General features: G+C 43.6%; 5 protein-coding genes across 8 annotated transcripts in view; all 5 read right to left on the bottom strand.

Moving 5' to 3' along the window:
- Positions 1 to 10,846: 10,846 nt before the first annotated feature.
- LOC310946796 (zona pellucida sperm-binding protein 3-like) lies at positions 10,847 to 11,536 on the bottom strand (the record flags this gene model as incomplete). The annotated part of the gene is made up of 2 exons (XM_083913348.1): positions 10,847 to 10,972; positions 11,054 to 11,536. The coding sequence occupies 2 exons, from the start codon at positions 11,534 to 11,536 to the stop codon at positions 10,847 to 10,849; spliced, it is 609 nt and encodes a 202-aa protein (XP_083769474.1).
- An 11,174-nt stretch (positions 11,537 to 22,710) lies between these two features.
- Positions 22,711 to 41,530, bottom strand: LOC310947183 (aldehyde dehydrogenase, dimeric NADP-preferring-like). Its single transcript, XM_083913907.1, has 10 exons — positions 41,343 to 41,530; positions 37,428 to 37,640; positions 37,112 to 37,343; positions 27,049 to 27,134; positions 26,551 to 26,759; positions 26,146 to 26,263; positions 25,919 to 26,060; positions 25,658 to 25,824; positions 23,934 to 24,033; positions 22,711 to 23,186 (listed from the first exon to the last, which is right to left on the bottom strand). The coding sequence occupies exons 2-10, from the start codon at positions 37,581 to 37,583 to the stop codon at positions 22,873 to 22,875; spliced, it is 1,524 nt and encodes a 507-aa protein (XP_083770033.1). The 5' UTR covers positions 37,584 to 37,640; positions 41,343 to 41,530; the 3' UTR covers positions 22,711 to 22,872.
- A 686-nt stretch (positions 41,531 to 42,216) lies between these two features.
- aldh3a2a (aldehyde dehydrogenase 3 family, member A2a) lies at positions 42,217 to 55,250 on the bottom strand. Of its 3 annotated transcripts, none has more exons than XM_083913905.1 (11): positions 55,143 to 55,250; positions 54,658 to 54,819; positions 52,886 to 53,117; positions 51,583 to 51,668; positions 51,274 to 51,482; positions 51,013 to 51,130; positions 49,709 to 49,850; positions 48,684 to 48,850; positions 48,451 to 48,550; positions 48,096 to 48,334; positions 42,217 to 46,990 (listed from the first exon to the last, which is right to left on the bottom strand). In XM_083913905.1, the coding sequence occupies exons 2-11, from the start codon at positions 54,817 to 54,819 to the stop codon at positions 46,964 to 46,966; spliced, it is 1,482 nt and encodes a 493-aa protein (XP_083770031.1). In that variant the 5' UTR covers positions 55,143 to 55,250; the 3' UTR covers positions 42,217 to 46,963. The 3 variants fall into 3 exon arrangements, with proteins under 3 accessions (XP_083770031.1, XP_083770032.1, XP_083770030.1); XM_083913906.1 differs by having other exon boundaries at positions 42,217 to 42,760; XM_083913904.1 differs by lacking the exon at positions 42,217 to 46,990 and having other exon boundaries at positions 47,446 to 48,334.
- Positions 55,251 to 75,656: 20,406 nt separating this feature from the next.
- Positions 75,657 to 141,815, bottom strand: ulk2 (unc-51 like autophagy activating kinase 2). Of its 2 annotated transcripts, none has more exons than XM_083914328.1 (27): positions 140,710 to 141,815; positions 132,832 to 132,924; positions 132,581 to 132,622; positions 118,002 to 118,034; positions 116,046 to 116,082; positions 111,793 to 111,966; positions 111,142 to 111,215; positions 110,905 to 111,006; positions 110,764 to 110,822; positions 110,104 to 110,186; positions 109,904 to 109,954; positions 109,713 to 109,801; positions 109,122 to 109,290; positions 108,328 to 108,385; positions 100,949 to 101,098; positions 97,294 to 97,439; positions 97,111 to 97,191; positions 95,230 to 95,528; positions 94,976 to 95,154; positions 94,274 to 94,383; positions 93,911 to 94,048; positions 93,531 to 93,772; positions 93,228 to 93,406; positions 92,973 to 93,091; positions 92,589 to 92,746; positions 92,340 to 92,475; positions 75,657 to 79,411 (listed from the first exon to the last, which is right to left on the bottom strand). In XM_083914328.1, exons 1-27 carry the CDS (start codon positions 140,797 to 140,799, stop codon positions 79,347 to 79,349), a joined length of 3,156 nt encoding a protein of 1,051 aa, XP_083770454.1. In that variant the 5' UTR covers positions 140,800 to 141,815; the 3' UTR covers positions 75,657 to 79,346. The 2 variants fall into 2 exon arrangements, with proteins under 2 accessions (XP_083770454.1, XP_083770455.1); XM_083914329.1 differs by having other exon boundaries at positions 97,114 to 97,191.
- A 1,497-nt stretch (positions 141,816 to 143,312) lies between these two features.
- Positions 143,313 to 144,179, bottom strand: part of tmem97 (transmembrane protein 97) — a gene marked incomplete at its 5' end in the record, with an annotated part of 1,429 nt that continues 562 nt past the window's right edge. Inside the window, one exon of the mRNA XM_083914392.1 lies at positions 143,313 to 143,729. Within this exon, the coding sequence (XP_083770518.1) occupies positions 143,455 to 143,729 (275 nt within the window). The 3' untranslated portion in view covers positions 143,313 to 143,454. The remainder of the gene's footprint in view (positions 143,730 to 144,179) is intronic.

Raw genomic sequence — 144,179 nt, 5'->3', positions numbered from 1 at the left:
ATGCCAGTGACATCTCACTAGCGGAGGAGCTGAACCACTTCTTCGCCCACTTTGAGGCAACCTCACAGTACACAGCCACACCACATCTTTCAGCCCACAGCAGTCACTTTCTCACAGTGGAGGAGCACGAGATGCGACGCACGCTGAGGGCGGTGAAGCTGAGGAAAGCGCCAGGGCCGGAAGGCATCTCGGGACAGGTGCTCCAGGACTTTGCAGACCAGCTGGCTGGGGTTTTTACCACCATTTTTAACCAGTCACTGTCCCAGGGCACCTTCCCTCCCTGTCTCAAGTCCTCAACCATCATTCCAGTCCCAAAAAAGACTTCGATCAGCAGCCTTAATAACTACCGTCCAGTAGCACTTACCCCAGTCGTCATGAAGTGCTTTGAGAAACTGCTACGTACACACATCATATCAAATCTCCCAACCAGGTCTGACCCTCACCAGTTTGCCTACAGAACCAACAGGTGCACAGAGGATGCTATCGCCACAGCTCTCCATGCTGCTTTGTCCCACTTGGAGTGGGAGGGGAGCTATGCGCGGCTCCTATTTGTGGACTTCAGCTCAGCATTTAACACCATACTCCCCAACAGACTAATGACCAAACTTTTAGAACTGCGAATATCCAACTTGCTCTGCCTTTGGATCAAGGACTTCCTGTCAGACCGCTCCCAGAGGGTGAAGGTAGGCCCCCACATCTCCTCAGCCCTTAGCATAAACATCGGCTCGCCTCAGGGCTGAGTGCTGAGCCCCCTACTCTACACCCTCTACATGCATGACTGCACTCCCGCACACTCCAGCAACGCCATCATCAAGTTGGCTGATGATACCACAATTGTAGGGCTCATCTCTGATGAGTCGGCTTTCCCGGGACGAGGTGGAACAGCTGTCAATGTGGTGTTCAGACAATAACCTTGTCCTGAAAACCTCCAAGACCAAGGAGCTGGTCATGGACTTCAGGAGGAAAGCCTAAAGAGACACTTAACCCCTATTCATCGGGGGGAAACAGGTGGAAAGGGTAAAGGATTTCCGGTTTCTCGGTGTGCACATACAGGAGGACTTAACTTGGAACATTAACACCACAACCACCATCAAGAAAGCACAGCAGAGACTGTACTTCCCGAGAGTTCTCAGGAATAACAAAGCACAACAGAGACTGTACTTCCTGAGAGTTCTCAGGAATAACAATCTGACTCAGAATCTTTTGGTGTCATTCTATCGTTGCTCCATAGAAAGCATCCTGACTTACTGCATGTGTGTGTTATTTGCCAGCTGCACAGTGGCTGACCAGAAAGTCCTCCAACGAGTTGTTAACACAGCCCAAAAGATCATTGGTTGCTCATTCCCCACCCTCGAAAAACTGTAGAGCTCCCGCTGTCTTAGTAGGGCTAAAAACATTCTAAGGGATTCGTTACTCCCAGGCCACCAATACTTTAAGTTATTGCCGGGCAGACGTTTCAGGTCTCTAAATGCTTGGACTAATAGACTTAAGAACAGTTTTTATCCAAAAGCTATAACAGTGCTGAACACCTCAAAAATCTTTACTTATGATGGTTCATGATGTTCAGGGTCTCTGAAATCTACTGTTTTTTGTTTTGTCTCCTTAAGCTAGTGTGTGTGTGCGTGTGTGTGTGTGTGTGTGTGTGTGTGTGTGTGTGTGTGTGTGTGTGTGTGTGTGTGTGTGTGTGTGTGTGTGTGTGTGTGTGTGTGTGTGTGTGTGTGTGTGTGTGTGTGTGTGTGTGTGTGCGCGTGCGTGTTGGTGTGTAAGCTTATCGTTTTAAATCTGTCTTTTAAAGGTCTAGTCTATTCTATTTGATGCTTTTATTTTTAAATTATTTTCTACACTTTTAAGGGATTGTACTGTAAAATTCTCTATAATTCTATTCTAAAGACCACCAAAATAATCACACATAATCAATGAACAGAAAAAAAAAAGGCTGGTTTGTTTGTGACCAAACTGACTCCATCACTGCGATGTAATCTGCGTCACGTCATGTTGAAAGAGATCTATGTCTGGACCCGATTCTTCTAAACGGGGTTCATGTGCGAAAACAGTGGATTTATTTAGTAACTGTGATAACAAAATTGCTGGACATAGCTCTGGAACGTTTCTGAAGTTTCTGAATTCTGAAGTGTCCATAACATTGTAAACATACACACGTACACACGGCCACATTGACCTGCTAGTAGGCCCTGGCACGAAAATGAGCTGCTGGGCCCCTATTAACTCCATATTTCTTCCACTCTGTATCCAATGCAATGTTCAGTTTTTCTGTGCTGCAATATAACATGGCCCCAAGTTTACTGTGTGGTTATTTTAACACCTGAAGTAGGTCCAAAACAAGATTTTGAGGACAGTCTTTAAGACTTGTCCCTTAAGATTAGAAAACAAGACGTCTACAGCCATGCTAGTGCTTATGTGAGGCTGCACTTACCACAACAGTACTTTGAGATCATGCTAATGTTAGTATGCTAGAGGCAAAGTCAGGCGATAACCATAGATCCATTCTTTGAGGATCATGAATTTTTATACCAAACTTTGTGCCATCTTTTCCTCCTGTTTTCAAGATATCTCAGTCAAAGTACTGGACAGACTGTCCAACTTTGTCCTTCCTGCCAGCTCATGAGCATGGCTAATAAAGCATGACCCATACATGCTGTGTTTAAGGTCAAGAAAAAACACACGGACACACATGGCTTTTAAGTATATAGTTATCATAGTAAATTAATATTATTTTTTAAACCTTTATTTAACCAGATAAATCCTGTTGAGATTACCAAATCTGTTTTCCAAGGGAGCCCTAATATGAGCCACCAAAGGTTGTAAACTGAGTTCTTCTTACCCATGACTATTGTAAATAGAACTTAGTAAATAGGAAATGACAGATAAATTTGCAATGATAATGTGTGCCATGAGAGCAGCTAATGGAAACATGGAAAATTCCTGCCCCAGGAAATCCCAGATGTTACAATGTTTGCCCACCAACCTTAATATCAGCAGATCGATGCACTAATGAGTAGAGCTGACTAAAAAGGCAGCATCCGTCTACATAGCCTGTAATGACGTACAGCCTTGACAGATGGTAATCAATGGTTAACTTCCAAACCAATCAATATACCAGGCTGAAATGCATGTCCAATACACACCTGGCACATTTGAATGGATCTTGAGAAACTACCAGAATATATCTAATCCTCAACACATGTAAATACATGTAACAATGCATTCAGTTTCATGATAAATGGAAAGTGGTAGCAAATTATCAAATTGGTACATAATGATACATGGATCAAGTCACAGTATGTTGATGAATGATGTTTGATCTGAAATTGTGTGCCAGGCAATTAGAAGTTAGCATAGGGAAACGTCCAGTTAACCACAGGAGCATTGGTGTATGCTGAAACCACAAAGTGAAAGCTTAAGTCAGTAGGGTAGAAAGGTAGAAAAAGCTCATCTTGACCCAGCACCCATGTAGGGTACTTATCCCATATTAGTTCCATCAAGGCTTACGGACAAACTTTGGATTATATGTTCCTGGTAACTGAGACACAAGCAAGCAGTTCACCCCATATTAGACTTTCAGAATGTTACTTTACAAACTTGAAGGTGAAATCCTGACACTGAATCCATTTATGTTTTCTGTGGCTTTTAGAGGAAGCAGTTCACATCAGATGCCCATGTTTTGCATAAAGTACAAAATGACCCTCTGCTTTATACAAATGTAAAGCAGATAGCTTGAGTCAAAACTTAACTTTCTCAAAAAAAAATGGAAATGTGAAAGTATATCATCAACAATAAGTATTCGAACCACAGTTTTAATTTGTCTAAAACTAAAAGAATATATGGACTGAGGGCAAGGAGAAAATAAGTTTCAAAAAGAAGCAAATGCTCTTTAAAGAATTAATTCAACGTTTTTGGGAAGTATGCATAGACACAGACTGGGCACAGGGGGAAGCTGTCCAAAGTAAAAAGAGATGCACCTACCCACACCTCTGAAGCTCAGTAATATACACGTTATATCATGTTTGTTTAATCTGCACACTAATGTAAAAATGACAATCTATCTGCCCAGTACTTCTGTGCACTATGTCTGGGGATAGCAGGATATAGCGTCTGTATGAAATGCACTGGGCTGCAACTAACTCCAGTGTAAACGGCGGTGCTCTGAGGATGTAGTGTAAAGTGCACGAAGGGAGGAGGTCCGTGTGGATGGATGAGTCAAACAAACACAGGATTTTCATAGAGGAGGCTGCTGTTCGTGTCCCTTGTGAAAGGATAGAAAGATAACCTACTTAAGTTATGTACTAAGCCTAACCCAAATAAGTTACATAACAAACATACTTACTTTACCAAAAAAACATCATTATTCACCTAAATTCCAAAGGGGTACCCACAGTGTTAAAAACATGACACCGAGGGGTCCTGACAGATGGCCGTCCTCCACAGAGCTGGGTCTGTCTGACGTTCTTGCCTGAAATAGGGAAGGTTTTCATTGCCACCGTACTCTACGGGGGAATTGTTGGGTCTATGTTTATCATAGAGTGTGGTCTTTACCTAGTTTGTAAAGTGTCCTGAGATAACTTTTGTTATGATTTGGCATTATAAATAAAATTGAATTGAATTGAATTGACCAAGCTATGTGACAAGATATTAGTGAAAATGTTGTATGTGTGTGTGTGTGTGTGTGTGTGTGTGTGTGTGTGTGTGTTTGTCTATCTGTGTCTTTGTGTGTACGTATATACTGCATCACAATAAGAGACTTGAATACAGAAGCACAATTCAACAGTTCAGCTTTACTAAAGTTCAACAAAGGCAAATAAATCCTGGTTCATGATTACAGTTTGACCATGGGATGGGGGGTTAAAGCCAGGACAGGCTGACAGAGGCTCCTAGGAGACTGCAGAACTCAAACAGAGAGAGGATGTGAATTGTGGCCCACTTTTTTGAGATGATGTCTCATGGGGAGAGCATGCAGATGGAAAACATGGTTAAGTATTATCTCAGCTGTTTCCTTGGTGGAGGGTAGTTTGGTTGATGGAATGAAACAAACAGTCAGACAGTGAGAGTCACAGTGTAACAATCAGAGAGTGGAAGTCCGCTGTCGAAATCCAGGGAAATATGGGTGTGACGAATGCAACCCCTCCCCCCGACAAAATGTTGTCCTGCCTGGAGACATTTACTGTAGCAGGAACTTACACAGAGGTAGATGTATTTATATTCCTGTCTACAGCCAGATTTTTTCACTGCTATAGTGTCACAAACATGGTGATAAGATGCAAAAATAGCCACAGGCAAACTGCCAGGCGGTTCTGCGAAATCTGCACAGGCATGAAGAGATGAGGAAAATCAGGGCAGGTCTTGAGCCACATGTGCTGCTGTGAACAAGCCTCTCCAGTAGTGAGGAGGAGGGGGATGAAGACCCATGTGTGAGATTAAGCACACACACACACACACACACACACACAGCGGCACGTATGTTAATATGATCATAAAATCTAAATCTAACCTGCTAACTCGTTCGTGTTTAAAATAAATATGGAATATAAACGGATAAAGCACACTATGAACCGTAACGATGATGAGCAATGTAATTGTGAGGTCACTGGAAGAAGTTGCAGCTCCAAAAACAGGAAAGCTTTCCAATATTATGATTGAGGAAGAGGTGATATTTTAAGCAGTGTGAGCATGAAACAAAACAGCTGCTCGATAATTCACAGACTAAAGTTTCCCAGGAAGAAGGAAAACTATGTTGTCATGACAAGTTTTGTCAAATATGGGCTTCAGTATGAATGAGATGATTTTCCAGAAATTATGAAATGGTTTGATAAGGTCTGAACCACAACAACAATAAAACATCAGCGTGCAGAGAGCAGGGAACGTTCCAGGAAAAAATGAGGAGGATAAATGCAATCACAGCTTGGCCCGCTTATAACAAAAAGCACTATTGTTTTCATTCATTCCTGCTTGATCTTAGTTTTTACTGTCCTCTGCAAGGAAAGGGATTTCTAGTCTGAAGCCAGGACTGACTGTGGGATCGTCCAAACCTACAGTAGACAGTCATCAGTGTGACGGATAAGATGAGTGACAGAAGAAAGGTCAGTTTATTAAACTCATTCTGGGGCTGGTTGCACAGACTTTAACTATGGCACATATTTTGGACTTCAGATGGACATTCAAAGCTACTATGTATACATTTTTTACATGTCTAGTCATCTAGTCATCTTCATTAATTTCAAGAGCAGTTTTTGTAGAAAAGGGTTTTAATTGTTTAATTATCAGCTGTGCCAGTGAAACGGCAAAATATGAAGAAGACGAAGAATTCCTTTATTAATCCCGCAAGGGGAAATTCAATTTTTTCACTCTGTTATTATTATTATTCAGGTTACACACACAGGCCCGAAATACACACACATGCACAAACATGACCTATAAACATGCAATTAATGGAGAGATGTCAGAGCGAGCGGGCTGCCAATGGATCAGCGCCCCGAGCAGTTGGGGGTTTGGTGCCTTGCTCAACAGCACCTCGGCAGTGGCCAGGAGATGAACTGGCACCTCTCCAGCTACCAGTCCACACTCATTTCATAGTCCACACAGGGACTCGAACCGGCAACCCTACAACCGTGGAGCCGAGTCACCTATGGACTGAGCTACTGCCGCCCCCATGAAGATATAAATGTTGGGAATTTTGCCATAACCGTGGTTACATAACGTCACGGTTTCATAACCGTAAGAATTGTACAAGCTACGATATCTATGATATCTATTGTGTCCTAACCCGCATTGTTGCCCTGTGAAAACAAATCGCTGAATTCTGTCACCCCCATAGTGTCACAGCTGTGCAAGCTACAGAGATTGTAACTGAGATCAAAATGAAGGCAAAGTTCAAAGATGCATGTGGTCTGACCAAGGGCACCAGAAGTAGTGGGGTAGGAAGTAGAGAAGGGGCCATCGACCCCCAATTTTACGCCCCGATTTGGCATCTTGGCTGGTGTGATCCCATCACAAGATGATCTCTAGTTTTATCTCAAAATTGCACATTTTCAAACTCTACACAAGTTGCTTTTATCCTGATAATACTTTTCTGAAAATGTAAAACTGTTACAATTAACTGTAATGAAGTCAACCCACACTGGGAGAGGGACAATGTCCTGACACTTTAACACAGACAACAACCAAAAACAAGTTCACAACTATTTTAAGATGGTTCCCAGAGAGCAACCATCACCTTATCGTGGTTTTAGAGGTTTGAGTGTCCCTGTGAATCTAAGGGCTGTGTTGTCTGGAGCCTGGTGCTCCTGGTAGGGTCTCCCATGGCAGAGGGGTCTCAAGCAAGGGGCTAAGACTGGTTCACAAAGACTCGACGGACGAATGAGGAAAAGATAGAGAGACCCTGCCCAGAGGAAGCCCAGGGCCCCCTGGAGCCAGGCACAGACACCTGTCTCCTCTCTGTGGGGGAAGGAGCCAGAATTTGTGCGGGAGGTGGAGCGTTACCAGTTAGATCGTATGGGGCTTACCTCTACGCACAGTCTTGGTTCTGGAACCGTACTCCTGGATAGGGGTTGGACCCTATTCTTCTCTTGAGTTGCCCCGGGTGTGAGGTGCCGGGCGGGTGTGGGGAACCCACAAACACCAGGCTGAGCACCGCAGAGTTTATCCCAGTGGACGAGAGGGTCACCTCCTTACGACTGCGGGTGGTACTGGGGAAAACTCTGACTTTTGTTTGTGCATTTGCTCCAAACAGCAGTTTGGTTTATTCGGCCATCTTGGAGACCCTGAATGGAGTCCTGCATGACATTAGAAAGAATGCATGTTTAAGGCACTTACGCATTGGCTTCACTTTTCAGACCCGGACGCTACATCCATCTCTTTTATACAGTCTGTGGGTTGGATGCTATGTGGCTCATTTTAGCTAAGCTATCTAACTAGCTTGCTAATTCCACAATGTTTTATTGCTACACTGGTTACAGAAAATGAGACAAACAGCAAGCTGTTGGCCAGCGGAAGAACCAGCCCCTCTGACCCACTCAGCTTCGCTGGAAGGAGTGAGGCGGTCTGCAGCTCCGGAGAGCAAAGATGAACCTTCAGTTAATGGCTGTTACTACGGTTGCTACAGCTGTGGTGCAGCTGCCACATGACTAAAATCTTGGCGTATTACCGCCACATGTATATAAGTGGAATAGTGCGAAAAAATGGGCAAATCATGTATTGCGTCTATGGATGCATTATCGAGAACTGGATACCATGTTCATAAATCTGCAGCATAAAAAAATTTCCCCTGTCTAACATTTTAACATAATTGATCATAACAAATATCATATTTGTGACATACATGAACATACAAGAGCCCTGTAGGACTTTTTTAAAATGGGCCCCACAAAATGGTCTCTTAATAACAAGGTAATAGAAATCTTTGTTAAATTTGTTGAGCATACTAATAAAAGAGCTGTTTTTCTTTCGATGTATCTCTCATTCTGCGAGTTTCTCTATAATGTGAGCCAGGCAACCATTTCTAGGGTTCTAACCTTGGACCTTCAACATGAGCACCTGTGTTGGCACACTTCCACAATAAGCAACACTAAGTGGCTTTATGCAAGATCATCACAATCAATTTTGAGAAATACTTCTGAGAAAAGCAGTTCTAGCAACGTAATTTCTTACACAAGTGTTTTACTACTTCACTTTTGATGTTATCCCCACTTAAAATCAACATGCAACTGTGATGGGATCACACCAGCTGCGACTCCAAATCAGGTCAGGGGCATAAAGTGGTGGAAAGTGGGGAAATGGCCCCATCCCCCCCAACCACGTCCATCTTTGAACTTTGGCCTTCAACTTCTGTGGCTGTATCTTGCATTGTTATCGAGCCCAAAAGTTGGGGAGGGCCCTTCACTACTTCCTGCTCGGATCACAATCATTTTCAAACTTGGCCTTTATCTTGATCTAAACTACACATCTGTAATGTTTCATGACTGTATCTTGCATGGTTGCAATTAGTGTGGCTTTCGTCAACAAAAATTATGACGAAATATTTTCGTCAACGAACCTTTATCACATGAGGAAAACTAGACAAGACGCAACGTAAATGCTGGTCACGATAACTATAATTAAAAATGAATGCAATGTTGTTGACAAATAAAAACGGGACTAAATGTGGTTTGCAAAATAAAAACTATGCTAAAATGTCTCTTCATTTTCGTTGACCAAAACAAGGCGAAATAACGTTGTTTCGTCTAATTTAGTCACGTAATTATTATTTTGCTGTTTTTCTGTTTCCTGTGTCTTGCGTCTGTGGCTGGGTCGACATCACTTCCTCAATCCCCACACGCGGCATTATTTTTTGCATTCAGAAGATGCAGCTGCTGTGGGTTAGCGTTAATGACAACTAAGAAAGAACAATAAGAACAAATCGTTCTGACACCGAGAAAGGGACCGATGGCCGGCCAGCCAGGGATTGTCTTTGGGAGAAAAATAAGGAACGACATTTGGAGACACTTTCATTACATAGACGTGGAAAAGAAAACGGAATGTGTTGTGGAAAAAGATGGGGAGAAATGCGGCCACAAAATCACAGGAAAAAACACCATGAATCTTAAGAGACATCTCAGGGCATTTGATAATGAAATTTAGGTAAGCCACTGGAAAAATATGTGTGACTAACGTGTGTGTGTGTGTATATTTGTTTGTGAGTGTAACGTGGGTTAACGTGTGTGAGAGTTTAATGTGGGTTTTTAGTTCCTACCTAACTGACTCACTCTATAAGTGCACTAAGCATCCCTTCTTGGCCAAATACTTTCACTAGTTTTGTTATTCACATAGCAATCACACTGAACTGAATTTGGAATCAACATGACTTTGAATAACTTATTCTAGACTCGTACATGCATGTAAACAAAAGATATTTGCATGGGTTTGGCTAAAAGAAAATGTTGGTTCCATCAATACTACTGGGTACTTTTATTATATTGATTAAATATAATGGCATTATTAAAAAGAGACTAATAAACAATTTTCTTGGACTAAAACTAGACTGAAATGTCATAAGTAACAACATAACAATTCTGACTAAAATAAGACTTAAATGCTCAGACTTTTAGTCGACTGAAACTTGACTAGACTAAAAAGAATATAACCGTGACTAAAACTAATAAAAACTAAAATGACAGATTGGCACAAAGACTAGACTAAAAGTAAAACAGGCTGCCAAAAACACTAGTTGCAATGCTGTCGCAGTGACAAAATCTGTCCACAGACAGACAAATGCCTGTGGTACTTCCCTCAATTTGTCCATGACACACACATGCATACAAGCTGAAAACAAAAGCAGCGTCACTGTCACGGCTGGTAACGAATTTCATTTTGTACCCGTAATTCTGTATAGTATATGGAGTTAGCTCCTGCTTTTCCAGAGAGAAAAACGGGACAGAATGAAACAAGTTGTTGCATTTTCATTTAATGAGTCACCCTTCAGTAGGTTGACACAAAACATTTATTTTTATAGCATAATAAAATCTAATTAATGTGATTAAGCACAATAATCAGCAAACTGTAATGTATGTAAATGTGTAATTTATCACAGATGTAGGTGCTGGAAAAGCCTAAGAAATTAAGTGCTTGAATTTGACATTGGAAAAACTGGAATCCTGAATTCAGATTTACCATTTTCTGTCATCCATCAGATCCTTTGACTAAATTAGGAAGTTCAGTCTTATGTCTGAGTTTATAGCTTGTGTTACGGTAGACAGTTTGATGGAATTCAATGAAACTTTTATTGTGGTTTGCGATTATACATAAAACTGATTCTTCACAGTAAACTCAAGTGGCTCTTTGCAGGCTGATCCAGCATTCACTTTCTCGGGTAGTGGCACTCCACTCCAATGACAGCACTCTGGCTCCTTATGATGTTACTTCTGCCAGACACTTTGGGGTTGTAGACCAGGGTAAAAGCATAAATGAAGGCATTCTCTGTCATCTGAGGAAGAGAGAACAAGTGATCGGCACTACTTGACTGCAAGTTTAATATCAATGCATTGTATGAATAAAAAGCTCATACCACTAGTATGCTGCCACAGCCATGCAGCTCACATTCAAAGATCAGCACATGAGACAAGCTGTCAATCTCAGTGGCTGAACAACCACCAAGCGTGATTTCCTCTGGATTTATCAGCTTGCCGCGGCCCAGCAGGTCCTGCCTCACTTCCACCTGTATCTTATTTTCCCCACACCTCACAGCAACACGGTTGGCTGTCTCCGGCTGCCGCAGTTCAAACTTGGCAGGGTTTTTTTTCACCGAATCCACTGGATCTTCTGGAAACTTCCAGGGGAATGGTTTGGCTGCTGGCTGGATCAGCTTTGCCTGGAGCCTGCCAGCTTGTTGAGCAGAGTCCCTGGAGTGCTCTCTCTCAGGTTCTGCTGCTTGCTCGACTTCCACCTGGCCTCCCCAGTAGGTTGGCTGTCTCATACTGAGGAATCGAGTGTCACTAAGCTTGACACACACAAGCACAAAGCCGAACACAATAAGCTGACTGGACCCCATTGCTGCAAACACAGGATCTTCTGTGCAGCCCTCTTAAGCATGACCACTGAGGCAGACAAAGGTAGTGACTCCTCCCTCTAACCAATTAGCTGGATCCCTCTGCACACATGTGGATCTCACAGCTGCACATCCCTCACTAATTGGAGACAAGAGACAACCATTTCTCTCACATTGGAAGGAGTAGAGATATAAAATAAGACACAAAAACACAAAACTATCATTTGATGATAATTGGTATACATAAATCAAGTGATTAAGGTGCTAAGTATATAATAACAAAAAGAAATGTTGCTTTTGCATCACAATATTAGACAGGTCCTTGTGTCTACATAATTGTTTTTCACGTAAAAAATGCATTTGCAGGTAAAGTCAACTTAATTTTTTTTATGTAGTTCAACAAGACTTGTCTCTGCATTAACTATATTTTATATACATTTGCGTCATACTGCAACATAGTTTGTGCATTAATCTATTAATATTTCTGAGTATATGATCTGCTGATTTGCTTAATTCATTTCAAATAGCTATTTTCAAAGTGCCAACAGTTTGGTAAAAAAAAAAGATTGGCTGGGATACAAACTTCTTTTTACTGCTGATATCACACTCTGATTTTCAGTGTTTATTTTTATCCTACATTGTGCTTCTTCTCCACTACATTTCAGAGTAAGATCTTGCACTTTAATTTATCTGACAGCAAATTGTTACTGGTTACTTGACAGATAAAAGTTTCATAGAAAAAAGATCTCGTGATCTCATAAAATACGGCTGCAAATAACATTTTTCAAATTCTTAATTAGGTGATTAGCTATGTTTTTTTAACCATTAAACATTGGTTGAGAAACATTAAACCAAAGAACACCCCAAAAGATTTATAATTTACACTGAAACAAAGCTCAAACAGCACATCTGTATATCCTCGCAGTGTGAAGTATATCAAATATTTTTTAATTTCTTCTTGAAGTCTTTTTACTGCAGCATTTTGAACTAGAACGCAGCCACAAAATGAAATGTGCAGAACACAGATACAGTAAACCATAATGAAGCTGTGAATTGTTTCAACAATATGACTTTCTGTCTTTGTCAGAGCAGAAATTAGTTTTCTGACTCAGTATCATAGAAAAGCACAGAGATATGGGCTTTAAAAAACTATGGATAGAATGATACAATAACAGGTAAACTCAAGTTAGATAACCCACAATAGGCCTCATTATAATGATGTCCATTGGTGCATGCTGCTTTAAATTTATCATTTCATTATGTCAGTGTGGATCTTGAACCTCCTCCTCCATCCTGCCGTTGCATCTCTGTTCATATTGTGCAGAGAATGAGGCTGGTTGCTCTTTTGTTTCCTTTATGTTTCTAAATGATACACTGTATGCCTGAAGTAACACCACATCTACCATAGCAACCTAAGCAATGGAAAATGCCCGCAGGATGCTGCAGTTTACTGGAGGGGGAAATTTATTATGTGAAGGTGGAAAATACTAACATAACATTCTCCTATTTTTTTGTTTTACTTCTACATAAGTCACGTTTCAATTTAGGTCAAATGGGGCATTTCAGGGCACGCCCTCTCAATTGTCCTCTTACTCGCCGTGTTTCCATTACAAAAAAAAATACACCAGAGGGATTTAGGAGGCTTCGGAGGTGAAGTGACGTACTCTGAATGCGTTTGGGTCGTCGGGTAATCGTTGATACACCGGAGCGGCACTGCAGCACTTCTTTCTCCAAGTGATAAAAACATTCAGATAGTTTTATGATCACTTCAAGGTCCGACCATTATTAAAATGTTTGTCGTTCAAGAAAGACAATGAAAACAAATAGTTTATCATTTCGACATTTAAGGTGGTTCGCTTGATTCACAACATCAACTCATGTACAAGTAACATGAAAGAAAACAGTCCACCTTAAAATCTTATTTGGACAGGACAGATGGAGATTGACAGGAAAATGGGAGAGGGGGGCATGCAGCAAAGGGCCGCAGAAAGTGAACCAACAAACTCCACTAAAGCCATACAGCTGTCACTATGAAAAGAAGAGTGAAGAAATAACATTCAATAGTAATGATTTGAGTATTTGATTGCCACTTAGGGGCAATAGCAAAAACTGTAAGCACATGAATATATAAAGTTGATATGGTGAACTTGTTAGAACAGTTGCATAGTAACACATCCTGCAGACACAGGTCAACATTTGTACTGAATTAGTCTGGCTTACCGGATTTGCCTGACATTTGGCATGGTGCCCCTTCCATTATCACCGCTACCTGCTTTGAAAGGGTACCATTGCTGCATCTGATATGCTAAGTTAAGTGTCTCCTCACAACATATTTTAATCAATAGGTTTGTATGATATCTTACCAAAGCTTATGCACAACAATGTGCATGATATCTTACCAAATATGATACCTAATATTCAATTTAACGCTGTGAAATGGCGAGTGGTTGTTGACCGTGATGATTACGTTTCAGCACCAAAAGGTGACAGTCCTGTGTTTTGCCACTACCCTGGCCCTCCTCCCTACTTGGATTTTGTCGTTTTTATAGCACGTCACCTGATTTCCTTCTTTGCTCTGGACGTCATTTCTACAGTAATGAAGTGGTGGTAACTAAATTCATCAACTCAAGTACTGTACTGTAAAACTTTGAGGTATTATACTATATACTATACTGAGGTTTTTATACTTACCTTTTATATTGTATATTTTTTGGTGGTTTCTGGAGCCTTGCAACGGAATTTCGTTTGTATACATGAAAATGTGTGTGAATGACAATAAAGTTTGTCTAAGTCTAAGTCTAAGTCATTTGTACTTTACATTCCATTTTATGCTACTTTATACTTTATATACTTTTATACTGCTTTTTACTCCACTACATTTATTAGGCAACTTTAGTTACTAGTTATTTTACAGATTCAGATTATTAATACAAAATGTTATCAACAAATAAAAAAGGATATATATAATTCTATATTAAGCTGTTGATAGTCAGCCCTGGCCCAGAATAACCTCTGGTTACAGCAGTTGCATGCATCTTCTTTCAGAAATTTTTTTCATGCTTTTAATAATCATATTCAACTAAATATTGACCAAAGACACAGCATGACTGCACCATTACGTCTGACTAACAGCTGCATCATGTAGCCTACATCCACACTGCTGTAGTAGACAGCAGAAGCCATTCCAGTCAGTTAATCAGGCCCTCTCCATTTTCAGCCATATTTCATATTAAATCAAACACACTTTAAGAATGTTCAGAATGAATAATACAGATTGCGAGTGCGAGTACTTTCTGCTTTGACATTTTATTTTCTAAACAGACAACTGATCAGATGCTCTATGTGTATCCGTAGAAAAATAATCCACAGACACTAGAACCAGTTGAAAACTCCTGAAAGGATGATTTCCAAACTAGCTAAAGGTTGACCATTATGAATGCACGCAAACATATGTTCACCTTCACCCTCGTTCTTGAATTAATAGCGAGATAATATTTCTAACTTTGTGTGTGTGTGTGTGTGTGTGTGTGTGTGTGTGTGTGTGTGTGTGTGTGTGTGTGTGTGTGTGTGTGTGTGTGTGTGTGTGTGTGTGTATGTGTGTGTGTTTGTGTGTGTGTGTGTGTGTGTGTATGTGTATATGTGTGCTTTATATATATATTATATTTAGAGGGCAAATCTCTGCAAAAGAACTCTTTGCAGTCCAGCAGCAACAAAGCCCCGGAACCTCAGTACAGTCTTTAGAAGGATCTCCTGACAGTGCATGAGTCATCTGAAAATGGAACATATCACAACAGGAGGCCAGAAAGTTGGAGCCCTGTCAAACCTGCTGTTGTAGACAATCAGATTAAAGAGCCATATCACCCAAGTTCATGTATGAATTCAAAAGTATCGGTCAAGACAGATGGCCGTCCTCCACAGATCTGATCTGTCTGATGTTCCTGCCTGTAATAGGGAAGGTTTTCGTTGTCACCGTACTCTACGGGGGAATTGTTGGGTCTATGTTTATCATAAATAAGTCATAGAGTGTGGTCTTTACCTAGTTTGTAAAGTGTCCTGAGATAACTTTTGTTATGATTTGGCACTATAAATAGATTCAAGATTCAAGATTCAAGAAGCTTTATTTATCCCGAGGGAAATTATTGTGCAACAGTTTCGATACAAAGGCGGAAAAGGATCAGAGTAACAATAAGCATAAACATAAATCAAATCAAAATAAAGCTAACGTCAGATAAATCAAGCAATGAACCAAGTGTGACAGAGTGCAACAGACGTCGTGGTTAAGAGTAGGTATATACAATATACAACAATACACAGCGTGCAGTTTAGCAGCAGATTGAAATAAAATAAGTACAAACTAGATAAGTGAGAAGGAGCGATAAGTTATAAGTGTTAAAAATGTTAAAAATGTAGCAGCATGTCCTACAGAACTAAGTGACAGTATGGCACAGTGGAGTGTAGCAGCATTTCGTACTTCAGTCAGTTACAGTAAACCACAGTGAAATGTAGCAGCATGTCCTAAAGCACAGTAAGTGTATCAGCAGATAGTTACAGTAAACCATTAATAAATAAATAAAGTGATGTTGTGGTGATATAAAGTGACAGTGTAGTATAGCAGCATTACTTACTGAAGTAAGTGACAGTACAACTGAATAAAGTACAACTGAATAAAGTGGTGCAATGATGGTATAAAGTGACAAAGTGACATTTTCAGGATACAGTGTCTCCACTGTTCCTTACCTGACCGGGGGGAGATGAATTATAAAGTTTGATGGCCGCCGGAAGAAAAGACTTCCTCCGGCGTTCAGTATTACACCGTGGGAGAATGAGTCTATGGCTGAATGTGCTTCTGCTGGAGGTCAGCAGCTGGTGGAGAGGGTGAGAGTTATTGTCCAGGATGCTGTGCAGTTTAGACACCATCCGCCTCTCAGACACCGCCACCAAAGAGTCCAGTTTGACCCCCAGGACGGAGCCAGCCTTCCTGATGATCTTACTGATCCTCTTTGCGTCTGCTGCCCTCAGTCTGCTGCCCCAGCACACAACAGCAAAGAAGATGGCACTGGCTACCACTGACTGGTAGACATCCTCAGCATAGTGTTACAAACATTGAATGACCGGAGCCTCCTCCGGAAATAGAGACGACTCTGGCCCTTCTTATAGACAGCCTCAGTGTTCTTGGAAAAGTCCAGTTTGTTGTCCAGGTATACTCCAAGATATTTGTAATCCTGGACAACATCCACAGTCACGCCGTTGATGGAGATGGGTGTGGGGGCAGATTTACTCCTGCGGAAATCCACCACTAGCTCCTTAGTCTTGGTGGCGTTCAGAATCAGGTGATTAGCTGCACACCAGTCGACAAAGGAGTCCACAACGCCCCTGTACTCCTCCTCCTTCCCCTCACTGACACATCCAACAATTGCAGAATCGTCAGCAAAACTGCAGGTGGCAGGACTCAGAGAGGAACTGAAAGTCTGAGGTGTACAGGGTGAACAGAAATGGGGAAAGAACAGTACCCTGTGGCGCTCCAGTGCTGCAGACCACGGTGTCAGACACTCCGTCCTGCAGTCTGACATACTGTGGTCGACCCGTCAAGTAATCCGTAATCCAGGAAACCAGGGGAGGGTCCACCTGCATCGCCGTCAGCTTCCGTCCCAGCAGAGCAGGCCGGATGGTGTTGAACGCACTTGAGAAGTCCATGAACAAGATTCTCACTGTGGTCCCCGCTCTGTCCAGGTGGGCGCAGGCACGGTTGAGCAGGAAGATGATAGCATCCTCCACTCCTAGTCTCGGCTGGTAGGCAAACTGTAGAGGGTCCAGTGATGAGCTGACCAGGGGCCGAAGAAGTGAAAGAACCAGCCTCTCCAGGGACTTCATCAGGTGCGATGTCAGCGCCACCGGTCTGTAGTCTTCTGAGGTGCTGGGACGCACCTTCTTTGGTAATGGTACCAGGCAGGATGTCTTCCACAGCACAGGGACCTTCTCGAGACTCAGGCTGAGGTTGTAGATGTACTGCAGGACTCCACACAGCTGGATCGCACATGTTTTGAGGACCCTCGGGCTGACACCGTCGGGAACCGCTGCCTTGCCTGGGCGGAGTCTGCACAGCTCCTTCCTCACCTGCTCTGCAGTGAAGGTCTGTCTGCTGTGTGTGTTGGTGGGGGTGGAGAGAGGTGATGGCGGGGGGGAGGGGACAGGTAGGGCAAAATCAGGAAGGAATTGAGGGGGAGGTGTCAGCAGGGTTGGAGGTTTGGAGGTGGGTGGTTGTAGAGGAGCCGTGGGGAGGTGGTCCAGAGCCCTTTCATCAAATCTGTTGAAGAACAGATTTAGCTCATTGGCACATTCAGTACCACCTCCTACCGTCTGGCTACCAGATGGTTTGTAGGTGTCTTTGCCCTGTTGGATCCTCTCTTTCAGCTCCCTCTGGACCTGCCTCATCTGCTCTCTGTCCCCCTCTCTGAAGGCCCTCTTCTTCGCATTCAGCAGGACCTTGATGTCTCTGGTGACCCACGGCTTGTTATTTGGGAAACAGAGTACAGTCTCTGTAGGAACAATGCTGTCCACACAGAAATTGATGTACCCTGTTATGCAGTCCGTGAGATCATCAAGGTCCTCCCCATGTGAATTACAGAGCAAATCCCAGTCTGTGAGTTCAAAGCAGCCCTGTAGAGCTTCATCAGTCTCCTGTGACCATCTCCTCACAGTCCTGGTGGTCACAGGAAGCCGCTGGACTTGGGGCTTATACAGGGGCTGCAGATGGATGAGGTTGTGATCTGATCTTCCAAGAGGAGGAAGGGCAGTGGAGCTGTAAGCCTCCTTAACATTAGCATACAGCAGGTCCAGTGTCTTGTTTTCCCTGGTGGGACAGTCCACAAACTGCTTGAAAGTAAAATTTGAATTGAATTTAATTAAAAGTCAACTAGACCACATGTACTTGCTACAACTAGGGCAATCTTACTTTAGGATGATTGGCAGACCTGATTGGATCATTTTTAATCCATTTGCATCAGAAAACAAAGTAACTGGTCTTGATTTTATTGAAGTATATCCATTCAGCTCAAGCAGATAAGAAAAGTAGATTCCATGCAAAGCTCTAAGAAATTTGTAAAGAAGAATAACAATATGTGTTTAATTCCTAAATTGAGGTGAAAAGAGGAGCCAAATCTAGGTGGCTGTAGGCTGTGTAAAGTTATGTGTATGTCGCATATATGTATATATTTGTTTATAAATGTCTCATAATAATGCTGTCACACCATATCCATCATCAGACTGCATTCAGAAGATGTTTTTTACTTTTAAAAATCTGAATCATCTTGCTTTCTTTCAATCTCTGTTGAGATGTGCACATGAACAGTATCAATGACAGTTATGTGAGTAGTACACATCAGGCTGTCATATTTCATGCATCCACTGACATATTTACCACCATGATTTTTATTATTGATATTCAATTATTCAATCACCGTAACTGCAGTTGTTTCTACTATTTAAATCAAACTGGTATATTAACTGCCAAAACACGTGAGTCATATTCACATTACTAAAGATATTATTATAGTTACTGTTACTTTGGTGGTAGCTTGCATCTCTGGGACTGTCTGTCCTCTCTCTCTCTCTCTCTCTCTCTCTCTCTCTCTCTCTCTCTCTCTCTCTCTCTCTCTCTCTCTCTCTCTAGAGCTGGGTCTGTTCGACGTTTCTTCCTGTTAAAGTGAAGGTTTTCGTCGCCACTGTGTACTCAAGATTGCTGAATTAATACTGTATAAACATATTATCATGATAGTGCGGCTTGTTGCTGCTCATGGGGGAATTGTTGGGTCTCTGTAAATCATGAATAAGTCATAGAGTGTGGTCTTTACCTACTCTACATGTAAAGAGTCTTGAGATAATGTTTGTTATGATTTGATACTATAAATAAAATAAAATTGAATTGTATTGAATGATACATAATATTACTATTATTATATAATGCTTTATTTTCAGGTAACATCAGAGGGCAATGTGAGTGGCCACAGTGCCCTCAAATATCATAAATGCAAATTTACTGTGGCTGAGACGGGACACAAAATGCATGCATTATGCATCAGGTTATAGGAAGGACAACGTGTTTAAAGCTACTGCTTGCATGATGCTAGTTCTGTTGGTTAAAGTTAGTGACTGTAGTGAAAATGTTTGTTTTTTTCATTCTTGTTCCTTAATTAATAATTCATTCTTGTTCGCTCTAACATCTCTCCTTAATTGCATGTATAGGTCCTGGTTGTGCATGTGTGTATTTCGGGCCTGTGTGTGTAACATGTATAATAATAAGAGTGAAAAAATTCAATTTCCCCGTGTGGGATAAATAAAGTAATTCTTCCTCTTCTTCTTCTTCTTCTTCTTCTTCTTCTTCTTCTCCTTCTTCTTCTTCTTCTTCTTAAAGAATCAATCTGCAACAGAACTGACAGTGCCAAAGTGCCTTGGGCTATGGAGGTTCTTAAACTGACACAAATAAAGTCATTCACACAGCCTATTAGAGCTCATCCAGTCAGAAACAAGTAGATTTGAGGTAATATGTGTCTATGTAATTTACTAACACAAGTGAACTGCTTTGCCACTTGCTTTGGCTAAAAGGGAAACAGCTTTATGTTACAACGTTCCATCCGGTGGAGTTTTGCCAGCATGTGAGCAGGGGGAGCTCCATGGCCTGCTGCAGTCATACAAAGCTGGTTGAAAATGGTCAGTTTCACAAAGAACCAGAAACTTTACAACCTGAGGCAAAATGTCATTGGAAATGGCAAGGCCATTGAAAAGAAGCTGACATACCAAAAAACCTGTCTCTGAGCTTTGGGGTATGACACGAATGCAATGTAAGTGGATATGCCCTGTTGGAGGGTTACTGCAGGCGGTGCAAAGAGATGCTTTCCGCTTAGGTGCTCTCTGGTTGCACTGGGTCTGACAGACTTTTTTGGGAACACTAAAACCGATGGTGAATATATATTCTTTATTTTTTATAGACAGTATATTCAGACCCAAGGCCAACTGCAGATGATGAATCATGTCCGCCTTCACGCCACTTATTGAGCCTCTCAGAAATTGCAGACCAGATTTTACTGCGCATGTGTTGCACTTGCACCCCAATGATATACGATGCAATATGGTGCTGTGGCTTCTCCTCATTTCACCCTTCTTGGATAAAGGGCGAGCACTCAGTCAGGAGAAGAGCGAAAACCTCTGACCCTCAGGGCCGTTCTTTGATTTTCTTTCGACATAGAAATTCTCTCTGGTTCTGATATAACTGATGCTATTGATTAAACACTTACCAGGCACACACACACCTGAACTACACCATAGTTCTCAGCAGCTCCTCACAGGACAATGACTGGTTTGGACACAAACTCATTCCTTGAAGCCTGACAAGATGGATTTGCCATGCAAGGTAAGACCTTTTAAGCCTCAGAGTTGCAATGTGGTGCAGTACTGGTGGTCTGCTTGCTGCTGCTAAGCTATTGATCATCATCTTCTTACATCATCCCTGCTGATGTATGATGCATTTTGTGGTGCCAGGCAGTAAAGCTTTAATGGTTGGACCTTAGTCAATCGGTAAATAACGAGACTAACAGAACATTGTTTTCCTGTGGAAAGTCCAACTGAAGTGAGATAGAGCTGAAGCCGGGTTCTGAGATGGCAGCTGTTCCATTTTGCTGGATCACAGGCTGAATGCCTGGATATCCCCAGGCCTATTAAGAGATAAAGCTGTCAATTTAGAGCTTAACAGAGCATCTCAGGGGAAAAGAGAGAGACGCATGTTAATGGGGAGCTCGCTTTAATGACTTAGAAGGTCTTGAATGCATTTTGCCCAAATTATGTTGGGACTAACTGCCACACATTTTATTTGTCATGATGTGTTATAACTGTCATTTGGGATGTTGGTATAGTCAGTGGCAGAGAATCTGTCACAAATGCATATCTCTTACATTAACACTTTTGTCTTTGTACTGACTCAAGCTTTGCACCTTCACCTCTTCATTTCAGAGAATTTTTTAAAATGTATCTTCCAACTTAAAGCCATGTGGGAAATAAAGTCACCATGTTCCCCTTCTTTAGCTCTCTGCTGCCATCTACTGCACAGTATGGTTACCTTACACTAACAGAAACAAACACATCTGCACAATCATACTGTGTACCATCAAGGGACAGTTGCATCCACTTACTACATTGACTCAGACTAAAACTTTATTCTAGTGCTAGAAAATAATTACCTGCATTGTAATTTGTTATGGCATATATTTTCACCTTCTAAGTCAAACCATGCACTTTTTGTTTAGCTTCATGTACCTGAAATAGTAGTAGTTGTTTGACTCTTTTACAGATTTACAAAAATGTAATTTGTTTACCGCCTGTTTTCTCCATTTGATCTGAAAGGAACCTCCATCATCTGTCAGATGTACAGTCTGACTGAAGCCATTCAACTCACCTGCATAGTGAAATGTGCACAGCTAAACTTTCACATCAGTGTATCAGTGACTTAAGATTTTCAGTGTCTCCAATTTTCACTAGTTGATTGTTTTTCACTTCAGTGGATTAATATAAATTGAAAATAGTTAATTAAAAATTGAAAATAGTTAATTTAATAAAACAGTTAAAGGGGAATATCAGTTTTTTTAGTAGGGTTGTATGAGGTACGTACAGTAAATAGGGGACTGTCAACTACTGTAGGTAACACACTGACTAGGGGGGAGGAACCTCATACAACCACACTTAAAAAGAGTTGAACTATCCCTTTAAAGCTGCAGTAGATAAAAAAGCAAAACATAAACGCCATGTTTAGCCAATAAGAAGCTCTCTCTCAAATGACCTGTGATTGGCCAAAGTCTCCCAGAAGTCTAGCTTTCTGTCCGACACTTGAATTACAATATTAAAAAAGATATTATGGATTTGTTGCCCAACATCACTAAAAATAATGTGCCTACCCCAGGTTTAAGTGTTGCTTGAAGAAGAAGTTTTAGAATAAGAGAATTACAAATGTTGCTAAATAAAAATGGAAGATGACAATATATCAACAAACCTTTTATTGTGGATCAACGAGCAAAATACATTTCTTCAAAAAGTAAATGTTAACCTCCAATAATTAAAAAAAGCAGAACAGGACTTGGGTGTGTTTTTGGACAGCTTGTTTGTCTCATCGCTGAACATCAGATACAAACACACAGCCAATACAAGTTAGAGCAAAAGGTTATTCTGTTTTTATCTTTAAAATATCTGAATACAAAACAGGAATCAAAGTGTGTTCACATGGTTCTTAACATGGAAATTATTGCAGCAGGCACTTCTTCTTTGGATATATTTTACAAAAGGAAGCTGCAGTGTCTCTAGTTATAGAATCCTCTCCAGTACCAGCAGGTACAGTTGAGACCTGCAGCTATGAGCAGGAGAACCAGCAGGGCAATGAACAGGCCGGCGCCGATGATGGTGGCAACGACGGCCCAGATGAATGTCCTCTTGGACATGTCGATCAGGGGTGACTTGAGGGCAACCCGCACTCTACGCGCCCGCCGGCGGTCCTGAGGAGGGTAGCGTGCCAGGTTGACACTTTCCATGCCCAGAGAGCGGACCAGGCACGCCCTCTGGTGGCTCAGCTGGTCAAAGGTGTGTTTACCATGGTAGTGGCCCATACCACTCTGACCTGGAGGGATCACAAATAAGTCTGCAGTCATGTCTTTTCATTTCTAACTTCCTACTGTATGTGGTATTTAGTATTCTTAAGTCCTGCAATGAGAGTGTCAACAAATGTGCACTTCACACAGCACACTCACTTCTACCAGCCCAGCAGTGGGTGGTGCTTTACACCACAAGGCAGCAAAGGGAGACGAAAGACTTGTGTGACCCAACCTGACACCAGCAACTTTACTATTTTGGTTTTGGTGGAGACCAAAGCCAGAGCTAAAAGTAGAGTAAATATAACATCTACACTTCCTCACAGTATTATTTCCCCTTAATGTTAGCAGATAGGACATGGGCAAAACTAAAAATCGACATACACCTCAAATCATTTTCCTACAGAAGGTTTCTATCATTTTAGGTAGTTCTTATCACGCTGATGTCTCTTCAAGTGTTTATAATTTTTCTGATAAGTTAAATTGTTATTGATGCTATAAAAACGGGGTGAAACGTCATGATTGACAGCTTTTATCTACCTGCGATTGGAAGGGACTTTGATGATGCAGCTCTAGTGAATGTAAAAACGTAAAACAAAAACTGTTTCTTTCTTTAATGTCACCTTGTTTTGACCTGGAGTGCACCTAGTTGACCAAATAAGCGCAAGAAGGGAAATAGGGCCCCCAAAAAAATTGGTTTCCTCCCCAACAAGTTAATCCATTGAAGTCCACCTAAGTACACATGGAGACAATAATGTACTTTGAGTCAGTCTTACCAACACCACCAAATGGGAGCGAGCTGAGTGTGTAGTGCATCATAACGTCATTGACCACCACTCCTCCACTTGTTGTCTCTTCAATCATCCTTTTTGTTGCCTTAGAGAAACAGGAGGAGAAGAAACAAGAAAAATTAAAAAACATTTGAAGGGACAGTTCACCCCAAAATCAAAAATACATATTTTGTTACCTGTAGAGCTATCTTACCTGTAGAGCTATTTATCAGTCGATAGTTTTGGTGTGAATTGCCCAGATATCGGCCATAGAGATGTCTGCCTTCTCTCAAATATAATAAAAGATGCGAGATTTGAACATTAATGGCGTCCTCCTTGGCTACTTCATGAGCTAGCAGTATCAGTTAGCTATAAACTAATATCCACAAGAAATCAAGGACTTCTGCACAGTTGGTGGGTGTAGTTCGGTATAGATAAAATAGTTCCTACATTAAACTGCTCATAACAGGTCTGTGGATTTTCTTGAGTAACGACCACAAGCTGAGTGCCATCTAGTTCCATAATCGGGCTGGGACTTTAGCGTGTTAATTATAATTAATTAATTACAGAAAAAATAATGCAATAAACAAATAACATAATTATTTTGCACTCAGTGCGGAACGTTGCTCATTGCACAAGTTCCCACCCGGCCCGTAATACTGACGCACAGGACGCAACACAAGAGAAATGGAAACTGATGAGAAGCAGATGATGAGTTGTTGCTTGGCTCAGTGGGACATTTGAGTTCTAAGAAACGACCAAGTGGAAACATGGACAAGAGCACGGTTGTATGCAAACTGTGCAAGAAAGAATTTGCCTCCCACCGGAGCTCTTCAGCCTCTGCTCCACCCCAATGTCTAACATGTTGCAGCTAATGTTAGCACAGACAACGCCTCTAGTTGGAGCAGACAGAGTCGCCAATCCACAGTGGACAAGATGACAGGGTTCAGAGGGAAAATTAGTTAAGTCCACCACTGACCAATGAACAAGCGCACTGTAAAGGGGACTGCAGTAGACTGTCGGCCACTCTCGGTGGTTGAAGATCAGGGGCTAGAAGCGGTGCTACAGCCAGCGTCGTCTGGCCCAACTTATGAACTGCCATGCAAAAGACAATTTCAAGCAGAATTCTTCAGCTTTATGACACTGAAAAGCAAGCGAAACCCTAACCCTTGATATGCGATTAATTCAAGCCCCCACCACAGCGACTTCCTGGTTGATCCAATCAGGAAGCTCCAAAAACTGCAGTTCTCTGAGTGTCCACTAGGAGCAGGTTTCATAATAGAGCAGTTTCTCATAGACCCCCATGTTAAACAGGTCGTTTTCACAGCATAATTAAACCTGTTTAAGGCCTGGTACAAAAAACATTCTAGTCTGTATTTTTGGACCAGGCTAGTTTTTATTTTATTGGAGGTTAAAGTTTAAGAATAATTGGGGGCGTGTCCTCTTAAGTGACAGCTAGCCCCTCGCCCTCACTTCTCCTCGGAGGTAAACGTCAGCCAGATGGACATATCTCCCTCCCCCCAATGTCGCATACATGAGGAAATGAGGTGGAGTCAAAGTTTGACAAGGTGGAGACTCCCGTTGTACGGCTGATACCTCCAACACTGGACAAGTCACATCAAAACTATCTAGAGTGATAAACAGCACTACATGTAAGAGTAGAAATATGTGTTTGGTTTTGTTGTGAACTGTCCCTTTAAAATCTCCTCACCCCTGCTGTTTCCTCTCACCTTCTTATCAGTGCAGAAGATGTAGAGTGCCAAAGGTTTCTCTCTCTCATTGACAAAGCGGATGGCATCATCCATGTCACTCACAGTCACTATGGGCAGCAAGGGGCCAAAAATCTCCTCCTGCATCAGCCTGGAGTGAGGGGGCACGTCCTTCAGCACTGTAGGAGCTGCAATATCCAACAATGTCAGTGTTCATTAAACAGAAATATAGATTTCAAGCCAACACTTTGACTTATTCACTACCTCACTGTGTCTCCCTACCAATGTAGCGCTGTGAGGCATCACTCTGTCCTCCCACCACAGGGGTGTAACCCTCCATCAGACCCATGACTCTGTTGAAATGACGCTGGTTGATGATTCGGCCGTAGTCCGGCGAGCATTTGGGATCAGCACCATAAAATTCCTGGGATGGATCAAAAGGTCTTGATAAAGATTGTGCAGTTTCATTTAAATGAAGACGTAGCTTCGACAGGTTTAAAGCATGTTACCACTAGAGTTAGTCGGATGCACTCCACCACTTGGCCCTGGATGCAGGGTTCACACAGAATGAAGTCCGGAGCAATGCACGTCTGACCGCAGTTGACAAACTTTCCCCATGTGATACGACTGCACACAAACCAGGTAGGAAGAACACATTTACAGTGTTGATCTCACTTTAAGTAATGCATAATGTTTGTTAGTGTTTTTAGGCTTTGAGGAATTCACATCCATGTACATCTATGAATGGTTAGAAATGATTTAACACTGACATTATATTTCTACAAGAAAAGTAAAGGTTGTGTTCTGAGCATAACGCTTGATGCCAAATGGCCCAAAGATTCCCCTCAGAGCCAACATGTCATTTGTCTCTGTGCATGACCACTGGTGATATGGGCTGTGCTGTGGTGTGTTACCGGCAGGCGACTCGGACATTGCAGTTCTTGTCGATGTAGCAGGGGCTTTTTCCTCCCAGCTCCAGGGTCACTGGGGTGAGGTGGCGAGCTGCAGCCTCCATTACTACTTTACCCACTGTGCCGCTGCCTGTGTAGAAGACGTGGTCAAACCTGAGCCTCAGCAGTTCCTGTGTCTCTGACACTCCGCCTGTTACAACCAGGTACAGATCCTGGAAATAAACAGCAATGTTGTATTTTTTTAAAATATATTTAATATACAACTATGTCAACTACACAGGGTAACTAATGAACATATAAAACATGTTTGAAAGTGGCTTGGACGTTCCTGACACAAGATGATGTTAGGCCTAGACTGATGGAGCGAGTTCCTTCATACAGTGGCTACTTGGCCCTGGAGTCAAACATATCTGTGATGCACAGTACTGTGCTGGTACAGGGCTTTGGCGTTGCAACAGCTCTGAACATTATTCCATAAACAATAGCATCCGGTGTTCAGACCTTGTCCAGATAGCGTGGCAGCAGAGCCCGGAGGAGGAGGGAAGAGTACTCGCTGAGCTCTGACGGCTTCACCACAGCTGCGTTGCCTGTAGAGAGAGAACACAGGTTTCTTTGAATGGAATGAGATCACTGAGTGACGGAGAGCACACAAGTAGGAGGCAGGGAATGCTGTCAATCTGAAGCTCACACATATTTCTCTCTCCATTTTGGTGAAGTTGTACTGCTTGCATATTTAAAGTAATTAACTGATATACTATATATATGTACATATATATACACACACACACACACACACACACACATGACGTGCAAATTAAATATGAGCTCTGCTGTGGCAGGTACGTCTGGCCCCTCTCCCATTCAGAAAGATGACCAGCTGGCCAATAACAACTGTTGACTGATGAGGGTCATAGCTACTGAACCTAACTGGCGTTCTCCATCCGGCCAGTTCTCCTTTATTAGGCTTACGAAACTCACATTTAACTGTGAAACTAGGGAATGCTGATCAAATATGACTCAAGATTCTGTTTCTCTTTTGTTTACAGAAACAGATTTTAGTGTACTGTTTAGCTGTATTTTGTAAAAGTTTTTTTCCTGCTTCAAAATGGACCAAGCACCACCCCAACTTGCATGTGTCACTCAGCGCTACCTCATTTTGTTTCTGTGATTGGTTCTGGGTCATGTTTTGCTGCTGTGATTTTGTTTCAGAAGAAAATGATGAAGATTTGATTCCATGCTACTAGACGTCATTGTTCTAAGTCATTCACGCATACGCATGTGCAGCGTCGCTAGATTTCACTGGATTTCCCGCCACTTCGGCTCTGGAAAATATTGTTTTTAACATAGTTTATCGTTTTTATATTTGGAATCACTCGTGCCGAGCTTTTATCGTATTTATTTCTTCAAAACATGGACTGAAGCTTTTAACCATGGTTGCTTCTGATACACCGGAGAAGTAAAACACAGAAGTCGTGACGCCGAATCGCACTAGCGAGGCGCCACTTTATAAAGAACTTCTTTAACTCAGTGGGATCTAAAAGCAACTAGTGAAGTGAGCTGCCTGCCCAGGAGTGAAGAAGGTCTCCCTGGACATTCAGCTCCAGGGCCGGAATTTAACTCACCTCCCTGCGGTGGTTCTGTGTCCCGGGGTGACAGATCCCCAGCACAGGCTGCAGATATGATGGCCGTGTGCGAGTCCTGTCTCCCCACCCTCTCAAAACTGAGGGAGAACATCTCTGGCCTGAAGGCTGTCTCTCCACCGTCGCCATGACCCAGGCGAAGCTCGTCACACTTCTTAGGGCTTCTGGTGACCAAACCATGATGGCCACGACAACACCACCCTGCCGTGGACTGGCTCCATCGCCGCCGGATCTCCGGTACCAGCACTCACCGAGTCCCGCTGGCACTACCAGAGAGCCTAGCCCAAGTCTTCGGCACCCCTCACCTCCTGCCTTCACCTGCGGAGTGGCGGTGCTCCATCAGGGAGGACGGAGTGGTGGCTCCAGCTCTGGTGAGCTCAACTCTCTCCCTCCTCCGCCTCAAGATCTACCACTGGATAACAGATATGACGTCCTAAGCCTGTAGGATTTCCCTCCGCTGGGTGTGTGCTCCAGGCATCCCCGGGATCCATTCATCCAGCCGGTTGTGGAGCTCGCCCAACCTAATTCCTTCTCTCCGTCTTGGTAAAGAGCAGCCGCAGGCGGGCACACCTCCAGGCAGCCCGTGGAACAGCAAATCCCTCCTATCCCTTCTGCTGCCCTGGAGCCCACGTCAGTGAGGTTGTGTCCTCTGCCCTCCAGCTGTGTTCACAGCACAACTCGGCCTCCACGCTGGTCCTGCAGGCCGGTACCAACGGCTTAAAGAACCGCCTGCTAGACACGGGTAAGCGACCGATTATTTCCGCCTCCGCCAGCTGCACATGTGGCTTAAAGGATACTGCCTGGGGAAAAGTATTCCATTTGTGGACAACTTTACGGCTTTTTTTGACAGACCCTGTCACAGTTCAATTCAATTCAATTCAATTCAATTCAATTTTATTTATAGTGCCACATCATAACAAAAGTTATCTCAGGACACTTTACAAACTAGGTAAAGACCACACTCTTATTTATGATAAACATAGACCCAACAATTCCCCCGTAGAGTACGGTGGCAACGAAAACCTTCCCTATTACAGGCAGGAACGTCAGACAGACCCAGCTCTGTGGAGGACGGCCATCTGTCTTGACCGGTTGGGGAGGAAGAAAAGGAGACAGATACACTCAGTTCAGTCGTCCAGCCCTCAGTAGGGCCAGGTTCTTCATCTGCTTCCGGTTCCTCTTCACCGGTTATGGATAATGGCCCACCTGCATGCGGCCCATGCAGGTGGGCCGCACCAAGCTTACACCTCAAGAACGAGAGCGCCGCCGTAAGGGGAACCTGTGCATATACTGTGATCAAGCTGGACATTTTATCTTTCGCTGCCCGTTAAAAAGACAGGGCTCACCAGTGAGTGAGGAAGTCCTGACGAGTCACATGGCAACAAAGTCTTCGTCTTCCGAAGTCACACACCCTGCCCACTTTCATAGACTCTGGTGCGGATGCCAACATTAGGGCTGAGAGCTTGGCCCGCTTGACACCCAAATCCCTGCCAAAGCCCTTGATGGCCACTGTCACTCATCGGACTACTCCTGTCCACATGCTGCTCTCCGGCAACCACCATGAGACCATCCGGTTTCACCTCCTTTCATCTTCCAACCTTCCACTGATCCTAGGCTACCCCTGGCTCCGTCGACACAGCCCCCACATTGACTGGGCCACAGGGGCCATCCTCGGTTGGAGGAACTCCTGTCACCAGGTCTGCCTTAAAGAGGCCTCCTTACCCCAGCAGACAACGCACCCCAGTTCCTGTCTTGACTTGTCCAAAGTTCCGGCCGAGTACCATGACTTCCGGGAGGTGTTCAGTAAGGCTAAGGCGACTTCATTGCCCCCTCATTGGCCGTATGACTGCTCCATTGACCTGATACCTGGCACTTCACCTCCCAAGGGGCGTCTGTACTCCCTGTCTGGTCCTGAACGGGAGTCCATGGAGTCCAACATAAAGGACTCCCTGGCTGCCGGTATTATCCGGCCTTCATCGTCTCCTGCTGGGGCCAGATTCTTCTTTGTGGAGAAGAAGGACAAGACCCTGCGCCCCTGCATTGATTACCGGGGACTCAATGACATCACCATAAAGAACCGGTACCCTCTTCCCCTCATCTCCTCAGCCTTCAAGTCACTTCAAGGGGCCATGATCTTCACCAAGCTTGACCTCCCTAATGCCTACCACCTTGTCCGCATCAGAGAGGGGGATGAATGGAAGACTGCTTTTAACACACCCACCGGACATTATGAGTATTTGTTGATGCCATTCGTCCTCACCAATGCCCCGGCAGTCTTTCAGGCTGTGGTCAACGACATCCTCAGAGACATGATTGACAAGTATGTGTTTGTCTATTTAGACGATATCCTCATTTTTTCCAAGTCCCGTGAAGAGCATGTCCATCACGTCCAGACGGTCCTCCAATGCCTGAACTCCCTTTTTGTGAAGGCTAAAAAGTGTGAGTTTCACACACAATCCGTGTCATTTCTGGGTTAAATTATGACCCAGGGTCGCCTGGAGATGGATCCGGCCAAGGTGGACGCAGTGATGGGGCCGCTTCTCTAAGATGGCCCACACTGTGTCCTTGTCTAAGCTCCCGTCAGCTAAAGAGACAGCCCAGCTGCTCCTCAGCCATGTCTTTTGTCTTCATGGGATTCCTGTGGACGTGGTCTCGGACAGAGGGCCCCAGTTTTCCTCTGTGTTCTGGTGGGAGTTCTTCAGCCTCTTGGGAGCCACTGCCAGTTTAACATCCGGGTACCACCCTAAATCTAATGGCCAGACTGAGAGGATGAACCAGGAAATGGAGACGGACCTCCGGTGTATGGTTTCCCAGAACCCATCCTCTTGGTCCCAGCATCTGTTGTGGGTGGAATATGCCCACAACACCCTGAAAAGCCCCGCCATCGGTTTGTCTCCTTTCCAGTGTGCCTACGGTTACCAGCCTCCTCTCTTCCCGGCCCTGGAAGGGGAAGCCTCTTGCCCTTCAGTTCAAGCCTTCATCCGCCGCTGTCGCCGGACCTGGGCCCGTGCTAGTGCCTCCCTCCTGAAGGCAGCAGCCCAGTACTCCTCAGCAGCCAACCATCGTCGCTCTCAAGCTCCAGAGTACCAGGTGGACAAGAAGGTTTGGCTCTCAACCCGTGACCTTCCTCTGCGAGTGGAATCCAACAAGCTGGCTCCCAAGTTTGTCGGGCCCTTCACCATCGAGAGGGTCATCAGCCCTGTGGTAGTCCGGCTCAAGCTCCCCCGGTCTATGCGGGTGCACCCGACATTCCATGTGTCCAAGGTCAAACCGGTCAGCGAGAGCCCGCTGGTGCCTGTTGCCCCACCACCAGCTCCCCCTCGCCTCATTGGCGGGGGACTCGTCTATGCTGTGCGCCGCATCATCCACTCTCGCCGACGTGGAAGGGGCTGCCAGTACCTCGTCGACTGGGAGGGCTACGGCCCGGAGGAAAGATCCTGGGTCCCTGCTCGACACATTTTGGACCAGGACTTCCAACAGCAACATCCGGACTAGCCCTCCCTCAGCAACATCGGCAGGGGCCGTCGCCATAGGACACCTGCTACTTGCCCTTCCACTGCCCCGACCCGGTAGGAGGACTCCCTGTCTGAGGAGGAGACAGTGGACCCGCCGGCGAACTCGCCTTCCTCATAGCCTGTGGATAGGGAGTTCTCGGGTTCTCCCAAGTTTTTACCCGCCTTCCAGTTACCCCTCCTCCCACCCTGGTTCCTTGGACTTGTTTTTGGGGACGTCAGGGGCCGTCCCTTGAAGGGGGGGTTCTGTCACAGTTCAGTCATCCAGTCCTCAGTAGTTTTCCATTAATCCTGTCTCTGCCCCACTCAGCCTGTCAGCCACACCCACCTCATCAGTTCACTCTACTCACCTGTGCACACAGCTGCCTCTCATCACATGCAATCAGCCCAGCATATAATCACCAGCTCCACACTCACTCCTTTGCCAGATTGTTCTATGCCATGCGAGACTTTCCAGCGTTCTTCTGCCTGTCTTCCCGGTACCAACCTCGCCTGTCCCTGATTCCCTGCTTCGTCTGCATCCTGGTAAATCGATCCAGCCTTCTGTTCCTGACCAAGAGTTTAGCTTCTCCTTTCCTGATTCCTGTTTGCCGTTTTCCAAACTGTTGGCCTGTCTGCCTAAGTCTGAGTAAACCGTTGAACTTTTCCACTGTTTCCGAGTCCTTTGTACTGCAATTGGGTCCATACACCACCCGTAACAGACCAAGGCTTTTTAAACACGACGGCCTGCACCCTAACCAGGAGGGGTCAAGACTTTTATCTGCCAACATTGACCTGACTGTCCAGTCCCGCACCACCACCACTATCTCCTGACAACAACCCAGTGTTGGGATCAGGAAGCAGAGTCAGTTTAATACACCCCTCTGCACTCCCCTTATCACAGACGCACAGGAAGCAGAGTTGCAGTCTTACAACACCTCTCCGCGCTCCCTGTGGAGCACTTTCCAGCTCAGTATCCTATACAAACACTGTGCCTCACGGCCATCTAAATTAATTAAATAAAAAATTAACAGAAGAAGAGCTATACAGAAAAACTTGACACAAATCAACACCAAATCTGTGATAATGCAACAAAATCAGAAAATAAAATGTGAACTTTTAAACATCAGATCTCTGCCATCTTTTCTCCTAGTCATATTAATACTCATTTTTCTTGAGGCAGTGGTCGAGGAGGAGCAGCTATTGTTGACTCAGGCCTATTAATCAACCCTAAACCTAAACTAAATTATGATTCATTTGCAAGTCTTGCTCTTTGTCTTGCGCATTCAACCTGGAAAACGGTGCAGCCAATTATACTTGTTATAGGGTACCGTGCTCCTGGCCCATACTCTGAATTTCTATCTGAATTCTTCGAGTTTCTGTCAAATTTAGTCCTTAAATCTGATATAGTAATCATTGTAGGAGATTTTAATATTCACGTGGACGTTGATAAAAATAGCCTTAGTATTGCGTGTATCTATCTAATAGATACGATTGGTTTTATTCAGATTGTACATAAACCTACTCACTATTTTAATCACACCCTCAACCTTGTTTTGGCTTATGGTGTGGAAATAAAGACTTAAAAGTCTTTCCACCGAATCCTATTTTATCAGACCATTATTTAATTACTTTTGAATTCATATTACAGGACTACTCACCTCTGGGCAAAAGTTTCTACACTAGATGTTTATCTGATAGTGCTGTAACTAAATTTAAGGAAGCAATTCCATGTGCATTTCATTTAATGCCTTATCCTAATATTCAAGATTCCTGTACTAATGTTAGTTTCTGATGCAGGCTCACTACAAACAACACTTGACTCTGTTGCTCCTTTAAAAAAGAAGATAATGAAACAGAGGAAGTTAGCTCCGTGGTATAACTCACAATCCTGTGAAATAAAACAAGTATCAAGGAAATTGGAAAGTAAATGGCGTTCCACGAAATTGGAGGAATCTCGCTTAGTTTGTCAAGAAAGTTTTCTTTCTTTTTAAAAAAAAAATGTAATTGATTTATGCAGACCTTAACAGAGAAACAGGTAAAACACATCTACAGTACATCTGCTTTAAGGTGAAAAAAAAAAAGAAAACCACAGACAAAAACAGAAAAACCCCAACATGAATCCCGCTATCCCTACCAACAACCCACGTCACGAATAACATGTAACAAAAGTAGATAACGTAAGATAAAGTAAAAATAAAATAAACAAAAATAAAAAGGAAAAGACAGAGAAAAACACACTGAAACTAATTGCAAAAATAATTAACGTAATTTAAGAAAGAGAAAGACAACAAAAAATAAATAAATAAGGGGGGGTCTCTCTCCTTCCAGCACTAGGAAGTGTCAGCATCGTCAGGAAGAACAGTGATTCTATTGCTAATAAGAGCCAGCAGTGGGTCCCATGTTTGGTGGAATGCCTCCAAAGATCTCCTCTGTGAAAACCTTAGCTTCTCCAACCGGAGACACTGTAGAATTTGTCAGGGAGGCCTGCCCATCTAGAGAAGTCTTGACTTGCATTTATCCAATAGCGGCTGGAAGTTCTTTTGAAAAAGGTACCAGAAGGAGCTGGTGATAAACACCCCCAAATACTTGAACCCCTCGTCAGCTGTTTTAAATGGGAATATGGATTGTAGGAGTGACTGTCAACATGACAGCGGCCTGTCTAAGGTGAAATCAGCAGCTCTCCGGCGGTCATCAGGGCTTCTCTGTGCGGGTGGATGTTATGAAGGCTTTCTCTTTGGTGACCATAGAGCAGGGGTTTGCAACCTTTACTATCAAAAGAGTCATTTTGCCCCGTCTTCCACCAAATAAAATTTGTCTGGAGCCGCAAAAACATATTTGATGTCACAGCTTATAAAGTTCAATTCAATTCAATTCAATTTTATTTATAGTGTCGAATCATAACAAAAGTTATCTCAGGACACTTTACAGAGTAGGTAAAGACCACACTCAATGACTTATTTATGATTTACATAGACCCAACAATTCCTCTGTAGAGTACGGTGGCAACGAAAACCTTCCCTATAACAGGCAGGAACGTCAGACAGACCCAGCTCTGTAGAGGACGGCCATCTGTCTTGACCGGTTGGGGAGGAAGAAAAGGAGAGAAAAAGAGAGAAAAGACACAGATAAAGCTTATAACATTTTATTCCTATCATTACCTGTTATAAAAAATGTTGTTGTTCTCTAATTTCTCACCTCATATCAAGCATACAGTACAGGTAAGCCATCATCATGTCAAAACAAATTAATATGCCCATGCAACACTATTTTCCTTCGATCATTTTTTGGGGAGGATTTATCCATGGTTAGCTTACCAGCAGCATGGGTCAGCCACCTGCAAGGGAAGGCGCCAGGATGTGACGCATATTTTAGTTTCACGTAATATTTTTTGTCTCCAAGATAACAGGTGTTCCCTTTGATTGATTGAAGATTGTCCACTGTGCAAAAAAACCACATTATTTATTTCCATATTATTTTCCGGTAAAGCTTCGGGGAGTCACTGAAAAGGGGCGTAAGAGCCGCATGTGGCACGAGAGCCGCGGACTGCAAACCCCTGCCATAGAGAGCGTTTTCCTGGCTCCGTCCTTCATCGTGATGACCGGCTTCGCGGGGAACAGCAGCGCGGGTCTGAAGCCCCGGTTGTAAAGCTCCGACATCACCTCTCTGTATTTCTAGCGCTGCTCCATCACCTCCGGAGCGTAGTCCTCGTAGATGGCGATGGGAGACCCTCTCTGTATTGTAGCTGGCCTCTCCTGGCGCAGGCTTCACGTATGATTTTCTCCTTCACCTGGTACCTGTGGAGCCTGATGATGACTGGCCGTGGTCTCTGTCCCGGCCTCGGTTTCTCAGCTAGTGTGCGGTGAGCCCTGTCACACTCCGGCGGTGATTCCAGATAGCCTTCCCCGAAAACCTCCATGAGCAGCCCTGCGAAGAAAGCTGTGGGCCGCGGACCTTTAAAAGATTCTGGTAATCCAATGACTCTGATGTGATTGCGCCGGCTCCGGGACTCCAGGTCGCTGACTTTAGCCAGCAGCTTAGCGTTGCTCTCTGTTAGCGCTGACCAGCAATTTTCTGATGTTAAACTCAGATAAAACTGAAGTCATCGTACTTGGCCCCGAAGGCTCCCAAATTCAATAGCTAAAGATATTGTTATTGTTGTTTTGTCCTCCAGCACCACAGTAAGGAATCTGGGTGTTATTTTTTAACAGGATATGTCCTTCGATTATCACATAAAACTAACGAGAGAAAAACCAGTCCATGCATTTGTTAAGTCTGTTAAGGATCTCCAATTGGTCCAAAATGCTGCAGCTCATGTTGTGACTAAAACCAATCGAAGAGAAGATATTTCTGCTGTATTAGCTTCTTTGCACTGGCTACCTGTAAAATGTAGAATAGAATTTAAAATCCTTCTCCTTACCTACAAATTTCTTATTGGCCGGGCTCCGTCGTATCTTAAAGAGCTCATAGTACCGTATAACCCAACAAGATCACTGCGCTCTGAGAATGCAAGGCTACTCGTCGTTCCTAGAGCCTCCAAAAGTAGAATGGGAGGAAGAGCCCTCAGCTACCAAGCTCCCCTCCTGTGGAACCAACTCTCAAGTGTTATTCGGGAGGCAGACACTGTCCCCATATTTAAGAGTAAACTTAAAACTTTCCTCTTTGATAAAGCATTGCAGTGCATCAGTGCATGTCCTTGTACTTGTCGTGGTGTTTCTTATGTTTTCTTCTTTTGTTACAGCCATGTTGGCTCTGCAGACGAGACGGACAGGTCTTTACATTCATAAACAGATAATCTGCCTCCCACCTGTGTTGAAAGCTCCTGTTTTCCATCTTTCTTTTGGCCATTTTTGGGGAGGGGTGGATTAAGTTTGTCTGAAGAGACTGGTAGCATAGATGCTCATGTTTGTCAACAGAAAAGTAGAGGTGTATGTGCTATATACTCGCGGGCCAGTACTCATAGAACCTTGATATGATCTTGCGAGCCAAATATAATTACAACGCGGGCCAGATTTGGCCCACGGGCCTGAGTTTGACACCCCTGCTGTAAAGAGTCCTGAAATAACTTTTGTTATGATTTGGCACTATAAATAAAATTGAATTGAAATTGAATTGAATTTTTTCTTTTCTTTTTTGAAATTACTCCTTTTTTGAAATTACTCCTGCAAGGTAACACCTGATATAAATTTGCGGAGTAGAACATTTTTTGTGTACAGCTTAGAAAGTGCACCTTTATCAGTGTTATCAGTGCATTGACTTTGGTAACCAACCTAAGTTGAGGTCTAATCATCAGGGTTAGATGCTCATTTCAGACTGGCAGTGTCACCAGAAAAAAGATTGCAGGAAGACTCATGTACACTGGTGAGTGAGGTGACTCCATTAAAGTAAGCTATAAAGAGGTATTGAGGGTGTGGAGACAGAAAAGTTCCCTACCAGCAGCGATAGCTCCAACCAGGGGCAGGAGGGTGAGAGCCCAGGGGTAGTTCCAGGCCCCGATGATTAGCACCACCCCCAGAGGCTCTGGCTGGATATAAACCTCGTCTGATATGGTGAGGAGGTTCTTCTCAACTGGACGAGGAGCCGCCCACTCTGACAGTTTCTCGATAGCCAGCTTGATCTCATTCTCAATGCCAATCAGCTCCAAGAGCGGTGTGTCATACTGGCTCTGTAGGAAGCCCAGCATACGGTACTTATTACACACACATTTACATTGTTACCTTACATGCAGCAGTGTGCTGTGTCCACTCACCCTGTTGATGTCCTGTTTTAGAGCAGTGGATATCTCAGTCTCTTTCTCAGTGATCATGCTTTGCAGAGCGTGAAGCTGCTGCAGTCTGAACTCCAGAGGCCGAGTCCTGCCGCTCAGGAAGGCCTCCCTGGCCCGCTTCACAGCCTGCTTCTCCATACAGACAGTTGTAGGACAGCAAAGAGCCTCTGGAACTGCAGACAGCAGGCTTTGTGTCTTTAGGATAAACAGCAACAATAGCAGGGATAAGACAGTGTCCTGTCATGGTCTTCTGAGCACAATGAACTCTTAAAATGTCCTGGGATAACTTCTACTTTATTCCGGCAGGGCCGGCCGAAGCCTTTCTGGGCCCTGAGCTAACACTTGGCCTCCCTTCCTCATCACACATTTAACAAACTATAAGCTCACCTACGTCAAAACTGTCAAAAGAACATAAATGAGCACTTAACAGTCATATTCAAAGTCATTATAAGTGATGCCAAAAGACAACCGTTACTGTACACAACATACTAGGCAGAGTTGGTCCTATGCATAAGCCAACTAAGCAGCTGATTAGGGCCCAGTGGCTACAAGAGGGCCCCCAAAGGCATTTGAAATGTCCCACAAGAGAGCTTGAAACAGGTTCAGTCGGCCCATACACTCACTATGCAAGTTGCATAAGCCCCAACAAATTATGCAAGGGCCCACCCCCAAACATATAATGACACCGCCCCCACTGAGGAGGAACTATGAAGAACTCAGCTCAAATGTTTTGCTGATTCTCAACAATGTCAAAGCTTGAGCTAACCGTTTTCCTGTCAACTCACCTGCAGCACTAGTTGATGCCTGGTTATTTCGGAATAAATCCGTGATATTTGACCATTTTGATGCACTCTCCTCCAGCATGTGCTTCTTCTTCATTCTGGCCTTTTCAGCCCCTCCTTTCTCCTTTCTCATCTTGCCCTCCATCAGGTGCAACTGAGCAAATCAAACACGCAAATCCGATTCCTTTTCCACTGTAAGAAAATCCACTACTTCAACCTTGCCCGCTGTCTCTCTGTCTGACAGCCGCACATTCATCCCCATTCTTTCATTGGATAAACGCGAAGCGATCATTGGAGCGTTACACGGTTCCCATTTCCCATGAGGCTTTGCTCCGACCATTCTACATTAATTTATGAACAAAAAAAACAATTCAATCGTTGGCCATTTTATATTTTTGGTCATGAAAGTTATGTAACGTCTGAATAAAAATAATTAGATCAAGATAGGAGGCTAAACAAAAATCCGTAGGCTGGATTAATGAGAGTGAGTGTGACACTGTAGCAACCATGAGTGAGATGTAGAGACACAACAAGTGTTATATATGGTGGTTGGACTCTCTATCTCCACAGTTAGTAGAGATTTTTGATATTTTCACAGGAACATGCTTGATTCTGAAGAGTTTTAACTGAATGGCCCGGTCATGAACTTCACACGGCTACGTAGGGCTGTCTGCTGGCCGGTTCACTTGAGCTTATTGGCCACTCCGCCCCTGCACACTGGTGTTCTCTCCCCTCGAAGATTCATTCATTCATTCATCTTCAACCGCTTATCCCGGGGTCGGGGTCACGGGGGCTGGAGCCGATCCCAGCTGACATCGGTCGTTCAGCGGGGTACACCCTGGACAGGACGCCAGTCTATCGCAGGGCACATAGAGACAAACAGAGACAGACAACCATTCACAGCTAAGGGCAATTCTTAGAGTAATTAATTAACCTAACACACTTTCATGTCTTTGGATTGTGGGAGGAAACCGGAGTACGGAGAAAGGCCCCAGGCCGGGTTGCGAACCAGGAACCTTCTCGCTGTGAGGCGACAGTGCTGTGTGTCTTGGTCACTTGCCAGCCTGTCTTATGTGTCTTTGTGTCTGACAGAAATGAGAGTGAATTATATCAATTTTAGGGCTGCACAATATATCCTTTGAGCATCGTCATCGAGATGTACGTGTGAGCGATAGTCACATTGCAGAGACTGCAATGTAAGAGATGAATTAATTCATCTAATTTCAAGTGTAGCTGACTGACATACACTGCACGTAGACTCTCTGCAGCGATCCACCAATCACATCCGTTCTTTTCTCAGTTGCCAAGCAGACTACCCTGCCAGCCGCCAACCTAAAGTAGAGAGGAGGAAACCACGCCCCTGAACATAGAGTGAGCCGCTGCCGTTGCCGCTGTTGTGCCGTATTCAGCACCCCTGCCGTGAAATGCACCCCCTCGAGGGAGAGCCAAGCCACTGAGTCTATAACTTTTACTATGAAGGTGCCATATGCATGAAACTGACTGTGGTTACACAAACTAGTTCCATCTATATACTGTGAAAAGTATTCAATAATGGGATCAACAGAAAAAAAGTGGTGGATGGGGGATTTATTATTTTATTTTATAAAGCATTAATATCTTAAAAACAAGAGTATTCGATGGAGAGAACATGTCCTTCTATGGTGAAACACACACAGAGGTTAGGACTTGTCTATCAGTCTATAGGCATATAGACCACATTACATTTTCATAATAGGTGATATTCTGGATCAAAAGGCTATTGTTTGGACCTATGTGAGATGCTTATACACAGGTTACACGATTAAAAGCGCATACTTTTTAACCTATGAATTGCAAGAAAAGCTGGGATTCTATTTAGCCTTATGAAATGCCAAGTCAAAAACATTCAACTTGCTTAAAACAATCCATTTAATTCGTTTGTAATTATGGCTGGGGTATATTTCCACAGAACATACAAAAAGATGTTTTGTGTTCGTTATTATCCGATTTTGTGTTGAGAAGAACATGAATCATTTACACTTTAAAAGAGTTTAAAGACTGTAAGTGACCGATGTTCTTCCCTCCTATCTCCTTCATGAATAATTCAAATCGTAAAATGGTATTTTCCCCTGCGTTTGTTTGCGAAAGGCGAATTGCTTCACTTCAGACACACACACTGGCTTGTACACACACGGTGGCTTGTGCGCGCGCGCTCCCGCGAGGGGATGCACTTCACGGCGGAGGTGCTGAATACGACACAACACCTGTAACATTTGGAAAATGAGCAACGAACTAAAGACTTGCTGCCAAAAAGAAAAGCAACATCACTCATCTGGGTATATTTTGGTTACAAGTAGGATGATGTCGACCCAAACACACGTTCTGCAAATATGCCTGTAGAAAAGATCTTTCATGTTCTTTATGAAAATGCTCAAATCCACACACGATGGCACACAGGTAACTGTTATTTTCATTCACGTCATTCTAATATCAAAATAATTTCCCCCTGGGATTATTTAAGTATTTCTCATTCTGATTCTGATTATTGTAGCCAAGTTTGCTTCAGTCTACAATGTAAGTAGGATTTCTCCGTGGATAGTTCATACACACAAAGCTGTCTCGGTGGCTTGTTTGATGAGTGTTTTTGTCGAAGCGGACCCTGGGATGATTTTGCTCTGAAATTTCACTTTAAATCGGAACCTTTTTTCAGATTACTAATCTGCTCAGGGAGTCTTCTTCATGGGATTATTTTCCACTTTTTCATCCAGCTTTGGTTGTTGAGGTGGTTCAGGATTTGGTGAGAACAGAAACACTTCTAGCTCTGATCTGTGGCCTGGTAGAGCAAACATCCAGGTTTGTTGATGTCCATTCTGTGCGAATGTTAAATCACATTCTGCTTATTCTTGCTAAAACCAATGCAAGATTACATGGAAACGAACTAAGTCTGTTTATGGGTTTGCAGGAAACATTTGAAGGTTTCACTGTTTGACATCTCTCCTATAGTTCAGTCCGGGTACACACACACACACACACACACACGTTTCTGCTCCACTTGTGATGGTCCTATGTATCAGGCCAGAAACAGTGGTGTCGCTTGATTGGGTAAAACATGAGAAGCAAAGGAAAGCAGACTCACCAGAACTCGGCTCAAATACACATGCAGTGGATTCTCTTTAAAATAGGTGTGGAATAATCCGTCACTGAGGGGATCTGAAAGCGGTTCAGATGTCCGACACGCTGCTGCTGCTGACTGTTATTGTGCACTGATCACCAGACAGGCTGCTCTAAGATCAGTTTACCGGGAAGCTTGCTCACTGTAACCGGCAGCTTTGTTCAGACGCCTCTGGCACCGAGACCCTCGAAGCACACACTCTCTACTCACAGGCAGTCCTAATGAATCCCGTTATTAGCCCTGAGCTGTAGGAGCTCTGTTCTTTTACAGCTTTGAGTTGAACAAATGTTTTACAAAGAGAGTCAACATGGAGGTCAATGTGTCTTAATAAAAGCATATCACCCTGTCATAAATGACAATAACCTTGGGATTGCGTTAATAATGTTCCACTGTTAAGATATAACCCACCAATGAAAAACAATGAAGAAAAACTCGACAGCACCAAAAAATGAGATAAAATTAACTTCTTGATGTTTAATTGTGGAGCACAATAAAAACAGACACTGTGATGGTTATCATGTTTAAGGTAATGGAGTGAAATAAATCACTGCATCATGGCCCAGGGGTGGAAAGTAACTAAATACATTTACTAATGTACTGTACTGAGGTTCTTGTACTTTACGTGAGTATTTCTTTTTTTATGCACCTTTATGCTTATGGTACTTTTTACTCCACCACCTGTACTGTATTTAATAGCTTTAGTTACTTTTTCAGAATAACACAAAATATATTCAGTGTTATATATATATATATATATATATATATATATATATATATATATATATATATATATATATATATATATATATATATATATATATATTGATATAAAGGAGCATTATATTGAGTAATATAATACACAATGTATTTATAAATCCAGAAATATATTATAATTATCAAATGGGCAATTCTGCATTATGAGCACTGAAGTTGCTTTTGGAACTTCAAGTATATTTTGATGCGGATACTTTTGTACTTAAATCGATTATTTTTACACTGCAATACATTTACGTACCTTTTAAGTCAAATATCTGAATATTTCTTCCATCACTGGATTAGCAGCGAATGTTTCACAATTTATCAACCAGGTTAAATAGAAATATTACAGGATTATAAAATAAATGTAAAACAATAAAAAACGTTGATAACAGCTTAATATATAACAGATAATAAATGCCATAAAACATATCGTTAAAGGACAGAAATCAGGCAAAGAAGTCTACACATATTATATTGTGAAATGATATGGACCAGTAAATCACAGGGGTGCTGTATTTCACTATAGGTCAGGAGTCCATGTGGCTGTCCCAGGATCACCTGCACAAACACAGGGTTCAACTCAGGCCAAGAGTCTCTGCTCCTCAGCCTCAGAGCAGGAATCTCTATAAGAAACATGCAGAAACATACACCGACATTAAGAGACAGATCGAAACAGTCTCAAATACAGCCAGAACTGTTCACACACACACAGCCACTGTGGTTGTCAACAAAGGTGGTGGGGTGGACCAAAACAAAAGGGGCCATTTAGCAGAGGAGAGTGAAGCATGCTGGGTAATTAAAGGGATGGTAGATGAGGGGGCATTATGTGGTTACATTTCCTGGACACTGCGCATTGTCTGCCAGAGACAAAGCCATTGTTGTGTGAGGGTACAGGCCTGTGGGATTATGGGTATGTGAGGGGGAGGAGTACTCATATCTGTTATCTTGAGAAACTGTATTTGTCATTGTTTAAATGACTGTAAACAGTCGTCACACAAATGTTCTTCCAAAGCTAATCCCTTTTTATTGTTACATAAAGCACAACTGTTGTCTTAAACATAACACTTCCTTTTAAGGTGAATATGATCATGCCAGCCCTGATTAATACTGAGTATAATCTTCAGTTTTAGCCTTGAGTGTGAGACAATAGGGTGTCAATTATTGACATTACATTTAGCACCTAAAGGATAACTACGTCTCAAGTCATTAGTGGCCTCTAATGGCTGTTGGGAAACATATGGCTCAAGTGGCATTGAAGGAGCTTCTCTCCTCAGGGCGCCATTACTTCATTATAGCTTTACATAGAAAATATTTATGTTGCTGATATATTAATGTTCCGAATGTAGAATACAGCTCCTTTAAGATCTAAGGGTAGGGGTGGACAATCCGTTTCTAGAGAAGGAAACACCAGCAATCTGTTATGGTTGTAAGGGCTGAAACACATACAGACGCATATGTTTAATGTGCAGTCACAGAAAATATGAGGTTTTATATAAGCATTAAGTACTTCTTACAGCATGTCAGACATGAACTGATTACACCTTGCAATTGAATAAAAAAAAAAAAACTGTTTTCCAACGAGTAATATAAAATAATGTAAAATAATGTATCTGAATAAGTAGAAATTATGATCTTGCCACAGCTGTCCTGAAGCAAGATCATAAGATAAAAATACGTCACTGCTACTCGACAACATAGCGGCAAAAATGAAAAGGCTGAGAGAACAGAAAGATTGACTAATGAAAATCCCAAAGCAGGGTGTGGTAAACTGTTGCAGAAGTTGCACCTGTTGGTTCAGAAAACAAACAGGTGTTAGCAGCCTGCAGATGCACTGTGAAGCCTCTCTGTAGCATTGATGTTTGTAGTATAAAGGCATATATCTGTGCACCCCGTGTGTGTGTGTGTGTGTGTGTGTGTGTGTGTGTGTGTGTGTGTGTGTGTGTGTGTGTGTGTGTGTGTGTGTGTGTGTGTGTGTGTGTGTGTGTGTGTGTGTGTGTGTGTGTGTGTGTGTGTGTGTGTGTGTGTGTGTGTGTGTGTGTGTGTGTGTGTGTGTGTGTGTGTGTGTGTGTGTTTCCCATTATGTTTCCTGGTAAAACATGAGAAAGAGGGGGCCCCACCTTAATCCGAACCTGTAAGCAGGAAAACATGTTAGAATTTTGACATGGAGAATCTTTTTCTCATTTGACGAAATCTATTTTAGAACAGAATCATTCAAGTATCTTTGTAAATATGATTGCAGCTTGCATCTTTCAGATAATATGACGCAGATACAGTGCATCCGGAAAGTATTCACAGCGTTTCACTTTTTTCCACATTTTATTACGTTACAGCCTTATTCCAAATTGTATTAAATTAATCTCTGTCCTCAAAATTCTACACATAATGCTCCATTATGACCACGTGAAAAAAGTTTTCTTGAGAGTTTTGAAAATGTATTAAAATTAAAAAACAAAGAAATCATATTTACATAAGTATTCACAGCCTTTGCTTAATACTTTGTAGAACCACCTTTGGCACCCTCTACAGCCTCAAGTCTTTTTGAATATGATGCCACAAGCTTGGCACACCTCTCTTTAGGCAGTTTTGCCCATTCTTCTTTGCAGTACCTCTCAAGCTCTATCAGGTTGGATGGGAGACGTCTTTGCACAGCCATTTTCAGATCTCTCCAGAGATGTTCAATCGGATTCAAGTCTGGGCTCTGGCTGGGCCACTCCAGGACATTCACAGAGTGGTCCTGAAGCCACTCCTTTGAGATCTTGGCTGTGTGCTCGGGGTCGTTGTCCTGCTGAAAAATGAACCGTCGCCCTAGTCTGAGGTCAAGAGCACTCTGGAGCAGGTTTTCATCCAGGATGTCTCTGTACATTGCTGCATTCATCTTTCCCTCTATCCTTACTAGTCTGCCAGTTCCTGCTGCTGAAAATCATTCCCATAGCATGATGCTGCCACCACCATGCTTGACTGTAGGGATGGTATTGGCCTTGTGATGAGCAGGGCCTGGTTTCCTCCAAACATGACGCCTGGCATTCACACCAAAGAGTTCAATCTTTGTCTCATCAGACCAGATAATTTTGTTTCTCATGGTATGAGAGTCCTTCAGGTGCCTTTTGGCAAATTCCAGACGGGCTGCCTTGTGCCTTTTAGTAAGGTGTGGCTTTCGCCTGGTCACTCTGCCATACAGGCCTGATTGGTGGATTGCTGCAGAGATGGTTGTCCTTCTGCAAGGTTCTCCTCTCTCCACAGAGGAACGCTGGAGCTCTGACAGAGTGACCATCGGGTTCTTGGTCATTACCCCGACCAACGCCCTTCTCCCCCGATTGCTCAATTTGGACGGCCAGCCAGCTCTAGGAAGAGTCCTGCTGGTTCCAAACTTCTTCCATTTACAAATGATGGAGGCCACTGTGCTCATTGGGACATTCAAAGCAGCAGATATTTTTCTGTATCCGTCCCCAGATTTGTACCTCAAGACAATTTTGTCTCTGAGGTCTACAGACAATTCCTTTGACTTCATGCTTGGTGTTTGCGCTCTGACATGAAGTCAACTGTGGGACCTTATATAGACAGGTGTGTGCCTTTCCAAATCATGTCCAATCAACTGGATTTACCACAGGTGGACTCCATTTAAGCTGTAGAAACATCTCAAGGATGATCAGTGGAAACAGGATGGACCTGAGCTCAATTTTGAGCTTCATGGTAAAGGCTGTGAATACTTACGTAAATGTGATTTCTTTGTTTTTTAATTTTAATACATTTTCAAAACTCTCAAGAAAATGTTTTTCACGTGGTCATAATGGGGCATGGTGTGTAGAATTTTGAGGACAGAGATTAATTTAATACAATTTGCAATAAGGCTGTGACGTAATATGTGGAAAAAGTGAAACGCTGTGAATACTTTCCGGATGCACTGTATATTTTACTTACTGAGCTGACAAGTCAACACACAGGCTTTCTGTGACACAAATGAAGCTTTACAGAAGTTCAGTCAGGAAGACTCTTGCTCTCATCCATTCACTCTGGCTCTGTCTATCATCTGACTAGGACTGTGCGCTCTTCCAAGTTAAACCAATCAGATTAAGCCACGATCTCCCTTAGCCAATCATATCGTTGCTGTCAAACTGTTTCTCTCTCTACTGCTGTTAGTTGTCATTGCAGTGCAAAATTGATGCGACTCTCCATCATCAGAAACCTCGCTCCATATCACACCCATCCATCCAGATCTTCAGCAAACTCTTCCTGATGAAGTCTAGACTAGTGTTGGGGGTAGATGGATGAAGACATTCCTGCACTAATCATGGCTCCACTACCCTTAGTGTGATGGATTCACTAAGTCTCATGATTGGACTACCTATATAAAGCCTCTGATGACCTTGGACAAGTGCATTAGGTGTCATTTCTGCTGCAGCTATGCTCAGCTGACATGTGCTCATCAATAAGAGAGGATCGTGTTTTTTGATTTGCTGAATTTTATCGTTTCAATTAAACACGTCTTTACCACTGCAGTGAAGAAATAGTTAGAAGCTTTTACCTTGTTAAATATGCTGTATTTAGCATTTACCTTTCTCTTTCTGTTGAGAGCAGAAGGCTTGCATCTTAGCTAGCAGTTTTATGTGTGTGAATGTGACAGAGAAGGCCTGCAATCAGCTAGGTATTGGGACAGCACACACATGCATTCTGATACAAAATAAAAGTAATTCATTCTTAATGCTTCTTTTTTTTTTAGATGTAAACAAAGGTCTCCTGTTACAAAATTTTCACTTAGCTTTGTTTTGATCTTGTGGGCCAGAGAGGACCTGTCCCTGTAATGCTCAGTATCATCTTAGCTTTGACTGTCAAATCTGTTTTTGTGGATGAACCTCCTGTTGTTGGAAGAGAACAAGCTTGTGATGAAGAGCTCAATGACTCAACTAAACTGTGGAAATGCATCCAAAACAAAAAGAAAGAACACCACACAGGTTGCCCAAGGTCCAACACTGCAGCTAATCCCTCCTGAATAAGAACAGTTTAAAGAATAAAGCTGCTAATATTCTATATTTTTACGAAAGCACCAAAACGACAATTGATGTTACAGCTATTGTGTGTGAATCCGAAGCCCGAAACATCTCATTTCTGTCTATCTTTATGTGCTTAAAGCATCTTTATACGTGTCTGGAAATAGTCCCTGGCTACTTCAACAGCACCCAGCTCTTACTGAGCCTTGAGATGAATGAAACAATATATTTCTTTAAGATTTACATCTTCAGTAGGAACCAATGGTCTTGGGGCTGAGACAGAGCAGGAAAGTCAGAAGGTTTTAACATAGTGACAATCACACTTCTGGTTTGATCCTTTAATACAGGTACATGTGTGTGCGTGTGCGTATATATATATATAAATAACCTGACATTAGCGATGGTGGCGATTCTGCATTTTTATAGTTTTCATACTCTCCAAAACCTTGAAACCCCATGTTGCATTTTACCTTCCTGTTCTAAAAATAAATCCCAGTGATGCTTTATTTTACAGGCCATAAAGTCCTAGAAAGGAACTGAATGGTATCTGTAAATTCATAGGAAGGTGCAGGAAAAGGAAAAAGTAATTACGTACTAATTATTGGGGAAATTGTGAGAACAGGTACACTTCCAATGTATTTACTCGAGAGTATTTTATTTATTCCACAGCAAGAAAGTGAATTAGTCTGCAGGGGAGTATTGTTTTTCAACACATATAGAGAATAAAGGGTCCAATGATTAATAATAAATATTTACTTGGGTTTAAATGCAGTAGTTGTTTCAAGGAAATTCTGAAAAAAATGCTTATAAACAGAACGCAACTCATATAAATGTGTCAAACTTTATCTCTAATCTGCCTGATTACATCTTCCTCCCTAGGAAACTACAGACGTGTAAAACAAAACATTACCGATACCACAACAAAACCTTTTATTCCTCTGTGGACTGGACCGGTGTATTTTAAATCCTTTACCTGCACCACAAACGCTGCCAAGCCAGCCAACGCAGCCAGCAGGGCCATGCGCCGCAGTCTGTTCACATTGACCTGTTTGAGCAGAAAGAATCGTGCCCAGCCCATCTTTTTGGCTGTGTGAGGGGGGTAACGCATGCTGTTCACTCCCTCCATCTTCAGCTGCCTGATCAGACAGCTGCGCAGGTGGCTGAGCTGGTCAAAGCTGTGGCGGCCGTGGTAACAGCCCATACCACTGTTACCTGAGCAAGAAGTTGGAGAATAAGTCAGTTATAAATGTGTGTCGCTGTGCGTTTTATTCCTCCAAATAAGAAAGGAGGCTAAAAAGCTGCAGGCTGGTTTAACGGTTTACACTCACCAACTCCTCCAAAGGGCAGAGCGCTAACAGTGAAGTGTACCAGACAGTCGTTAGCCAGCAGGGCTCCACTGGACGTCTCAGCTATCACTCTTTTGATCAGCTGTTATCAGATAAGAACAGTCAGGGCAGGTCAAACACAGACTTGTGGGTACAGTCTTATCAACATCATAGACATATCACATACATATTAACTTGAATAATGGGAAACCCAGATGTCTGCTGGTGATGTTTACCTTGTTGTCATGGGAGAAGATGTATATAACCAGAGGTTTTTCTCTCTCATTAATGAACTGGATGGCCTCGTCGACACCGCTCACTGTGATGATGGGCAGCAGTGGCCCAAAGATCTCCTCCTTCATCACTTTGGATTCCCCTGTCACATCCTTCAAAACAGTGGGGGCTGCACGGAGACAGGAACAAGAGGCTCACTCTCACAGTATGGCCCAAGATGTACTGCTACAGATTTAAACTTATACAGTGGACACACAAGACAGAAGTGGTGTCATGTTACATGGTTGTTAGTTGGAGGTAGCAAGCATTCAAAGATTCGTGTATTCTATAGATGCTATGGATACAACTTCCATGTAATCAACACTTGACAAATAGATGAGGGGGTATGTTTCATGAGTTTATCGTCTTGACTTTCTAATGTTATTTGACATGTTGACACCCATCAGAGCAGGTAATGAGATTCAACAACTAAAAAGGCAAACATTAAACTGCTCTCTTCGTCACTTACAAAGCAGATAAAATCCACTGACAAGACGCCAAAATACAATTGGATTTAAGTTCTCTACCTAACGTGTGCAATCGTCAATGATGACCTCTATAAAATCTCTTCTGAAACGCTTGTTGTTTGGATAGAGCACCAACTAGTTTTATCTACAGTTACAGTTAGCACACTATGCTATGGAAATAAATCCTCTACCAAAAACATGTTTGGGAATAGAACACACACTTAGTATACAGACAGACAGTGGATGGCCCTTAAAGGAAACAAGCCACACACATTCCAGAGCCACCTTTCAAGACAGAGGTATTCCTCGAAGTAGTCTGAGGCACTATCATTGAGCTTAGTGACTTTCCAAGAAGTGAATAAACATCATGTACATGCCAGTAGGGCTGCTACCAGTCAAATATAAAGTAATCATCTAGCTTCTTGAGCTAACCATTACCACATTCAATCTGTTTTACACACCTTTAGATGCTTACAATACAAATACTTTTGAGCGACCAAATGCTCAAACACACCATGTACCTATGTAGCACTTGGATTCATCACTGTCTCCACCAACAGCAACCGTGCTCCCCTCCAAAAGAGCCATGAGCCTCTTAAAGTGCCGTGGGTTAATAATGCGTCCGTAGTCCTCAAAGGTTTCTGGCCTTTCAGTGTAAAACTCCTGCAATGTGTGAAATAAAAGAGAGATGATGTTCAGATTATTTGTAATAATCTAGTAACTAGTAAAGACAATTTAAAGATCATCAGGGGAAAGCACAGAAACTTTTATCTCCGAACACCTGTTTTTATTCATGTTCTGAGGAACAACAGTTACTATGTTTCAGGATTTTCTGGGAAAGCACCAAGAGCCCAATATTACTGCTTAAGATACCACTGCATTAATTTTAATGCTGTATTTCCCCTATATATTTAACAATAAATAGGGGAAATACAGCAATAAAATACATATATTTAACAATAAATAAGGGAAATACAGCAATAAAATGCATTTATTTAACAATAAATAATGGAAATACAGCAATAAAATGAATGCAGTGTTGTCTGAAGCAGTAATATTGTGCTCTTGGTGCTTTCCCAGTGCAGAAGTATTATTGCGGGAGAGACAAAACTGTACAAAGATTACATGCAAAGCCTCTATTGCATATAGCTACATGTTGCAGGGCCCCGATAAACCAAGAGATACATATTCTAGTCACAGAGCAGCAGTTGTACTGGGAAGCCCCATATCAGAGGGATTTGTGTAGTTGGTAACTGTCATGTGAAGCTGTCAAGATATTACAGCACAGATATACAATAGCTGGATGGGATATCCCAAACAATGAGGCCAATCTATTCAATTTAATTATATGTTTATACAGTATATTATGTATGTTATATAGTGGGATTCCTGTTGAAGTTTGGACCAATGTGTTGGTGCATTTAAAAGGATTACACTTGAAATGAAATTCCATTTTTCAGATTTATCACCAAGTTGCTGGTAAATCAGTAAATGTATATTTATTTATTTGTAACACTTTGTTTTATAAAGTTAGAGGGAATATTTAGGTCAAGCATGATGTTTCCTTACACATAAGTCCCTTCCACACACTGAGGTATACAGCTTGGTAATTACAGGCTGGTATTGGATCAGTACTCAGTATCGATTGATACTCAAAGCACAGTTGTGACTGAAAGTCAGACTTGTGCATCCTTATTCATAGTAAATTATATTTTGATGAAATCTTTGTTTTTCTCATTTTACCTTTGATCCCCTGAGATTCTTTCAATAATCTGTCAGATTCCAATCTGATAACTGACATTTTACAAAAGAATTTCAGACAAACCGTGATGCACTTCTTGATCTCTTCTATCACTCGGCTCTGGATGGAGGGTTCACACAGGATAAAGTCTGGAGCGATGCACGTCTGACCGCAGTTGACAAACTTTCCCCATGTGATGCGACTGCATTGGGAGAAAAAATGAATAGATATACTTTTATGTTGTGGTAGCTATCCAACTGCTGTGTGTCTGGTGCTTATTTGAAGCTTCAGTGGAGTTCACATAATGGCAGTATTTTTGTGTTACATTTTACAGTTAAGACTCACCGACATGCAACGCTGATGTCTGAGTTCTTGTCGATGTAGCAGGGGCTCTTTCCTCCCAGCTCCAGGGTCACTGGGGTGAGGTGATGAGCAGCAGCCTCCATCACAAGTTTACCAACCGTGCTGTTTCCTGTGTAGAAAATGTGGTCAAATCTCTGCCTCAGCAGTTCCTGGGTCTCCGGCACTGCACCTGTCACCACAGGGTACAGATCCTAGGAGAGTACATGCAGCCATTAATACTCTCTGCACATTCACACTAAATTTTAATAATGGAAGAGTTTTGTATTATATCGAACAAAATAGGAGGCTCACTTTGTCTAGATACCGAGGGAGAAGTTCCTCCATGACCTTGGCAGAGTGAGAGCTGACTTCAGATGGTTTTATTACCGCTGCATTACCTGAAAGATGAAAGGGAGACACAATGGCAGTATGCTGAATATCTTTAACCACACAAGAAAAAAAGTTATCTCCTTGTCCATTGATGTATCTCACCCTGTATGATTGCTGATTGTCAATGCAAACACAAGCAGGTTTTAACAAACAGAAAGGGATTAAAAACAGCCCTGGAATTAGACATGGCCCGGCCCAAAGCAATCGGCGCCTGGAAACTGAAGAACAACCATGACGCCTGGCATCAGTGTCACAATACTTTAATTGCGGCTCATCCTCTGCTCTTGGTCTAAGCTCAACCTGAATATATAAATGATGGACTGAATTTTTTTTTAATTTAAACATTTTTATGTTTCGAATTGATTATAACAGCATATTATATAATCTATTCCATGCTATCTTAAAACGGATTACTAAATAATCTTAATTGATTTATGCAGTAATTAATCTTACAAATAATAATAGCACATTTTAATGAAAATACACCATTACAAATGTAACTTCTGTATTCAAAGTCTTCAAAGTTTGTAAGCATTAACTGGAACGTTACCAAAACTTTAAAAAGTAAAAGCACAACATATTTCTTAATATTAGCTACTACTGCAAGTGGCATTTTACAGCTAAAATGTTTAAGTTTAGCTGTTTTAAGTACTGTATCATTTCATATTATTTTTGGTATTGTACTGAGCAACACAAACTGGGTATAGATTAAAATGTATCAACTTGAATAAAATTTCCTAATAGCCCAAGCAACTAACTGTCTTTCTTCCTCTCTAATATTCCATATGTACTTGTCCTGTATCCATCTGTGGAGCCAGCTCATCTCTCTGTCCCCCATCACAAGTGGCCCTATCATGTTGAGGCTGAACGGTGGTGCTGCTGCACCATTTTTCCCTCGCCTTCTCAGCCCTATCCTTTTCTTTCTGTTTTTTGCCCGTGTTATCCATTGTTTCTGTGGTCTTGATTCCTCTTTGTTGCTGCTACAGTACCTATTTCTTCTTTGGGGAAGTTGGCATCCAACTTACAGGTACATTGCTGCCACCTACCCTACTCCAGGAGTACCGGCCGTTCTGTGATTCTCCAGATCACACAGATGGCCAGTCCGCCCCTGAAGATGTAGCTAAAGAGCCAACACATGCAGCCTCTGTAGCTACACCATACACGTTTTATCTTTAATAACACCACTCTACAAATACATATGGGCGTGTATAGGTTTATTTATTACCAGCAGCGATAGCTCCAACCAGCGGCTGGAGGGTGACAGCCCAGGGGTAGTTCCAGGCCCCGATGATTAGCACCACCCCCAGAGGCTCCGGCTGGATATAAACCTCGTCTGATATGGTGAGGAGGTTCTTCTCAACCGGACGAGGAGCCGCCCACTCTGACAGTTTCTCTATAGCCAGCTTGATTTCTCCCTCCAGTCCAAGTGTTTCAAACAGCTCAGTCCCATTTTCACTCTGAAAGTAGAAGGAGGGAAAAAATCCAGTGCTCAGCCCCAGGTAAAGCACCCCAAAAGCAACTTCCAAATTAAATTTTACTGGAATGCAGTTGGTTTGCTGGTTTTGAGACATTGTGATACGACAGACATTTTTATACCGTTTTGACATTATATATATCTGAATGCCTGAATGGGTGATATGGCAACTATGATTATAAAACCAAAACGGCATTTTCAAATGATACGTTGTATCTAAGCTTAAGTTAATATTTTTACCATGACAATATTTAATTATATAAGTGTTCAATACAACGAAAGCACAATAGATAATAGACAGCTGCATTAATGAAAAACACCTAATGTTAAAAAAAATTCTAACCAAAGTTTACCAAAGTTTGACCACTAGAAAGGTGCATTTTTCAAGACGGCGTCTAAGATGGGCAGGAAGCCCTTAAAATATCCTAACTGCTTCATTATTTGACCTAGCCCAAACAAAGGCCTGCGTGTGAACTCTCTAAAATGGTCACTCATTTCAATTTGAATAAGGTAATATTTACAGTCGACATCAAATTTAGAGAACCAAATATTAATGGTGCCTCCGTGGTGCCCGAACACAACAGTGCAGTTGCAGGGCATATGGACTACCATGCATGCCTGCTTGTGGACCATGTCAAGTAGGAAATTGTGACTTCACTTTGATCAACCTCTATAGGAGGAAGAGTGTGACAACTAATGGTAAACTGTATAAAAAAAGTAAAAAATAAACCAGAATAAGAAAAAACGGGGTTGGCGGTAGTGAGGCTTCATGTGGCAGCCCTGTTTTGACTAATTTTACAGTACTACACAGTTCTACTGAATGTATTCTTTATTTGAATCAAAAGAATGGTTATGAACCACAGAAACCACAAACACTAGGCAAAACAATATTAGAAATATTAGAAATGTACAATTACTTAAGGGATATTGTACTTATTTTTCACATAAACATGCTTGTAACCAATTGCTTTAATATATAATTTTACTTGTAATCACTTATCTATCATGCAGATATGCTAATTGGAATATAACATGGCCAAAACATGTATCAGGCACCAGTGTTCCTGGTCTAGGAGGAATACAAAGGAAAAATGGTAATTTTAAAGACCTGGCGGCCACCATTTTGAAAATAGGGCCTTTTTTGTAGTCAACCTTTGGTAAACTTTTAGTATGTTTTTAAGTACATCTGATACTACTGTAAACCACTGAGAAACAGCTTGTTAGATTATTAAAAAATGTTTTTTTTTTGGGGGGGGGGGGGGTCAAACCATATTTGCAGCTGACTATAAGCAACTTGAACAACTGTGTTCAGTTTCCTCAGCTGCAAACGTCCATTTGTTTTCTGGCCTATTTCCTTCCTAATGAAGGAGTGTTTTTCGAATACCTCAAACTAACCGCTGCTGTTTCAGATAGACTGAAAAATCTAGGCAGTGAAGATGTTGGATGCTGCATTCTGCGAAATGTCCACATTTCCCTAAGTTGTCAAGGATCTATTTAAGCCTCTAAAGTTTTGACCAACACACCTTGCCGAGGTCCTTTTTGACAGCATCTGCAATGTCCCCCCGTTTGTCTGAGATGAAGCGCAGCAGGCTCTGCAGCTGGTGGATCCTGTACTCCAGGGGTTTGGTTTTCCCTGTCTGGAAGGACTTCCTGGCCCGCTGTACAAACAGCTGTTCTCGGGACATCTTAAAGAAAACATAAATACAGTACGTAGGAGGGCCTAATGTTGCCTTTGCAAAATAATTGTAATACCCGCTATAATTGACAAACACTATCACAGCCAACCCAGTTAATAGTCACTCTAAGTTATATAGTATAAGTTATAATGCTATGATAACGTTAGAGTTTGGAGGAGCAGTTCATCCAGGACGTCTGTACTTTAGCTTGGTCGCTAACGGCATAGCATTGCAAACTGTTGTTAAATAACTCGCTATGGCAAACAAATATAAGGTATTAATAGCTATCCACGCGTCACCTGAACACCAGCTACTGCGAATCAAAGGTTTACCTCTCAGAGCCACTCGTAGGCGCAATCTAGTTAAGAATGTCACAGTTAACGCTACTAGCTACCTGGTGAGAAAGTTATAGGGTCGTGTATTTAGCTACAGCCAAGCGGCGTCAGCAATTGGTGCGTGGGCGTGTCCATCAGGGAAATAACCAATCAGCTATCAAACCAACCAGCTGAGCCCTACCTCCATAAAAACAATAGTAACTGAAGTTAGGCTTCCATCCGGTTCGAAATGCTTTTTCTATGAACCGTACTTTATTGAAATTTCTAAGATCCTTACAAACAAAAATACAATATTAAACACTCCTTTACTTTAATGTACGTACACACACAGATTGGAATAACATTAATTAACCATTTCTGTCAAAACATTCGTCCACTACTCATATATACTTTTGTTTTCTCCATTTTTTTAAATTAAATTTGGCAGACAAGTACACAAGGAAAGAAAACATTACATCCGTACAGTGTGTCTGCTTTAAAAGACGAAGAACAGAGACAAAAAAAACCAAAACCCCAACATGAATCCTGCCATCCCTCCCAACAACCCATGTCAAACACGGTCACAATAACCAACCAAGCAACCAAATAACATATAACATACAGCAAGTAGATAGGTAAAGAAAAAACTAAAACAAATAGCAAAAATAAATAAAGTAATTCAAGGAACTAGGCACTAGGAGGCATCATCAGGAATAACAGTAAGACATTTACTAATAAGAGCTAGCAGTGGGTCTCAGTTTCTTCTAGTCAGACAAATTAGTTATATGTTAAGGATGTCCTCTTACCTTTTCTGCCGGTTTCGGCAGAAATTGCAATATAACTAATTTGTCTGATGAGAAGAAACTCTAAATTTCAAAATGGATAAAGAAGACATTAGGAATACAATCGATCTAGTGGGTCCCAGGCACAAATCGAGGATAAGTGGACCAGTTTCAGAATGTCCCTCCACTGGACCTCAGTAATGTCTCCCCCCAAATCCTTTTCCAATGCATTTTAGGTGATACAGTGGGGACTGGGCTCAGAAGAGCAATCTTACTAAAAATCAGTCATTTGTGTTGTACGTTGACAGCCAGGAATTAGTCCATCTCAACTTCAGGGAGCGGTTCGGAAAATGTGAGAATTACTTTTGGATAAAATGTCTCATTTGGAAGTAACGAAAAAAGTGGCTATTAGGCAGGCTGTATTTGTCCGACATAGATGAAAAAGGACGCAAAAACACCTTCCTCATACAGGTCATTAGACGTTTTAAAGCCCTCATCTGACCATATGGGGAATGTAGGGTCGGTGCAGGAAGGGAGAAACATATAATTATTCAAAACTGTGGCAAGGTTTGAAGCCCTTTGCAAGCCGTACTGCTTCCTGAATTGGATCCAAATTTTAATGGTATTGGTGACGACCGGATTAGTTGAGACCTTGTGGGCGGATATAGGGAGCTGTGAGCAAATCGTAGAATGCAAAAAGCAGGAAGAAGATGTTATCTCAGTATATCAGTCCAGGGCGGGCAGACATCTGAAACTCCACCGCAGAGCCAATATAAAAGTTTATTTAATGTTGCAAGCTGAAACTAGGGAGTGCTAGTCCCCCTTCAGGTTTACGGAGGTGAAGAATATGTTTTTTGATACGGGCTGGTTTATTCTGACAAATGAAGGCGTTAAGTTGTCGGTCCAGATTAGTAAAAAACTATTTGTTAAGAAAAATTGGGAGGTGTTGAAAAAGATACAGGAACTTCATTAAAATTACCATCTTAATAAGATTAACCCAGCCTGCAAGGGACAGGGGGAGGCCCGTCCGTCTGACTTGCATTTATCCAATAGCGGCTGGAAGTTCTTTTGAAAAAGGTCCCTGAGGGAGCTGGTGATAAACACCCCGAAATACTTGAACCCCTCGTCAGCTGTTTTAAAGAGGAATTGTGGGAGTGATCTCGCCAAGTTTTTGACAAAAAATAACTCACTTTTTTTAATATTCAACTTATACCCCAATAGGTGCCCAAAATGATCCAGAATTGATAAGACTGGGGGGAAGGTGGGAGGATGTGGGGTTTGAAATAAATAAGAGAAGGTCATCAGCATATAAGGAAAGTTTGTGGACTAGACCAAAACGAGTGATGCCTTCATACTCATTCTAGTTTCTAAGCCAGATGGCTAATGGCTCGATGGCTATGTTGAACAACAATGTTGTCCCACCCCTGAGAGGGAAACATGCTGAACGGACACCATTAGTGTTTACAGAGGGGGGTTAGATACAGAAGCTTAACCCAAGAAATAAAATTAGAATCAAAGCCAAATTTCTCCAAAATGAAAAATAAAAAGCCCCACTCTACCCGTTTGAATGCTTTCTCTGCATCTAGTGCCACGACGACCTCAGGAGTGTCCGGCCCATGCGAGAATAGGTTGAGCAGCCTTCTGGTGTTGAAGAAAGGATGTCTCCCTAATATGAAGCCTGTCTGGTCTTTGGAGATGGAGGGTGATGACCTTACAATCTACAGTGAGACCGGTCTGTAGCTGCCACATGAAGTAGGATCCCTGTCTTTCTTCAGTAGCAATGAAATAGATGCCTCATACAAGGGCGCTCGCAGTCTGCCTTCAGTAAAGGATTGTAAAACCATCGGGACCAGGAGATTTCCTGTTTTGCATAGACTTGATCGCTTCACCTCGAACAGAGAGATGGGTTCCCTAGCGATATGCGCACTATTGTGCGCATGCGCCGCGGTGTATGCAGCCGGTTCTAGTCGCTCCTGCTTACTTTTACTTTGTTTTCAACTTTTCTCCTTTTTACTTTATCTCACTTTTTTTTTTTCTTTTAACATAGTTATTTATTAAGCCTCTCTCTTTAAACATGCTTGTGTGGAGAGTTTTTGTTGTGGCGTTTTTGGTTGAATCGCTGCTTTTACTCCGCCACACGACGGTTGCTCAACAACTCCGCATTGTTTACTCCAGGGATCAGCTGTTAGAGCTGAAGCCGGCCGGCTCGGCTACGGTGAAGGCGGACATCCCCCAGGCAGAGGGAAAGGATCGCTACGGCGGAGAAAAGGAGCGAAACACCGGAGACTTATGGAAAGGAAGACATTCAAGCCGTGTCTCCCATCTCTCATCATGGGCAACGTGAGATCACTGGGGAATAAGATGGACGAGCTAACAGCGCTAACCCGGAGTCGTCAGGAATACCGGGAGTGTAGCCTGATGATTTTCTCGGAGTCATGGCTACACGCGGATGTTCCTGACCACAATATTTCCACCGAGGGCTTCCACACTGTCCGGGCTGACAGGGACTGCACTACGAGCGGCAAGCGTAAAGGAGGGGGGCTTGCTGTTTACGTGAACAACAGGTGGTGCAATCCTGGTCACGTTACCATCAAAGATCGCATCTGCAGTCCGGATATTGAACTGTTATCTGTGGGCCTCCGTCCGTACTATTTACCCCGTGAATTCTCACATGCTATCGTTGTGGCTGTTTACATTCCCCCGTCCGCTAACCCAACGTCGGCATGTGACGTCATCCACTCCACAATAGCCAGACTACAGACCGCACACCCGACTGCTCTGATTATAATCTCGGGTGACTTCAACCATGTCTGCATTAAAAAGACACTGCCGAAATTCACCCAGTATGTGAACTGTACAACAAGAGAGGAAAGGACCCTGGACCTGTTGTATGCTAATGTGAAGGACGCATACACCTCCACGTCCCTTCCCCCCCTGGGGAGATCAGATCACAACCTGGTGCTTCTCACCCCCTGCTATGTGCCTCTAGTGAAGAGGCTGCCTGTGACCACAAAGACAGTGAGGACATGGTCAGAGGACTGCTATGAGGCACTGCAGGGCTGTTTTGAGGTGACAGACTGGAATGCACTCTGTGAGCCGCATGGAGAGGACATTGATGGGCTTACTGAATGCATCACAGACTACATAAATTTCTGTGTGGACGGCATTGTCCCAGCTCGGACTGTGCGTTGTTACCCAAACAACAAGCCCTGGGTAACCAAAGACATCAAAGCCACTCTGAACCAGAAGAAGAGGGCCTTCAGAGGTGGCAACAGGGAGGAGCTTCGGGACGTTCAGAGGGAGCTTAACAACAAGATCAGAGAGGCTAAGGACAGCTACAGGAGAAAGCTGGAGATGAAACTCCAGCAAAACAACATGAAGGAGGTCTGGAGTGGCATGAAGACCATCACAGGCTTCAGACCAGCTAGCGGTGGATCTGATGGCAGTGTGGCTGGGGCTAATGAGTTGAATCTGTTCTTCAACAGGTTTGGCACTGCAGCCCAGGCCCCTGCTGTCTCTCCTGCTGACTGTCTACAGCCATCACTGCTTCTGACCCCCCCTCCTCCTCCTGATAGCACCTCATTCAACGCCATGAGACCCTCACACCCATCCCCCTCTCTTCACACCTCTCCTGGCTCCCCTGCTACCTGCCCTCCTCTCACTCTGGACTTCGAACCTCCCCCTGCTCAACCTGCACAGTTTACACCGCTTCAGGTACGGAGACAACTGAGCAAACTCCACGCCGGTAAGGCTGCAGGCCCTGATGGTGTCAGTCCACGGGTTCTCAGAGCCTGCGCCGAACAGCTATGTGGAGTTCTACACCGCGTCTTCGAGATGAGCCTGAGCCTCCAGAGGGTCCCTGTGATATGGAAGACGTCCTGCCTCGTTCCAGTGCCAAAGACGCCGCAGCCCAGCGGTCTCTCTGACTACCGACCGGTGGCACTGACGTCTCATATCATGAAGACCCTGGAGAGACTCGTCCTGGAGCAGCTCAGGCCTATGGTCAGGCCACACCTGGACCCCCTGCAGTTCGCCTATCAGCCCCGGATTGGAGTTGAGGATGCCATCATCTACCTGCTAAACCGTGCCTACACCCACCTGGACAAGCCGAGGAGCACTGTGAGGGTCACTTTCTTTGACTTCTCCAGCGCATTCAACACCATCAGGCCTGCTCTACTGGGTGACAAGATGAGGGCGATGCTGGTGGATCCCCCCCTTGTTTCCTGGATTGTGGACTACCTCACTGGTCGACCACAGTACATGCGCCTGCGTCACTGTGTGTCAGATACAGTGGTTAGCAGCACTGGCGCACCACAAGGGACTGTTCTCTCTCCTTTCCTCTTCACCCTTTACACCACGGACTTCAGCTACCAGACAGAGTCTTGCCATCTTCAGAAGTTTTCTGATGACTCTGCTGTAGTGGGATGTATCAGTAAGGGTGAGGAGGCTGAATACAGGGCTGTGGTTGACAACTTTGTCACATGGTGTGAGCTGAACCACCTGCAGCTCAACACAGCAAAAACCAAAGAGCTGGTGGTGGATCTGAGGAGGACAAAGACACCAGTGACCCCAGTTTCCATCCGGGGGCATAACGTGGACATTGTAGAACATTACAAATATCTGGGGGTGTTCATTGACAATAAACTGGACTGGACTAAGAACACTGAAGTCCTTTACAAGAAGGGACAGAGCCGCCTCTATTTTCTGAGGAGGCTCCGCTCCTTCAACATCTGTCGGACCATGCTGAGGATGTTTTATGAGTCTGTGGTGGCTAGTGCTTTTATGTTTGCTGTAGTGTGCTGGGGCAGCAGACTGAAGGTTGCAGATGCCAACAGACTCAATAAACTGATCAGAAAGGCCAGTGACATTGTGGGGGTGGAGCTGGACACCTTGGCTGCAGTGTCAGACAGAAGGATGCTGTCGAAGGTGCGGGCGATACTGCAGCATGGCTCTCACCCTCTCCACAACACTCTGGCTGAACAGAGGAGCACCTTCAGCCAGAGACTGATTGCTCCTAAATGCACCACTGAGCGCCACAGGAGGTCATTCTTACCTGTGGCCATTAAACTGTACAACTCATCTCTTTAATTATCGGACTCTTGACTACTTAAAAACAAAACAAAACAAAATATAAATATCTGTTCTCATTTCATTTCATTTGCCATAACAACCTAATTGTACAGTGTATATATCTCAGATTGTATTTTCACACTCACTTCAGATTGTTTACTTGATTGTTTATTATTTATTTGTACTGTATTTTATTGGCTATTTATTAGCTACTTTAGATTTATTTTAATTGTATTTTATTTGAATCTTTACTTTATTTTATTTCTACTTTATTCATCTTTATGGCTTGTTTCTACTGTGCACGGAGCATTGGAACGAAAGAATTTCCCCCCGGGGATCAATAAAGTATTCTGATTCTGATTCTGATTCTGATATTTATATCAGTCTGAAGGTATGTTAAACAGTCTAAAGGATTAGGGGTTGCTGCAGTAATTTGGCTGCATTCAGAAGTATATAATGCAGTGTAGAAATCAGAAAAAGACTAATTGATCATCACTGGATCAGAAGTGTGGCTGCCGTCTGGTAGTTGAATTTTAGAGATTAGTCAGGAACAATTTCATGAAATAAATAACTATCATCTCATCTCATCTCATCTTCATCCGCTTATCCGGGGTCGGGTTGCGGGGGCAGCAGCTTTAGCAGGGGACCCAAAACTTCCCTTTCCCCGGCCACATAAACCAGCTCTAACTGGGGGATCCCGAGGCGATCCCAGGCCAGTGTGGAGATATAATCTCTCCACCTAGTCCTGGGTCTTCCCCGAGGCCTCCTCCCAGCTGGACGTGCCTGGAACACCTCCCTAGGGAGACGCCCAGGGGGCATCGTTACTAGATGCCCGAACCACCTCAACTGGCTCCTTTCAATGCTAAGGAGCAGCAGCTCTACTCCGAGTTCCTCACGGATGGCTGAACTTCTCACCCTATCTCTAAGGGAGACTCCAGCCACCCTCCTGAGAAAACCCATTTCGGCCGCTTGTACCCGCGACCTCGTTCTTTCGGTCATGACCCAGCTTTCATGACCATAGGTGAGGGTAGGAACGAAGATTGAACGGTAGATCGAGAGCTTTGCCTTCCGGCTCAGCTCTCTTTTCGTCACAACGGTGCGGTAGAGCGACTGCAACACCGCCCCCGCTGCTCCGATTCTCCGGCCAAACTCACGCTCCATCGTCCCCTCACTCGTGAACATGATCCCGAGGTACTTGAACTCCTTCACTTGGGGTAAGGACTCATTCCCTACCTGGAGTAAGCAATCCACCGGTTTCCTGCTAAGAGCCATGGCCTCAGATTTAGAGGTGCTGATCCTCATCCCAGCCGTTTCACACTCGGCTGCGAACCGGCCCAGTGAGTGCTGAAGGTCACTGACCGACGATGCCATCAGGACCACATCATCTGCGAAAAGCAGAGACGAGATCCTCAGCCCACCGAACTGCAACCCCTCCCCACCACGACTACGCCTTGATATCCTGTCCATGAAAATCACGAACAGGATTGGTGACAAAGCTCACCCCTGGCGGAGGCCAACCCCCACCGGAAACGAATCCGACTTACTGCCGAGGATCCGGACGCAGCTCTTGCTTTGGGTGTACAGAGATTGGATGGCCCACAGAAGTGACCCCCTCACCCCATACTCCCGCAGCACCTCCCACAGTATCTCCCGAGGAACCCGGTCATATGCCTTCTCCAGATCCACAAAACACATGTAGACTGGATGAGCATACTCCCAGGCCCCCTCCAGGATCCTTGCGAGAATGAAGAGCTGGTCCGTTGTTCCACGTCCAGGACGGAATCCACATTGTTCCTCTTCAATCTGAGGTTCGACTATAGGACGAACCCTCCTTTCCAGCACCTTGGAGTAGACTTTACCAGGGAGGCTGAGTAGTGTGATACCCCTGTAGTTGGCACACACCCTCTGGTCCCCCTTTTTAAAAAGAGGAACCACCACCCCGGTCTGCCACTCCCTTGGCACTGTCCCAGACTTCAACGCAATGTTAAAGAGGCGTGTCAACCAAGACCGCCCCTCCAAACCCAAAGCTTTCAGCATTTCTGGACGAATCTCATCAACTCCTGGGGCTTTGCCACTGTGGAGTTGTTTGACTACCTCAGTGACTTCTGCCAGGGATATTGACAATGATTCCCCATCAGCCTCCAGCTCTGCCTCTACAAAAGAGGGCGTGTTAGTTGGATTAAGGAGTTCCTCAAAGTGCTCCTTCCACCGGCCGATTACCTCATCAGCTGAGGTCACCAGCGTCCCGTCCTTACTATAAACAGCTTGGACAGTTCCCCGTTTCCCCCTCCTGAGATGTCGAATGGTTTTCCAGAAGCACCTTGGTGCCGCCCGAAAGTCCTTCTCCATGGCTTCTCCGAACTCCTCCCACACCCGCTGCTTTGCCTCTGACACAGCAGAGGCTGCAGCCCTTCTGGCCTGTCGGTACCTTGCAACTGCCTCCGGAGTCTTCCGGGATAGCATATCCCGGAAGGCCTCCTTCTTCAGTCGGACAGCTTCCCTGACCACCGGTGTCCACCACGGTGTTCGAGGGTTACCGCCCCTTGAGGCACCTAAGACCTTGAGGCCACAGCTCACCGCTGCAGCTTCAGCAATGGAAGCTTTGAACATTGCCCACTCCGGTTCAATGCCCCCAACCTCCACAGGGATGCCAGAAAAACTCCGCCGGAGGTGTGAGTTGAAGATCTCTCGGACAGGGGCCTCCTCCAGACGTTCCCAGTTCACCCGCACTACTCGTTTGGGTTTACCTGGTCTGTCCAGAATCTTCCCCCATCCTCTGATCCAACTCATCACCAGATGGTGATCAGTTGACAGCTCTGCCCCTCTCTTCACCCGAGTGTCCAAAACATACGGCCTCAGATAAGATGATACGATCACAAAATCGATCATCGACCTTTGGCCTAGGGTGCTCTGGTACCACGTACACTTATGAGCATCCTTATGTTCGAACATGGTGTTAGTTATAGATAATCCGTGACTAGCACAGAAGTCTAATAACTGACGACCACTCGGCTTTAGATCAGGGAGGCTGTTCCTCCCAATCACGCCTCTCCAGGTGTCTCCATCATTGCCCACGTGGGCGTTGAAGTCTCCCAGCAGAACTATGGAGTCCCCTACCGGAGCCCCATGCAGGACTCCATTCAGGGTCTCCAAGAAGGCCGAATACTCTGAACTGCTGTTCGGTGCATATGCACAAACAACAGTCAGAGTTTTCCCCCCTACCACCCGCAGGCATAAGGAGGCGACCCTCTTGTCCTCACACCCTGGGCAACTCCAGAGAAGAATAGTGTCCATCCCCTATCCAGGAGTACGGTTCCAGAACCGAGACTGTGTGTGGTGGTAAGCCCCACCAGATCTAACTGGTAACGCTCCACCTCCCGCACAAGCTCCGGCTCCTTCCCCGACAGAGAGGTGACATTCCACGTCCCAAGAGCCAGCTTCTGCTGCCCGTGTCTGGTCCGTCGAGGCCCCTCACCTTCACTGCCACCCGTGCAGCAGCGCACCCGACCCAAGTGGTTCCTCCTCAGGTGGTGGGCCCACAGGATGGAGAGGAGGGAGGTGCCACGTCACTTTTTCGGGCTGTGCCTGGCCGGGCTCCGTGGCAAACCCGGCCACCAGGCGCTCGCCGGCGAGCCCTCCGTCTGGGCCTGGCTCCAGATGGGGGCCCCGGGCTTCCTCCGGGCAGGGTCTCTCTTCCTCTTTGTTGTTTGTCCATTGAGTCTTTGTGAACCATTCTTAGTCCGGCCCCTCGCCTGAGACCACTTTGCCATGGGAGACCCTACCAGGAGCACTAGGCTTCAGACAACACAGCCCTCACAGGGACACACAAACCTCTCCACCACGATAAGATGATGGTTCCCGGAGAGGAAATAAATAACTAAATAAAAATAAATTAATGTTGGATGTGTTATTGACTTTAGCTGTGATGATGCTTCCCCTGAGGTACCGGTGGTGTCCATGGGTGCACATCCTCGGCTTCGGCGCATCATTTTAGATTCATACTCACATAAAAACAATCCTTACCCGAACAATTTTTCAGACTTGTGTATGACAGTAGAATTTTGTGTACAACTTTTTTATTTACGAATACGAATGGTCAGAATCACGGATGAATCTTTTAATCATGGACATATCTTTTTGACAGCTGTCTTACTCCATACTTTTCCTCCCTCCGTCCTTCATCGTGATGACCAGCCTGGCAGGAAACAGCAGCGCAGGTCTGAAGCCCAGGTTGTAAAGCTTCGACATCACCTCTCGGTATTTTTGGCGCTCTGCAACCACCTCCAGTGCATAAACCTCGTAGATGGAAATGGGGGAGCCTCTGTACTCCAGTTTCCCTCTCCGGGCCAGGCTTCGTGTAGGATTTTCTTCTTCACCCGGTATCTGTGCAGCCTGATAATGAATTCCCGTGCTTCAGGTAGTTCAATTACGCAGAGATTATTACGCCAGTTCCTGGACTCCAGGTGGCTGACTTTAGCCAGCAGTATAGCGTTGCTCTCTGTTAGCGTGGCACAGGAGGCCTCCAGCATTAGCAGACGCTCCTCTTGTAAATTTGCATTTACCTCAAGGGAGCTCATCTTCCAAGTGTAGCCGGACACTCTGGCGTGGACGTGGTCCAGCTTTGCTTCGAGCGTTGAAATGGAGGCTTTGAGGTCAAGGGAGAGGGTTTTGAGCTCAGCCGAGAGTGCTACACGGTGCTGCTCCAAAAGGTTAGTTTTGCCCGCCATGCTAATCTTGCCGCCTGCCTTTTCTGCGGGGCTAGCCTTCGCCCCCTGGTCTTTCACAGTCTGTCTGGTCGAATGCGTCGGCATAGTTAGGTGGTGTATCCGTCAAACGAGACGAATATTACTATTGTAGTGACTTTCGGGGTCTTGAAACATGAAATTATCAAAAAATTGCGGGCGCAAGACTCGACTATGTCAACTCCATCTCAGCCAAACCCTGCAGCTTCCTCATATATACTTTAACCCACATATAAGTGGTGTACATCACTCAAAAGATGTAACATGAAGATTAATTTGAAATGCAGCTCAGCAATGTAAGTCAAGTTCTTCTAGTCAAAAAGCTGTAATAAACACTGTATATAGTTGGGTGCCTTCAATTGTCTGAAAGTTTAGACGGTCTTAAAACATTATAATGTAAATGAGATGGTCATTCTCATGCTCTATTATGTCTCAGAAATAGTTTTTTGTGTTTTTAAAAAAACTATTTTACTTTTTACATGTCCGAACAGGCGCACATAACGCTACTGCCGTAGGGCTCGTGCTCGTGCTCGTGCTCGTGCTAGTACACGTGCGCACGCTCGTGCTCGTACATGTGCAAACGGCTCCGCTAAAGCCCACCTCTTTCAAGCGGGCCGTGGACGGTCCGCTGGCCGCAGTTGAGCGCGGAGCGGGTGCACTCACATGGCTTAAAGGTACTACACTTTAGCTGAAAAAACGGTTTTGGCCGCGGCCAAAAGGACAGTGTGATCACGCCCTAAGTGGCTACTTTGGGGACTAACATCATCACACACGAATACAACTGGGCTGATTCTGTCGTTTTGTGTGAGTTTGTCTCCCTCTGTCTGTGTCTTCCCTTGTCCCTGTCTAGGTCCGGCAGGCGTTTCCCCAAGCTGCAGCCTGTTATGCTGATTGCCCCACCACCATAAATACCTGAAGCTGACAGGCATGCCGCGCCGGCCCATGGTCGAACCTGTTTTGGTAAAACTATTCCCCCCGGACTGGCATCCCCTTTCTCGTTGTGGTTTTAAAGCTCCCTGAAGTAAGTTGATTAATCGTGTTTGTTTTCTCCGTAATTTCCCGTGTTCCCGTTTCCCGTCCGTCTCCCTGATCTTCCGTCGTCTTCCTGTTATTCCCGTGTTCATTTAGTTAGCCTTTGTATTTGTATTCTCTGTAGTGTTTTGCGTTTGTCCTTCTATTATATTAAACGTTTCATTTGTAACTTTACTTTTTTTCCTTTTCAATTCAATTCAATTAAATTTTATTTATAGTGTCAAATCATAACCAAAGTTATCTCAGGACACTTTACAGAGTAGGTAAAGACCCAACAATTCCCCCATAGAGTACGGTGGCAACGAAAACCTTCACTATAACAGGCAGGAACGTCGGACAGACCCAGCTCTGTGGAGGACGGCCATCTGTCTTGACCGGTTGGGGAGGAAGAAAAGGAGAGAGAAAGAGAGAAACACAAAGATAGACAAAAGACAGAGAGACTGACACACTTCCAGAGATGCAAGCAGCCAGCGAGTAACAGTAACTATAACAATATCCATAGTAATGTGAACATGACCCACATGTTATGGCAGTCTGCATAGCAGAACAGCAGGAACACGCACATCCAAGGTGACAGAACATGAAAATGAAAATAATTATGACAAAATGATGAGTAGGGGCAATAGCAGCTACGATACAGCAAGACATACCACTGATGGTGTTTTTATGGCTACAGATTTTATAATTTATAAAAGTAGTGACAGAATAAATGACTAATAGTTATTGAAGTAGCAGGAAGCGTCAGCAGGCACCACCACGATCAGCAGAGACCTGCACACAGGACCAGGGCAGCAGGCATCACCACCATCAGCAGGGACCAGCACACAGGACCACGGCAGCAAGCACCACCACCATCAGCAGAGACCAACAATCAGGTCCACAGCAGCAGGCACTAACACCATCGGCAGAGACCTTCATACAGGACCACAGGACCACAGCAACAGGCATAACCACCATCAGCCGAGACGTGCGCGCAAGACCAGGGCAGCAGGCAGCACCCCCATCAGCAGGAACCTGATACACAGGACCAAGGCAGCAGGCACTACCACCGTCAGCAGAGACCTACACACAGGACCAGGGCAGCAGGCACCACCAGCACCAGCAGAGACTAGCACACAGGACCACGGCAGCAGGCACCACCCCCATCAGCAGGGACCTGATATACAGGACCAAGGCAGCAGGCACTACCAAAATCAGCAGTGACCCACAGGACTACGGCAGTAGGCACCACCACGATCAGCGGAGACCTCGGGGATGACAAAGCACAAACAACTCCGGGGAAGAAGTTGAATTAATAACATGCATTGATGAGACATGAATGACATAGAGAGGAGAGAATCTCAGAGTATTAGGAAAGGTAATATTTCCCCTTGCAGACTAGGCTTATAGCAGCATCATTAAACTGAACGGACGCAGCTTTAAGAATAACAACAGCAACACAGCTGAGAGCTCGTAAGCCCTAGCTGTAAGCTTTATCAAAAAGGAAAGTTTTAAGTTTTCTCTTAAATATGGGGACAGTGTCTGCCTCCCGAATAACACTTGGGAGTTGGTTCCACAAGAGAGGCGCTTGGTAGCTAAAGGCTCTGCCTCCCATTCTACTTTTGGAGACTCTAGGAACGACAAGTAGCCCTGCATTTTCAGAGCGCAGTGATCGAGTTGGGTGATACGGTACTATGAGCTCTTTAAGATACGACGGGGCCAGACCAATAAGAGCTTTATAGGTAAGGAGAAGGATTTTAAAGTCAATTCTAGATTTTACAGGTAGCCAGTGCAGAGAAGCTAATACAGGAGAAATATGTTCTCTTCGATTTGTTTTAGTTAGTACACGAGCTGCAGCATTTTGTACCAACTGGAGACTCTTAACAGACTTATTGGAGCAGCCTGATAATAAGGAGTTGCAGTAGTCCAGCCTAGAAGTAACAAATGCATGGACTAGTTTTTCTGCATCTTTCTGAGACATAATGTTCCTAATTTTTGCAATATTACGCAGGTGAAAATATGCAGTCCTTGTTGTTAGTTTTATGTGAGAATCGAAGGACATATCCTGATCAAAAATAACACCCAGATTCCTTACTGTGGTGCTGGAGGACAACACAACATCATCCAGAGTAACAATGTCTTTAGCTATTGAGTTTCGGAGGCCTTTGGGGCCAAGTACAATAACTTCAGTTTTATCTGAGTTTAACATCAGAAAATTGCAGGTCATCCAGCTTTTTATTTCCTTAATGCACATTTGAAGTTTATCTACCTGATGGGTTTCATCTGGTTTGATCGATAAATATAATTGTGTATCATCAGCATAACAATGAAAATTTATGGAGTGCTTCCTTATAATATTTCCTAAGGGAAGCATATATAAGGAGAATAGAATCGGTCCAAGGACAGAGCCCTGTGGGACTCCGTGACTAACTTTAGTGTGCATGGAGGATTTGTCGTTAACATGTACAAACTGAGATCTATCTGATAAATATGACTTAAACCAGCTCAGTGCGGTTCCTTTAATGCCGATCAGATGCTCTAGTCTGTGTAGCAGGATGTGATGGTCAATAGTGTCGAAGGCAGCACTAAGATCTAGTAAGACAAGCACAGAGACAAGTCCTTTGTCTGAAGCTATTAGAAGGTCGTTGGTAATTTTTATCAGTGCTGTCTCAGTGCTATGATTCGCTCTAAATCCTGACTGGAAGTCCTCAAGTAACTCATTATTATGTAAAAAGTCACACAACTGATTGGCAACTAATTTCTCGAGGATCTTAGAGAGAAAAGGAAGGTTAGATATAGGTCTATAGTTGGCTAGTACCTCAGGATGGTAAATGGACTTGTACTTATATAGCGCCTTTCTAGTCATCTGACTACTCAAGGCGCTTCACAGTGTTTGTCACATTCACCCATTCACACAGACATTCACACTGATGGCAGTGGACATCTACATACCATCTAATCTGATCTAACCATTCACACCACATTTACACACCCATGCGCAGCACAGGGAGCAATTCAGGGTTCAGTGTCTTGCCCAAGGACACTTCGACATGTCGACCAGGGGGAGATGGGGATCGAACCACCAATCTCTCAAACAGAGGACGACCCACTCTGCCACCAAGCCACAGCCGCCACAGGATCGAGACTGGGCTTTTTAAGAAGAGGTTTAATTACAGCTACTTTAAAAGACTGTGGTACATAACCTGCTGATAAAGACATGTTAATCATATCTAATACAGGAGTGTCAACTAAAGGTAACACTTCTTTGAGTAACCTAGTTGGAATAGAGTCTAGGAGACAAGTAGAAGGCTTTGATGCTGAAATAGTAGAGTTTAATTTGTTAAGGTCGACCGGAGAAAAGCAGTCCAAGAATATATCAGGTCGTACAGTTGTTTCTAAGGTTCCTGGGTTCGATGAAAGATTGGTGCCAAGCGAGTTGATTTTGTCTCGAATAGTTATAATTTTGTCATTAAAGAAGGTCATGAAGTCGTTACTACTGAGGGTTATAGGAATACATGGCTCAATAGAGCTGTGGCTCTCTGTCAGCCTGGCTACAGTGCTGAAAAGAAATCTAGGATTGTTCTTATTCTCCTCTATTAAAGATGAGTAATAGGCAGCTCTGGCATTACGGAGGGCCTTCCTATATGTCTTTAGACTTTCATGCCAAGCTAAGTGAGATTCCTCCAATTTAGTAGAGCGCCATTTACTTTATAATTTTCGCGATATTTGTTTTAGTTCACGGGTTTGTGAGTTATACCATGGAGCTAACTTCCTCTGTTTTATTTTCTTCTTTTTTAACGGAGCAACAGAGTCGAGTGTTTTTCTTAGTGAGCAAGCAACACTGTCAACAAAATGGTCAATTTCAGAGAGACAAATGTTAGTGCAGGACTCTTGAATATTAGGATAAGGCATTAAAGTAAATGCAGATGGAATCGCTTCCTTAAATTTAGTTACAGCACTATCAGATAAACATCTAGTGTAGAAACTTTTGCCCAGAGGTGAGTAGTCCTGTAATATGAATTCAAAAGTTATTAAATAATGGTCTGATAAAATAGGATTCTGTGAAAAGACTATTAAGTCATTGATTTCCACACCATAAGCCAAAACAAGGTCGAGGGTGTGATTGAAACAGTGAGTAGGTTTATGTACACACTGACTAAAACCAATCGAATCTAATAGAGAGATAAACGCGGTACTAAGGCTATTATTAACAACATCCACATGAATATTAAAATCTCCTACAATGATTACTTTATCAGTTTTAAGGACTAAATTTGATAGAAACTCTGAGAATTCAGACAGAAATTCAGAGTAGGGACCGGGAGCCCGGTACACTATAACGAGTATAATAGGCTGCACAGTTTTCCAGGTTGAATGTGAAAGACTAAGAACAAGACTTTCAAATGAATTATAATTTAGTTTAGGTTTAGGGTTTATTAATAGGCCTGAGTCATAAATAGCTGCAACGCCTCCTCCTCGTCCACTGCCTCGAGGAATATGAGTATTAATATGACTGGGAGGAGTGGATTCATTTAGGCTAACATATTCTTCGGGACGCAGCCAGGTTTCAGTCAGACAGAGAACATCAATATGGTTATCTGATATCAGATCATTTATTAATACAGCTTTAGATGACAGAGATCTGATGTTTAAAAGTCCACATTTTATTCTCTGATTTTGTTGCATTATCGCAGATTTGGTGATGATTTGCATCAAGTTTTTCTGTATAGCTCCTCTTCTGTTCATTTTTGATTTAATTAATGTAGATGATCGTGGGGCACACAGCGTTAGGATACTGAGCTGTAAAGTGATCCACAGAGCTCGCAGAGAGTTGTGTAAGACTGCAGCTATGCTTGCTGTGTGCTTGCGGTAAGGGCAGCGCAGAGAGGTGAATTAAACTCTGAGTCTGCATCCTGATCCCAACACTGGGTTTTTGTCAGGAGGTGGTGGAGGTGCAGGACTCGATAGTCAGGTCAATGTTTGCAGACAAAAGTCTTGACCCTTCTTGGTTAGGGTGCAGGCCGTCGCGTCTAAAAAGCTTGGGTCTTCTAAAAAAAGTCGTGAAGTTGTCCACGAATGGAATGCCCTTCCCCAGGCAGTGTCCTTTAAGCCACAGGTGAAGCTGGCGGAGGCGGCTGTACATGACGTCACCAAAACGGGGCGGGGGAAGCGGGCCGGAGATGATCACACGCTTCCCTGTGTTTAGCAGGCGGTCCACCATGGACCTGAAGTTCTGCTTGAGGACCTCGGACTGGCGTTTCTTTAAGTCGTTGGTGCCGGCTTGCAGCACCAGCGTGGAGGCCGACCTGTGTTGTGAACACAGCTGGAGGGCGGAGCACTCAACGTCCCTGACGCGGGCTCCAGGGTAGCAGAAAGTCTGGCCGCAGCGCACCCTCACGTGCCTGACCATCGAGGTTCCGACAACCAGCACGGGAGGGGGAATGCGCTGCCTCGCGGCTGCTCCTAACCGGGGCGGAGCAGGGGGGTTGGTTTGGGCGAGCGGACCCTGGCTCCTGGGTCGGCGAGAGCCACGACTGACTCTGTGGGCGGATGCCGGAGACGAGCTGGAGCGCGCACCGAGCGGGGGAAACTCCTGCAGGCTTAGGACGTCAAACCTAATATCCAGTGGTAGATCCGGAGGCGGAGGGGGGAGAGATCGGCGAGCCCCAGTGCCCCTGTTCACCCTCGACCAGGGTTCCCTCGGCTTGAGTGGAGTTGAGCTCACCAGGCCCGGGGCCGCCGCTCCGTTCTCCCTGGTGGAGCACTGCCACTCCGCGGGGAGAAGGCAGGAGGAGGAGGGTGCCGATGACTTGTGCCTGGCACTCTGTTGCTGCCAGCGGGACTCGGTGAGTGTTGGTGCCGAAGTTCCGGTGGTGATGGAGCCAGTCCATGGCAGGGTGGTGTTGTCGGCAGCCGTCATGGTACGGTCACCAGCGCCGGAAGCCTTAAGGTGGGCGAGGAACTACGCCTGAGTTGAGACGACGTTGGAAAATTCCAGGAGGATTTTGTTCTTCTCCATGAGTTCAGCCTTCAGGCCAGAGACGTTCTCCCTCAGCTTTGAGAGCGTGGGGAGACAGGACTCGCACACAGCCATCATGTCGCAGCCTGTGCTGTCTGTGCTGTGGATCCGTCACCCCGGGGCACAGTACCGTCACAGGTAGGAGAGTTAAATGAAATTACGTTACGGCCTTGGAGCCGAAAGTTCAGGGAGTTCCTTTTTTACTCCTGGGCAGGCAGCCCACTTCACCAGTTGTTTTTAGATCCCGCTGAGTTGAAGAAATGTTTAAAAATTGGACCTCGCTAGTGCGATTCGGCGTCACGACTTCCGTGTTTTACTTCTCCGGTGTGATCAGAGGCAACCACAGGCCCGATCGTTAAATGCTTCGGTCGATCGGTTTAAGAAATTTATACAATAGAAGCTGGGCACGAGTGATTGCAAATATGAAATCGATAAATTAAGTTATAAACAATATTTTCCGGAGCCGAGGTGGCGGGAAACCCGGTGAATTCAAACGACGCTGCGCATGCGTATGCGTAGGTGAGTTGGAGTAGCCATTGTGACTCTTCCTGTCCCCGCTCAGCTTCTTCTAGTTGTCCTAGTGCTCTCAGTTCCGCTGTACCTGATCCGCCTGATTTATCTTACGTACCTCCCGTGTATCACGATCTCGCCGAGGTTTTCAGCAAGACTAAGGCTCTATCTTTACCTCCTCACCGTCCTTACGTCTGCCCCATTGAGCTTTTGCCCGGATCAACTTTCCTCACTAGTCGTCTTTACAATCTGTCAGGTCCCGAACGAGAGTCGATGGAGACCTACATTAACTACTCCCTCAAGTCAGGGATTATTCGCCCTTCGTCTTCCCCACTGGGAGCGGGGTTCTTCTTCGTAGCGAAGAAGGATAAATCCCTGCGTCCCTGCATTGATTACCGGACACTTAATAACATCACTATCAAGAATAAGTACCCGTTACCGTTGATCAATTCTGCATTCGAGCCGTTGCATGGCGCAACCGTCTTCCCGAAACTCGACCTCCGCAATGCATATCACCTCGTGAGGGTGAGGGAGGGGGAACGAGTGGAAGACAGCCTTTAATACGCCACTCGGGCACTTTGAATACCTGGTCATGCCTTTCGGGTTAACCAATGCTCCGGCTGTGTTTCAAGCTCTAGTTAATGACCTGCTCAAACGCTCCGTATTTATGTACCTAGACGACATCCTGGTATTCTCTAAGGACTTGAACGAACACGTGGTGCACGTTCGTCAGGTTCTTCAGCGTGTCCAGGAGAATCGGTTATTTGTGAAAGCCGAGAAATGCGAGTTCCATGTATCGTCGGTAGCCTTCTTGGGTTATATTGTTGAGAGCAGACAGGTGAGGGCTGACCCTGCGAAAGTCACGGCTGTGACTGAGTGGACCACACCTACCTCTCGCAAACAACTTCAGAGGTTTTTGGGTTTCGCCAATTTCTACCGACGATTTATCCGCAACTACAGTCAGGTAGTTTCTCCGATGACCAGGTTGACCTCTCCCGCTACTCTGTTCAACTGGTCCCCTGCCGCCAACAGCGCCTATTTGACTTAAAGTGTTTTTCATCCGCTCCTGTGCTAGTGCAGCCTGACTCTGGTCTTCAGTTCATCGTTGAGGTGGACGCTTCGGATCTTGGAGTGGGGGTGGTTTTGTCTCAGCGAGCCAAGTCCGACAATAAGGTTCACCCCTGTGCTTTCTTTTCCAAGAAACTGTCTCCTGCAGAAAGAAAATATGATGTCAGATGTCGACATTGGCTGGAGGGGGCAGAGATTCCATTTGTGGTCTGGACGGACCACAAGAATCTGGCCTATATTCAGACGGCCAAAAGGCTTAACTCCCGCCAAGCCCGATGGGCTTTGTTCTTTGGTCGCTTTAATTTCACTTTGACGTACATTGCAGGAAGTAAGAACGTTAAGCCTGATGCCCTTTCACAGCAATTTGGACCTGCCAAGGGGGGAATTTGGTATGGAGAACATCGTCCCCTCGTCTTGTGTCATGGCAGCATTGACCTGGGAGATCGAGGCTACGGGCAGGAAGCGCAGCGCTCGCATCCCGATCCTGTTGGTGGACCACCGTCGACCCTGTATTGGTTGCTCCGAACAGCTGAGCAGAACCGTAAGATGGCAGATCGTCATCGCATCCCTGCACCCAGATACAGACCTGGACAAAGGGTGTGGCTGAATTCTCGGGACATCCCCCTGAGTGTCTCATATAAAAAACTCGCCCCTCGTTTTATTGGGCCCTTCGAGATCGAAGCCATCGTGAATCCCAGTGCTGTCCGCCTGAAGCTTCCTGCGTCCCTCAGAATCCACCCGTTCTTTCATGTTTCCCAAGTCAAGCCCGTAACCACCAGCACGCCAGACCGTCGTCGACCCTGTATTGGTAAAACTATTCCCCCCGGACTGGCATCCCCTTTCTCGTTGTGGTTTTCACGCTCCCCAAAGTACGTTGATTAATCGCGTTTGTTTTCTGTTTTTCTCCGTAGTTTCCCGTGTTCCCGTCCGTCTCCCTGATCTTTCGTCGTCTTCCTGTTATTCCCGTGTTCGTTTAGTTAGTCTTTGTATTTGTATTCTCTGTAGTGTTTTGCGTTTGTCCGTCTATTATATTAAACGTTTCATTTGTAACTTTACTTTTTGTCCGTGTCTGCATTGGGTCCACCTTTTGTGCTATCCCCGTACCGTTCCTGACAGATTCCACAAGAGTCTCAGCCTCCATGTCAGACTTGTTAGGGACTTCAGTATGCAGAAGTGTTGAAATTCACCATTTTAAAATAGGAGAAAATAAACGGTTGTACAAACCAAGCTTCAAAAAAATAAAACACAGCAAGAAATTTGAATTTTTTCTACTTTTGATAACAAAGACTGTATTTTTGTTCCATAAAGAACAAAGACAGACACCCCTTGGTGAGGGAGACAAGTATAACATAAACATTTCTCTTTGAAAAATCGGTGCTCGGAAAATGTTGCATTTTCAGGGTCGTGACCGACAGCGGGTTTGTTTTTCAAAATGCATTCAGCTCAAGCTGGATAGGCGCAAAACAACAGGGTACATACAGAACATTCAAGATTCTAGAGGTTCTACAGCGTAAAATGCAGACTTGGTACCCATGCTTCATCGAAAACAGTCCATGGACAAAATGGTACAGAGCAAAGATTCAGGCGGGTTTCCATCAGCTTTATTAGTCCCTCTTCACTCTGTGTGCAGTAAAAGGCTTTGTGTGGTTCAGAGTGCTCATGACAAGGATGAAGGAACCTGAAACCCAGATATGTCTCAGAAAAAGAACAGTACATCAGAGAAACAGGCCCAGAGACTGCTGGGTGCCTGTGAATGCATTTATACACATTTTTGCACACATTTTAAAGAATTTATTCACACCTGTACAGAGGAGTAGGCCTTTGTCTGCTCTTACAAGAAGAAGGCACCTCCTTTCCTATCATTAACTGTATACTACTGGCCTTAATGCACACCTGGCAATTGCACACGTGTCTATGTGTATGTATGTATGTGTGTGTATATATATATTTAAATACGTAAATATATATATATATGTAAATATATATACATATGTATACGTAAATATATATACATATATATACATAAATATATATACATACACAAACACACACATATATATATATATATATACACACACACACACATACTATTTATTGTTCGGAATTTGATAGAATATTAGCTGTGGCTATACCACTGTGTCACACAGTGTCTCATCGTTTAAGATTTTTGGACTGAAAGCCCACTCTGCAGTGACCAAACCTCATCAGCAGAAAGAACTGTGGAAGAGACTGAGTCAGAATGGACCAAGATCAAACCAGAGCAGAGTGAGAAACTACTAATGTACTGTGGGCGCAGATGTGCTGAAGTCATTCAAAGCTGTGGCCTCTAAACTTCCTATTCATTTTTTAATCTTATAGCCCGAACAAAACATTGTTGAAATCTTCTCTTCTGACACAGTGGTAAAACAAAATAAAGGTTTTTGTTGAAGTGCCTTGATTATTTAAAAAACATGCTAGGGCAGCAAATTCTGAACAATAAAAAAATAACAGTTCTTCAGAATAAATCTTACTATACTTTCTCTAAATTTACACAGAGAGAGAGAGAGAGAGAGAGAGAGAGAGAGAGAGAGAGAGAGAGAGAGAGAGAGAGAGAGAGAGAGAGAGAGAGAGAGAGAGAGAGAGAGAGAGAGAGAGAGAGAGACTTGAGGGGAGGCAGATTGAGTGGATGCTAGGCAGTGCAGAGTGCGACAAATAAAGTATCACAAAATGTGGGGAAATGAGGATGAAATCTGAAGACATCAAGGTTATTTCAGAAAATGTCAGACCCATTGAACAAATATGTGTCTCCATTTTTACAACAAACAGTCCTGGTAGAAAGAGTTTTCTGAAAGGTTTTGGAGCTGCCACAAGTTCTATTTCATGCTTTGGCACACCCCTGTTGCCAAAATAGGTTTCTTTATCAAACCCTTGGCAGACATGAATAAAATGTATCAAATTCATCTATGTACATATAAAGATTTGTGCTCTTTGACTGACAGGCAGGCCCCCAAACCCCCCCCCCCCCCCATCATCACATACACCAGATACAAATATATACAAGTTCGCAAACATAAAGTTTTGTTAAAAAATTAGCTACAGATACTGACAGAACTTAAAAAGCTGTAGTATTTTAGTTAAATTAAACTTATTAAAGTAACATGTCAAGTAATATGACCATTCAGTTCCACAATTCACTCAATCACGGTTTAAATTGGACGCTGATTTGTTTTTCAGTACTGCCTGCTGCCATTTTTCCTCTGAATAGCCGAGCATACGGACCTTGTGAGCAGAGTGTCTGAGCCACTGAGAGCCACTGTCACCCCAAATTTACCTGAAGCCTTCCTCACTGCCAGCAACTTAATCAACAAGTCACCAAGGGTCTATTGCATTCAAGCCCAAGTCAAGATAACCCTGATGACATCATGAGAGAGATACTAACCCTGATGACATCATGAGAGAGAGAGATACTAACCCTGATGACATCATGATAGAGAGATACTAACCCTGATGACATCATGAGAGAGATACTAACCCTGATGACATCATGAGGGTGATACTAACCCTGGTGACATCATGAGGGAGATACTAACCCTGATGACATCATGAGGGAGATACTAACCCTGATGACATCATGAGGGACATACTAACCCTGGTGACATCATGAGGGAGATACTAACCCTGATGACATCATGAGGGACATACTAACCCTGGTGACATCATGAGGGAGATACTAACCCTGATAACATCGAGAGGAAGATATTAACCCTTGTGACATCATGAGGAAGATACTAACCCTGATGACATCAAGATGGAGATACTAACCCTGATGACATCAAGATGGAGATACTAACCCTGATGACATCATGAGGGAGATACTAACCCTGATGACATCATGAGGGAGATAATAACCCTGATGACATCATAAGGGAGATACTAACCCTGGTGACATCATGAGGGAGATACTAACCCTGATGACATAATCTATGTCTGGTCAGAAACACAGAACAAATACACAGTCTGAGGAGGGCTCTTTGTGACAAGTGGTGATTTCCATGTGTAAAATTGGTGGCGTGCCCCTTTAAATATATGAATTTAAATCAGGTAAACATAAGAAAAAGCGGTTCCGTCAACTTTTCCTGGTTGCACTGCCTTATGGGAAACGTGTTCTGTAGACTTGTTAATCATGCAAGATCCGGTAGGGGGCGGAGCAGGAGTGGTCAGAAAATCCTTCTCCTGTCTTCACATTTTTAGTTTCAAGATCTCTCTCAATCCACAATAAAGTGCTTGCGCTAACAACACAGGAAAAATGAAAACAAAGCAGTTACAAATCTACAGGTTCCTTTGTTCACATGGCTGTCTGGTTTCTGTAACAAGAGTTATTTTGATGTAAAAATCCACGTTGTTGGATCTGTTACAGTGATTGGCTATAAGCCTTTTGCTAATTTCTTCCATTTCCTTCTACTCCAATACTTGAGGTTTTCAAGATATGCAAGAGACTCAAATATCCATGTTCTTCTGAACCAATAAATAAGAACAATTACAACTTAAACACAGAGTAAAAAAACACTGATATCACATAGTAAGCAGGATTTAAAAAAAGATTAACTGCTTCATGGGGATTTGGAGTCTCTTGAAGCCCACAACAGCGTCTCATAGTCCTGTTGATCCTCCTTTTCTTCTGGTAAAAAACAAATGATATCCTGAAAGATGGACAGTAGTTTTTTTCTATATAGCGCAAGAAGAAAAATGCATGTGAAAGTGCATGCATTATGTCCACGTCCAGTTTCAGCCTAATGTTTCTGGATCCATTGTCATCTTTGGTTGTAAAATTTTGCATCAGTCGCTTATCACAGTTCAGTCCATGATGCAGCCAGTATGGTGATAAATACAGATGAAACTTAGCAAATGAAAAGTGCTCGAACTGCTACAGGAGGGAACAGCGTCTTTGTGAGGATGGTACTGCAGTCAACAGTCTTAGGACACACGCAGTCACACACACAGGTTCCTCTGTGTGTGTGCGTGTGTGTATATGTGAGGGCTGCTACTCGTACAGTGTGACAGTGCAGTAGCAGAGGGCTGATATCCTGCGGTCCACGCTGGCCTTGTCTGCAGGGATAATACAAAAACATAAAGAAATAGAAGTCATTAAAATAAACACTTAAATGAGTCAAATACAGTTATTAGACAAACCTGCACATACAGCAAACTCTCTTAACTGCAAAAAGTTATTGTAAATCATTCATTACAGCCTGATGAATACTGCTTGTTCTACCATGCTCTCATGTTCATGGCGTTTGATCGTTGGCATAAACAATGCCTACGAATTGCTAGAAAGGGCTGCCTGTTCAGGAGCTGCATTTATAAAACTGTGCATAGATCTTTTACTTCTCTTAGATCTTGGCGTACAAATGAGGAAATTTATGTCCGCCAAAAAGTATTCTGATTTATAAAACCATGGGTTTGGCTGCCAGTGCGCACACACCAAAAGTTATCTCAGGACACTTTACAGAGTAGATATAGACCACACTCTATGACTTATGTATCATTTACATATACCCAACAATTCCTCTATTGTGTAAACTATAACAGTAGGAACGTCGGATAGACCCAGCTCTATGGAGGACGGCCAACTGTCTTGACCAGTTGCGGAGGAAGAAAAGAGACAGAGAGAAAAGACACACTTCCAGAGATGCAAGCAACCACAAAGTAACAGTGGCAATGATAATAAGTATGGTGGCAAACATGGAGTTGAATTAGTAACATGCATTGATGAGACATGAATGATACAAACAGACAGGATAAAAGCACAGAGTATCAGGAACAGTATCCCCCAGCAGACTAGGCCTATAGCAGCATCATTAAACATGACAAAATCAGCTTAAAAATAACAAATATCAAAGAGGAAAGTTTTAAGTTTAGTCTTAAATATGGGGACAGTCTATGCCTCCCAAACAACACTTTAGAGTTGGTTCCACAGGAGAGGAGCTTGGTAGCTGAAGGCTCTGCCTCCCATTCTACTTTTGGAGACTAATACGGTACTATGAGCTCTTTAAGATTCAACAGAGCCTGACCAATAACAGCTTTGTAGGGAAAGAGAAGGATTATAAATTCTATTCTAGATTTTGCAGGTAGCCAGTGCAAAGAAGCTTATACAGCAGAAATATGTTCTCTTCGATTTGTTTTAGTAAGTACACAAGCTGCAGCATTTTGGACCAACTGGAGACTCTTAACAGACTTATTGGAGCAGCCTGATGAGGAGTTGCAGTAGTCCAGCTTAGAAGTAACAAATGCATGGACTAGTTTTTCTGCATCTTTCTGAGACACAATGTTCCTAATTTTCGCAATATTACGCAGGTGAAAATATGCAGTACTTGTCGTTAGTTTTATGTGAGAAAATATCATGATCAAAAATAACACCCAGATTGCATACTGTGGTGCTAGAGGACAACGCATCATCATCCAGAGTAACAATATCTTAGCTTACTTAGCTATTGAGTTTCAGAGGCCTTCAGGGTCAAGTACAATAACTTCCGTTTTATCAGAGTTTAACATCAGAAAATTGCAGGTCATCCAGCTTTTTATTTCCTTAATGCACATTTAATCGGTTTCTTCTGGTTTGATCGACAAATATAATTATGCATCATCAGCATAACAATGACAACGTATGGAATGCTTATATATATATAAGGTGAATAGAATCAGTCGAAGAACACAACCCTGTGGGATTCCGTGACTGACTTTGGTGTGCATGGAGGATTTGTCATTAACATGTACAAACTAGGGGTGGAACGAATCACAAAATCCACTGTTCGGTTCATATCACGGTTTTGGGGTCACGGTTTTCGGTTCGGTTTCGTTTTAACTATTTCTTTTAGATTCTAAAATACCATGTATCAGATCCATAGCCTAATAGTTAGGTTATTTTATCAATCAGATATTCATGTCATGCAATCATGCAAAAACTGAAATAATGAGGCAGCATGTTTAGGGATACTCTAACAATCTTAAATGAAAGTGAAGGGAAATTTTGAAATAGTAGGAGAGCCTGTGGATGTTCTCATTCGTCCAGGTCATCGTTATCCTCAAAGCAATTTCAGTCAAAAACAACTGGACTGGTTGTTTGTCTAGGAAGACGTTTCACCTCTCATCCAAGAGGCTTCATCAGTTCATGTACGCATCTGACCAGGCTGGGACTGGTCCAACTAACTGGTGTGGAGATCCAGGTATTTAACCTCTCACAAGGCCGATGATGTCACTGAAACCCTTTGTGCTCCAAAAGCCCACGCCCGTCGTTAGAGTGACAGTCGTTGGTGGGCAGTTGGTTTCGACTTCGTTAGTGTTCTATTGAGTCTGAACGACAGTCGTTGGGGTCACACGGGGCCATGTGTGAACAGTTGTCCTTTGAGGTTAGTTTGTGGAATCTCCTGGGAAGGGATGAAAGGGCAGCATTGTAGATTGGAGATAAGTGGTGTCTCAGACCTCCTCCTCTGTTTAGCGATGGTTTTTCCACTTTTACATAGATGACTTCTTTTAATCCTCTTTCAAACCATCTGTCCTCTCTGTCCAAGATTTCGACATTGCTGTCATCAAAGGAGTGGGCTTTCTCCTTGAGGTGTAAGTGGACAGCGGAGTCCAGGCCTGAGGAGTTAGCTCTCCTGTGTTGGGCCATGCGTTTATGCAGTGGATGTTTTGTTTCAAATGTAAAGATCTTTGCATTCCTCGTCGCATTGGACAGCATAAACCAGGTTGCTTTTGTGGTGGTGTGGTGTTCTGTCCTTCGGATGTACTAGTCTCTGTCTGAGTGTGTTACTGGGTTTGAAATACACAGAGATGCAGTGTTTGTTGAAGATCCTCCTGAGTTTCTCAGATACCCCAGCCACATATGGGATGACTATGTTGTTTCTCCTGTTATCTTTTTCTTTCTCAACCAATTTGGTTTTCTTTCTGGAGGCAGCTGCCGTTTTAACAAAGGTCCAGCTGGGGTAGCCACAAGTTGTGAGGGCGCCTCTCAGGTGCTTGCGTTCTTCCCCTTGAGCCTGTGAGCTAGTGGGTACGTTATCAGCTCTATGCTGCAGTGTTCTGATAACGCCAAGCTTGTGTTCCAAAGGGTGGTGAGAGTCGAAAAGTAGATATTGATCTGTGTGAGTGGGTTTTCTGTATACCCCTATGTGGAGGCTCCTGTCATTCTCAATATGGACGTCACAGTCCAAGAAGGGCAAGCTGTTGTCCTTAACTTCCTCTCTGGTGAACTTGATGTTTCGGTCCACTGAGTTGATATGTTCAGTAAAAGTTTGCACCTCTTCAGATTTGATCTTAACCCATGTGTCCACATATCTGAACCAATGGCTTGGGGTTACTCCTTTGAAGGAGTTCAACGCCTTGTCACTTTCAACCTTAGCTGTTCAGCCTCTGGGTGGGAAAGATCTCTGTCCGACAAATTCTTAACCCATCTGTTTTGTGTTTCTTCCTGTGCTGTTTTGTGTTTCTTCCTGTGCTGTGACTTTACCTTAATGGAACTGAGGCTTAACAGCTAAGGTTGAACGTGTCAGCAGCGTTGTCCCAGGCTAAGGTCCCCCCATCCAACCTCACCATTGAGGAGAGAAAAGCAGTAACGGCACTGAGCAAAGACCACAGCATCACTATCCTTCCAGCAGACAAGGGTAGATGCACAGTTGTTCTCAATACAACTGATTATCAGGCAAAGATCTCTGCATTACTCAGTGACTCTAACACTTATGAAACCCTGAAACGAGACCCTACCAGCGGTTACAAAAAGAAGGTGATAGAATGTCTACAGCAACTACAAAAAGAAGGAGTCATTAGCAAACCACAGTATTACAGGCTTTACCCCCAGGACTCAACCCCCTGCTTATATGGACTCCCAAAAATCCATAGAGAAGGGGCCCCGCTCAGGCCCATTGTCAGCAGCATAAACTCGGTCACTTTTAACATTGCCAAGCATGTTGCCAATATTCTGGCACCACTGGTGGGAAACACCCCACGCCACATCCAAAACTCCATAGACTTTGTGAACAAAGTCCGAGACCTAAAAATGGATCCAGATGAAACCATGGTGTCCTACGATGTGACTTCCTTGTTCACCTGTATTCCAACCATGGAGGCTTTGGCCACTGTAAGAGAGCGGCTCACACAGGACAATTCCTTACGAAACCGAACAAATCTCAAACCAGACCACATTTGCCAACTTCTGGATTTGTGCCTGAATACCACATATTTCCAGTTCAATGGCATTTTTTACAGACAGAAACACGGCTGTGCCATGGGTTCACCAGTATCCCCTATTGTGGCAAATCTGTACATGGAGGAGGTAGAGGACAAGGCGTTGAACTCCTTCAAAGGAGTAACCCCAAGCCATTGGTTCAGATATGTGGACGACACATGGGTTAAGATCAAATCCGAAGAGGTGCAAAGCCCACTCCTTTGATGACAGCAATGTCGAAATCTTGGACAGAGAGGACAGATGGTTGGAAAGGAGTAAAAGAAGCCATCTATCGAAAAGTGGAAAAACCATCGCTAAACAGAGGAGGAGGTCTGAGACACCACTTATCTCCAATTTACAATGCTGCCCTTTCATCCCTTCCCAGGAGATTCAACAATCTAACCTCAAAGGACAACGGTTCACACATGGCCCCGTGTGACCCCAACGACTGTCATCAGACTCAATAGAGCACTAACGAGGTCGAAACCAACTGCCCACCAACGACTGTCACTCTAACGACGGGCGTGGGCATTTGGAGCACAAAGGGTGTCGGTGACATCATCGGCCTTGTGAGAGGTTAAATACCTGGATCTCCACACCAGTTAGTTGGACCAGTCCCAGCCTGGTCAGATGCGTACATGAACTGATGAAGCCTCTTGGATGAGAGGTGAAACGTCTTCCTAGACAAACAACCAGTCCAGTTGTTTTTGACTGAAATTGCTTTGAGGATAAATAGTAGGAGAGACATTGCTGCATTTACGCATTTATATATTTATTTGGCAAAAAGGTAAACAATTGTTTGCCTTCTAGGTGAGAATATAAACACTTATGCACTATCCAATCTCTAAAAAAATTAAGAAAATAGATTTTCTTTCACTAAAATATGCACAAACAGCAATCACTGAACTGACTGAAATAGGCTACATCAGGGCTATTCAATTAATTTGGAATTGGGGCCGGTTGACGAAAATGATCCAAAATGAGGGGCCCAAAAAACATGAGCTTCACATTAATGGATATTGTACATAATCCAATATAGTATATATATTGTATTTATTTAATCAATGTAAATAGTAGTTATGACCTCAAAGTGCAACCAGCTTGTCAAAAACAATCGTGTTAAATGAACAAACCTGTTAACCAGAGGTTTTCACTCAATTATTGGACTAAAGTACAATTTTGAGGCTCTTCTCCTTTACTTGAGCATTTTATTTACATGTTACTTTATACTTCTACTCCACTACAAATCAGTAGAAATATTCTTTTTACTCCACTGCATTTATCTGATTACTTCAGTTACTAGTTACTTTACCAGGCTTAAAAGTTCATATGAAACATTAGTTTATCCATCAAAAACTGGACTGACAAAAATTAACGTAATATAAATGCAGAATAGCATGATTTTTCTGAAAATGCCTTATCAACTTAAGCTCTTTATACTCAGATATGGCTGCAGAGTAAACACAGGCTTCACAGTGACAGAAACTAAAACTTCTCTGTCCATTCTCTGGTGAAATGATGGTTTTCTGTGACAACTAAACTAAACTGTGACTCTGCTTTCTGATCCCAACACTGGGTTGTTGTCAGGAAGTTGTGGTGGTGCAGGACTGGACAGTCAGCCAATGTTGGCAGATAAAAGTCTTGACTAGGGTTGGGCACCGAAAAAGCGGTTCTAAATAGGAACCGGTTCCTAACGTCCGGTTCTGGAACTGTTAAGAAGCAGTTTGAATTACGATTCTTTTTTTCGGTTCTTAAACGTCTGCACAACTTTGTTTATGAGACTCCGCGCTCGAACGATGAACGTCACTCACTCAACATGGATGGCAGAAAACGCTGCTCGAAAGTCTGGCTTCATTTAATTTGAAAGAAGATGGATTAGCACAGTGCAACATATGTGGAAAACTAGTCACTGCCAAAGAAGGGTGCATGACAAACATGGCAAAACACCTTCGGCTGCATGGTATCATAATGAAGGAGGAGTGTACTGTGAGTCGTCGATCTCCTGCTGCAGCCGCTCCCTCGGAATCAGGTACATGACAATCAGTGGCGGGCCGTGCATTTCAGACCTGCGCCTGCAGCGATGCCCTACCAGACTTAATCCACCTCTTAAAACCATAATTATGATGCCATGGCTCTACACATTATGCATTTAGGCCAAAATGCAGTACAACTGGGTGTTGCATCACCTTAACATATAGTCAAGTACAACAGAGTTATAATACTCTACTGAGTTTTATTCACTCATCCAACAGTATGAGCTTTAACAAGTTTGTTCACAAAACAGCACAGAGCGCACCGTCAGATCAATTCAATCAACCAACCAATCAAGTAGCAGCCGAAGCAGCGTCACAGAAACACTCGTTAATATATTTTTTAACAATAATATTAACTCAGCAAAATAAAGAAAGCTGCAAAAGTCCTCAACTAAAATACAAAAATAACTCAACTATAAGCTTTACTGCCACGTTCATTTGCTCCATGTATTCCACCACGGGCTCACGCGCCATTATATATCACACAAAGGCATCATTTCAGAGAACAATAAAAGGCTTTTAAGGTATAATACAAAGTTGTATGAAGTCCACCAACACTACAGCGATGAGTTTTAACAAGTGTGTTCTCCAAACAGCGCATCATCACACACAAACCAGCAGTGTCATAGAAACATGACGCGCACACTGACACAGTTCACTGAAAAATAAACAATTAACAGAATATTTGCCAATTAAGGTTGTTAATATAGATTTAACATTACTAAATAAAAGGGGGAAAAGGCATACAAATCTAATAAAACATAAAGTGCTTTGTACTCACTCAGATCAAGTGTGTTTGAATATTGCTGAGTCAGGCTTGCTAGCGTTGGGGTCGGACAGCCTCCCTTTACAGTGTCTAGCATATCTTGAAAAGTTTTTCTAGAGAATGGCGTTGTAATTAAATCGGCGATAAAATCGTTATCTTCGCCTCCTTCAGCCATTGTGGGTTGAAAAAACTAAAACAACTTGTCGCGCTACACAAATTAGAAATGTCCTTATTTCCCGTTTATCACACTGACATGTCCGCTCCGGTTTGCATAGCTCTGCGTAGCTCTCTATCCAATCAAAAGACATGCACGCGATGACGCTGTAGGCCTGCTAGCAGGCGCCAGTGAACCCAACTTGACGCTGATTGGTTAATGCCACAGGTCCGTTATCATTGACTTTAAGCTGCCATGCGCCTGCTGCACTCTTGCTTCTGAAGGCGTAAGGGCAGATTTGGGACCCTGGCAACACATGATAGCTGAATAATGATTGGATAAAAACTCTAACATAAACGCCAGCCCCCCCAGATCTCGACCTGGGGCTGGAAGCAGAGCAACCAACTTAGGAAAGCTATGAAATGAAGAGTAGAGACTATGGGAAACAATTAAATACATATTTGAGGAAAGAATATATATATCAAAAAAATATATTCCTTATTATGTTTAGGCCAGCAGAGAAGGCCTTGCTGGCCTTGAGGGTCCACCACTGATGACAATGATGGTTGCCTTATATTTTTAACAGACTAGCTGAAGTTGTTGTCTAACTTTTGCTATTGCTAAAACTGTGTCAAATCTGTTAAAAGTTGTCAAACGCTCGCTCAGTCTGCCTGCTGCTGTTCAGTACCGGTCAGCGAGCAGAGTCATAGCTGCAACAAGCAGCGCCAGGCAAACGACGTAACAACGTGTCCGTGACCCCATTCAACCCAGTGAGCGTGTGTTCTCCACAGCAGGGAACACAATCTGTGCCGAACGGTCAGGCTTGCAGCCTGAGAAGGCAGACATGATTTTTTTATTAAACAAAAACTGTTGATTGGTCATCATGACTGCTCCAGTCCAGTGTTTGTTTTATTTTGTTGCATATACATTCACCTGTTCTGCAGCTCGCTATTTGTTAGACTGTTTGCCAAGAAGTTTCAGTTTTTAGTTGGAGTTAGGGAACCTCCCTTTTAATTGAATGGCATAGTTGGCTAAATCTATTTTTGGAGGTCTCACCTACATACACAGACTTCAAACATACAGCTTGTAACATGTGCAAAAATGGCCTGTGTTAGGAGTTGTCAAATAAAAAAATTATCTTGTGAAATAAGTTGTGACCTGTTGACCTGCGCCTCAAAGAATCGGAACTGAGAATCGTTTAGAACAGGATTTGAAATAAAGACTCGGAATCGTTAAAATCCAAACGATGCCCAACGCCGTCGTGTTTAAAAAGTTAAGGTCTGTTAAAAAAAAGCCGTAAATAGAAGAAAAATTCCTTTTATTTATAAGGGAAATTCAATTTTTTTCACTCTGTTATTATTATCATTCAGGTTACACACACACAGGCCCGAAATACACGCATGCACAAACAGGACCTATGTACAAATGGAGAGATGCCTTGCTCAACAGCACCTCGGCAGTGCCAAGGAGATGAACTGGCACCTCTCCAGCCACCAGTTCACTCTCCATTCATGGTCCACACAGGGACTTGAACCGGCGACCCTCCAGTTCAACAAAATGGAATACTTTTCCCCAGGCAATATCCTTTAAGCCACATGTGCAGCTGACTAAGGCGACCTTACATGACGTCACCAAAACGTGTCGGGGGAAGTGGGTCGGAAACAATCAGTCGCTTCCCTGTGTCTAGCAGGCGGTTCGCCATGGACCTGAAGTCCTGCTTGAGGACCTCGGACTAGCAGTTCTTTAAGTCGTTGGTACCGGCCTGCAGGACCAGCGTGGAGGTCGAGTTGTGCTGTTAACACAGTTGGAGGGCGAGGATTCAACCTCACTGACGCGGGCTCCAGGGCGGCAGAAGGTCGGGCCGCTGCGTACCGTCACATGCCTGAGCATCGAGGTCCCGACAACCAGCACGGAGGGAATGCGCTGTTCCATGGGCTGCCTGGAGGTGCGCCAGCCTGCGGCTGCTCCTAACCGAGACGGAGGGGAAGGATCATGTCGGGCGAGCAGCCCCCAGCTCCTGGGTCGGCGAGAGCCACGACCGGCTGGATGGACGGATCCTGGGGACCAGCTGGACTAAGCCTGCAGGCTTAGGACGTCATACTTGTTATCCGGTGGTAGATCAGGAGAAAAGTTTTGTCCTGCAGAATCCCAAGCATCTTCAGAGAGTGGTAGTATAGTGGACTTGTCTGAGTTTATTGTGCATTTAGAGATTGTTGAAAATATGTTAAGGTTTCTTTTAATGATGGTAAAACATCTGCATAAAGGCTTATTTTGTTCTGGTGGTTTGTGGTGTCAATCCATTTGATGATATTGTTTTGACGTATGGCGGCAACAAGTGGTTCTATGAAGATAGCAAATAAATATGGCGAGAGTGGGCATCCTTGCCTGGTACCCCGGTGAAGTGTGAACCTATGTGACGTGATCCTGTTTGTGGGGACAGTGGCTTTAGGTGAGGTGTATAGTATTTTGATCCAATGGATGAACGACTCCCTAAAGTCAAATCTGTGTAGTGTATGTAATAAATAAGTCTAGTTTACTTGGTCGAATGGTTTTTGTGAGTTTAGTGATACGATTACCGTTTCGGTTTGATTTTGTTGTGCAAGATTGATGATATTGAATAATCTTTGTAAATTATCAGAGCCATGTCTTTTCTTAATTAATCCTGACTGGTCGGGGTGTATTAAAGTGGAAATAACAGTTTCTAATCTGATCGCTAGAACTTTGGTTTTGATTTTTAAGTCTATGTTTATAAGAGATAGTGGGCGGTAGCAGGACAGTTGCGTTGGGTCTTCATTGGGTTTGAGAGGAACTGATATGACAGATGTATTCATGTGGGGAGGGATTTGTGATGTTTTTTGAATTTCTAATGTTAGTTTTTAAATTTTTTTATCGAGTATATCATTGGTCCTCAAATTAGTGCCTTGCCGGTTTCCCATAGTACTGAAGATGACATTTCTGGGGAGTCGTTCAATTCCAATAAGAATGCCCAGTCTTTCTGTATAAAAGCTGTGAAACCAGAGTCTTGGAGTAATGAGGTGTTAAAATGCCAACGGCTAACTAATTATAATTGGATGTATGATGGTCTGGGATACCTTACTTATAAATGTATTACTGATCAGAGAGGAGTCTCAATGCGATAATGATTGATGCAGTGGAGAAAAATAAGTGTACTCTCCTGATGATGGGTTTCTCAATGTCCAACTGTCGCCAAGACCAAAATCTGTCATGTATTGTTTTGGCAGTTCAGTAGAGTGCCAGGATCGTAAATTGCCAGCAGTGCTTGATCGGTCCATTGTGGGGTTGATTACTGTATTGAAATCGCCACCGATTATGATATATGAGAAAATGTGTGGAAGAAGGACGGATTGTCAGTGTTGCGACCATATATGTTGTCAATTGTAAATTTTTTGTTGTAGATGGTTGCAGTAATAATGATCTATCGTCCTTCTCGATCAGTTATTTTATAGTGGTGGATTAGAGGGATTCTTTTATTTACTAAGATATAGACAGCTCTTTGTCTACTGTTGAAGTGGCTGAGAAAGCTTGGTTGATTTGTTGGGATTTAACAATATGTGATTCAGAGTTAGCTAGATGGGTTTCTTGTAATAAAAATATCTGCCTGAAATGTAATTTTATTAACCGCGTCTGCCGGGAGTTTGAGAGCAGACTGCATGAAGTCGCAAACAAGTGTGTCAGGGTTATCTGTCGTGTTTTCGGGGATTCCTGAGAAGATGAGGTTATCTCTCATGCTTCGGGTTTGGATGTCCAGGACAGTTTCTTTCAGGGTCTTGTTCTCTTTTTGTATTTTTGGATATCTGGGAGGTGAGTAGCTTGACAGTGATGTGTAATTGTGTGTGGTCTGTTTGAAGATCGGTTATTTGGCAATGTGCAAATTCAAGGCTGGATCTGAGGTCTTTTATTTCCTGGTGGAGCATGTTGAGAACGTCCAGTTTTTTTATTGATCTCTTTGGGATGACTTCCGCAAGGAAACAGAGTTTCCAGCAGTTTACAAAAAACACAAGGGAGGTATAAAAAAATACAGTACAAGATAACCAATAAACTAAACTAACCAATAGCTAAAAAAAATACAGAAAGTATAAAAAAAATGAAATATATACTGTATGAAGTAGATATCAAGAATCAAGGTAAAATAAAATTCATGGAAAATGAAATCAGATAAGTTAAATGTAGAGGAAATGTATAAGATAAAATATGTATGACTGTATATGCCAGAAATGAGCAGTAAGATTAAGTTATTGCACAAAAGAAGAAGATAAGTGTCCAGGTATGTAAGAGTAGATTATTAATTGCACAGTGAGTGGCTCCCACTCCTTCCCTTCTGTCCTCCTTATTTCCTCCTCCCCCCGAGTGAGGAGTTGTAGAGGATGAAGGCCTGAGGGACAAAGGAGTTCTTGAGCCTGTTGGTCCTACACTTGGGCAGGAGCAGCCTTCCACTGAACAGGCTCATCTGGTTGCTGATGATGGTGTGCAGGGGGTGGCTGGGATTGTCCATAATGTCCAGCAGTTTGTCCAGTGTCCTCCTCTCTGAGTCCAGTTTAATGCTGACCATAGAGCCGGCCCGCCTGATCAGTTTATCCAGTCCGGAGGTGTTCTTCTTGGATATGCTGCCTCCCCCCCTCCAGCACACCACAATGTAGAAGAGGACACTGGTGACCACAGACTGGTAAAACATCCAAAGCAGTTTGCTGCAGATGTTGAAGGACCGCAGTCTCCTCAAGAAGTACAACCTGCTTTGGGTCTTTCTGTACAGGTGGCAGGTGTGTGTTGTCCATTCCAGTTTATTATCCAGCCACAGCCCGAGGAGTCCAAAGCCTCCACCTCAGCTCCCTCTAGCTGGACTGGTCGCGGTCTTCGTCTGGACCTCCCAAAATCAATGACTGATTCGTCTTGGAGGTTTTGAGCTGTAGGTGGTTAATGTGGCAAAGTCCCCTACCAGACTCCGATACTCCTCCTCTCTGTCACCCCTGATACATCCCACAATGGCTGTGTCATCAGCGTACTTCTGTATGTGACACAGCTCCGAGTTGTAGCTGAAGTCCGAGGTGTACAGGGTGAAGAGAAGAGGGGCCAGCACTGTGCCCCGAGGGGCTCCAGTGACACCACAGTGTCAGACGTGGTGTCCTTCAGCCTGACATACTGTGGCCTGTCATTGAGGTAATCTCCGACCCAGCCCACCAGATAGGGGTCCACTCCCATCCTGTTCAGTTTGTCCTGAAGGGGGCTGGATGGTATTAAAGGCACCGGAGATGTCCAAGAAGAGAATCCTTGCTGTGCCGATTCTCTTATCTAGATGGGAGTGGTAGAGGATGGCATCCTCCACACCAACATCTGGCTGGTACGCCAACTGAAGGCGGTCCTGGACATGTTGTACCTGGGGTCTGAGGAGGCTGAGGAAGAACCGCTCCAACGTCTTCATCATGTTTGTTTGGATTGGAAGTGTGGTAAACCGGGCTGTTTCCATTGCAAGGCAGAAGTAGTAGTTGTCAATGTATTCCTTGAGGTCCTCCACTTTGATCGGGGTGCGGTATGTTCCTGTATAGTATTCCTTGATGATCATGAATTTATATTTTTTGTATGTTTTATTGTAAAAAGAAAAGAAAAAAAAAAACATTAAAACTTGTAGTCTGATGGGTCTGATCTAGCAGCCCGGCGCCGCCATGATAAATCTAAATCTCGTCTCAGCGGTCTTGCGATCTCAGCACATCTCATCCCTCTCCTTGTGATTGTAAAATTGCATTAAGCTGTTGGCATTCACATTTTCTAGTTTTGCTCATTTTGAAAATTCAAGAAAGGTGGAGTGGAACGATACACTTTTTTTTTCAGTTTAAGTTTGTACTCACACTTGACCACGTTCTCAATGTCAGTGGGGTCATGTAGGATCTTGGACAGGCCGTCCAGCAGCATAGCAGCCTTGCTGTAGCGGTAAGCTATATCTTCTGTCTGCTTGAACATCTCATCCAGAGCTGCTGACTGAACCTGACACACAGATACACACAACATTACATTGGTAATGTAGTAATGTTGACATTCTCTTTGTCTCTTCAGGCTGTGCAGATATTTTGTTTCTGTACTGTGTATGCAACACTCACCATCTCCACAGCTTGATTGTATATGAGCTTCTCTGCGGTGACGCTGTTGATTTCATCCACAAATCGCTGCTTATCAGAGAAGAAGTGGTTGAGTTTGTCAGTCAGCCGCCGGCAGAGGGAGAGGCAGCTTTTGTAACGCTCATTCAGACTCTTCACCACTGAGAAAAGACAGAGAGAGGGATTAGTATCTTTGCATGCACTTGTATTTGAAAGTTACATATTTTAAGTATGTAACAAGTAAATAGACACCAGTACGTTTTACACAACTACAGTCTGTTGATTAAGTGGGTGAACAGCAGATTTCCCCTCTTTTCTCACCTAGTATTTAGTTTAATACATTAGTCACAGGTCAAGTCAGGTAATGGGAAATTAAAATGTCCTTACCCTGTTTGACGGCAGTGGAAGGATTGAGTTTGGCTGATTTAATCTGAGCCTTGGCCAGATGGAGAGAGGAAGCCAGGAGCTGAGCTGCCTTCATGTAGAGCACCAACTGCTCCACCTGTCTGTAGGGGGCAGCACAACCATAGTATATAAAACACTGCAGTAACACCACTGAACAAAGAGCCGCTTCAGACTACATGATATTATTCGTTGAATGATATTGTCAGAGATTCAGGCGAGACTTTACTCATTCCTTACCCCCACTCCTTGCTGAGCTGGCCGATCTGGTCCACAACCACACTGTCCTGGGGAGGGTAGAGGGAGGCAGCTGACACTCCAAGCTCAGTCCCTCCAGCTCGCACTGCCGCCATCTCAAGGACGCAGTCAGTGAATGAAAGCATCATCCGTAGGTACATCAGGGTGTCTGTATGCTCACGCTGGACCAGACATTACAAAGGTTAAATGTAAAACACCAAAGAAGACATCAAGTGGTCTAATTGATCAATTTACTGTTATAAGTGATGAGAAGTAAACACCAAACATTTGACCTCACACCCATACCTCCATGAGGGTCTCTTCAGGCAGCTCAGGCGCTTCGAATGTGATGAATCCGTCCAAGCTGGGAGGGGAGGTCCCATAGGGAACATAGCGCAGGCTGCTGGGTGTCCCCTCAGGCCCGGGTACAATCTGCCCACCCCCAAAACTTCCTGGAGGAGAGGAACCCAAGGACATGCCTGGAGGAGATCCGACATAGACTCGACCGCTGGTGGAGCACAGGGAGCCACCCGAACTGTTGGAGCCAACTGAGAGAAGGATGGAGAGAGGACGATCAATACTATAGACAAATACCTTCACTAAGAACACCTTGCAGCCTCCCTGCGTATAACTGTTAATAACTTATTTGCTTGTATACTAGCTCTGCTCAGGGAGAGGGTCCTCACCTGAGGTGGTGCGTGGTCGTGTGCCCAGGTGGCTGCAGGTAGGAGGAGTGCTGCTGTTGGGAGGTGAGCCCACAGTGAAAAGGACAGTACGAGGACTCACTGACCCAACCTGAACCAGCCCGCTGGGACCTGCAGGGGCTTTGGGAAGAGGCCATTTAATTGTTTTCATTCTCTGTTATACACAGCCAAAAGTTACAGTTTAAATTAAGTTGAAGTGTAAATGAAGCTTCAAAATAGCATTAAGTAAACTGAATCAAGATTTTATATGGAAGAATACAGACAAGACGTTAGTAGTTCCATATATTGACTAAATGATTGAGGCAACCTGTGGTAAACGGTTCATTGTGTTGACAGCAGACATACCTGTGTCCATGGGTCGCTCTGTGTTCAAGCTGTCAGTGCTGCCCTGATAGGCCTGTCCACCCAGAGCGATCCTGATTGGCTGCTCAGACAGGCGTCCTGTACTAAAAGACCTGCAGGGAAACCACGTATAACGTCATCTCTACGTCAAACAGCACACACGGTAGTAGATAGATAGAGGGGGGTTGGAGTGGTGCACCAAGGCAATACCCTTTCCTCTAAAAGCATGCTAATATAAATCACATGAGTAAGATATCAAGGGTCTAAACATGATCAAACCTGGAAATTAATTAACATTTGTCTTCTACAAATGTCTTCATTCTTTGTTTGACCGAGAAATGCATTTTGGCAGAATAGAAATCCATCTGAAACTAAATTGATCCAGTGTAAAACTAAACTCCATTTAAACCCAGCAAAATAAATGAAGAAACAAATAAGTAAATAAAATGACATTTCCAGGAACTTGTGTCCAGTTCCAAGTGTCACATAAGATTTAATTTAGGTTAAAGGCCACACAATAAAGAATGCATGAAAAAAACATCATGTTCATCATATTAGCGATGTACCATAATGATTAGACCAGTTATCAATGTAACACAAACTAAAGTGGCAGCTGAAATGGGTGATAAAGAGAGTGTTGAAGACGGTTGATGTGGGCAAGCAAAGAGAACAGACCCATGACGTGTTTTTTTCAGTGAGTCTTACCTGCCAAAGGTCCTGCTGGCCTCAGGGGCAGCTGGGCGTCCGCTGAGGTATGGGCTGCAGTGGTGGGCACAGATATCCCGGGCATCTGCCAACGTCTTGGTGGCCATGGGGCCATTCGCCAGTGCCATCAAGTTACAGGAAGCCTGCGTTTTGGGGATCTTGAATGGTGCCGAAATCGTCTGAATAAAAAAATAAACAGGAAAACTGTAACAACGGATAATTCAGTATATTTGGTATTGATCATCTGCACTCACCTTCGTCGGTGAGCCAATGATGGTCGGCAGAGGGGACTTCTGCAACCAGTCGGACGTGCGGGGGGAGGAGCCCAGGAGCTTGGTGGGGGAGGAGCCCAGGAGCTTGGTGGGAGAGGAGCCGAGGTTGGCTGGTCGGCCGAGCTGAGGGGAATGAGTGCAGGAGGAGGAGGAGGAGGAGGAAGGCGGAACAGGGTCTGATAACTGCTTGTGGAGTTTCTGCCTGGTCTGGTAGACCTCGGTCAGGGTCGGGGCACTCTGGAGCCGAGCCCCCAGGAGCTGAGAGGATGGGACGGGGGAACCTAAAGAAAGTAGAGGGGCTGGATTAGAGTTCAATTCAAGTTAATAGTACCTGGCAGGCCCCTCTCTCATTCAGAAGGATTTTCAGCCAGATCTTGAGGAATCTTGGTCTGCAACGTTGACAACGCCTCTTGGAAATCAGACGAATATGCATTTGTGAGGACAAAGTGCTGTCTGGCTGATGCGTCATTTCACGCAGTACGCTGTAGCTTCTCTGTTTTAATCAAATGGTCACCATGACATCAAACCTCTGGACACAAAACAGTGAAGAAGTTGTAAGACATTGGTACTGTTAATGTAACAGCAGAGTCAGATACTTTTAAATAGACTTTGACTCATGGTGACCCATGCATTGTCAATAATAAAGCCATGGCATACAGGAGAGAATCAAAACAACTATATTTCTAACTGCAGTAATTGCATTGCATTTTAAATGCCTGTGCATATCATATTTTATGATGTGGAATACTGCCTTTTCGGCAAAGGGCTGTATGAATTTGTGTCATGTCCTTCAATTTGCTTACCTACATCAGTATGGTACATCATACTCACTTTGAAATGGTTATTTATGGGTTCTTTAATGCTATAATTATTTGCTAAATGTATGCTCCATTTGACTTAAGTGCTAACTTATTAACATTGTCGGGGGAAACTCATTGACAGGGGAAATTCGATTTTTTCACTCTATTATTGTTATTCATGTTACACACACACAGGCCCGAAATACACACACATGCACAGACAGGACCTATATACATGCAATTAATGGTGAGAGCGAGGGGGCCAGTGACCAGCGCCCCGTGCAGTTGGGGATTCGGTGCCTTGCTCAACAGCTATGGACTGAGCTACTGCCGCCCCAGTATCTAAGGGCGCACTCACACTGTCCTTCCGCACCGCGCCCCGGGCTTTAGGGTACTTGTCCCCCCTCCCTCTCCCCCCGTGCCCCAGGCCCGTTTGTACTCACACTGCCTGGGCCTCGCACAAATGCTTCTCACTGTCCATACGTCATCACGCCGTAACACGTCACACGCATTGATTGACGTCATCGCGTCTCTTTGTTTACAAATCTTTCCATAGACCTCAGGGTTTTTGTGCGTCTTGTCCGACTGTTTTTGAATATTTTCATCCGACCAAATCTGCAGTAAATACTCACCTCCGCATCACACCAACGTGAACCTTTTGCCGCCATTGTTGTTGTTGTTAAATGTCCGCGCATGGTCCGTCCTTCTAATTTCTATGTCCGAACAGGCGCACATAAATTAAGTCCGAACCGCCGTAGGCATCGTGCTCGTGCTCGTACACGTGCGCGCGTTCGTGCTCGTACATGTGCAAACACGCTCTACAAAAGCCCACCTCTCTCAGGCGGGCCGTGGACGGCCCGCTGTCCGCAGTTATGCGCGGAGCGGGTGCACGCACACTGCTCAAACGCACTAGGCTTTAGCTGAAAAACCGGTTTTGGCCCGGTGCGGAAGGACAGTGTGAGTGCGCCCTAAGTCTAAGTGAACAAGTTGGCCCAGTTAGATGTGTGTTAGCCAGGTGACCAGGATATGTAGAGGAGAGGTAGAGTGTTGCCTGTAAACTGACCACCTGAGGAGCTGCGGCTGCGAGGCTCGTGGTTCTGCAGGTGACAGCAGCAGTGACCCAGCTGCTCAGGGATGATGCCAACTGCAAACACATTATAACCCATTATTTTACTGTGGCTTCTGGACAAGGAAGGTATTATTAAAAAGCTGATGTGCTTGGAGACATGTCTGGGCATGTCCTTACCGAGAGGTGAAGGGGAGTAGGGCCGCGAGCTGCCAATGGAGAGACGCCTGCCTACTGTCTGGAGGATGTCTGCAGAGCTGGGGGACGCCGAGCCCACCTTGGGAAACCCCATAGGACTAGTGTTTGAGCGCCTCACTGTGCCAGACCTAGAAAACACAAACACATATCACAAAACACATTGAGAATGTTGATAGACTATCCCAAGTGCAAGTAAAAATCTTTCAGTTTTTAGATCCACGAGGGGAATGCTTTGTCTGCTACCCTTTCTCAGATTACTTTTTTCTTTTCCCTTTGGCTCATTTCAACCAGTTTTGCAAGATAGAAATAAATAATAATTTGGCTGCTGAGGGCGCACTCATACTGTCGTTCTGTCCCGGGCCAAAACCGTTTTTTCAGCTAAAGACTAGTACGTTTATGCAGTGTGAGTGCACCCGTTCCGCCCACGGCCCGCTTGAAAGAGGTGGGCTTTAGCGGAGCCGTTTGCACATGTACGAGCACGAGCGTGCGCACGTGTACGAGCACCAGCCCTATGGCGGTAGCGTTATGTGCGCCTGTTCGGACATAGAAAATAGAAGGACGGACCATGCGCGGACATTTAACAACAACAACACTGGCGGTGAAAGGTTCACGTTGACGTGATGCGGAGGTGGAGTGTTTACTGCAGATTTGGTCGGATGAAAATATTAAAAAACAGTCGACAAGACGCACAAAAACTCCGAGGTCTACGGAAAGATTTGTAAACAAAGCCACACACACGCGATCAATGCGTGTGACGTGCTACGGCATGATGACATATGGACAGCAAGAAGCATTGGCCGAGGCCCTGGCAGTGTGAGGCACGGGGGGCGCGGGGGGAGAGGCAGGGGGGACAAGTACCCTAAAGCCCGGGTCGCGGTGCGGAAGGACAGTGTGAGTGCGCCCTCAATCCCAAATCAAATGCCCTGGATACAACTGCAGAGGGTACAAATTAGGAGCCCTTATGTTAACATTCAGTGTTTCTCAACAAAACACATTGTATATATCCAAACAAATGTGGTAAAGGCATTTCCTCCTGCAAAAAATACTTGCAAAGGCCATTTTTAAAATATATTACATTCATTGTTTACATGCATGTTTGAAAGCTAGTGGTTCTCCCTTTGTTGGGACATTGACATGTTTGCACCGTGTTTCTGCCACCAACTCTCAATCATCTGAAACCAGCAGCGGGAATGTATATAATGTTGCTCACGTAATCATGTCCCTGCAATGTACAGAGAAAAAAAAGGCTCCACAGTATTACTGAAAACTCATTAGGGCACTTTTGTCCCTTACAGATAAAAATTTGTAGTTTACATTGAAAATACATTGAACAGTGGCTATTTGAAAATTCTTAAAATAAATGATTATTATAATTAATCATCTGAAACAATAGATAGTTTAAACTACACTCTTTTGCTTTATAATATAAAGGAGCACCTGCCATCACATACGTCTGGTAAATCATGCTGGATTTGTTATATTTGGAAAATATAGACATTACACCAAGGCCAAACGTTGTTAGTAATCTCGCTCTAAATGCTACGTATTAGTAAAAGCTCAACACAAAATACCACACTTCACAGTATCTCAGGGCTCTCAAGTTTTGAAAACAGGCAAGAGTGACATTCTCCCCTCAACGGAGGATGGCGGGTGCTTTCCTCTGCAATCAGAGATGCTGTTCTGCAAACCTCTCTATCAGAGCTTAATATAGGAAACTCAGATCCTTTTTTGAGTATAAAACTCATAATAGATGTATAAGGCAATTATTACAAAGATGCACAATTAGTAAACCTGCTTCTATATCTTTTGGAGTAATTAGTATTTTGATATAGAATGTGAAAAAACATGGTTACAGGAATTTTTTTCTCAAATAAGGTGCAAGAGTTGTCAATGAAATGATTGCACAGAGGTTATCCTCTTAATTCTGTTATTGTACGATATCTGTTAAATGTTGATCTTCTGTGCTCCTTTTCTCACATCACAGATTCATCATCTTTTTTGGGAATGCTCCTTTAGTCAAACACCGTGGCATGAAATTTCCCAGACAGAAAGTAAGGTATACGACTCAAACTCAAAATGGATTTTATTTTTTGGGGTATTTTTGAAAACATATTTCCTATCAATAAGTTGTATGACACTAAAGTACTGCATCAACTGCAAAGCTGTGAAAACCAAAGACTGGGTCTGTCCGACGTTCCTGCCTGTTATAGGGAAGGTTTTTGTTGCCACCGTACTCTACGGGGGAATTGTTGGGTTTATGTAAATTATAAATAAGTCATAGAGTGTGGTCTATACCTAGTCTGTAAAGTGTCCTGAGATAATTTTTGTTATGATTTGGCACTATAAATAAAATAAAAATGCAGCTACTGTGCTGCAGCTTATTATAAAATGTTTTTCTGCGTGAGAAATACAATGTGTGGTGGGAGTGCGTGATAAAGACTGAAATGCGTGACTGTAATGCTCAATGTGTGACACTTGAGAGCCCTGGTATCTGGTTTAACCCTCAAGAGAAAATAACAATGCTAACATATTAAGGCCTCTAAGGTCACACTCACACTGTCCATCCGTACCGTGCCCAAACAGGTTTTACGGGTAAAGCCTAGTTCGTTTGACCAGTGTGAGTGCAACCGTACCGCGCCTAGCTTCGGCCCACTTGCCGGCCAAAGACCGTTTGGGAGAGGTGGGCTTTTGTAAAGCACATTTGCACATGTACGAGCACGAGCGTGCGCACGTGTACGAGCACGAGGCGTACGGCGGCTCTGACGTCATTTTATGTGCGCCTGTTCGGACATAGAAAGAAAAAAAAAGACGGACCATGCGCGGACATTTTAAACAATGGCGACGAAAGGTTCACGTTGGTGTGATGCGGAGGTGGAGTGTTTACTGCAGATTTGGTTGGATGAAAATATTTAAAAACAGTCGGAAAGATTTGTAAACAAAGCGTCGCGTCGCAATTACATCAATCAATGCTTGTGAGGTGTTACAGCATGATGACGTATAGACAGGCAAGAAGCATTCGCGCGAGTCCCAGGTAGTGTGAGTACAAACGGGCCTGGCCCGCGGGGGGAGAGGGAGGGCAAGTACCCTAAAGCACGGGGCACGGTACGAACAGACAGTGTGAGTACGCCCTAATAGGTCAAAGGGACAGAGTGTCAGAGCTCTAATCCTCCCTGAACAGACTAACAAGATAGGGTGGAGAGAGAGTGCAACAGCCAACCCAATAAAACGTTTAAATACTTAACATATTGCAACAAAACAGCCGATTAAAGCCTACAGTACCCATAGAGCTCACATAGTCAAACAACAGACTGTAAATAATCTTCCTGTGGAACAAGTTGCCACCCTTCCCTTTTTTCTTCCTCCCATCTGCTTTGTCTTCACATAAAACCACCAACGAACCCTCCCAGCAACAGGTTGGGAGACTACAAACTCAAGCAGGCACTTGACGTTTCTGATGTAACTTTATGGCTGATGAAATAACAGCCGGGGTTTTCATTACCTGGCCACTAAGTTCACTCCCAAATGATGAGTAAAACATTATTCACAGATTGATATCAACAAACAGGTGCCTTTTCCAGGTTTTTCATTACAAATGCACTAAAGCTTCACCCTCAGACTGGGCAGAGGGGGCTCTTACCTGGGGGAGCTGTACAGTGTCGTCGACGGGCTGCTTGAGAGGTTCTGCTTGATGCGCTGGTAGTTGCGGATCTGGGTGGGAACGGGGATAGGTGTGGTCTCAGCCCGTGGGGACACCATGGGGGTCTGTCCCGGGGCAGGCTGCGGCTGCCTGGAGGGGAAGTACGGAGAGACGAAGCCGGTTAGCCAGTCCACTCGAGTCTGCTGTTGCTTCCACAACTGCAAATCTTCAGGGGTGTCAACACCCATAATTACTCTAATATTCAAAAGGATACTGCATGTGTAATAAGTAGAACAACTCTAACATGTAGGGAATGTTTCTACAGCCTCATCTTCTTGGTGCGGAGGCAGATTGAGGAACTTAAGTTGAGCCTGGCTGAACATGAGGGCAGTCAGTTAGTGAAAAAAAGGGGGCAGGGCTTCCATGTAAACACAAAGGAAGCCCCAATCAGCTTCAAGCTCATTCAGCTGGGGGGAGAACTAGAGACGGGGCTAGACGCAGGGGCTGGCCAACAGCACGTGAGTCATGTGTTCAGCAGACACAGGAGGGGAAGTACAAAGAGCGACATCTCATTTGCATTCTTTTGTTATTCCAGAAAAGACAAAATGTTCTTGAACATTGAGTCATGACCGTGTCACCTACAGAGGGCCTTTGCTTACATATGGAATGCAAAAAAAAAGGAGTGAAGAAAATGCTGGTTAGAGAGCAGCACCAGTTGGAAACCAGTATTATATAATGACGTGCAGCCAGGGATGGTCTATCAAGCAGAGAGCAGGACACGTGAGGCTAGTCCAGACAAAGAACCAGAGAGAAGTTGCTTTGTTGGATTTCTGCAATTCTGATATATAAACCTGACCACGCGCTGTCCTTCTCCACACACTTCATACTGATCGAGAAGACATTTGATACAGTAACCTTTGATGGAGGCTTTCTATATTTTCCAGGTTGCTAAAAGCTTTATTGATCCCAGCTGAGGCTTAATATGGAGAGCAATGTTGTGTGCTGTTGTGAAAGAGAATTTGTGAGTCAGTGAACAGCTGCATTTTAAAAGAGAACAGAGTGGAAAGAGGAGAGGCAGATGACTCTCCTTTTTCCACACTGTTCTGACCTGGTTTTTACCAAGCAGCCCAGGGCAGGGGGCTTAGATCAAACGAGTCCAGCCTTTTACTTTGTAATGATTTGTCACTTCTGTTTCTCCTCATTCATCTCCCCCCTCTCTTCTAATCTATTGCTTTATTTACAATGATCATCACTCTCCTGATACCCTGCTCTTCTCTCAATCCCCTCACCCTGTGGTCATCTCCCTATTCTTCCTCAACTTCAATCAATTTAGGACACACAGGGCACGGAAGATAAACGAGGATGTGATTCAGGAGCTCTTTCAGAGTGTGGCTGGTGTTACTAAATTGCAAGCGACAATTCCTGTAATGAAGAAAAATTGGTTCCTCCTGTGTCAATGGTTAACTAATTTCTGTAAGAAGTAAAGAGTTATTGCTATGAAGAAAGCTGTTAAAAGGACAGCAGAGGGAAGGAGTAAAAATGGCTGCATGAGTGGTTAGAGCAGGATGGGACAAAACAGCAACAAAGGCAAAACGGAGTGAGTGCGATGAAAAAGAGAAGAGAAGAGTTTGGCTTGAGGCTATGTGCACGTGCAAACAGAACAGCAGGGTGCCAGAAGTGTGAAGAAGTGTCTGATTGCAGGTTATTTAAGAGCAAGAACAAAAAGCGACAGATAATAGAATAGAATAGAAATACATTTTGTACAGTACAGTTTTGGACAGTTTGTTCAGCGTTCTCTTCACCACGGACTCAAAAGAATGGTGATTCTGTTCAGACCACTCTACAAAGTTGTCTACCAGTGTCCTGTACTCACCCCCCTACACACCCGACAACAGTTGAGTCATCAGAAAACTTCTGTGGGTGACATTACTGAGTGTTGTACTGAAAGTCAGTGGTGTATAAGGTGAAGAGGAAGGGAGAAAGCACAGTTCACTGTGGAGCTCCTGTATCACTGACCACCACGTCAGACAGGACTATGCCCAGACGGACAAACTGTGGCCTGCCCGTCAAGTAGTCAGTAATCCAGGAGATCATCGAGTCGTCAACACCCACCACCCGCAGCTTCTCACCCATGAGCAGAGGCTGAATGGTGGTGCTTGCTCAGGCGGCACATATTAAAAATTGGAATTGCTACAGAGAAGATTAGCATGGCCCCTGCGAAAGAATGGTGTTCAAAGAATCCTCACAGTGCCTCCCCTACTATCCAGATGCATATGGGCTCGTTGCAGCAGGTACATGACAGCGTCATCGACTCCTAAATGGGGCTGATAGGCAAACTGCAGAGGGTCCAGAAACGTCCTCACCTGTGGCCTCAGCTGGGCCAAGATCAGTCTCTCCAGGACCTTCATCACATGAGATGTCAGGCCAACTGGTCTGTAGTCTGCCGGGTCAGATGGCCTTGACTTCTTGGGGACTGGGACCAAGCAAGAGGTCTTCCACGGCAACAGGACTTTCTCCCGACTCAGGCTCAGGTTGTACAGATGTCAAAGTACAGGTGACAGCTGGCTGACGCAGGTCTTCATGATCCTGGGTGAGATACCATCAGGTCCTACAGCCTTTCGCTGATGTAGTCTTTCCAGCTGCCTCTTTACCTGGCCTGTAGTCACCGTTGGGCGGGGGTTGGTGCAAATGGAGAGGTGTTGTACAGGAGAATGCTGGGGGAGGGTCGAGCCGTTTGGGACAGTGTGAGTGTGTGGGGGGTTGGGGGTGTCGAAGGGACAGCAGGTGGTGAGCTAAACCTGTTGAAAAACTGGTTATACTGGTTAGCTGTATCCAGGCCTCCAGATGTCTGCCTGTCTTTCCCCTTCATCCCTGTGATGTGCTTCATTCCTGCCCACACATCCCTCACACTGTTCTGTTGGAGTTTGGCCTCCAACATGTTGACTTTTTGGGAAGTCAACATGCTGATGGAAATTATTTCAGGTGTTGTTTAATGAGGCATGATTAAAATCACCTGTAACAGCCATGAAAGCATCCGGATGTTCAGTCTGCAGTTTTGCGGTGGCAGAGCTGATAACTTCACAGGCCATCGCTGCATCAGCTGACAGGGGGATGTAGACAGCGATAACAATGGCGGAAGTGAACTCCCTTGGCAAAGGTAATACGGACGCATTCCCACAGCCAGCAGTTCAATATCCGGGGTACAGAGATGTTCCTTCACACAGACATGTCAGGGATTGCGCCACCTCTCACTCACATAAAGTGCAAGCCCACCACCCTTCTTCTTCAAACTTTTGGAACAATCCCTGTCTCCACGTACCAAACAGTAACCGGGAACCTCGACACTGCAGTCCGGGATGTGCGAGTGCAGCCAAGTTTCCCTGAAGCAAAATAAGCTACACTCACGGTACTCCCTCTAGGTCTTCACCAGTGCTGAAAGTTCGTCCATCTTATTCCCCAAAGACCTCGCGTTTCCCATTCTAATCACTGGGACCGCTGGCTTATGTCTTCTTTTCTCCCCCCGTTTGTTTCCAGCCCTGCAGCCCCAGCGTCTCCCCCATAACTCCTGTGGGTCCACAGGTCTGTCTCTAGGGAGCAGCAGAGGCTTACACAGCGCAATCAGCTGTTCACACGTGTAAACAATGCCCCCACTACTACCAGCAAGGTTCTCTGTTATAAAAAGTAAAAAAAGTAACAGAAGAATGCGGAGAACAGTAACAAAACTTAGGCCAGCCATTGTCTCAACGTTTATGTACAGAATGTGATTAATTTGACAAAACAAACGAAAAGACTGAACCAACAAATAATAAAGTAAAAAAAACAAAACAAAACAAAAACACTTAAATTAGGAACATACAATAGTCTACACAATTTAGAAACAAAGCTGTACATGCAACAGGGATGACATAGAACAAGTAAGAGTTTTTAAACTTTATCTTACGTTATCTACTTTTGTTACACGTTATACGGGTACTTGTTTTTTTTTTTGTATTGTGACCGTGCCTGACGTGGGTTGTTGGGAGGGATAGCGGAATTCATGTTGGGGTTTTTCTGTTTTTGTCTGTGGTTTTCTTTTCTTTTTTTCTACCTTAAAGCAGATGTACTGTACATGTCTTTTACCTGTTTACCCGTCTGTGTTCTGGTCTGCAAAATCAATTTTAAAAAATTGAAGAAAAAAAAATGAACAGGATTTCAAGCGTCATTCAATGATGTTCTTATAACAATGAATCTATCTATTAAAAAGTATTGTGTGTATCAAAGCCCGATATATCTATTTTTCTGTGCCACAGAGCTCCATTTTTGTCCAAAAACTATTAAAAGCACATCAGTGATGCACACATCTACACTACATGTTCCTTCGTTAATCCATGATGAAAACATACTGTAGATTATTTTGAGTCAATCCCATATACACCATTCTACTCACTAAAGCAGCAAATGAATGTTATTCCACTGCTGAAAACAGTCCTGGACAAAAGCACTAAAACTAAACTATGTACTGCAGGCGTCTTGTTTTAAGGCTGAATGCCATAGAGTAAGGAAGTCACAATGTATTAAGAGATGCAGGTCTCTGCTGATGTGGTGGTGCCTGCTGACGTGGTCTTGTGTGACGCTTCCTGCTGATATTATCACTATTAGTCATATAAACTATTATTAGTCTTAAAAATTATAAAATTTGTAGCCATAAAAACACCATCAGTGGTGTGTCTTGCTGTATTGTAGCTGCTGTTGCCACTACTCATCATTGGTCATGTTTGCCACCATAATTATTATCATTTTCATATTCTATCACCATAGCTGTGCTTGTTTCTACTATTCTACTGCATTAACTGCCATAACATATGAGTCATATTCACATTACCATAGATATTATTATAGTTACTGTTACTCTTTGGTTGCTTGCATCTCTCGAAGCGTGTCTGTCTCTCTGTCTTTGTGTCTGTCTTTGTCTCTCTCTGTCCATCTGTCTGTCTATTCTCTCTTTCTCTCTCCTTTTCTTCCTCCCCAACCGGTCAAGACAGATGTCCGTCCTCCATAGAGTTGGGTCTGTCCGACGTTCCTGCCTGTTATAGGGAAGGTTTTCGTTGCCACCGTACTCAATGGAGGAATTGTCGGGTCTATGTAAATCATAAATAAGTCAGAGTGTGGTCTGTACCTACTCTGTAAAGTGTCCTGAGATAACTTTTGTTATGATTCGTTGCTGTAGAGCAGGGGTGTCAAACTTCAATTCACAGTGGGCCAAATTCAAAAACTGGGACAAAGTCGCGGGCCAAACTCAATATCTACTAAAAAAAAAAAAAAAAGACTGCAAATGTGCATGTTTTCCCTTCTCTCCAGATGTGTAACGTTGAACCTTTTCAGTGCAGGTCCTTGTACTTGTCGTGGTGTTTCTTCTGTTTGATTCTTTGGTTACAGCCACGGTGGCTCTGCATACGAGACAAACAGCTCTTTACCTTCATAAACAGATAATCTCCCTCCCACTGGTGCTGAAACCTCCTGTTTTTTGGGGAGGGGTGGATTAAGTTTGTCTGCAGAGACTGCTAGCATGGATGCTCATGTTTGTTAACAGAAAAGTAATGTGTATGTGCTTTATACTCGCGGGCCAGTTCTCATAGAACCATGATATGATCTTGGGGGCCAAATATAATTACACCGCGGGCCAGATTTGGCCCACGGGCCGGAGTTTGACACCCCTGCTGTAGAGCAAGGCACCGAACCCCAACTGCTCGGGGCGCCAATCCATTTGGCAGCCCCCTCGCTCAGACATCTCTCCATTAATTGCATTTATATAGGTCCTGTTTGTGCATGTGTGTGTATTTCAGGCTTGTGTGTGTGTCTAACTTGAATAATATAATAACAGAGAGAAAACATTGAATTTCCCCTTGCGGGATTAATAAAGGAATTCCTCTTCAATATATGGAATAACAGCATCCTTGTTAAGGAATAGAGCAAAAGGAGTTTCAGTGAGCAGAATGTATGTATTGTATGTCAAGACAGATGGCCGTCCTCCACAGAGCTGGGTCTGTCTGACGTTCCTGCCTGTATTAAGGAAGGTTTTCGTTGTTGGGTCTATGTTTATCATAGAGTGTGGTCTTTACCTAGTCTGTAAAGTGTCCTGAGATAACTTCTGTTATGATTTGGCACTATAAATAAAATTGAATTGAATTGAATTGAATTCTGTTTTAGTTTGATCTAAAAACTGAATTGAAGACAAACAAATAAGAGGATTAAGAAACAAAGAATCACTGATTAAATATACTGTAGTTAGTTAAAGTCCAAAAGTGTTAAAAGGGTAGAAAATTGAACAGTAAGGAATAACTGCTGGACATGAGTTGGTACTGTCTATGGAGTATGGTTAGTACATCATACAAACTGCATTCAAACCTGAAGATAAAGAGGTCAGTAAAGGCTGTCAGGTGGAGAGCAGAATGTGGTTGAAGCTCAGTAATTACACTCACAGTCTGTTATTGCAGACAAATTTGGTGAGCGTGCGATTCTATTCTTATTCCACAGCCCTCGGTGGTTCAGGTGCTTTTCTTAGCGCAGTGCCACCTTTTTGATTGGCTCCACATCTGATTCATAACTCGCTCATCATGCAGATTAGGACGTGGGCAGAATTATTCACCTATGACGACAGGACAGTGTGTGTGTCTGGTGTAAATCTGAGAGGAGGGTGTTTTGCTGGTGGTCAGAGAGACAGAAATAGAAAAGGAGGCCTCGCAAACATAAAAACCCCCGAAGAATAGATGATTACACACATACACATTAACTCAAGGCTGTCTGTGAAATGGATTCTGACTCACAGTGTCACTTCACACTTTCATTGGATAGTCAGTCTATTTTTTACTCTGCCTCTTGTCAACATCTAGTTCAAACTGTGTGTGATTGGTTGGTGATGCTGTATAGGACCAAATAATCAGCTTTTTTTGTTAATCGCAGCAAGTCGACAACAAAACACATAACCAACCGCCCCAAAAAAACATCACAATGTTCTTTTTCATACAAATAGTGTAGATCGTGTTGGTGGGCAGGGGTTACCTTGGAGTACTAGGAGTACGCCCCATTTCCAGTCTATATGCTAAGCTAAGCTAACCAGCTAACTCTCAGCAAGACATTTTACAAAATGTCAAACTACACCTGTAATTCTATTTTGCCTCCCACAGCGTTACTGCTCATTGAATCAGCCTTTCATCAGAGTTTTAATTCTTCTTTCTAGAACTTTTTATAGCTTGTAACTTTTTTAACTTGTTTATAGCTTTTCAGAAGGGGTTCATTATGAGTCATGCTGTTTGTCAAGTACTTTATGGTAGATAACACCGGTGTTTTCAGAATGTTTTTATTTATGTATGATGATGATACTGTAGCATCGTCCTACTCACCCTCCACACATGAGGAACTCACTGGACGGCCTACGACCCACTCCCATTGGCTGGTCATCTGTGGGGGGAACAAGAACGGGAGAAAATAATGATTTTTATGGAGAAGCATAAGCATTCTCTCAGACACACACAGTAAAGTCCAACATGAAACACAAACTGTGACTAATTAATGTCATGATACTGTTCACATCTATGGCACCTGTTGTGAAAATCTGGATATCTGGATCCGCCATATTGTTCACTCCTCCAGGTAATGTTACTATATTTTCCATCTGCATTCTTCTCTGTGTTTTTCAAATCAAGTACCTCCTCAGCCTCAGCATAAAGCAGTGGAGCTGATGTTACCACAGTACGCTAATCAGTTATGAACCCACAGTTATGAATAATGGGAATGTTAGCAAGAGCTGAATGAACTTTAGCTGTGCTAAGGTTGGAAATAACGGTACAGATGCTAAGCAGTGTAACATTTACTGCTGTGGATGCCACATTAGGCAGTGATACCAGTAGGTCCTGTTACTGTACTGTACTACTGTAGTGAAGCAATGTCTTCATACAGAAACCTACATAAGGACAGCATCTTTAGAAGGGCTTGGAAAAAACGCATTTTGATGCTAAAACATACTTACAAACTTATTTTGATCAAAATGTGATTTTTTGGATTTTAATACATAAGGAACACTACTGGGAAGCATATTGGAGTTGATCTCCCTTTTAAATAATCAGCTAAGTTACACCTGAGCTTATTTTGGGGACATAAAACATTGAGTATGTACAGTATGTGTGTTAACACTTACAGCTGTCAGTAGAGATGTGAGGCACCAGGACAAAGTCGTCAGTGTCACAGGACGAGTTCTTACTGCTGGTGCTTCCTGCAGACTCTTTGGACAACTGCAGGAAGTTAGGCGGACCGAGCGGAGGGGAAGACAGACCATCTTCTGCTAGTGTCTGCATGTCTGGGAGGGACTGTGTGTGTGTGCGTGTGTGTGTGTACGTATGAGAGAGAGAGAGAGGATTAAGTTCTAGTGTGCCTCCTGAATGATGCAATTAAGGCTTCCAGGCGGGGCAGTGCTGACTGTCAAACTAATGTAATCACTTTGTTACAGAGAACACTGACATCGTGGGAAATTAACTTGCCCTGCATTCCCAGTGCTGCAATGAGATGAGATGTTCAAAGAGGTTGTTATAACTAGCAGTGTACTTATTAGTAGCAGTAGCTGCAACACTTAAATTAGCTGTAGCTATATGATTCATATGTCCAAAGCACATGTACAACAGGAGAAAACGCAGTTGTTGGTCCATACATTTCATTAAATATAGCTGTGTTTTGTCACAGTGCAAGTGTAATCCCCTTTGAATAAGGTTTTATAAAGTAATATCAAACTCACAGGAGGGGAGTTGTAGCGGATGCATGGGGAGCTGCCACAGGAACTGTCCGTTGCTGCGTTGGAGGCACTGGGGACCGGCACCGGACACGCTGTGGGGTATAAATACATGATTAATCATGTTTTTGAGTTGGATGATGTGAAAGTGTACTGCAGCAAGTTATCTTGATTGGGAATGTGACCTTTGATCTTACATTTTTTAATGTTGGAGGACGGCTCCAGGAAAGGATGGCTGAAAAATGTGTCTGCAGAGTGAGGGGTTGGAGGGACAGAGGAGATCAGAAAAGTTTTCAACAAGCATCAAGACAGATCTCAGGATAGGTAAAAAAATCAAACTTGAACAATACAGTCATCATCCCGTGTTTAAAGGCCTTCCTATTATGTTACCACTAACCAAAGTCCATCCTGTCTTTCTGATTCCTCTGCAGCAGACCAAGCAGAAGTTCACCAAGATGTTGAGATGTCTCCCTTGGGATGCTGGGTAATGAGAGCATGGGCACATTAATACCTTGATTTGTGTAGGGAAACTATAGATTGTGCAAAACAACAATCTCACAAGTTTACCGCAAGTCACAACAGGTGGATTGAGTGAAGTTTTGGTGGCAATCTGTGTCAGGTTGTAGGACATCAATTTTGAGCCATGTCAGATGATGCTATGAATGCCTGGTGAATTGTAGTCCTATAGTGTAAATCAGCCATGTTAGTGGCCTTTGATCTAAATGCTAACCTCGTGTTAATATGCATATTGTCATACTCCAGCCCTGGAGTCTAGCAGCACAAGTTAACATTGTGGGATAAGGGAATAAAATGCTGTGGGATGTTGGCACCAAGTCCTGGATGCAGCAAAAAGTCAGAGAGGGATTATGGTTCATTCTGAGGGGAACATGGCTGTGTGCCAAATTAAAGAAACAATTCATTTAAAAGATAAGAGATAAAATATATATTATTTACTTTTGCAGGTGAACATTTTTGTTTGTTCACCTGCAAAAGTCTGGGTAAATCCCACACTGTAAAAGAAGATTTAAAGCAAAACTCAAGAGGTATTGGGGCTTACATAGGTTGTAGATTTTTGTTCTTCTCATAGAACATCCTCAGGTCTTGAGGACTATTGGCCTGAAAATATTAATAAAACAATTAGATGCACAAACACACAGACATCTACAAACACATTTAGTCTTTTGTGCACCATATTAACCTGGAATGGTGGTTTTCCGACCAGACACTGGTAAATAACTGTCCCTATGCTCCACAGGTCGGCCTTGGCATCATAGTTCTGGGACATGATGACCTCTGGGGCCTGAGGGAGGAAAGGCCACATGAGCAGAGAGTTATCTAACATACTGCTGAGAAAGCTGATAGGTCATTTTAAAATAAATGACCTCAGCTGAAATTCTAGACACACACAAAACATAATACAGTGAAAGACACTAACCATGTACATGGGTGACCCACATAGTGTGGCTGCCATCATGTTGCTCTGGAGGTACCGTGCGAAGCCAAAGTCAGCTGCACAACAGAAGCATGGAACAAAGCAGACAGTACACATGTGTTATTATTACTACTAACACGGACCACTATTGTTGGACTCCTGGAAGACAAACACTGGGAACAGTAACACGTCCATAAAATTGTGTTCAGTGTTGACAGAAATATTTGGTGCGATAGCATAGTAGCTATTTGTTTAATAGTCACACAGACAGACAGAAAATGTCTGGAAAATAAAATTGTATCTTCTATACCCAGTGCACTTTTGTCTTTGATTATACATCTGAATAAAAGTATTTCAATGTACAAGTCATATTATTTGGCTGCTGAATTCAACAGTTGGGCCAACTAAAGGCAACATGACTTATAAGAAGCTGTTTAAGAATTCTATTATAACTATGTTGTAACTATAATAAGATTTAAGATTCAACTGATCTATTGATGGTTTTTATTATTGTATTATTTAACATAGTTATGGCTTGCAATTGATCAACATTCAAGAAGTCACTAGAAGACAAGATATATAAGCATTTTGATATTAAATCTAGTTGTTAAGTATTTAATCCCATAAAGGACTTTTTCCATCTAAAGCTGTCACCTATTTTGATGCGGATGCCACTGATGTTGGACTTCTTGCGACCCATGTACGACAGCAGGATGTTCTGTGGTTTCAGGTCACGGTGGATGATTCCTTTGCTGTTGAGGATGCGCATGGCAGCAGCAATCTGCTGGAGGAAAACCCTCAGAGTGTCTTCTCTCAGTGTCCCCTTAGCTAAAGAAGACGAGAGATAAAGAAATAACAATAACTAAATGTAAACAAGGATCAACAAGGAAAATGCACAAGGCACCTTAAAGAAAATGTGTTCATTTTCCTGGATAACTGGCTTAAAAGGAGAGTTCTCCCAAACTCTTTTCATATTTTTTTTATCGAGTCTTGATAGTTTTGGTGTGAGTTGCCCAGGATTGGAGATAGACTGTAGAGATGTCAGCCCTCTCTCCTATATAATGGAACTAGATGGAACTTGCTTATGGTGCTCAAATTTGCAAAAAAATAAAATTAAAAAAAATTGTAAACTTGACAGCAACATGTCTTTCCAGCAATCATGACCCTGACTATCCAGACACGTTGTGAGCAGTTTCACGTAGGAACTATTTTTCTTCTGCCGAACTACACTCGTCAATCGTATTACTGCACAGAAGGGAGTGTACCCATTGACGAGAGGCTCATGCTTGTGACAGTGTGTGATATAAACATTAATGGCATCCTCTACGGCTGAGCTGTATTGAAAACATGCCCTAAACAACACTACACAAATCTTATCAGCCTGACGTGATTAAAGCATATTATGGTAATAATCCAGAGGTAAACGGAGTAAATTAAGGCAGTGAAGGTCCTTTTGCCTGTTTGTAGTGAAATAAGTCTAATCCAATGGGAGACTAAGAGGATTCCTCTCTCTCTTTCTCTCTCTCATCCGCTCTTTTCCTCCCTGTCTCTCTCTATCAGGCTATTGTAATTACAGTGTGGACATAGATCAAACCAGTAAGCATATCAACAATCTAGGATTTGGGGGCGTGCTGCTCTATGCCTACTACAGAGGTCCAACTTCTAACATGGAAAAGTTGTTAAGTAATAGAATCATTCACTAGTGAGACCCTTATATATTGGAAGATGGTTGTTACCTGTGCATTGTTCACAGACTTGCTGAAACACATAAGTGAACATAGAACCCCTCCACTGATGAGAGCGCAGTCACAAAATTCAAGAATGGCAGCCATTTGGATACAGTTGGGTGTCCAGAGCTCAGAAACACTCAAACAACAATACAGGTCTATATTACACAACCACCTGCGTTGCTCAATCAGAGACTCCTGGACCACCATGTCACTCATGAGTCTGGCCGTGAACCATTCTGTAAACTACCAATGTGGACATGTGGGGTGGGTACATTATGCAAAAGTACAGTGATAAGCGCGCTGTTCCAGCAGCACAATCAGTGTTTTTATGGAACACAGGTGTAAACACCTGGTTATCTAACAGATGTATTGGCAAACTGCCATTCATTAAGAGGGATTTGAGATTCCAGAAGCTGACCTGATTCCAACTATGAAACAATTCACAGCAGCTATAATAACACATGAGTGTTCAGTGAGTTTTTTACTCTGTTTGAACAGCTATGTCAAAGTTGGTGAGTTCATCATATTGAAGCTCAAATGCTGTAAGAGGAGATTGGCTAACAGATACCCTGCAGTGAGAATTGTTCAGTTTACGATCCAAATGAAGGGTGTACAATAACAAACAAGGGCATTTTGACAGTGAATGTTTAGCCACTGTATGTGGAATAGCTATTGTACATCAATTTTAAAGATTTGAAGAAAAATCCATTTTCTAGACTTACTCCTGAAGCTTTCACCAAATGTGATGAGCTGAAAAATGAAATCTAGCAAGTGGCCCTTGATTTTCTCGTCAAATTCTGTTTCCAAGGTCAAGAATGAACCTCCAAGCTTAATTATTATGATAATTAAAGTGAAACGTATTGGTATTTATTAGGGGTGGAACGATTCACAAAATCCACTGTTCGGTTCATATCACGGTTTTCGGGTCACAGATTTTCGGTTCGGTTCGGTTGTTTTTTCTATTTCTTTTAGATTTAAAAAATACCATGTATACCTATTAATTAGATTATTTTTTTAAAAAGTTATTCTTAAGGACATGTCATGCAATCATGCAAAAACTGAAATAATGAGGTAGCTTGTTAGGGATTAATAATCTTAAATTAAAGTGAAGTGAGATTTTGAAACAGTAGGAGAGACATTGCTGCATTTACGCATTTATATATTTATTTGGCAAAAAGGTAAACAATTGTTTGCCTTCTAGGTAAGAATATAATCACTTATACATTATCAAATCTTTTAAAAAATGAAGAAAATAGTTTTCTTTCACTAAAATGCGCACAAACAGCAATCACTGAACTAACTGAAATAGGCTACATCAGGGCGATTCAAGTAATTTGAGGGGCCGGAAAAATATAAGCATCACATTAATGCCAAGAGGATTCAGAAACCCACGAAGAAGAGCTTAGCGGGAGCGTGTGTAGCGTTGTGGCCGCGCGCCTACAGGGCGCACATGGAGCAAGTCTCCCAGCGCGCCGGGATTTGACGGGGTAGCGCTGAGACGTAGTGCTGAGATACAAGAAAGGACAATGGTCAGGAAGGCTTACGCAACGTTGCACCTCATAAACCTATCGGTACACACGTGTACCGAACCGTGACAAGCGTACTGAACGGGACAAATTTTAAAAAAAAAACGTTCCACCCCTAGTATTTATCAATACCAACAGGCAGTGATGTGTTGCCTAGATGGCATCTTATCATTAAATTACATGTACAAATTAAAGCCAGACCAATTTATTGGTTGGCCTGTATTTATCAGCCGAAATTTACCCAGTTAAGACATCTCAGTATCGGCGTATACGTTTACCGATATGCACCAATAAGAAAACTTTTAATATAAAAAAAGATATAATGCAGACAACAATGCTTGGGGTGATTTAGAAATGATGTCATATAGCTATTTATTTATTTATTCTTTATTTAAATGGTCAGCAAGTGACTGATACTGAGCATACAGTACTATTTAGCCATTTGTTTTAGTTATATTTATTGTTTATTTTTTCTGTTAGTTTCTAGAATTTGTTGACAATTTATTACATTGTCTGTATAATGTTAAATATTCTTTAATAAAGTAATTTGTTTAAGAAAGCAACCAATCATAACAGTTAACAGTCTGCATTAGAAAGGTTTACTTTCATTCCAGCTCAAAAGTTCCCTATATCAGTAATCAGTGAATTTTACCCCTTAAAATTGGTAACAGCCTCAAAAATCCCATATTGGTCGGGCCCTAATACAACCAATCTGTAAACAGCAAGTATTTAAGTTATTATGGTAGAGAAACAACTTTTTTTAGCAACTTTTCTTTAATCAGTGTTTTGTTTAATGTCTTTCATAAAGGACTGCTTACAAGTGTCTATGGAAGAGACACTTTTATTTTGTTTGAATGTGTTTATCTCCAAGAATTACAAGAGACATGTATTCAATAAGTCTGTTTTTTATGTGCGCTGCAAACATAAGCATGCAACTTAACATTCTGGTTTTCTCAGTTGCAACTTTAGACCAAAGCTGTCAGAGTGAGAGAGCCTCCACCCATGATGTCACTGGCAACATGAAGATGGCTTCATCCCAGTGGTAATGCAAAACTAGTGGTTGAAACAGTAATTGGGTCTTCACTAGGGCCAAGTTTGTCTTTTATTTGTTTTCTGCTCCTTATTTGTAATGTTTTGTAATTGGAGGTTCCAAACTATGTAAGAGAGAATTTCCAAACATCACTTTCACTGTTTATTATGTATCATTTCAGCTTAAGATGGCTTGTTGTTCTGTGAACAGAAATGCTGACATTTGTTATGAACTATCACAGATGCATACACACTGTGCTACACATTGGCATACAGAAGGAAGACTTTGCGCACACACACACACACACACACACACACACACACACACACACACACACACACACACACACACACACACACACACACACACACACACACACACACACACACACACACACACACACACACACACACACACACACACACACACACACACACACACACACACACACACACACACACACACACACACACACACACACACACACACACACACACACACACACACACACACACACACACACACACACACACACACATTCCTCCTCTGCAGCATTAGTAACTTTGTTTTGATCAACAATAACCTGTGTGTGTGTAGCAAACAGATCGGTGTAATGCTTACCTTGCAGATAGTCGGCAAGATCACCTCCATTGCAGTACTGTGTGTCGGGAGACAAACAATCACTATCAGCAGTAATTAAATTCAGCTGGAAAAATGTTTTTTTGTTTGAATCCTAGGTAAGTTGATGGCAGGCTCATCAGGTACTCTGCTGAAAACTGTAGCATTATCTATGCTGACAACCTCTGCCATAGGGCAGTTAGTTCCTTAGGGCGCACTCACACTGTCCATCCGTACTGTGTCCCAGCACGTTTCACGGCTAAAGTCTATTTCGTTTGACCAGTGTGAGTGCAACCGTACCGCGCCTAGGCGCAGTAGGCTTTCCGGCCACGGACCGTATGGGAGAGGTGGGCTTTTGTAAAGCACGTTTGCACATGTACGAGCACGAGCGTGCGCACGTGTACGAGCACAGGCACGAGCACAGGCACGAGGCCTACGGCGGTTGTGACGTCATTTCATGTGCGCCTGTTCGGACATAGAAAAAAGAAGGACGGACCATGCCAAGTGTGAGTGCGCCCTTAGTGCTCCTCCTAAATCTGTCCTCTTGTCCAAATATGTCAACTTCTGGTTTTAAAATGCCGATGGCTAAATGGCAATCTTGGCTTCGAAGCAGTAGTCCAACAGATGGGAGATGTCACAGTGGCGTCGTCCTTTTTTTAACGTTTTTTTTTTTTACAATCTATGCTCTCTGCACAAAAATGTATTTCATTAAACACAAAAATAGTAATAATCATGTTATATAAGTTTTATATGGGTTCTCAAATGTTTCTGATGCAAAAATTACGTTTTACCTAAATGTAAAAGAAATACACAAATATCTGTATTTAACAGTATTTGCAGGGTTCTTCAAAAACATATTTGGAAGTTGTTATATACAGACTGTGGAACCAACAATCAGACCAAAGAGAGGTTTGCAGTTAGCCATCTATCATGTTGCCATGCAGCTTGACTCGCTTACAGTTTAACATGCAAGATATCCGTTGCCCAATTAAAACTCTGCTTACTACTGTATGTTGGAATAATACTGCCCTAAATGTTCAAAGAAAAACATCTTCCTTCGCTTCAAACATGGTTCCAACGCATTAATATGTTTATCCTCCCAACTGAGTGTTCACTGCTTCACTTTCATCTGATACTTCAATGTTTGAGTAAGACAAGCTTTACCCTGCTAAGCAAAACATGAGCATCAACTTTGATTTAGCTAAACTGAGCTTAACAGTGCAGCAAGGGCATGACCCTCTCAATCATCCATCAACATTTTGATAGAAATTTAAAATGTGACCATGAAAAATCATTTATTTCAAACAACCAACTGCCCATCTTTTCTTTCACCTGTCAGCTTTGAACAACATAAAAACAGTGTGATGTAAATGTAAACTAGTCCTATTTGAGGTTAACCAAACACACAAGATGCCAAAAGATTATTGATGGAGCACACTGTTGAGGCGTAGAGCTGTCTAAACATAGATCAAAACAAGATTTTGAGCAAAGACTTTCGGGGAATAAGATTCCTAGAAAACAGGGGGGTGTATTTTCAGTGAGTAACTTTAGGTGCATGCAGTCATAGTTTGTTTTCTGCCCAGCAGCCAGTTGAGTGTTGCGAAATGAGCAGAGAAAGTTGTGGAGGTTGCAGAGGGGGAGGCTGTCAGCAAGCAGAGACATTTCAGACACAATGTGAAAGAAAACAAGAAAGAGAGAAGACTGGCAGTGAGAAGACTGGCAGGGAAGGCGTAGACACATGTTGACAGCCAGTGTTGGGGTTAAGCATTACATAATTCATGCCGTCACTTATGTTACTTTTTCATTCAAAGAATGTGTTGTAAAGCAACCCATTACCTTTTAGAGTAAGTAACAAGTTACACTGAAAACTAAGTTTTCCCAACACAAGTGACAACACATGAGAAGAGGATATGACCTCTGACTCATCAAATATCTAGACAGTCACGTTTCTGTACTTACCTCCATGACCAAGAAAACAGAGTTGGGCGTTTCCTGGAAGAGAAGCGACACAGGATCAGTGACAAAAGCCATTTATCCTGAAGCAGTTGTCAGCTCAACCACACAGCCATAAGAAAACAGCCACTTTAAAAAATCCACAGTAAATAACACACAGCACTTGCTATTTTGATAACCTATCTCTGAACATGTATTCTTAACTCATTCATAGTGCTTATGACAAAGCTAAAAGTCATATGTTCACAGAAATGGACCCCCAGTCAACATAAAACATTGTATAGACATCACACACACTAGCAAAAGATTCATGATGAACTTGTTTTACTTGAAGGGGAGGGGGGTCAACATAAAGCAATGAAAATCAATTCAAAAAGTAATCAACATGTTAATATACTTGTAGCGTTTAACAAAATACAGATGAATCAAGATAAATAATATGGCTGGACTACAACATTAAACTTTTATAAACTATAACTCTAGTGTTTTCTATTTCAGCTCAGTGTGAGAGCAGGTCACCAGGAAGTGCGCTAGGCTTTGAAGCCAATTTAAATTGTGGCCAAACATTGGAATTATAACTTAAGAGTCCGTCACATGGTGCCATTGGGCCCAAAAATACTTTTTTGATTTGTCAATCTGTGGACAATTGTTTTCGAGAGTCACAACCCCCCCGTGAAATGACTCGTTTCACTACCAGAATTTGAGCCATTCGGTCTGATAACACTTTGAAAGTCTAAAGGAGCCACATGAAACTAAAGTAGCTGACAGAAGTGTCTACTGTGCCTGCTCTATGGGCCCTTCAGTGTGGAAGTAGTAGTGTTGATCATCTGGGTATTTTTAGACACAGAAATTGAATAGTACAGATGTATGGAGAAAATAAAAGTAAAAAAAAAATAAAAAAAATATGTATAATGTACCGTAATTTCCGGACTATAAGCCGCTACTTTTTTCCCTCGTTCTGGTCCCTGAGGCTTATTCAACGGTGCGGCTTTTCTACGGCTTACGGTAACCAGGGGCGCGCACTACCGAGGATGCGCGAGACCGAGGCAGACATCTGGCGCCAGGTAACGAGAGCAAAACAAAGAGAAGGAGAGCTTCAGCGACAGTTTGCGCGAAGGAAGTGTTCATGCAAACACCCTCAACATGGAAAACAAACGGATAAGTGCATATGATGCTGCTTTTAAGTTAAAGGCAATCGATCTGGCTGTCAAAGAAGGAAATAGAGCTGCTGCACGTACCCTTGACATCAATGAATGGCTGGTTATTTTGATAACGTAAACGGCCGCGGGACTGCACTTTTACTGCCGTGTTACAGGCGAGCACTTTGTATTACTTTGCACCGTTGTATTATTTGTACTCTGCACGAATGCTGTTTGCCATGTCAAAGATGTGAAAGTTTGATTGAATGATTGAAAGATTTATTGTTAATAAATGGGACGCTTTGCGTTCCCAAACAGTCATCTCTGTCCCGACAATCCCCTCCGTGGTAGCAGGAACCCCTATATACTACGGTAATTACACATCTAAACGCCTGCGGCTTTTAGTTGGGTGCGGCTTTTATATGGAGCAATCTGTATTTTACCCTAAATTTAGCTGGTTCGGCTTATAGTCAGGTGCGCTCTATAGTCCGGAAATTACGGTATATGAGAACAAATTGAAACAAAAAATTACATATCTGTTGAGTAATCTGTTTGTACACGGAATGAATAGGAACGAATCAGAGCCAGTTGAAACATGTGTCAACTTCAGCAACCATTAGCATTTTATGCTAGCAGAACACAACAACAAAAAGTAAACAGTTATTTTTCGCAGCCCTCAAGCCATTCCATATATACTGTATATAAACAAGTTCTAGGTGACTGTGATCTGACCATTAGCTACAGCACTGTTCCACCATGCAAATCAGCTAACGAGTGAACCCAGGGTAATGGGCTTGTTTGGTTGGTTGGGAAGTGTTCCACTTGGGGCAGGTGGTATTGGGACATGGGCCACCAGTATCCATTCTGACTGTGTGCGTGTGTGTGTGTGTGAATATGTGTGTGAATATGTGTGTGAATATGTGTGTGAATATGTGTGTGTTGGGGGGGCATGGGGGGATTACATAATGAGGATGTATTTTGCAGTGCAATCTGGAGAAGAAGGGGGATGGGAGTTTAGTATCACACAACAGACACGTAGAACATTCTTTCACAATCACAAACTCCAGTGTCCCCTACCCAACGTCAGAGAAAACAGATACCAATAAACAGCAGACACTGAGTACTTCTAAGAAAAGCTAGTGGAGAAACATTAACTTTATAAAATTTGTGCTTTGACTCTTTCTCATGTTGTTGTATGTCTCTGGGAGCTGCAGTTGCCTCAGTTTGGTTTGTTGCCTAATTGCTAAGAGGTGAGATGAATTTCAAGAGGCAGGTGGTGACAGCAGCACATAGGGTAGCCTTTGTTTTGATGACAGCAATGTCCAAATCTTGGACAGAGAGGACAGATGGTTTGAAAGAGGAGTAAAAGAAGCCATCTATGTAAAAGTGGAGAAACCATCGCTAAACAGAGGAGGGGGTCTGAGACACCACTTATCTCCAATTTACAATGCCGCCCTTTCATCCCTTCCCAGGAGATTCAACAATCTAACCTCAAAGGACAACTGTTCACACATGGCCCAGGTGACCCCAACGACTGTCGTTCAGACTCAATAGAGCACTAACGAAGTCGAAACCAACTGCCCACCAACGACTGTCACTCTAACGACGGGCGTGGGAATTTGGAGCACAAAGGGTGTCGGTGACATCATCGGCCTTGTGAGAGGTTAAATACCTGGATCTCCACACCAGTTAGTTGGACCAGTCCCAGCCTGGTCAGATGCGTACATGAACTGATGAAGCCTCTTGGATGAGAGGTGAAACGTCTTCCTAGACAAACAACCAGTCCACTTGTTTTTGACTGAAATTGCTTTGAGGGCTTTGTTTGAAAGGGCTTAGAGGAAGTAGCAGCTCACAGTTATGAAAGGGAAGACTGCTTGAACCGTTTACACAGACAAATGTTTTAGAAAGTACTGTTCACACATTGGCTGCATCTGAATTTAAAAATCTGTGGACTCCGGACGTTAGTGGCTCGCTCCCAGATGAGGGCTGGGCTCCAAAACATTCACTTCCAGCACAGAATATTCCGAAACACCTATGATATAAATAGCCCCTTTGTCATCATGACCTTGTCATACTCATATAACGTTAGAAGCTCTCTTTCGCAAGAAATCAAATCTCCAGGGTGGGTGGAAGGATGAAAGGATTTTATTATCCTGAGATATGAAAACAGGCAACAACATACACAAATAATACTGCCACGTCCATGTGAGCCAAATCAGCACTGTGTCTGGTTAGTCGTTCAGTTATTGCGTCACACTCCAGCTCCAGGAGTGATTATGTAACAATATGGGGGATGGGATATGGCTGAACTGAGTGAGTGAGTGAGTGAGTGAGTGAGTGAGTGAGTGAGTGAGTGAGTGAGTGAGTGAGTGAGTGAGTGAGTGAGTGAGTGAGTGAGTGAGTGAGTGAGTGAGTGAGTGAGTGAGTGAGTGAGTGAGTGAGTGAGTGAGTGAGTGAGTGAGTGAGTGAGTGAGTGAGTGAGTGAGTGAGTGAGTGAGTGAGTGAGTGAGTGAGTGAGTGAGTGAGTGAGTGAGTGAGTGAGTGAGTGAGTGTGTGTGTGTGTGTGTGTGTGTGTGTGTGTGTGTGTGTGTGTGTGTGTGTGTGTGTGTGTGTGTGTGTGTGTGTGTGTGTGTGTGTGTAAACTGGGGAGGGGGATGGGGTTAAGTGTCATGCAAACTACAAGCATAATCTGCGGTATTCTGGATAAACTGGTGTCAATTGGAAGTCAAGTCTGTGCTTTTACACAAAAGCCCCACAGAATGACAGATAACTGAGACAGCAGCAAGAAAACAGTAATTATGTGTTGAGGACAAAAGGTCAGGATTGCTTGTTCATTTTCAGTGTAACTCAATCTCTGGTAAAGAGGGCAGGACGTTTATGATTTCACTGGAGTACAATGCGTTATGAAAGATATGCTGATATGACCACTTACAATACACATACATTCTGGCATGGGATGGTTTGTCCATTATTATACACAGCGTTTTGTAAGGGGACACAACAATAATTTACTTTCACATAGAGCACAAAGACAGTGAAATACAGACATATTAATTAAATTAATTATGTTGAATTATGGACCTCAAGACACATTTGTTATGCAAGAGAGGCACATGTACTGAAGATCATGAGTGTGTTTGCTCATGCGTATGTGCTGATCAAACATGTTACACACTAAGTGCATGTGTCAACCAGATGACTGTGTGTGTGTGTGTATGTGTGTGTGTGTGTGTGTGTGTGGTGTGCGTGTGCGTGTGTGTTTGGGTGGGACAGAGAGGAAAACACTGTTACTGCTCACACAGTTAAAGCTGGAAAGCAAACCTCTGTGAAGGAATGTGAACAGAGGCCTGGGAGATTCATGCTGCAGGCTTTCTAGGAAAGCTTACTGAGCTCCGAAAATCCCCTTAGAAAGTATCCAAGCACCCTTTTTTTTCAGCCCTCTCCATGTCAGTCCTGCCTCAATGTGTTGGGTAATTAGGACTCTTCAAACTGTCCCTGGAGCAACATCAGCTTATATTTAGATTGGCTTACAAACCAAAACACTTCATATTCAAACTTCTACCCACTTTGTCCTCTGTTTACCACCAATTTTCTTCAACGTCCTAATGGATGCTACATCACCTTCAATGTGCCACCAGTGAAATTAAATCTAACCACAGGTACAAGGTATGAAGAAGCCTGTAAATATTCTCATTTCTCCAGGTCATCGTTATCCTCAAAGCAATTATAGTCAAAAGCAACTGGACTTGGTTATTTGTCTAGGAAGACGTTTCACCTCTCATCCAAGAGGCTTCATCAGTTCATGTACGCATCTGTCCAGGTTGGGACTGATCTAACTGACTGTTGTGGAGATCCAGGTATTTAGGGCGTACTCACACTGTCCGTCCGTACCTTGCCCCATGCTTTAGGGTACTTGCCCCCCCCCCCTCCCTCTCCCCCCGTGGGACAGGCCCGTTTGTACTTACACTGCCTGAGCTTTGCGCGGATGCTTCTTGCCTGTCCATACGTCATCACACCATAACACGTCACACGCATTGATTGATGTCATCGGGATGCGTCACTTTCTTTACAAATCTTTCCATAGACCTCAGAGTTTTAGTGCGTCTTGTACAACTGTTTTGAATATTTTCATCCAACCAAATCTGCAGTAAACACTCCACCTCCGCATCACACCAACGTGAACCTTTCACCGCCATTGTTTTAAATGTTTGCGCATGGTCCGTCTCTTTTTTTTCTATGTCCGAACAGGCGCACATAAAATGACGTCAGAGCCGCTGTAGGCCTCGTGCTCGTACATGTGTTAACGCGCTTACAAAAGCCCACCTCTCCCAAACGGTCTTTGGCCGTCAAGCTGGCCGCAGCTAGGCGTGGTGCGGTTGCGCTCACACTGGTCAAACAAACTAGGCTTTACCCGTATAACCTGTTTGGGCACAGTATTGATGGACAGTTTGAGTGCGCCCTTAACCTCTCACAAGGCCGATGATGTCACTGGGACCCTTTGTGCTCCAAGTGCCAACGACCGTCGTCAGAGTGGCAGTCGTTATTGGGAAGTTGGTTTCGACTTCGTTAGTGCTCTATTGAGTCTTAACGACAGTCGTTGGAGTCACAGGAGGCCATTTGTGAACAGTTGTTCTTTGAGGTTAGATTGTTGAATCTCCTGGGAAGGGATGAAAAGGCTGCATTGTAAATTGGAGATAAGTGGTGTCTCAGCGTTTACTCACACTGTCCTTTTGGCCGCGGCCAAAACCGTTTTTTCAGCTAAAGCCTAGTACCTTTAAGCAGTGTGAGTGCACCCGCTCCGTGCACAAGTGCGGCCAGCGGGCCGTCCATGGCCCGCTTGAAAGAGGTGTGCTTTAGCGGAGCCGTTTGCACATGTACGAGAACAAGCGTGAGCACATGTACGAGCACGAGCACGAGCCCTACGGCAGTAGCGAGTGTTTACTGCAGATTTGGTCGGATGAAAATATTCAAAAACAGTCGACAAGACGCACAAAAACTCAGAGGTCTGTGGAAAGATTTGTAAACAAAGCCACACACACGCGATCAAAGCGTGTGACGTGTTACGGCGTGATGGCGTATGGACAGCAAGAAGCATTGGACGGCCCTGGCAGTGTGAGTACAAACGGGGCTGGGGCGCGGGGGGGAGAGGGAGGGGGGACAAGTACCCTAAAGTCCGGGTCGCGAAGGACAGTGTGAGTAGGCCCTCAGACCTCCTCCTCTGTTTAGCATTGGTTTCTCTACTTTTACATAGATGGCTTCTTTAACTTCTCTTTCCAACCAAAAGCAACCAAGTCCAGTTGCTTTTGAATGAAATTGCTTTGAGGATAACGATGACCTGGACAAATGAGAATATACACAGGATATTGCACACCAATTTGGGTCGGCAACCCTTAAAATGGTGCCGGAACATGAAAGGTTGGCTCGCAAAATTGCAGATTAAAGAAACCACCTACGGTTTAGTCGGAGATGCAAACAACAAAGGCTTACACCAACTAGCCTATGCTTGAATTCCACTATGAGAGGGTATAGAGTGGAGAAAATCATAGAAAAGGCTCAAAACCAACATCTCAGTGAGCAAATAAGACAGGTAAATTTCACTATTGCAGGACTTAAAGAGAAATTGGACCTCTCACTACAGAAACTGACATCAATCTTACCTGTTTCTATCATGGAAAAAGTTGTGGATTTCACCCAGAAAGTCCAACTATCTCAACACAACAAGAGCAAAGAAAGACACACAAAGAAATTTCACAATTTACAATCCCGGGATATTGGCAAAAACACAGAAATACTCACTTTGGAGGCAAAAAACTGACACTCCAGCACAGGAAGAAACACAAAACAGATGGGTTAAGAATTTGTCGGACAGAGATCTTACCCACCCAGAGAAGGAGGTCTTAGCCTATGGCTTGAACTTTGCCATGACACCAAAAGAGGTACCCATTGTCTAGTTGATTACAGCTACAGAATCGGCTATAAAGAAAAACAACCTTACTGGAACTGAGGCTAATCAGCTAAGGTTAAAAGTGTCAGCAACGTTGCCCCAAGCTAAGGTCCCCCCATCCAACCTCACCATTGAGAGAAAAGCAGTAACAGCACTGAGCAAAGACCACAGCATCACAATCCTTCCAGCAGACAAGGGTAGATGCACAGTTGTATTCATTACAACTGATTATCAGGCAAAGATCGCTGCACTACTAAGTGACTAACACTTATGAAACTCTGAAATGAGACCCTACCAGCGGTTACAAAAAGTAGGTTATAGAGTGTCTACAGCAACTACAAAAAGAAGGAGTCATTGGCAAATCACAATATTACAGCCTCTACCCCCAGGACTCAACCCCCTGCTTATATGGACTCCCAAAAATCCATAAAGAAGGGGCCCCACTCAGGCCCATTGTCAGCAGCATAAACTTGGTCACTTATTCCAATATTCTGGCACCAATGGTGGGCAACACCCCACGCCACATCCAAAACTCCATAGACTTTGTGAACAAAGTCCGAGACCTAAAAATGTATCCAGATGAAACCATGGTATCCTACCACGTGACTTCCTTGTTCAACTGTATTCTAGCCATAGAGGCCTTGGCCACAGTAAGAGAGCGGCTCACGCAGGACAACTCAACGACCGAACAAATCTCAAACCAGACCACATTTGCCAACTTCTGGATTTGTGCCTGAACACGACATATTTCCAGTTTAATGGCACTTTTTACAGACAGAAACACAGCTGGGCCCTGGGTTCACCAGTATCCCCTATTGTGGCAAATCTATACATGGAGGAGGTAGAGGACACGGCTTTGAACTCCTTCAAAGGAGTAACCCAGAGCCATTGGTTCAGATATGTGGACGACACATGGGTTAAAATCAAATCCAAAGAGGTGCAAACTTTTACTGAACATATAAACTCTGTGGACAGACACATCAAGTTCACCAGAGAAGAAGTCAAGGACAATAGTTTGCCTTTCTTAGACTGTGACATCCATATGGAGCATGACAGGAGCCTCCACATTGGGGTATACAGAAAACCCACTCACACAGATCAATATCTACTGTTTGACTCTCACCACGCCCTGGAACACAAGCTTGGAGTTATCAGAACACTGCAGCATAGAGCTGATAACGTACCCACCAGCTCAAAGGCCCAAAGGGCAAGAACGCAAGCACCTGAGAGGCGCCCTCACAACTTGGGGCTACCCCAGCTGGACCTTTGTGAAAACGGCAGCTGCCTCCAGAAAACAAAACCAAAGTGGTTGAGAAAGAAAAAGAAAACAAGAGAAACAACAGTCATTCCGTATGTGGCTGGGGTATCAGAGAAACTCAGGAGGATCTTTAACAAACACTGCATCCCTGTGTATTTCAAACCCAGTAACACACTCAGACAGAGACTTGTACATCCCAGGAACAGAACACCACACACTCACAAAAGCTATCTGGTTTATGCTGTCCAATGCAACGAGGAATGCAAAGATCTCTACATTGGAGAAACAAAACAACCACTGCACAAACGCATGGCCCAACACAGGAGAGCTAACTCCTCAGGCCAGGACTCCGCTGTCCACTTACATTTCAAGGAGAAAGCCCACTCCTTTGATGACAACAATGTCCAAATCTTGGACAGAGAGGACAGATGGTTTGAAAGAGGAGAAAGGAAGCCATCTATGTAAAATTAGAGAAACAATCGCTAAACAGAGGAGGAGGTCTGAGACACCACTTATCTCCAATTTACAATGCGGCCCTTTCATCCCTTCCCAGGAGATTCAACAATCTAACCTCAAAGAACAACTGTTCACAAATGGCCTCCTGTGACTCCAACGACTGTCGGTAAGACTCAATAGAGCACTAACGAAGTCGAAACCAACTTCCCACCAACGACTGCCACTCTGACGGTCGTTGGCACTTGGAGCAGAAAGGGTCCCAGTGACATCATCGGCCTTGTGAGAGGTTAAATACCTGGATCGGATTAGTTGGACCAGTCCCAGCCTGGTCAGATGCGTACATGAACTGATGAAGCCTCTTGGATGAGAGGTGAAACGTCTTCCTAGACAAATAACCAAGTCCAGTTGCTTTTGACTGAAATTGCTTTGAGGGTAAGGTATGAAAAACTCAATGTTAATGTTTTTTTTCCTTTGTTTTTAATGGTCAGAAATGTACTTGCCCAAAGTGAATCTTTACTTGCTCCTTTAGAATTTGTTGCTCTCAAATTTGTGGCAAACTGCACAATACATAGTTGGAATTTCACCCCTCATCTTCTAAAGCCACCTAATTAAACTCCTGTTTCCTAGATAATTGAAATGCTTATAAACTGTTTTTACCGCAGACATTTTCTCTGACAGGATTGCCTGATCTGCACTGTGCATGTGCAATGAGAAGATGACTACTTCCATCGTCATTTACAGAAGAAACAATGTATTTCATTATTTTTTTTACTTCTAGAGTTGCTAGTATTTACTAGCCTGTTGGGCATTTTACTCACCCACAGTAATCCTTACTGTTGAGGCCAGGTACGGTAAAACACAAATATACTTTGATGGGCATGACTGTTCATTGTTGACCTTGAAAACAATAGTTTAAACAAAATCATCTAACCTACTCAAGGTATACTTACTTTCTTTTTCTGGAGCATTTAACTTCATCTCACAGTCTTTCTCTGGGGACAGCGTTTACTCAGTTGGAGACTACTTTAATTTGCTCTGGGAAAGCTATGCTGATGGAGTGACAGAGTAATTTCCATGCCAACTGAGCAAACTCGATTCACCAGTGAAGACACTGATATGCAGTTGAAAGTTGGAAAAAGATAGTAGATTGAGCTTAAGTTATGATTATTTTGTCTCCAGAGAGGAAATTGGAATTAACCTTCAAAATGTTTTGAATTACATTACTTACCTACATCTACTTCATCTACTTAGTTTTCTAGAGCTCTCTTCCTCAGCAAATTAAGTTTGCTTAATCGTCATTGTAATCTTTATATATTCTGTTCCCAAAAACAATAATAAGTCGACCTCATCATTTGGATCTTTAGTAGACCCAACACCAAATAAACCAAACTACAGTACTTATGTTATAGGTATATTAAAATGAATTATGTGTGGTAGGCTACACATAATGGTTTAAAGGCAATTTTTGCTGTTTGGTAGCTGGCAGTTGGGGGTGGGGGGGACTTCTGATGAATGCTTGGTTAATGATTTTTTCTGTGTAAAAAAACAAAACTCATCCTGTTATCTCTGTAGCCAGTTCAAAAAAAACAACAGTAGTGTGCAGCATGAGTGAGAGAGAGCCATAAAGCCATGACACAGGACACCTTATAATTAGCCGTCTTCCTCCCACTGCTGCAGCTTGATTATTATTAACATCTCCTTGAAGGAGGACAGGGAAGCGCAACCGTGTGCTTAAGACTGTTATATAAAAGCAGCAAATGAGCAGTGCTCCTCTAAACTACTACTGGAATAAGGACCTGCAAACCATCATGGGGGCACATATCCTCACCTCCAGCCCTGCAGTCTTTTGTCAATGCACAGCTATTCTGAGAGCAGTGGCGGCTGCTGGTCTTTCAAGGAGGGGAAGCTCATTTTTCCGGCCTACATCATAAATGTGGTTGTTTATTTATATTTAAATTCTACCCTTCGTTCCTTTTCAAGAAAATTATCTGTGACCTCGTACAAACTAGGCGTCTTTTCCTGGGACTTGACCAGTGTCCTCTCAATGGCATCAGAGCTAGGCTGCTTAAACGGCCTTGGCCCAGCTGGAGCTGCTGCGCCAGAATACTGTGAAGTCTGACTGCCTGTGAGTGTGAGTGACGGGGGGAGAAGCTCCGCAGCTGTCGCTGCTCGTCTAGGAAAGAAACCGCAGAGTGACCGAACAGAGTCGCCAAACACAAGGCTAGTCGTTTTTAACAAGACAAAGTCTCTGGGGATCGGTAAAGTCACCGGATCAGTTCAGACCAATGTAATGAAAAACATGGAAAATGTTTATTTTTCAAGATCGCTGATTCACTCATTTAGCTGTCAATCAAAAAATTATTCCGCCTCAGACAGCTCATCTAATCATCATGCAGAAGCCGAGCGTCCGGGCCAGTCCACTGTCCCATAGGCCCCCAGAGGCGCTGAGTGTTCCATGGGCGGGACAAAGCCCAGCATTTATCCAATAAGTGTCTAGTTTCACTGCAGTGGAACAACCCGCACTACGCTTCCCCATTAAAGTTGTGTGGAGTCCTGCAGTACATCTTCAACCTCAGCCTGAGTCTTGAGAAGGTCCCTGTGCTGTGGAAGACATCCTGCCTGGTACCAGTACCAAAGAATGTGCGTCCCAGCACCTCCGAAGACTACAGACCGGTGGCGCTGACGTCACACCTGATGAAGTCCCTGGAGAGGCTGGTCCTTTCACTTCTTCGGCCCCTGGTCATCACTGGACCCTCTACAGTTGTGCCTACCAGCCGAAACAAGGTGTGGAGGACGCTATCATCTTCCTGCTCCACCGTGCCTGCGCCGACCTGGACAGACCGGGAACCACAGTGAGAATCTTGTTCATGGACTTCTCCAGTGCGTTCAATACCATCCGGCCTGCTCTGCTGGGACGTAAGCTGACGGCGATGCAGGTGGACCCTCCCCTGGTTTCCTGGATTACGGATTACTTGACGGGTCAACCACAGTAATCCAGACTGCAGGACGGATTGTTTGACACTGTGGTCAGCACTACTGGAGCTCCACAGGGTACTGTTCTTTCCCCCTTTCTGTTCACCCTGTGCACCTCAGACTTTCAGCTCCTCTCTGAGTCCTGCCACCTGCAGAAGTTTGCTGAATATTCTGCAATTGTTGGCTGTGTCAGTGAGGGGAAGGAGGAGGAGTACAGGGGCGTACTCTTCAGCTAATCACCTGATTCTAAACCCCACCAAGACTAAGGAGCTAGTGGTGGATTTCCGCAGGAGTAAATCTGCCCCCACACCCATTTCCATCAACGGCGTGACTGTGGATGTTGTCCAGGATTACAAATACCTTGGAGTATACCTGGACAACAAACTGGACATTTACGTAAGTATTCACAGCCTTTACCATGAAGCTCAAAATTGAGCTCAGGTCCATCCTGTTTCCACTGATCATCCTTGAGATGTTTCTACAGCTTAAATGGAGTCCACCTGTGGTAAATCCAGTTGATTGGACATGATTTGGAAAGGCAGACACCTGTCTATATAAGGTCCCACAGTTGACTTCATGTCAGAGCGCAAACACCAAGCATGAAGTAAAAGGAATTGTCTGTAGACCTCAGAGACAAAATTGTCTCGAGGTAAAAATCTGGGGAAGGATACAGAAAAATATCTGCTGCTTTGAATGTCCCAATGAGCACAGTGGCCTCCATCATTCGTAAATGGAAGAAGTTTGGAACCAGCAGGAGTCTTCCTAGAGCTGGCCGGCCGTCTAAATTGAGCAATCGGGGGAGAAGGGCGTTGGTCAGGGAAGTGACCAAGAACCCGATGGTCACTCTGTCAGAGCTCCAGCGTTCCTCCGTGGAGAGAGGAGAACCTTGCAGAAAGACAACCATCTCTGCAGCAATCCACCAATCAGGCCTGTATGGCAGAGTGGCCAGGCGAAAGCCACACCTTAGTAAAAGGCACAAGGCAGCCCATCTGGAATTTGCCAAAAGGCACCTGAAGGACTCTCAGACCATGAGTAACAAAATGATCTGGTCTGATGAGACAAAGATTGAACTCTTTGGTGTGAATGCCAGGCGTCATGTTTGGAGGAAACCAGGCACTGCTCATCACGAGGCCAATACCATCCCTACAGTCAAACATGGTGGTGTCAGCATCATGCTATGGGGATGTTTTTCAGCAGCAGGAACTGGCAGACTAGTAAGGATAGAGGGAGAGATGAATGCAGCAATGTACAGAGACATCCTGGATGAAAACCTGCTCCATAGTGCTCTTGACCTCAGACTAGGGCGACGGTTCATTTTTCAGCAGGACAACGACCCCGAGCACACAGCCAAGATCTCAAAGGAGTGGCTTCAGGACCACTCTGTGAATGTCCTGGAGTGGCCCAGCCAGAGCCCAGACTTGAATCCGATTGAACATCTCTGGAGAGATCTGAAAATGGCTGTGCACAGACGTCTCCCATCCAACCTGATAGAGCTTGAGAGGTACTGCAAAGAAGAATGGGCAAAACTGCCTAAAGAGAGGTGTGCCAAGCTTGTGGCATCATATTCAAAAAGACTTGAGGCTGTAGAGGCTGCCAAAGGTGGTTCTACAAAGTATTAAGCAAAGGCTGTGAATACTTATGTAAATATGATTTCTTTGTTTTTTAATTTTAATACATTTTCAAAACTCTCAAGAAAACTTTTTTCACGTGGTCATAATGGGTCATTATGTGTAGAATTTTGAGGCTAGAGATTAATTTAATACAATTTGGAATAAGGCTGTAATGTAATAAAATGTGGAAAAAGTGAAATGCTGTGAATACTTTCCGGATGCACTGTATGAGGCAAATAATCAACCTCTAGCCTTATAAATACAATATTAGCCCGAATATACGGTAATACAAGTTAGGGATATCCTTGATGAAATAAATTCTTAATCCACTAAGACTAATACAATTTTGTCAAATAAAACATTAGTTGATTTAATCAACACATCTGTAAAACTGAGTTTCTCTGCAAAGAATCCTCCAAAAGCAGCACTTTAAAGCATGAAAATCATAGAAAATGACCAATTGGTCAACTAATTGACTAAGAGGAATATGATGAATATGATGAATATAAAAAACACAATTATTCTGTGTGTTTCTTTTAGTCTCGTCACAGGGGCACATTACAATTTTTGAGAACCACAGCTATCTTTTATTCTGTTCACACAGAAACATAATTACAAAGTCAAAATAAATCCAATAATTTACTTTTGGTTGCAGATATTCAAAGATGACCCGTTAGCGACATGTTTTATTTGAAAACTACAAATACAAATGTTTTTAAGCTGTGTACCTTTAAATTAATACATAAAGACAGTTGGAGGCTCTCACAACTCCCACAATCAGTCAGGAACGAGCAACCCAAAACAATTAACTGTCAGGATTTGACTTTGTAGAGGCTGTACAGCACAGCGCGAACAACTGGACTGATGGGATTGAGTCACATGGCAAAAGTATGACCCTGAAACAGTCGGCTGAGTTGAGACGGACAGAGGATGGCCTTACTCACCATTAAACTGACTAGCCAATAGCAACATTGATCCCCTTGACACACAAGAGATTTGTAGACTAGATCTAGTTTTTCTAACCCTGGCTCCATAGATACTGGAACAGACAAGGTCTGAGACATGCCTGCTTGTCTGCCACTAAAAGAACCACAGAACAACAACAACAACTACACTGAATTGAGATCAGTACTGAAAGACTATTGAATACTTAATTCTACATTAAGCTTATAATAATTTGATGCACAAGAAGAAAAAAAACTTACCTGGACGTCATAAAGTGCCACAATGTTTTCATGCTGCAGCTCCTGAGTATAAACAGAACAGAAAACAATGTGTGTTAGCAGGAACATCAACTAGGTTAAATTAGCTAATGGAATGACTTTCCCTGATATTTCTATCAGAGGAAGTCAAGGCTCCTTTCTGCCAAAGGTGCAGACTCACACAAGGTTGATGTCAGATCATTCTTTAAGTATGTCAATAAGATAAGTGAGAGGCAATTAAGTGTCATGTTCACCTTCAAGATTTTGATTTCCTTGCCAAGAAGGATCTGGGACTTGGACAGGTTCTTCTTACTAATGCTCTTGATGGCCACCTCCCAATCTGTCTTCTGCAGGACACAGTGAGCAGGATGAAAGTTTTAAAATAAAGTTAAGTTGTTGTAAGTTTATTTAAAACTTAACAGTGGATAGGACACATTTATCTGATAATGACTTAACACAGATTCACTTTGTACATGTACCCCACCTGAACCATTTTTTAAGGATATTCAGTTTAACCTTTGATTCAGAACACCTTATGAACCAAATCCTTACAGTGTTATTACTCTAATACAGTCTAATGACAGTCTTTGGTTCAGCCACTCATCTATTTCTTCTTAAGATTAAGAAATTGACATTCAAAAATGGAGAGAATGCATGAACCAGTTGCTGTCAAATAAATGAGAGCATACAGGCTTGTAAATACTGTACATTTGGGCCATGCTGTCCCTCAGGATATTGTTCAATCGAGGTGGTACAGTCAGCCCCATGGATCCTGGACGTCACATCTTGTGATCAATATATTTCACAGGGAAAGCCTAATACTGAAGTTTTAAAAATGGCAGTCGTGAAATAGCAGCTAGGCTTCTTTTCCTTGAAGTATAAAGGTTCTTTGTGTAACTTTTTGCATGCATTTATCTTTTTTTATTACCAATGGGTGAATGGGTCTTAAGGTAACTTCAAAAATGAGACCTTCCAAAACTATTGCAGTTTGTGAGTCAACTTCTATGTAAAGGACTCGGGACAAATTCTCTGGGAAAATCCAAAGGATATGACGTTATGCATGCTCCCTAGTCCCTAGCCTCTTTTCAGCTCCACTACAGCCAACAGTGTGCTACATTAGCTTAGATATAGAGTCCGCTAACATCAACAAATGACCCTGTTCTGTCATTCTGTTATACATTTTTCAGCAGCGGCCCCAAGATGGACCTATGGTTGGTGACTATCCTGTTAAACAGCAAAAACTATTTTTCTGATCCAGCGGGGAGTTGGATTCGGGGCCGCTGGGCTGAGGCTCTGTGGACTGTGTTGTGTAACATGTGGTGGTACAACAAAACCCCTTCACCCTGGTGCTGACATGTGAAATATATTATGGTTTTAGCTGACAAATGTTAGGTAATCTTAGTTTGCACGCTAATGCAGGCAAAACTGATAGCTAGCTGACATAGTATAATACTGCATTGAGTGGATAACATCAGCTAATTCATCTAGAGGGGGCTGGTCTGGCTGGCTTGCAGCTAACGTAATAAAGCAGGCAAAGCCAGAGACTATGCAGCATAGCGAAGTTCTTGCTAGCTGGCTTTACACATGTTTATGTGCGCCTGTTCGGACATAGAAAAAAAAGAAGAAAAAAAAGAAGGACCATGCTCGGTCCATGTTTACTGCAGATTTGGTCGGATGAAAATATTCAAAAACAGTCGGACAACATGCACAAAAACTCCAAGGTCTATGGAAAGATTTGTAAACAAAGCGACGCATCGCGATGACGTCAATCAATGCGTGTGACATGTTCTGGCGTGATGACGTATGGACAGACAAGAACCATTCGCGCGAGGCCCAGGCAGTGTGAGTACAAACGGGCCTGGCCCGCGGAGGGAGGGGGGGGACAAGTACCCTAAAGCACGGGGCACGGTACGGACGGACAGTGTGAGTGCGCCCTAAGACAGAAAATCAGCTAATGCTCACACTAGAGGAGCTAAAATGAGAAATAGTTTGGTATTTTTGCTTGAAAAATAATTACTTAAATAAATATTTGCTGACAACTTTTGCCTTATCAAATAATCAACTTATTGTTTCGGCGCTTGGAAACCCTACAGTAAACCAACCACTGTACTAACAAGTCAGTATAAATGATATCATGACTGTAGTCTGTCCCCTTGGTCATTGCATACCTCATGGCTGTATTGCATTCTGATCCATCAAGGAAACAGTGAGAAGTAACTCTGTTGTCTCTCACCCCTGATAATTGTTCATATGAAATGCGTAGCATTAAAACTGGATGGTAAAAAATATACTAATGAACATTTTCTGCCATCATCAACATTATCGTTCAGACCACACTCATGAGGCATACTTATTAATTTAATTATTTAATTACTAATGATATTTTTCCAAATGAATGACTCCAAATATTGTGTAACGAAGACTAACAAAATGAGTCACTGACGGTTTTGTCCTACAAATTTGTTCATCTGAAAAGCTTATTTTACATGTGATTTTGCATGCATAATATATTCAAACTGGAAAAAAAATTACCCAAGCGCAATATATGTGGTAGTATGTGTATGTGCATAATGCGTATGCATGTGTATGCCTGCTGGCCTGAATTGCATCGTCAGCATCACTGTGTGAGAGTTGACTAGAAGGATGAAGGAAATTCTAGCCGTCCCAATAACACCGGGTCACTTGGGTTTCTGACAGCTCGGCCAGACTATTGCACGGAATGACATGCTGAATAACGAGGCACTAAGATGATAGCTGGAACAGAAGCCAGTCTAGTTACACTAAAAGCTAAGTGAGAGGAGAGGGACCTATTTTTTCCTCACTGGGCTGAGATAATGTTTCCAAATGAGCTCCTGGAGCAGGTTTAAAAATGACTTTAGGAGCTCACGTGAGCTCAAAGGCTCTCAGGACATGTGCTGTACATGCAAACACCCAACTACGGAAATAGACCCAAGAGAAACTGTTTGTTTCTATGCCCTTGAGAAAAACATATGGACAAATAAAATCAACATGGTCATTTACACGGGAAGCTAAGGAAAGAATGCTTTGAATAAAAAGACATGCTTTCCAAAAGAATCTAGGTTAAAAGGAGATGTTCTTGTTCTGTGGGTGCACTCCATCTAAAGCTTGGCATATAATCTAGCACACGAAGCAAGTGACACGCGTCTGTGTGTGTGTGTGTGTGTGTGTGTGTGTGTGTGTGTGTGTGTGTGTGTGTGTGTGTGTGTGTGTGTGTGTGTGTGTGTGTAACACTGCCAACTGAGCTGCATCAATACCCAGCTCACTAACAGCTTTCCCAGCCAAGTGTGACTGAGCTGCCGACACTACACCTAAGGGGGGGAAAAAATGACCCTGTTGCCCCATCATGTAATGCTGGAGGGTGAAGAGGTGCGAGGGTGGAGGAGAGACATTCTATCAAACTAGTAACGTTATGGCAGTGCACCGCATAATCAAGAGTAAAGCAGTGCAGAGTAAGAAGCTATCCTCTGCTCAGAAAGACAGAAGCACACCTTAATTTTCCAGGATAATGCATGATCTCATTCATGAATCACAGCCAATTATAGAGATATATATGATCCACCAAAATGTAAAATATGGTTGTCCAGAAACTATGTTGTTTGGTTCAGAGTGCACATGAAAGGGAGGCTCTAGGTGCCTGACATTTGTAACACGGAGATCTCATCTCATCTCATCTTCATCCGCTTATCCGGGGTCGGGTCGCGGGGGCAGCAGCTTTAGCAGGGGACCCCAAACTTCCCTTTCCCGGGCCACATTAACCAGCTCTAACTGGGGGATCCCGAGGCGTTCCCAGGCCAGTGTGGAGATATAATCTCTCCACCTGGTCCTGGGTCTTCCCCGAGGCCTCCTCCCAGCTGGACGTGCCTGTAACACCTCCCTAGGGAGGCGCCCCGGGGGCATCCTTACTACCCGAACCACCTTAACTGGCTCCTTTCAACGCTAAGGAGCAGCGGCTCCACTCCGAGTTCCTCACAGATGGCTGAACTTCTCACCCTATCTCTAATGGAGACTCTAGCCACCCTCCTGAGAAAACCCATTTCGGCCGCTTGTACCCGCGACCTCGTTCTTTCGGTCATGACCCAGCTTTCATGACTATAGGTGAGGGTAGGAACGAAGATTGACCGGTAGATCAAGAGCTTTGCCTTCCGGCTCAGCTCTCTTTTCGTCACAACGGTGCGGTAGAGCGACTGCAACACCGACCCCGCTGCTCCGATTCTCCGGCCAAACTCACGCTCCATCGTCCCCTCACTCGTGAACATGATCCCGAGGTACTTGAACTCCTTCACTTGGGGTAAGGATTCATTCCCTACCTGGAGTAAGCATTCCACCGGTTTCCTGCTAAGAGCCATGGCCTCAGATTTAGAGATGCTGATCCTCATCCCAGCCGCTTCACACTCGGCTGCGAACCGATCCAGTGAGTGCTGAAGGTCACTGACCAACGATGCCATCAGGACCACATCATCTGCGAAAAGCAGAGACGAGATCCTCAGCCCACCGAACTGCAACCCCTCCCCACCACGACTACGCCTTGATATCCTGTCCATGAAAATCACAAACAGGATTGGTGACAAAGCGCACCCCTGGCGGAGGCCAACCCCCACCGGAAACGAATCCGACTTACTCCCGGGGATCCGGACACAGCTCTCGCTTTGGGTGTACAGAGATTGGATGGCCCACAGAAGTGACTCCCTCACCCCATACTCCCGCAGCACCTCCCACAGTATCTCCCGAGGAACCCGGTCATATGCCTTCTCCAGATCCACAAAACACATGTAGACTGGATGAGCATACTCCCAGGCCCCCTCCAGGATCCTTGCGAGAATGAAGAGCTGGTCACCACCCCAGTCTGCCACTCCCTTGGCACTGTCCCAGACTTCCACGCAATGTTGAAGAGGCGTGTCAACCAAGACAGCCCCTCCCAACCCAAAGCTTTCAGCATTTCTGGACGAATCTCATCAACCCCTGGGGCTTTGCCACTGTGACGTTGTTTGACTCCCTCAGTGACTTCCGCCAGGGATATTGACAATGATTTCCCATCAGCCTCCAGCTCTGCCTCTACAAAAGAGGGCGTGTTAGTCGAATTAAGGAGTTCCTCAAAGTGCTCCTTCCACCGCCCGATTACCTCATCGGCTGAGGTCACCAGCGTCCCGTCTTTACTGTAAACAGCTTGGACGGTTCCCCGTTTCCCCCTCCTGAGATGTCGAATGGTTTTCCAGAAGCACCTTGGTGCCGCCCGAAAGTCCTTCTCCATGGCTTCTCCGAACTCCTCCCACACCCGCTGCTTTGCCTCTGACACAGCAGAGGCTGCAGCCCTTCTGGCCTGTCGGTACCTTGCAACTGCCTCCGGAGTCTTCTGGGATAGCATATCCCGGAAGGCCTCCTTCTTCAGTCGGACAGCTTCCCTGACCACTGGTGTCCACCACGGTGTTCGAGGGTTACCGCCCCTTGAGGCACCTAAGACCTTGAGGCCACAGCTCACCGCTGCAGCTTCAGCAATGGAAGCTTTGAACATTGCCCACTCCGGTTCAATGCCCCCAACCTCCACAGGGATGCCAGAAAAGCTTCGCCGGAGGTGTGAGTTGAAGATCTCTCGGAAAGGGGCCTCCTCCAGACGTTCCGCAATACTCGTTTGGGTTTACCTGCTCTGTCCAGAATCTTCCCCCATCCTCTGATCCAACTCATCACCAGATGGTGATCGGTTGACAGCTCTGCCCCTCTCTTCACCCGAGTGTCCAAAACATACGGCCTCAGATCAGATGATACGATCACAAAATCGATCATCGACCTTTGGCCTAGGGTGCTCTGGTACCACGTACACTTACGAGCATCCTTATGTTTGAACATGGTGTTAGTTATAGATAATCCGTGACTAGCACAGAAGTCTAATAGCTGATGACCACTCGGATTTAGATCAGGGAGGCCGTTCCTCCCAATCACGCCTCTCCAGGTGTCTCCATCATTGCCTACGTGGGCGTTAAAGTCTCCCAGCAGAACTGTTCTCGCCGGCGAGCCCTCCGTCTGGGCCTGGCTCCAGACGGGGGCCCCGGGCTTCCTCCGGACAGGGTCTCTCTTCCTCTTCGTTGTTTGTCCATTGAGTCTTTGTGAACACGGAGATGGCACAGAAAAAAACCCTAACAAGTTTAACTTTTGAGTAATGTTAGAATTGGTGTGTGTTTAAGAACAGAACAGGTATGAATGTATCCCAAGCTATTCTTCCATAAATCAGTTGACATGTGATCTGTCTTCCTACCCTTTCATCATTGCCTTTGAGGAGGGAGATCTGATTCCCTATACCCAACATTATACAGACATTTATCAAGTGTGTTCAGTGTTATAACCTTGATCAGCATTTAGAAAGAGAATGTTTATAGTATTCTATTCAGTTATTTTAGGATATTAACAGTGAATATTTTCATTATTTTGATAAGTTGTTTGGTTCATAAAATGTCAGAAAACTGAAAAATTGTAGATCAGTGTTTCCCCAAAGCCCAAGTTGACATACTCAGATGTCTGTTTGTCCACAACTCAAAGATATTCAGTTTACGGTCATAAAGGAGGAAAGAAAATGATTATGTTCAAGAAGCTGGAATCAGATCATTTTCTTCTTTCAAAAATACTCAAAACTATAAAAAAAAATAGTTAGCGATTACTTTAATAGCTAACAACTAATCGATGAATCCACTAATCATTGCCGCTCTAGTTCTACAGTGAAGCAAAAGTTTGAGAGAAATCAGATATGCTAGGAAAGAGAAACTTGAAGAGTTTGATAACGTTTGTTATCCTTCCCTCTCTTATCCAGGAAGAAACCTTACTTTGTCTTAACCACCTCATGTGCTTCACACTTGGGTGGGTAGTGCTCAATGATTTATCAATTAATCAATTAACCGTCAAAGATGGTTAGTTGCAGCTCTACTGTGCATTATTAAATTATTGATTATTCATACTGTATACATTTCAGCCACATGCACACTGAGATAGCCCATGTGCTGGCTGCTGTGCTATGTGGCCAAGTTATATATATGCAGAGTTGCAGAGGAGCAAAGTGTTTAAACAATATTTGAAAGCAGTTTCCAAAGGATGTAATAATTAAATAATTTCTTGATATTACAGTGTTACAGGAGCCCATATGTAACATTTAACACTGCCTAAGCAATGAAGTAATCCATCATGTCTGTTACATGCAGGTGGTTCCTCTAACCATCCTGTTCCTCCACGAGGTGGAAATAATCCTATAAATAAGCTAAACGGCATGCAAATGATAGGACTTAAACAGGAAATACACTGATCACATGACAGGACCGTTTTAACGAGACAGGAAGGCATGTGAGCAGTGGACAGTGGTTATAGATGCACAGCTTCCACTGATGACTGGGGGATTGTTTGCAGGCCTACATTCAGTTCAGCTCAGTTTCCAGGCTGTAAGCTAGTTATTGATTGCTGCTCTACCCCGACTACAGCAGGGAATTTGGCGATGAAGTATTGCATTGAAGAATTCAGGAACCATCTGTTTCACACCAGTAGCAACGGGGGCAACATGATGGCATCTCTTGCATCTCTGTCACACATACACACACAAACTCACCAGTCCTGTGTCCTTCAGTAATAGAAAACCACTCCCAATTCAAATGTAATGAGTAAATTCCATTTCTGAGCATGATGTTAATAATGTTATAGGTTCCTGTGCTTCAGCATGGATTTACCCACAGCTCTTACCTAAGAGAGAGCCTTGTATCCTTAAAAAGGCAAAAAACAAAACGAAAAAAAACCCATCTCACCCCCTGCCTCAGTAGTCAGCAGTTCATTCACTGCTGCCTGACTCATCCGTGTAATGAATTAAAGCGGCATACATACACTTACACAATTGACATCTGGCTGATTAAAAAACACAGGTACAGTACATCCGGCTGGATGAAGGTGTTCAGTCGTAAAATCGGTGCAATACTACCTCACCAAAAAAGGTACCAGCCCACATATGCTGCTGGAGAACTGCATACTGCACTGCCACTGACTGACCCAGATTTTCAAATGAAGCTGCCTGTTTTTGCCACCTCTTATCCAGAAAGACAGGATGGGGATGAGGGAAAGACAACACTGCAGTTAAGTTATTTACTTACCTTCCTGTGTCTTCCTTTGAACACCACAGCAAAGGCTCCATGTCCAACCAGGTCTTTTCTGCTGTACTCAAAATCTCCCACAGTCTCCATTGTGATGGGCTGATGGTCCAGCTGATGCTGGGCACTGGTGAATAGATAGCCTTAAACGTTGCTCTTCTTTTCCGAAAATATTCCTGGAGCAAATGATGTTCTCCTGTCCTTTGATGGTGCTTCTTGCACTGCGGATTTACTTCATGACAGGCCTCTGGAATGTGTCTTATTGCATAAATAAGAGATGCAGTCGGGACATGATGCATTCATATGCCCTCTAACTAGGCTGGGATGTTTCTAATATCACACAGAACAGACGGCTGTGAGCGTGGCTAACAACAACCCTGAGCTAAACTGTATCAGTGCCAGCTGTCAGTCTTTGACCCAGTTGGATAGCTACAATCCAGCTTTGCATTACTCTCCAAGGAGGCTCACTAACACGCCGTGTCCCCAGTCACCTAACCTGTTCAGAGGGACAGTCTACATGATGCCAACCCTGCTGGACATGACCATGCAAAGATTGAAAGCAGCTGCAGACACCGAGCTATCTATTAGCTTGACAGTGACATAACCCTGTGGCTACACCGAGCGTCATAGCTGCTGTCCATAGGAGGTCCCTGCAAACATGCTAGCAATTGTATGAAAATAACGTTACCTTGTTTAGTGATAAAAAATAATTTACTCGGCTTCTACCTAAAATATACAAGTTGTAGAAACCTATAAAGCTAGCAAACACCCACGAGCTAGTCCACAATGTTAATCAAAGTGTAAAGGATGCAAAACAAATGTGAACACAGAAGTGTTGTTTATCCGAAGCGTTAGTCCCTTTCGATGCATCTGCTTCTACAAGGCGTCCGAGTCCACAACACACATTTGTGCCCTCTTGAAAAACACTGACGTCTCCCCAGTGAGCATTGGATTCATCCGTGTGATAAAAAAAAGAACACTTCGTTGTTTCCTTCGTCATCAAGTCTGACAAACAGCTAACGTTAACGTTATTACGGAGACGTTGTCGCCTTAAATTCACTTTACTTCAACGTTTCTCTGACTGAGAACATAAACTGTACGTGTTTTAATCACCGTACAGCTCGTCACATCATGGCGGCAAAGGATCCTATCACTACGACGGTGATTTAAACAATACTGTAAACTAGTGCCCTGTTGCTAATTTATAAGCGACCCTTCCGCGGAGGCCATCTTTAAACCTATCCTTCCGCCGCGAGAGTTAGTCCGACTAACTGAGGCTCTGTGGGTGATATATATATCATTCATTCATTCATTCATCTTCAACCGCTTGTCCCTGTCGGGGTCTATATTGCAGCGACAATTTATTTACAATTTATTTTTCATTCATTTGCATTTTTGGACGGTCAGAAGTATTTGAAGGATGTGTGTAACGTATCTTGGGATCAAGTAGTTGATATGTTCATCATCATTAGAGGAGAACATGTAGACTACATTTTTATCAACGATCCCATATAATCAGTAATATTTTTAAGTAATAAATTAAACACAGGTATCAATCTAAAAATAAACAAAATAACAAAACAATACAGGTCACACACCATTTGGTCAGTAGGGAACATTTTTTTCTTGAAAAAAGAAAATATAATCCTGACAAATCCATGTTGCACGAGGGAAACAAAACAGATGATGATGAAACAGCAATAGACTTGTACTATTGCTTACATTAGCCTCCAATGTACCTCTGTTTAGATTTGACACCCTCTGGTGGCTGAAAACATTATTCTTCATAATAGATTAGTATTTTTTTTTTTTTTTTACATGCATACGTACAGGCCTGTAGAATGAACACCTTTTTAAAATTGATTCAGTGATTTAGGAAGCTGTTGGAGTTACATTCTTTAAATAAATGCATATTATGGTGGATATTTTACAGGCTGATTCCAGAATGTTCAGATACAGTAAATACAAAAAATAAAGACTTAGTATTAATATCACTGCCTAATAATAACAATTAGATTAATGTATTAAATGAAAAATAATAAATCATAATAATTCACTTTATTAATAAAGTATGTTTCTTAAAATGTTACAAAGTGCTTAACAAAAGGAAATTAAACCAGACAAAAGAAATGAGAATTAGACAGCATAAATTAAGTAAAAACAATACAATTGATAGGATCAAACAAATAGGAATAAATAAATGATTGGATTCAGTACAAAAACACAAAAACCTTTTTATAACTGCATCATGTTTAATTTTTTTTGTTTTTTCATTGTCTGTTTTTGCATTCATTATTAGAATATACTGTATACTTTATCTTTGGGGATATAAACATGCTTTTTCTGGTATATTTTCTGCCTACAATTCATAGTCAAGGTTTTAAAAAGTCCTTCCCATAAGTGCACTTTTTTTTATTTTACAAAGAACACAATACAGAAATGACAGTGACAATCAACCCCAAAAACAATGTGACAGGTATCCCCAACAGGGATTTTTTTTGTTAGCAATTAAGCTAACAACCACATGTTGTAATACATTTTTTAATTCCACCTCGGTACTGAAAAGGACACAAATCATGTTCAACAATAGTTTTTACTTTTAAGAGTAACATTAAAAGTGCTCTGGCTGCATTTACAGTTTCCTTCTAAAAATAGCGTGATGCAGTCTGAATCACACAGTCGGACATACAGTATGTCAATTCAGAAATGTAGAAAAAGTCAGTTAGATAGATGTAGTCTGGATATAAGTCAGTGGTTCTTTTTAGATTTGGCTGGCTTGTGTCCAGAATTGGAGGTGGAGTTGTATGTGGAGGACAGCAACATGGTGAGGAGCAGCAGCACAGGCACCACAAGGTATGGTAAGTATATGGAGACCAGCAGCCAGCGCTCCTGCAGGGTTTGTGGACCGGGGTGGGGTTGTGTAGGGAACTGATAAAGGAGGATGTGAGCTAGAATCGGGACCAGGGTAGTGGCCACATGTGTGGAATACATGATGACAGGAGTCCTGATCCACTTACAGCCACCTGAGAGACAAGAAGGGTTAGGGAGAAAGGCGAGCCAATAATAACTGCTGACACTTACGTCTTTGGATTATCAGCAATAAGAAAGACAAAGTTTCATGAAAGAGGGTTGCTGTTGATTTCCCAGTGTATGAGGTATACATCATTTATCAATCAAATGCACTGAATTAAAGATTAGGGTTGAGAATGTCACCTGTGAACTAGCCTGGCTATTAGTTTGAAACTTCAACAGTGGTTCTAATAATACTCGTTTCAGTTTTAAGACATTTGATCTCAGGACAGAATCCAATAAAATATATCTGATAGAAAAGTTCGATTTTTTCCTAAAAACACATTTGCTGGTAACTCTCTCTGAGTTTCAAACATGGCTACTTTGAGTAAGCAAGAAGAACTGATTTGAATCACTCTAGCTTGTTTCTGATTGGAGATATTCAAGGTGTTACAACCGCCCCA

The sequence above is a fragment of the Echiichthys vipera genome (assembly GCF_963691815.1).
Source record: "Echiichthys vipera genome assembly, chromosome: 5".
Lineage (NCBI taxonomy): Eukaryota > Metazoa > Chordata > Actinopteri > Perciformes > Trachinidae > Echiichthys > Echiichthys vipera.
Note: the sequence above shows the minus strand (reverse complement) of the source record. Positions and strands in the feature narration are given on the sequence as shown.

Excerpts from the sequence above, each read along its gene's own strand:
- LOC310947183 (XM_083913907.1), bottom strand. The coding sequence starts at position 37,583 with ATGGAGAAGCAGGCTGTGAAGCGGGCCAGGGAGGCCTTCCTGAGCGGC. Across the intron at positions 37,344-37,427 it reads TAAAACAGGACATCAACAGG|AGCCAGTATGACACACCGCT; the intron begins GTGAGTGGACAC and ends GGCTTCCTACAG. Across the intron at positions 23,187-23,933 it reads GCTCCCATTTGGTGGTGTTG|GTCAGAGTGGTATGGGCCAC; the intron begins GTAAGACTGACT and ends TGATCCCTCCAG.
- aldh3a2a (XM_083913904.1), bottom strand. The coding sequence starts at position 54,819 with ATGTCCCGAGAACAGCTGTTTGTACAGCGGGCCAGGAAGTCCTTCCAG. Across the intron at positions 53,118-54,657 it reads TCAAAAAGGACCTCGGCAAG|AGTGAAAATGGGACTGAGCT; the intron begins GTGTGTTGGTCA and ends TTCTACTTTCAG. Across the intron at positions 48,335-48,450 it reads TCTGCCCTTTGGAGGAGTTG|GTAACAGTGGTATGGGCTGT; the intron begins GTGAGTGTAAAC and ends CTTCTTGCTCAG.
- ulk2 (XM_083914328.1), bottom strand. The coding sequence starts at position 140,799 with ATGGAGACTGTGGGAGATTTTGAGTACAGCAGAAAAGACCTGGTTGGA. Across the intron at positions 108,386-109,121 it reads TCACATCTCTACTGACAGCT|ATGACCAGCCAATGGGAGTG; the intron begins GTAAGTGTTAAC and ends TTCCCCCCACAG. Across the intron at positions 95,155-95,229 it reads TCATTGGCTCACCGACGAAG|ACGATTTCGGCACCATTCAA; the intron begins GTGAGTGCAGAT and ends TTTTTTATTCAG.